Genomic DNA, 122,720 nt, shown 5'->3' with positions numbered 1-122,720 from the left:
TTTGCTCGGCTGACGTTTCAAGTTGTATCTCTTCATCAGAGCAAGAGAAACATCAGCTACATATCATTTTGTTTGCTCGAGAATTTGCATTTCTCTTTTTGAAGTCTATCCCATCTACTTACAAATACTTCTCAGTCACGATGGAATTTATATCGATGCAAAATGCTGGGATCACAATATTGTTACGAATTTGGAATTCAATTGCACACAACATACAGGTTCCCTTTGTCAGCTATGTCGATAAGTGCATGTTCCCGAGATAGCTTACCTTCCATTGTTTAAATGTTTTGAAATCGATTAGATACGCTGCGGATCGATTTAATAGTTAGGGAGCGAACAATGGAGACGTCCCTCCCCCTCTTCTGCGAAGAGGAAGAAGAACCCTGCGGTGACGTCAACAACTCCCTCCCACCCGTGGTTTAGCGGGGGTGGATCACGAGGGCACGAGTCACGCCGGGTGCAGGGGAGGGGGTGCAAAGGATAAAGAGGACATCTTTTCTTTGTTCAAAAAGAGTTCGTGGGAGTCCCGTGGTAAGGCTGCGTTCGTGAAGAGTCTCGTTCTGAGTCCCATGTGCAGAGTTCGTGTGCTGAGTCCCGTAGGAGGAGGAAGCTTTTTTTTGCTTCGGAGAGAGTAGTCGTTCAGCCGTCGGGCCTGCTTGGCTTGCTTGGCTTGAGGCCTTCGGAAGCTTTTTGCTTTGACTGGCTCAGTGAGCTTCGGCTGCTGCTTTGTTTTGGAAGGAACTTGAGCCGGTTGTTCGGCTCGAGCTGCGAGTGGAGGCTTCTTCCTCTTCTTCCTCTCTTCCTCTTCTTCCTCTCTTCCACTTCTTCCTCTCTTCCTGTTCTTCCTCTTCTTCCTCTTCCTCTTCTTCCTCTTCTTCCTCTTCTTCCTCTTCTTCCTCTTCTTCCTCTTCTTCCTCTTCTTCCTCTTCTTCCTCTTCTTCCTCTTCTTCCTCTTCTTCCTCTTCTTCCTCTTCTTCCTCTTCTTCCTCTTCTTCCTCTTCTTCCTCTTCTTCCTCTTCTTCCTCTTCTTCCTCTTCTTCTTGGTTCGTGGAGCTTTTCTTTCTCCATTTTGTTTCCCGGGGAAGCGAAGATCGACAGGAAGGATCGGCGCCTCGTCTCACCGGCACGTGTTGAGAAGCACGGGAGGATTTGCGGCGATTGGATCCAGCTCGCTCTCGCTCTCGCTGGAGCCCGGGTCCGGACAAGTTGAAGACCACACGAGGTGGAAAGGTTCGAGTCAAGCTCTGAGTTTCAGCTCACCTGTCCTCTGAGCTGGAGCTCGTGATTAAAGGCCTTAGCCACCATTTCTTGTGTGTACGTGGGCCAGTCTAATTAGAAGGAACTGCTGTTAAGTGTAAATGACTGTACATAATAAGTAGACGGTTATAGTTCTTTTGTCGTGCTTTTGTTGCTTGTATAATTGCATAAGTGTTTTGCCTTATTTAATTGCATACGTGCTTTAGTATAATAAATGTCCTTGTGTGAATGTAAACCTGCTCGTTGCGTCCATTCCCTCATTGATTAAACATTTCGTGTGTTGGGAGTTAGAAAGCCGTTGGTTTGCCGTAATAGGGGGACATTTGGACCGACGGTTCTCGGCGGTTACACCGCTCGGAATCACGCACGGACAGGCTCGCCTTGGCGGTTTGTTCCGTACGAGATCCGTCAAGGGTGGAATACCCCGGTAGTTGGATCACGTGGGTATTTAGGTACATTGAAGATTGGCAATGGACCCTACCCCACGTGATCTGCCCATTGGCATATTTCGGTTCTTGTATAAGGACCCGTCGCTCGGAGTTATCCGGGCGATCGGTCGGGCCGACTCGACTTGCGGCTCCATTCAGAGCGGTCGGTTGGCGGCTGACCCCCCGGCCAGTAACAATTGGTGTTCAGGAGTGCGATTCGGCCTCCTCCTCCGTAGCAAAATTCACGGAGTCGGATCAGGGGTATACGGAGCAAACCTCCCCCACCCCCCGTGCCCCCAAATTACGAGCGTTATAAATTTTATTCCCAGCACGTAAAATGTTCAACAGGAGGGATGAGGAATGAATTTGGAAATGTCAGAATCTATGGCTCAGGACGAAATGACCATGCAGGACACTCCCATTATGCAGGTTGACTATTCCCCGCAAATAAATGCAGAGTCCGCAATGGGCGCAGCGGCGGGGGCCGCTGTGTATGACACCCCCCTTCCCCTTCTCCGTCAAAATCCCTCCTCAGTCCCCGTCAGATCCGCGCCCGGGAATGGCGAACCGACTGCCACGTGGTTATTTGACGTAAGAGACATGTTCGAGGCGTTGATGGGAAAAATGGAGACAAATATACAAAGCGAGATGAAAGAAATGCGGGGTGAAATGCAGAGCATGGGGCGAGGCCTGCAGGCGGGCATAATCACAATTGCGTGCAGTGAAACTCGGACAACGGAGTGCGTAATGGCGACGCCACATGCTGGGGCGAACGAGCTGGGGGGGAGTGCAACGACTGTCCGGCCCACGATGGAAGCGGGGGATGACAAAGTAATTCGGGAGACGTGTTGGGCGAGACTTGAGCAGGTGACCGAGAAAGTGACGATGACACAGAGGGAAAAATTAAAAGGGGTGACGGAGCCGTGTACGGCAAGACACGTAGAGACGAGGGAAATAATAAACGAGGTGACAGAAATAACAGAGACGCAGGAGACAGAAAAAGTAGAGGAGAGACTACACGATAAAGACCGGGTGAAAGACGAGCACACACACACAGAGTTAGTGGAGGACGATGAGGGGGAGCTCGGGGAATGTCGTGACCCGGTGCAAGCAGCCGGATAGCCTCCTTATTGAATGAGGGGAGGGAATAATCCCCCTTGAGGCGGATCGCGAGGGGGAGAGTCCGGTCGAGCCTTGTGAGGTAAAGGGGGCGAGTGCTGTGAATGGGTGCATGCGGAGCTTGGGGGTTATGGAAACCCCGGGACCCCTTGAGGTGGTGCTAATTCCCAGCGTGGTTGTTCCGGTGTGTTTGGTGTCGAAATGTGTGTTTACGAGTGTGCCGAAATGCATGCTTTCCAGCACGCATGGTGTGGATGAAATACCGTGTGTGGATGAAACACCGCATGTGACAGGAACCGCGTGTGTGAGTAGTATGGTGTGTGTGAGTGAAAGGCGATATGTGAGAGAGACAGCGTGTGTGAGGTCGCTGTACGTGAGCGAGATGACAGTCGGTATGCGGGAGGACGCAACCGCATCCCCGTGTCCGAGTGCTGTGGTGGAGTGTGTGAGCGTCGTGGCACGCAGGAGTGTGTGCGTTGAACGGCGACGACGACAGGACCAGATGAAGTACAAGGGCCGAGTAGCGGCCGTAGCTGAATTGAGAATCGTGCCGGGTTTGCACAGCAGCGAGCGCGGGGTCCGTGCTGTGCTACGCACAAGGCTGCCACGTGCGTGGCTGCGCAGGTGAAACCCGGTCCGGAAACGCCAGCGGTGGATGTTCGCCGATCCCGCGGACGGACAGTAGCTCGGCTGGATTCTGAATTTGGACCGGATGGGTTCTCCACGTGAGCGTGTTTGTAAAGCTCCGACGAGCAGAGCACATGTGTTCGCGTGGGGAACCCCTCGAAACGCGGGGCTTGCTTTGAGATGCGCAGAGTGACGTCATGGCTGCACGTGTGTTTGGAATCCGGCAGAAAGGAATTCCTGCCGGATGGTACTGTCCAAGAGGGACGAGGTGCGCGGGGCGCAAGCAGCTGCCATGACGTCACGGAAAAAGAGCACGGCTGTGAACTGCCGCGCTGGTGGTGCGCATTATGAAAAAAAAAAAAGTTGAGAAAAGCAAACCTCGCTTTGGGTGAACAGGATTCCCAGACAAGGGGTGCAAGACCCCCTTGCATGGGGGCACAGGAACTACTAGTTAGGGGGATGGGATAGCGATAGTTAGACCAGCTTCATGGTGACATGGGTTGTACCTCATGGAGCCCGTGGAATGGATTAGTTAGAGGGATTTTAGTTTAGATTTAGGAAATGGAATTTTTGGAGACACAGACAGACTGGAAATGTGTAGTGGAGACGTAGCTTAGCTACGTAGAGTAAATGGAACGTGCATGAGTTTTAAGGGATGACAAGGGAGCATGAGTTAGTCAGGGGATTTAGTTGGAAGGATGGCAGTGTGGAGTGTTGGTGTGAGTTGCGAAATGGAAAGTGTGTGAGGAATGAGTGTAGGACAGTGGGCCCAAGTGTGCGAGTGGAGCGAATGTGGTATGCATGGTGCGAATGACTGGTTGGGGGGGAGGAGTGATTCCCACCCAAGTGACCCCAGGGTCAGTTTAATGTAAGCTAGTGGGTTATTCAAATTTACTAACAGGAGGTCGTTTTGTTGTCGGTGTTGAGAGAAGACACGAAACCCGTTTGGAGGGGTACAAGAGTTCATGGACCGGCTGGGCGCGTGGCTGTGGAAAGTTGAGTATTTGTTTGGTGGGCACCCCAGGCACCGGACTAGTAGGCCAAGGGCCCAAGAGGGGCCGGGATAGAGTAGTGGGCACGGGCGACCCGTCGGAAACGGGACCCCGAGCGCCAGAATGCCACGGGGGCAGTGTAGTGGGCAAGGGCGACCCTCGGAAAGGGACCCGGGGCATCAAGAGGCCATGTGGGCATCGGAGGGGGGCAATGCCAGAGAGGGCAACCCCCCACATTTATAGGGAGCAGCTAGGCTCAGAGGCAGCCTGCGGGCCTGGGGGTGCCATGATTAGAGTTCGGCAGAGGGGGAGTTCCTGCCAGTTGAGCCACGCTGCCCAGCCAGGAAATTGTGCGAGGGCACGAATGAAAATTTGAGGGCAAGGCCCAAATTTATAATGGACACCAACACAGGCGACGGGAATCATGGTTTTTAGACCCGATAGTTTTAAAGTGTGAGGCGTTTCAGGTTAATGAATGTTTGGGTAGATAGGAGATGTACCCCTTCGCACCATCCATCCCTTCGCTTGTTGTAGGCCGCTGGACTCACCTTGGTAGATCGCTGAACTCTGAGGAGGCCATTCTGAGGCTTTGTTGGGCCTCGAGACAGGACGCAAGTCTCTCCCTATTCCCCTCCAGAGAGGGACGTAGGGGTTGGGAGTAGGCTAGGTTGACAGGATAGGTTAGCCGGACAATGACGATAAAGGGGGTTAGGGAGACAATTGTAAAAGGGAAATAAAAATAATAAAAATAAAGAAGGGCTAAGTTTTGTTGTGTTGTGTGGAAAATTAAGGGAGTGGGTATGGACAGAGACAGGCAAAGGCGATAGAGTGGGGGGAGACAGTGGGCTCGGTCCGAGCCCGCCTTCAGAGCGGCCGGCACCACCGCACTCCCTCCAGACCTGATGGAGCCACACCAGAGGCCGGCCAGCTTCACCTACCGGCCTGTTGTGCTGCAGCTGCCTGTTCTGCATGGACTTGCCTTGCCATGCCTAGTTGCCTGCCTCTGCCATGACCCCATGCCTGCTAGCCCTTGTTTGCGTTTGCCCCTGTGTCCATCCATCACCATGTGCGCCAGGAACATCCAGTTTTGCAAGGGCTGCCCTGCAGGCAGCCCGTGCATCCATCATGTCCATTTGTTTTGCGACCATCTCCATCCATTCCCCTGCACCAAAGACTTTGCAATGACTTTTGCCTTTTACCTTTTTCCCTTTCACAGATCACAAGTCCTGGGCCATGGTTAGTGTAATGTAATAGATAAGTTAAGATTGTAAATACGTGGAACCCCACCTGCATGTTTGTTTTAGTGCCGGCAATTTTAGTTAAGTTGTCCGAATGAGTCTGTGAGAGTTTGTTCAGTTTGTTACGCAGCGCATTGGTTATTTATTTTTGGGACACGTTTAAAAAAATGTCGCACTCAGGGATCCGAAGGTAGAACGTACTAGGGGAAAACTTACACATGCTGGCCACACGAAAATTTGACGACTCGGGACGAGTCGGTAAAAAGGGGAGGGGGTAGTGTTACGAATTTGGAATTCAATTGCACACAACATACAGGTTCCTTTAGTCAGCTATGTCGATAAGTGCATGTTCCCGAGATAGCTCACCTTCCATTGTTTAAATGTTTTGAAATCGATTAGATGCGCTGCAGATCGATTTTAATAGTTTGGAGCGAACAATGGAGACGTCCTTCCCCCTCTTCTGCGAAGAGGAAGAAGAACCCTGCGGTGACGTCAACAACTCCCTCCCACCCGTGGTTGAGCGGAGGGTGGATCACGAGGGCATGAGTCACATCGGGTGTGGGGAGGGGTGCAAAGGATAAAGAGGACATCTTTTCTTTGTTCAAAAAGAGTTCGTGGGAGGGCTGAGTTCGTGGGAGTCTCGTGGTAGGGCTGAGTTCGTGGGCAGAGTTCGTGAAGAGTCCCGTTCTGAGTCCCATGTGCAGAGTTCGTGTGCTGAGTCCGTGTGCTGAGTCCCATAGGAGGAGTAAGCTTTTTTTGCTTCAGAGAGAGCAGTCATTCAGCTGTCGGATCCTGCTTGGCTTGATGCCTTCGGAAGCTTTTTTTGCTTCGGCTGGCTCAGTGAGCTTCGGCTGCTGCTTTGTTTGGGAAGGAACTTGAGCCGGTTGTTTGGCTCGAGCTGCGAGTGGAGGCTTCTTCCTCTTCTTCCTCTCTTTCTCTTCTTCCTCTTCTTCTTGGTTCGTGGAGCTTTTCGTTCTCCATTTTGTTTCCCGGCTTGGTGCGACGCATCGGCCTCTTCTTGGAGTTGGATCCTCGGGGAAGCGACAATCGACAGGAAGGATCGGCGCCTCGTCTCACCGGCGCGGGAGGATTTGCGGGAGCTCGGGAAGGATCGTGGCGATTGGATCCAGCTCGCTCTCGCGGGAGCCCAGGTCCGGACAAGTTGAAGACCACACGAGGTGGAAAGGTTCGAGTCAAGCTCTGAGTTTCAGCTCACCTGTCCTCCGAGCTGGAGCTCGTGATTAAAGGCCTCAGCCACCATTTCGTGTGTGCGTGCGCGCGCGCGTACGTACGTGTGTCCGTGGGCCCGTCTAATAAGTAGGAACTGCTGTTAAGTGTAAATGACTGTACATAATAAGTAGACGGTTGTAGTTCTTTTGTCGTGCTTTTGTTGCTTGTATAATTGCATACGTGTTTTGCCTTATTTAATTGCATACGTGTTTTATTATAATAAATGTCCTTATGTGAATGTAAAGCTGCTCGTTGCGTCCATTCCCTCATTGACTGAACATTTCGTGTGTTGGGAGTTAGAAAGCCGTTGGTTTGCCGTAAGAGGGGGACATTTGGACCGACAGTTCTCGGCGATTACGCCGCTCGGAATCGAGCACGGACAAGCTTGCCTCGGCGGTTTGTTCCGTACGAGTTCCATCGAGGGTGGAATACCCCGGTAGTTGGATCATGTGGGTATTTAGGTACATTGAAGATTGGCAATCGACCCTACCCCACGTGATCTTCCGATTGGCGTATTTCGGTTCTTGTACAAGGACCCGTCGCTCGGAGTTATCCGGGCGGCGATCTATATTCCGGGCGATCGGTCGGGCCGACTCGACTTGCGGCTCCGTTCAGAGCGGTCGGTTGGCGGCTGACCCCCGGCCAGTAACAATATAAAGGGTGAACCTGTCACAATAATTCACCTGCAAATTTGTGTTTTTGTTGGATATGATAGAAGTTAGAAATGACGTCTTTAGAAAAATAGTTTGCTGTCTGTTTCCAACAATAATGTGATTCACATTTTCAAAGTGAATCTTTGATTTTATCATGGTATTCCATTTTGTCCATCAATTAATGTCTCTTCAAAGGCTTACAGTGACGAAAATGATGCAATGAAATACATTTTGCTTTAATTTCATGTTGTGTTAAAGTTTTATGAAACGAAATAACTTGGTTTAATGATGACACTGTTAGTTTCTGAAACTCTCTTTGAACATCAAATATATATATGGTTGTTGTATCCCTTGTAAAGCTGAACACTTAAGGCATAATAGTTCACCATGTGTATGAAACGTTGCTGCAGGCACGATTCTTTCATCGCTCCCTTTCTCTCCTCATGAACCTGTGGACAAAAAGGTCACTTTTATGGGACGCCAAAGCCTCCGGCTGACCCGGGCCCACTACCCCTTCCACAAACGGGATCTGGAACCACCCGGCCGAGGTCTCATTCAGTAAGCAGCATGGAGCATCGAGGAATACATTCAGGTTCCATTGGATCAATGCCTCCAGAAAGTCCTCAAGGTTTGCTGCAACACTTAAGTCATTGATAGTCACTTTGACCTTTCAATTTAACCATGGTCTTGATTTCAGTAACTATGACTTGTCTGTCTGGCAAGATGCTGCAGAGATAGTGCACTTGTCTATGTCGTCTTGGTTTGATCATTTGTAGTCTGGGTTGTATTCTCAACTTGGTTATCCACTGTTCGACTGATGTTTTACAGATAGGGTGTTGCTTCAATCAATGGATGTTAAGCTGTGGATCTGGTCTGCTAACATTGATTGCTGATGGATGTTAAACATCCATCTGTGTCTTTTGATGGAAGGGTGAACGAATTATTGCCGGCCCCCTGAACAAATTCCAAATTCCTACCTGAACTCAGTCTGGAGAGGTGATGGACATCACCTCTTCTGTTTGCCCAAAGAATATGACCATGGCACTCCAACAATTTATGGCCGTGGAATAAATGATGATGATGATGATGATGTCTTCCATAATGTTGTACCACATTAAATATATTTTTGTGAAATTATATTTTCAGTTATCCAAACTATTTGTATAATAAAATATATATCTTAGGATTTTATTTTGCGACTATTACAAAAAACAGCATATAATGAACATTTTAAATTATTCTGTAATATGAATGTGCATTATTATTTTATGGGTACCATTAGGTCCTCTCCCCACTCTCTCAACTCCCACCAAATGTTGGGCTGGTCTGATCGCAATATTCCCATTTGAACCTCTGCTCATGATGCAGCTGGACACCGAGGTTCAGATTCCATATACTGGACATGTTTGTCCATTGTCTGCTGATGTCTTTGTAATTAATGTAAAGGTACACTGATATCTACTAATGTCTTTATCCATAAATGTAATTTATGTACAAGCTCCTCCAATTGGCCTGAGATCACTATAAGAGAAATTTAAAAACAATTAAATTTCACAATCCCCCCCACCCCTCCCCCCAACCCAAAGCCTTTTTTTCCATCTTAACCAAGTTGGCAATCAATGTGAGGAAAGTCTTACTGCATGGGGTTTAAAATTGTACATTTTTCACTTTTTAGTGTTGCATAAGTAAATTTTCAATGCACCACAGGTTCGAGTGATGAGGAAAGCGTCTCCGAGATGATCATTACCGGTGGGCTGTCAGGACTACATCCATCACACTCTGCATCCTTCGAGGAACCTCTTCCCAGCCATTGGGAGGTGGCAGTCACCGAGAAAGGGGAAACCTATTTCATAGAGTGAGAATTTCAATCCACAAAATGTATTTAATACTATGACACATCAACCTGTGGGCTGTTTTAAATAGCCATAATAACATGCACACAAGTATTTATATGTACACAAGTATTACCAAACTGAAGATCAATAGCTTGTCAAAATACCCTGACTCCATTCATGCTGTTTTTCTTGTGCCAAATATTTCACTTGTGATTGATTATATGAGGATTTATTCTCATTCTGACAGGTAAATTTGGAATGAGTAGAGTTATTTATGTTGGAAAAGTATGCACATAAACAACTCAAGCACAATACGCTTTCAACAAAGGTGTGTTAATTCGATTAGAGAACTACCCATTGTCCTTCGATTCGAAAATACCTTCCTGGTAAAACGTGCCCTGCTTGTAATTGGCGGCAAGATTCATATTTGCATCATTTTTACTTGTTTGCTGTTCTTATTGCCAACCGCCTCCCCTCCCCGACACTTCCACTCCACCACCAAATGAGTACACCTTTTTAGCTGAAATGTCACGAATGGGCCTTTGGTTTCAATCCTAATTTTCAGGAGTTGTGCCTTTTTGCTATTGGTTCTCAATTATGCAACAAGAAGCCAAACATGGCAATTTCTTCCAATACTCATGTTGCAAAAATTTAATACGACCAAGAATATCCCTGCACATAACTGCATCCGTTATTCACATTGCATTATTTTTGAGATTTTGGAGACATCTATAATTATTGGCTTTGTCATATAAAGCAAAGAGTGGCTGCAAGTGGGAGGATGTCCATCTGGGGGATCGCAAGTAATAGGATAGCTCAGGGATCAGAACAAAGAGATTTATTATTTACAATTTTCATCAATGATTTGGACAGTCAGGTTTCGAGTAGGCCTCTAAATTTGCATACGACGCAAAGGTTTTAGGTAAGGTTGATGGCAGAGATGGTGTGTGTAGAGTCAGAAAAGTCTTCATAGTTTTATAGATTTAGCAAAAGATTGGCAAAACATTAGGAAACGTAAGTTGCTGGGAATGGGCAATGAAAATAGGGACTACATGATGCTCGGGGCAGCTTTGTAATGTACGACACAGGAGAATGATCATGGAGTATGCCGCATCTATACAGTACTGTGCAAAAGTTTGAGTTATTCCAATGATATTCATACATTTGAGTAAATTCCTGCAATTATAATCAGTGATAAATCAAATTTGTTTATTATTGTAAATTAACAGCCTCTATAAATGCGCGTGAAACGAACTGCTTTTATGTTCTTTTCTGTTTTTGTATACATCGTCAATGCTCTTAGAAGAGCGAGTACAAGTACATTGAGTGGATCAGTACAAAAAGAACAGTAGAGAGAGGGGGGAAACACCAACAGCAGTGTTGAAGGCCAAGATAGAGGCAGACTTTGACAAACAATGGGTGGGGTGAGGAATGAGGGGAAGGAGAGGATGCATGGGGTGGACAAGAGGAATACAGAAAGAAATTTGGAAGGAAGAGAGATTGTGGTGGTGGGATTCGTAGTACTCCATCAAGATGCAGATGAAGGCCTCGTATGTGGATAGGAGTTCAGGTGTTCTTTTGTTCCTCTCTGTTTCCAAGTAAAACCTTATGGATCTCATGTCTGGAGTTTAACATCAGTTAAACATCAAACGGAGCCACCTCCGTTTGATGTTTAACTGATGATGACCATCTAATCTTTGTCTGTTTGACAGAGTCACCGGGCCGAGGCCTCTGTGTTGGAGGCGACGCTCTGGTGTAGGACTGTGCCCAATGGGGATCGGCGGAGTGCTTGTCACACTCCACATGTTTTGATTTTCCTGCCGATCACATCATGTGCCCTCTGGTTGAATGGTTTGCATTAGCAGGAACAATCGTCTGAGTTGCAGACGGATGGTTTTTCTGTGCGGATTATGCAGTTTTACTGTGAGACATAATCCGCGGCGATGCTCACCATCAGTCAGAAGGTGCATCTGATGTGTGTGTGTATATATATATATATATATATATATATATATATATATATATATATATATATATATATATATATATATATATATATATATATATATATACATATATATATCCACATTATAAACGTGCTGCGTGGCCTGTCCCACCATTCATGATATATGTAATGTCAGACCCCGACATTTGCGGATTCACTATTTGCAGACCTCACGTATTTGCGGTTGATAAAATCCGACCTGCTTCTACATTTGTGGCTTTGTGCTTCGCATATTCGCGTTTTTTTTGTGGGCGCAAAAACATGTTTTCCATGAGCCGCATGCATAACCCAGTTCTAAAACATATCTTCTATCAGCCACAAATAGAGCAGCTGTACGTACGCAAAAAACACATTTTCTATGAGCCGCATGCATGAACTGCTTCGACATTCATGGCCCTGTGCTTCATATTGTCACTGTTTTTCACGGGCACATACTTTTTTTGCAGTGATATAAGCAAGCTGCAGTGCCTGTCCCACAATTTGCACTATAAACCTAGCTGTGCGGCATGTCCCACCATTTGTGCTATAAAGACGCTCCATCGTATCTACCAGCTGCTGCGTAAGACATCATCCCCCACATCTGACACAATTAAAACGCTCCACCGCATCCAGCACCAGTTGCTGAATATGTCATCACCCACGAGTTATGCAATTAAAATGCCTCACAGTATTTACCACCAGCTAGGTCAGACTTTATCATCCGCCAACATCGCCCACGAACAATGGGCAGCCGACATACCCCTCCCACAGCTACCTACAATTCCCACATGACTACTTATGTGCAGCGTGTCCTGGGTCTCAATCATTCTTCTTGTCCCGCTACCTTGACCTGTGTTTTGCCTCTCGCTTCGCTGATTGATCAAACAGAGCTCCCAAGCACAAGACCGGTGCAGGAGATGCATCTCCTGCCAAGAGGCAGAAGAAAGTGATGAGCCTGAGCAAAAAAGTGGAGCTGCTGGACTGGCTTTCGAGAGAAGAGAGTGCGGCCTCTGTGTGCAGACTGCATGGAGTAAACAAATCCACCATTCGCTACATATGGAAAAATGAGAAGGCGATCCGAGAAAGTGTGGCAGCGAGCTCTGTACCAAGCACCAAAGTGGTCACCCAGGTCTGGGACATCCATAAATAAAGGATGGAGAAGGCTCTCAACATATGCATGGAGGACAACTTGCAGAATAATACGCCTTTAAGTGGACCTCTCATTCACGCAAAGATGATACATATGTATGTGCATCTGGCTGGCACGGGTGGTGCTAGCACAAGTGATGCCGGTGCGGCTATGAGTGATGCGCTGAGCAATGGTGTATGAGCAGCTCCTGTCCATTCCGAGTGAGCAGGGGATGGTTTGACCACTTTAAGAAGTGGTACGGTCTCCGCAATATCAAACTGTTAGGTGAGCATGCCTCTGCAGACCAGGAGCGGCCAAAACGTTCCCTGCTCAACTCATGAAGCTCATCGAGGAGAAGGGGTATCTGCCAGAGCAGGTGTTCAACACTGACGAGACCGGCATGTTTTGGAAAAAGATGCCAACACAAACTTTTATCTTGAAGCCCAAATGAGAGCATCAGGGTTCAAGGCCACAAAGTACTGGGTATCTTTTCTCTGTGCAAATGCAAAAGGGGATTGTGTGATGAAGCTCATGATGCTGTACCATTCCCTGAACACGCATGCTTTCAAGTGCAAGAACAAACACACGCTGCCTATGTTTTTGATGGTCAACAGTAATGTGTGAGTTTAGGCAGCAATTTTCATGGACTGGTTCCGTAACAGCTTCATCAGGTGGAGAAGTACCTGGCAGAAAAATAAACTTGCGTTCATGGTTGTCCTGCTCATCGATAACACTCCTGGCCACCACGGGGACCGGAAGGTGACTCACCCAAACGTTCAGTTGGTCTTTCTGCCACCGAACACCACCTCCCTGATCAAGGCACTCGACCAAGGGGTAATCTCCACTTTCAAAACATACTATACCTGCTACACCTTTCACTACATTTTGGATGCGATGACGCAGAGCTCACCATCAGGCACTGTTTGAAAGAGTTCAACATAGCCCACTGCATCAGCGCCATCGGCGCCATCGCTGGACAAGGTTAGAAACTCCACCATCAATGCTTGCTGGCAAAATCTGCCCACAGACAGTGAAGAACTTTACAGGCTTTCCCACCAACATAGAGGAGAGGCATGAAATTTCCAGGTTGGCAGGTGGGTTGAGAAGGCTTTGAAGGCTTTGAAGACATGGAGCCTGAGGAGTTGCATGATCTTATCGCCTTGCATGTAAAATAGCTCACCGAGGAGGATTTGGACACCATTACCAAGGTTTCTGAGGAGGAGGAGGAGGAGGAGAAGGTGGGCAGTGATGAGGAAGAGGTTTTGAGGTCCAACGTCGTGGTCAAGTTCCTGGTTGAGGTGCTGAGGGACATGTGGGTAATTGCTGACAGGCTGCAAGACTCCAATTTGGTCATGGAGCATTACCTCAAGTTCAAGAGAGGATTGGATGATGCGATGCTCCCATACAAGAGCAACATCGAAACCTGCTGCAATCTGCTAGGCAGCTCTCGATCACTTTTTTTTTCACCTTGGTCCCTCCACCTCAGGAGCATCAGCACCCTCTCCTGCCTCCCTCTCAGTGCACAACTCATCAGTACCCTCACCTGCATCATCTTCAGAGAAGTTAATTGAGTTCACTGGATTTTATTTAATCATCATCATCATTTTAAAATCTTTGTGTGTTTTTGTAAATAAAAATTTGAAATCCTACCTGCTGTTGTTTTGTGTTTGTTTGTTTTTTCTCAGCACTTTTTATGAAACTAATCGTGTGCATTGTTGGTTGAAAAAATTGAAAACTTAAAAATTTTCCCCTCTGCATCAGGAACCGCTGGAAACATATCCCCCTCTTTCCATTGAAACAATGCCCCCCCCCCACCCCCATTCACAATGTGACATTTGCGGCTTCACCTTTCCCGGAATTTTCCAAGAATGTATCCCCCACAAATGTCAGGGTGCAACAATGTGTTGTGTATATTGACACACACACACACACACACACACACACACACACACACACACACACACACACACACACACACACACACACACACACACACACACACACACACACACACACACACACACACACACACACACACACACCCCCCAACCCCACATCCCATACCCCATGGCTACCCCCACTGTTCTCCTCCCCATTTCCTACTTTCACCCCTTTTCCCTCAGTGAAGTTAAGTAGGTAAACTAATGTATTGAATTAATGTGGTGAGTATAAAGTGCAGGCATGATAGGCCAAATTTGAATCAATGCCTTTACGTATATCCCTGGAAAATAGTGTAGCACAAAATTGCAATGATATAATCTAAGGCCAAGGTGCAGTTTTCACATCATGAATTCATAATCCTGAATGTCCCATACGTTTCCTAAAAACCTGCTCTGCTGTTGTTGCACTTCCTCTATCTGCCCTTTTCACCCTGACCCTGTTATTTACCATAAGTCATCTTCCATCTGCTTGGAAATCAGACAACTTCACAGCATTACATTGAAAATGAGGTAAAATGGATCCCCTTAACTTCAGGCCAATTAGTTTACTTCCAATCATCAGCAAGTTCATGGAATCCATCATTGCAGTTGACATAAAATCATTTATTTTTTCCAACAGCCTCATCACACATCATCAATCCAGATTCAGACCTGATCACTCTACCTTGGACATGCTGCTTCTACTCTCCCAACAATGGATGGAGGGCCTCAATATCAGACATGAGATCAGGACTGTCTACCTGGATATGTCTCGAGCTTTCAATACAGTCTGGCATCCTGTCTTGCTCTCCAAACTGTCTCTCTATGGAATCCAAGGCCAACTCCACTCTTGTATTACTGACTTCCTCCCCCCTCATAGACAACGTGTGGCTCTCAATGCAACCCTTTCTTCTTCTCCTCCCTGTCAAGACTTGGGTACCCCAAGACAGTGTTCTCGGCCCCACATTACTTATAATCTTCACCAATGATCCCACTGACTCTGGAAAATCCTCTTCATCTCTTTGCTGATGATTCCACTCTCTGCCATGACATCTCTCATCCTTCTGACAGACAGGCTGCAGCCTCTTCCCTCTCTTCAGACCTTAACGAAATCATAAATTGGTCAAACACTTGGAATATGTCTTTCAATCCTGAAAACTCTCTCTCGCTCTCTCTCGCTCTCTCACTCCAAAAAGACCATCTGGCAAACCCTCCTGTCTATTTTCTTAACAATCGTCTCGAGGAAGTTCAGTCATTCAAACTCCTGGGTCTCACTATCAGCCATGATCTCTCTTGTGGAAGCCACATTTCAAAGTTGGCCTCCAAAAGCAGATGCTGTCTGGGCATCCTCCATCATGCAAAGTCCTTCCTTGGCACACCTGATCTCCTATCCACCTACAAGACTTTCATCTGCAGCTTTATGGAGTTCTGCTCCCCCCCCCCCTTTGGGCTGCCTCCCTGCTTCACATCTTGCTCAGCTTGTTGCTGTGGATACCAAGGCTTTCAAGATCATTGCAATCTCTCATGATGAAGATGAGTCTATGGGCCTATCACTTCGCCATCACCGACAGTTCGGTTCTCTCTGTCTTATTCTGCCTCATTTCTGGTCTTGCACCCTCTGCCTTCTCCATGCTCTTTTCCCCCAAAGTATCTGCAGGATTCATGCAGTCTGCTAGCAACCCCGTCCTGGTGAAACTGCCTAAATCCAGAACTACTGCTCATCTCCACTCCACTCATTTATTCCTCTTTTTACCTGTCTGTGGAATCACCTTCAACACTCTCCTCAATCTCATTCTTCCTTCCAGGTCTTCAAGACAACTGTTCATGTCATCCCCCATCCAAAGCCATGATCTTTTCTGCACCCATTAAACCATCCTCACCCCCCACAAAATTTTGCTGATGGATCCATGTTTTCCACTCCTTGTGTTGTCCCCTACCCCTCATCATCACCTGCCTCCCTTGTTTGTACATCTCCGTCTACCTTCTCCCTCATCCCTGCTGTTGGCATTTCCCCTTTCTCCTGCTGTTCCCTTTGTTTATTGTATCCTGGTATGCTCTGTGTCCCAGCTCTTCCACGAGTCTTGACCATGTATAAAACAGGAAAAAGAATAGCAAGTAAAATGTGGAACATGGATTAACAGCAAAATGGCTAAGAATTTGAATTTAACACTCGAATTGCACATGCTATTCATAACTTTTTTTTAATGTTCTTAAGCGTAGAACAAAAGCGTCTTCCTGATGACAGTTTTTCAAGAAGACCGTTCAAGAAAAGACTTTTATTGGTACATACATGCATTGTCTTCCTTTTCAATGCTCGCAAATATAAAGACTCCACACAGATTGAAGGTCCACCCACTTTAAATGCTTGTATAATGACCTTTCTCAGTCATGACTTATGCTGCACATTTAGATAACCATACCATAGGAAACCAAATTCAATGACAAAACACTGATCAGCAAGGAATTAGTCAATATCTGCATCATGCGTGAGCTTACACCAAATGAATTCAACTTCCTGAAAAGACAATCTTTGCATTGATTTATTGGACACAACATCGATCTTTCATCAAAAGTTAGCGTATTACAGATAATAGTGTCCAGGTATTTGAGTTTATTCATGATTTGCACCTTGTCACCATTTATGGTTGCAAGTTCATGATTGTTACCTTTTCTGAAATCCAAAATCACTCATTAAAAAAAAGAACACTTATTCAATGCTTCAATCTCATCAAAATATGATACAAAGACCGATTGATCAGAAAGACAGTCAATAATTGTGGTATTGTCCACATACTTAATAAAGTTACTCACTTCTTTGAGAGCCACACATCCATTGGTATACAGACTGAACCGTGGAGATGATAATACACAGCCTTGTGGAGCACCAATATTTAAGATTGATAACTTAGATAAACTACCATTCACCTTCACCTTCTGAGAATGGCCGAGTAAAAAACTACTTTCCACTCGAGTATCCCTTATCGATTTCCCCTATTTTTTGGCTATTTTTGGTCTTTCAGTGCTATTTAAAAACTATTTTTTCCCCAAAATAGCAAAAAGATAGGTTTCTTTTCCTATGATTTAAAAATATTTTTTTGGAGATTTCGGTGGTTGCTGTGCTATTTTTTTTAATCTATTTTTCAATTTTTTTTTTTGCTGTATTTTCGCTATTTTTCTGTACTTTGTTTTACACCAAAGTGGTTGCTATTTTTTCACTATTTTCCTGGACATTGTTTGTTTTACACCAAATTTGGTCTTTGTTCACCATTTTCCTGGACTTTGTTTTTTTACACTAGATTTGCTGCTATTTTTTCAATATTTTTCTGCATATTGTTTGTTTTATACCAAAGTGGTTGCTAATTTTTCACTATTTTTTCCATTGTTTTTTTTTACACCAAATGTGCTTTTTTTTCACAATTTTCCTTGACTGAGTTTTTTTTTACATCAGATTTGCTGCTATTTTTTCAGTATTTTTCTGCACATTGTTTCACACCAAAGTGGTTGCTAATTTTAAACTATATTTTTCTGTACATTGTTTGTTTTACACCAAAGTGGTTGCTAATTTTTCACTATTTTTTTTCCATTGTTTTTTTTTGCACTAAATTTGCTGCTATTTTTTTCACTTTTTTTTGTACTTTGTTTTACACCAAACTGGTTGCCATTTTTTCACTATTTTTAACCTCTGCCATCGAAGATGGACGGAGGTGACTGTTTTCACCCCTGTCTTTGTTTGTTACTTACGAAATCTAAAGATTTCGTAAGTATATTGATGCCTTCCGTTTCTGTTTGTTACTTACGAAATCTAAAGATTTCGTAAGTATATTGATGACTTCCCTTTCTGTTTGTTTGTTTGTTTTACTAAAGAAATCTAAAGATTTCGTAAGTTTTTATTGATGACTTCCGTTTCTGTTTGTTTGTTTGTTTGTTTGTAGGCACGATAACTCGAGAATGGAAGAAGCTACCAATGTCAAATTACACCACGTGATTCAGGAGGGTGATGGCTAGTGCTGATTAGTTTTGGTCAAAATCGGTCAAAGGTCAAGGCCACAGTGAGGTCAAATATTCGATTTTTGATGGTTTGGTACAGATAACTCGAACGGAAGAAGCTACCAATGTCAAATTACACCACGTGATTCGGGAGGGTGATGGCTAGTGCTGATTAGATTTTGGTCAAAATCGGTCAAAGGTCAAGGTCACAGTGAGGTCAAACATAATTCCATAAATTCATGTGGAGAAATGGAGTATTTTTACTTCGCTCGACGTTACGAGTTCGTTTTAACTCCGATTTTAATTTTGTCTTCGGTTTTTGCGATCACTTCGGACGCTTAAAACTCGGTTGTCGAAATTCTGGAACAGCGATGAATAACTGATATATATATATATATATATATATATATATATATATATATATATATATATATATATATATATATATATATGTATGTATATATATGTATGTATATATATGTATGTATATATATATATATGTATGTATATATATATGTGTATATATATGTATATATATATATATATATATATATATATATATATATATATATATATATATATATATATATATATATATATATATATATATATATATATATATATATATATATATATATATATATATATATATATGTCTTTCATCAGATTCTTCTGAAAAGTAATACACCTATTATCTGGCATATCTTGCTGGTACTGAATCACTTTTTTAAAAATAAAAACAAAAAAATGGAATTTTTATAAGAAATCTAGTTTTTGTCTGGGACTCATTATCTGCAAACCACAGTGTAAAATCGTAGACCACAATGAATTCAGAATTCAAGCTCCCCTTGGGCTTCTGACGGATTCATGCTTTTATTAGACAAGGTCAGAGGTCAAGTTGACGATTTCGGAAGTACCAGTCCATGACTGCTTGTTTGTTTGTTAGTTTGTTTGTTTGTTTGTTTGTCGGCACGATAACTCGAGAACGGAAGAAACTACCAATGCCAAATTACACCACGTGATTCAGGAGGGTCATGGCAAGTGCTGATTAGATTTTGGTCAAAATCGGTCAAAGGTCAAGGCCACAGTGAGGTCAAATATTCGATTTTTGTTGGTTTGGTACAGATAACTCGAGAACGGAAGAAGCTACCAATGTCAAATTACACCACATGATTCGGGAGGGTGATGGCTAGTGCTGATTAGATTTTGGTCAAAATCGGTCAAAGGTCAAGGTCACAGTGAGGTCAAACATCCAAAACATTCGATTTTCGATGGTTTTGTACAGAATCATCGTAGAAACTTCTGGTTTGAGTCGCTGCCTTCTCTCGAGACAGCTTTTATTAGACAAGGTCAGAGGTCAAGTTGACGATTTCGGAAGTACCAGTCTATGACTGCTTGTTACTTACGAAATCTAAAGATTTCGTAAGTATATTGATGACTTCCGTTTCTGTTTGTTTGTTTGTTTGTTTGTTTGTTTGTTTGTTTGTTTGTTTGTTTGTAGGCATGATAACTCGAGAACGGAAGAAGCTCCCAATGTCAAATTAAACCACATGATTCAGGAGGGTGGTGGCTAGCGCTGATTAGATTTTGGTCAAAATCGGTCAAAGGTCATGGGCACAGTGAGGTCAAACATCCAAAACATTTGATTTTTGATGGTTTGGAACAGAATAATCGTAGAAACTTCTGGTTTGCATCGCTACCTTCTCGGGAGACAGCTTTTATTCGACAAGGTCAGAGGTCAAGTTGACGATTTCGTAAGTACCAGTCTGTGACTGCCTGCTTGTTTGTTAATTACGAAATCTAAAGATTTCGTAAGTATATTGATGACTTCCGTTTCTGTTTGTTTGTATGTTTGTATGTTTGTTTGTTTGTTTGTAGGCACGATAACTCGAGAAGGGAAGAAGCTACCAATGTCAACTTACACCACGTGATTCAGGAGGCTGATGGCCAGTGCTGGTTAGATTTTGGTCAAAATCGGTCAAAGGTCAAGGTCACGGTGAGGTCAAATATTCGATTTTTGATGGTTTGGTACAGATAACTCGAGAACGGAAGAAGCTACCAATGTCAAATTGCACCACGTGATTCAGGAGGGTGATGGCTAGCGCTGATTAGATTTTGGTCAAAATCGGTCAAAGGTCAAGGTCACAGTGAGGTCAAACATCCAAAACATTTCATTTTTGATGGTTTGGAACAGAATCATCGTAGAAACTTCTGGTTTGCGTCGCCACCTTCTCTCCAGACAGCTTTTATTAGACAAGGTCAGAGGTGAAGTTGACGATTTCGTAAGTTCCAGTCTATGACTGCTTGTTTGTTTGTTTGTGAACAGTATTTCGGAAAAACTCCTGGACGGATTTCGACGAAACTTGGTGGGGGGATTAGGTATGGTCCAAGGATCATGCCATTAGATTTTGGACTTGGTCCACAGTCCAATATGGCCGCTATGGTGGCCATTTTGAAAATATATTTGAATTTTTGTTTTTGCATTTCTTCATGTTTTAAGTGATTTCCAAACAAAAAAAAAATTTGTTGGAGAAAAAAAAAATTTTGCAACTTTTTTTCAAAAAAAATTCGATTTTATTTGAAAAATATTTGAATTTTTTTGCATTTCTACATGTTTTAAGTGATTTCCAACCCCCAAAAACATTTGCTTGAGGAAAAAAAAAAATTTGCAACTTTTTTTTTTCAAAAAAATTTCGATTTTTTTTTTCTTTTTTTTTATTTTTTCTTTGGCCATTTCTACATGCGCGTCGATCTAGTTTAGTTTATTCAATCCTGGTTCAGTAGACTCTGATACGTTTTGACCTACAATGAATAGGATATCAGGTTCACTTAAGTGACCCAGCAGTATTGGCGGTGGAGGTTTTGCACTCAACCGAGTGTTCCCCCTCTCGTTTCAATTGTTTTTTTTTTACACCAAAGTAGTTGCTATTTTTTCACTATTTTCCTGGACTTTGTTTTTTTTATCCCAGATGTGTAGCTATTTTTTCACTATTTTTCTGTACATTGTTTGTTTTACAGTTTACACCAAACTGGTTGCTATTTTTTCACTATTTTTCCCATTGTTTTTTTTTACACCCAATTTGCTGCTATTTTTTTTCACTATTTTGCTGTACATTGTTTGTTTTACACCAAAGTGGTTGTTATTTTTTCACTATTTTCCTGGACTTTGTTTTTTACACCGAATTTGCTGCTATTTTTTTTACTATTTTTCTATACTTTGTTTTTTACACCAAAGTGGGGTTTCCCCTATTTCTTTTGTTCAAAAACTGCCTATTTTGGCATATTTTTTCTCCTATTTATTTCCTCTTGTTGTTTTTTTTGAAACTGACTATTTAAAATATAGTTTTCGTCTTTTTTTTTTTTAAATAGCCTGGTGTTAGCTTAGTGGTGAGGGTAGTTGCCTTAGGATCCTAGGATCTTGAGTTCATAGCCCTGTTGACTGCTGGATTTATCACCAGGTGGGGCTGACTCAGCCTGTCATTCTACCAAGGTCATCAAAATGAGTGCCATTATACTGCTGGAGGGGCACAGCATCAGCAGATTAGCAGGTCAGCTGTGCTTCTAAGAAATGATAGCTAAAAATAGTTTTAAAATGTATTTTTGTATATATTTTTCTCCTATTTTTTTCGCATTTTTTTTTTTTTACTTGGGATGATATGTGGGTTCAGGCACAGGTCACTCAACATTTTCAGAAGAGTAAATTTTTGCATCGTGTTAAAGGCTGATGAGAAATCAATACATGAACATCGGTTCCATTCTTGTCAAGGTGACTTGTGATAAGGCAAAGCAAACTGAGCCATGCATCTTCGACACCACATCTTGCTTTGTATGAAAATTGCAAAGGATCCAATTTGGGAGCAACATCTAATGTTATAAACCTCAAGATAAATTTTTCATACATTCACACAGGATGGAGGTAAGGGCAACAGGTCTATAGTCATTGAGCTGGCTTGGGTGAATATGTTTTAGCACAGGAATAATGATGGACTTTTAACAACAAATAGGAACAGGATGAGGAGTTAAAAGTAACTGAAACAGGTCAGGTCAGGTATGGGAGCATGCGCCAGAGCAGCGCGTCGCTGCGTCCACTTTCCGCCAGTACTCCAGGAGCATCCGTCTGGCCATCCCCCAGGCAGATGCATGGCCCATCCCAATCTCCTTGAGATGTCGATCAACCTGCTGCAACCACGAGGCAAGTGGTCGGCACATTGTCCTCCTCCACTCACGAGGCTTCCTCGCTGAGAGAAGCTGATGAGCAGGATCAGCATCAGGAAAATGAGCCACATGTCCATACAGCCGCAGCTGACGCTCGTGGACTATGCAGGTAACAAATCTCATTTGAGTCTCTCTTAGCAACTGCTCGTTGGACACAAAGTCCGACCAGCGATAGCCAAGGATTCTCCGAAGAGACATGGTACCAAAGAAATGAAGTCTCCATCTCATCCTTGATCAGAGTCCAAGTCTCACATCCATAGAGCAAGACTGGAAGCACCAAGGACCTGAAGACTCGTACTTTCGTCCTCCCGCATAGGTACCGGCAGTGCCCACACCCCATTATCCAGTGAATCCATGACTCCCCAGGCTCAACCCAGACGTCTATTGACCTCTGACTCACAGCCGGCAGAGACATGAATATCACTGCTGAGGTAAGTGAATCTCTCCACGACCTCAACATCCTCACCACAAACAGGCACAGACAGGACAGCAGCATCCAAGATGTCACTGAAAGCCTGGATCTTAGTTTTGACCCAGGAAACCCGTAATCCCAGCGGCTCCGACTCCTCATTCAGCACCTTGAGGGCCCCCAAAAGGATATCTGAAGTCTCCGCAAAGATGACTGCATCATCTGCGAAATCAAGGTCAGAGATCTTGACATTCCCAAACGATACACCGCAGCTTGATCTCTCCGACATCCTCCCGAGAATCCAGTCCATACAAGTGCTGAAAAGTGTGCGGGCCAGTACACACCCCTGACGAACAACAGTAACAACTGGAAATAAGTCAGAGATGGTACCACCACATCTCACAGCACTCTCAGTACCAGATTAGAGTTCAGACATCAGATCGATCAGTTTTGGTGGCACCCTATGATGGCCAAGAATCCTCCAGAGGGCATCCAGATTCACTGAATCGAACGCTTCACAGACATCAACATCGGCTGCGAGCATCCTCTGCCGAAACTCTCGTCTGAGTTCGGTGAGGACCTAAAAAGCAAGGTTCGGTCAATCGTTGACCTCTTTGGTGTGAAGCCTGACTGCTCTGGATGCTGGTGCTCAAGCAGATGGTGGTGAACCCTATCAACAATTATTCGAGCAAAGATCTTGCTCGGCACTGAGAGCAGCGTCACCCCTCGGTAGTTGTTGCAGTCTTGGCGATCACCTTTCCCTTTCCAAAGAAGGACAACAAGGCCCCTCTTCCAGTCCGTTGGGATGATGCCTGTGTTCCAGGCAGCGCACAAAACTGCATGCAATGACACGACAGCAGCATTTCCACCAGCTTTGAGAAGTTCAGTATGGATGCCACAGATCCCTGAAGCTTTACCCCATTTCAACCGGTTCACCGCAGCCCGTGTTTCCACAAGCGAAGGTGGACCACAGTTGATTGGAGGGTCAGCAACAGGGATTGTAACACCCCTGACGTCCAACTCAACAGCTAGTGGATCAGCCTGGAAAAACCGCTCAAAGTAACCGGCCCAGCGGGCCTTCACTTCGGACTCCTCTGTCAAGAGCCCACCACCCTCTGCTCTAACTGCAGTACACCAAGGAATGGGCTTGGTTGAACGCAATGCGCGAATTCCCCTGAAAGCAGAACGAGAATCACCTGACCACAGGTGATGCTCTACCTCCTCACAGATTCTTCACACATCGGCCTCCTTGTCCATCCTTGGCGCACGTACAGTTTTACGCCTCAGCTCCCTGAGCAGCTCAGCTGTGCCATTCAGCCTGGCCCTGCGACTGGTCAATGGTATCCAGTGTCGCTTGAGAGAAAAAATTCTTCTTTGCCCTACGGTGAGTTCCAAGACATCCACCGGCAACATGAAGGACGGTGGTCTTGAAAGCACTCCACAACTCTTCAGGACCTCCCAAAGCACCCAGATCCCCCAAATCTCCACTCAGCCTGTTTGCAAACTCCTCAGGTACCCTCTCATCCTTGAGCTTGCCAACATCCAGCCTAGGCTGGGATGGTACCATTCTCCTGGATTTAAGGTGCAACTTCAGATTTGTAACAACAAGCCGGTGGTCAGTATTGAGGAACTGAGCACTCTGGTCGACCCTACAGTTCTGGATCATCCTCCAGCGACCATCAACGAGGACATGGTCAATCTCCTTTGCCACACCACTAGCGTTTGAATACCAAGTCCAGCGATGAGCTTGTGGGCACTGAAACCATGAACCAGCCACCCTAAGTCCATGACTTCTTGCAAAGTCAAGGAACTTGGTGCTATTCAGGTTCACAGTTCCAGACCCATGGGGACCAACACACACCAACACACATAACCATCCCTATCAGTTCCAGTCGATGCATTGAAATCCCCCAAGACTAGAAGTGTATCTCCTCTGGGGCACTGATCAACCACAGACTCGAGTGTGGCGTAGAATGTGTCCTTCACGGTGAGATCACTCGCCTCAGTCGGAGCATAAACAGAGACCAGGGAAATGACACCTAAGGAGTGACGAATCCTTAGTCTCATAACACGCTTGTTGATCGGTGTTACCTCAACTATCATTGGGGTCAGCTTATTGTACACAGCTACCCCAACTCCTTGGGAATGGTAACCATCAGAGCGACCAGACCAATAGAAGATGTCACCACCCGCCATGATCTCGCCACTATCCAGTCTCCAAACCACAGAGAGTGCTGCAATACCGGTGTCCAAACGCTTGAGCTCAAATGATAACAGAGACAGGTGATCATCCTCTCTTGGGGATAGGACATCCCAGGCACCCACCCGAAGGGACCGCCTCAGGTTAACCCAAGGAGACCACCGTCTGGTGGACGACACCTCAGCACCACTCCGACACACTCTCCCGCAATCTGACCCGGGAATAATACCCTGTTGTTTCCCTCCTATCATCAAAGATTGGGGGTCCCAAAGGTTTTGCCCCAATCCCGTCATCCGGTGAGCTACCCTGTGAAGGGAAGCTGCACAGGAGGTACTCCTACGGAGTGGTTTTTCAGATTTGTTTGCGTTTTTGTGTTTTACGGTGGCTGGAGTGCAAATCCTGCCGCCAACCTCCTAATAAGTAACCCAACTGCAGGAGGACGTCCGCAGACACAGTTGGGCACTAGATATGGATGGCCGTTGGCTCACAAGGAGCTCCTCCGCCCTTTGACACGTTTTGTTTTTAATCCTGCTGGGTGTCCATATCCAAACACCCTCCTCACCAGAAAACCTGGTGGGGGAGACGGTTTAGTCGCCGACAACCCGACCATGGAACAGGTTAGTACAGGTGTACCTGATACCTGTAGCAAGTCACAGATCTAAGCTGGCCTGACCTGAACAGGATGAGGAGTTAAAAGTAACTGAAACAATCGAATAAAAACATCATGAAGTTTGAAGCAACAGTCTTTCAAAATACAAGACTTAATGCCATCTGAACCATAAGCCTTCATTTTACTCGAGCCCCCGAAAACACTTCCTTTTATCGGATTCACAAACAACTGGTATGGCACAAGCTTGAGCATCTAGATCCTCACAGACACTTTCACATTTCACTCGGTTCCCTGCAACATCAATCTCATATAAAACATCATCAATCAATTAATCCGCTAATTTTAAATCGGGAACATTAATGAGCAGTCGACCATCCTTCACCTTCTCATTCATGCCCATCATATTTCTGAGTCCCCTCCAAGCGTTACGAGCATAATCATTGTATAGTTGTTCTTCAATCTTATCCCTGTTTGACCGTTTACAATTGGCGATGACAGAGCACAGTTATTTCATAGCCACCATGAGGACACAGTCATCCTGCAGGAATGTATGTTTCTTTTTTCACTTCAAACAAGCCTTCACTTCAGTGGTAACCCAATTGGGAAACATGCGTTTGATTTTCTCTGTGGTCACAAGGTTCACACAGAACTTCACGTAATCTGTGATGATCTCAGTTATTGAATTGGCGTCCTCACAGGAGTTGTAAAATACATCCCAGTCTTTGCAGAGGAAACAAGAACAAGAGCAATCAGAGATTGCAGACCCTTGCCAGGACTTGTGTTGTGTGGTGTTTGTGTAGTTTTGTGTGGTGTATTTTGAATGGCGTTTGTGTACTGGTGTGTTACGTAATTAATAGGAGACACAATTGGAACTGCCACTTTATAACTGCTGGCAGTGATGACTGGGTACCAAGACGTTTCGCTTTGATGCAACCCTGCTTTGATTGGACACCTAACCCTGACCCATGATGTTTTATTTATTTATTATTATTCAATTGAATTCAGAATGAGATTAAAACAAATTCAATTCAGATGGAATGGAAGACCAAATGGGTGGTACAGTCCTGCATTGGAGTAATCAGAAGGAACCCAAACAAGCAAAGATGAAGTCATCATGAGGAACCTGGATAGAATTCACATTTCAGCTGCTACTCCTCTACCCTCAAACCCATCCAGGAACAGCCAAGTGAGCCTTATTAAAAAAAAAAAAAAATCCACATCAACAAATTAAATAATTCTGGCTGCCAAACCATGTGGCCCATCAAGTTGAAATTTAAAACAGCCATTCCACATCACCATTGGATCACAATTGTGAAGTTTTGCTTCGATTGATTAAGCGGTTCCAGAGAAAACATTATTTAATATATTTATTTAATCCAATATGGCTGTCAAACCATGTGACATCAATTATTCCTTCACAACCTTATATATGCATGCCTTGGGGAACATGATCTGTCTAGCTGTTCTTGAGAAGATTTTTAGGCTTTAGGGTAAATCCACTATGGCTGCAAAACCATGTGACATGACATCATATGTGTAAACCTCTTGTTCCTCATTGATAGACGGTCATATGTGTAAAGTTTCACCCAGGCCCGTCGCTAGGGGGGCAGTTGGGTGAAATGCCCCCCATGGCGCATCTGGTGCCCCCCCCCCACTTGTACGCCACCCATTTATGCCCTGTTGCACCCTGTGAACAACTTAGTGTTTAAGGACGAGCGCCCACTGTGAACTGCTTGCTGTTTAAGAGTTCACCTGTGTGAACTAAAACCCTTATTCCAGATGGTCAACATGGTGAATTATAAGGCCTTCTTGAATAAACTGTTCTTTAATAATGTCCTTCTTTGAATAACAGTCAAGAGATAAGTGTGCGCTTCCCAGCACATCTCCAAAAGCAATTGGCAAGACAATACAGTCCATGACCACAAGATAAAAGATAACGCAAGCACCAACGCCAGCAGCCAAGACCTCGTGTCGAATGTCGATGTTGTGGGTGGTTATATATATATATATATATATATCTATATATATATATATATATATATATATATATATATATATATATATATATATATATATATATATATATATATATATATATATATATATATATATATCTATCGTGGATCATTTAGTTTTAAGGAATAGCCAATCAGCGTTTCGAATATTCCATATGGAGGCCCTATTGAGCAGGTTACCTGCTTGGTTGTAAGTTAAGTATAAATGTAATATAGTCATAATATGATAATGTGAATAAGGAAAAGACATAAATTTACATAATTAAAGATGAAGTGCAAGTGCAGCACGTGACCTTCACAACCCGTCAACCCTCCATCTTACAAAAGTAATTTTATAATAAAAATTAAAAATATGTGTGTTTACAATCATGCTTACATTTGAAATTATGCAGATAAAACCTGTTTTTGATGCATGGATCATTTAATAAATAAAACCGTCAACAGTCAAATCTCGCGAGTCGGGAGATTAGTAACACTAACACCCTCCAGAATCACGTGGTGTAATTTGACATTTGTAGCTTCTTCCGTTCTCGAGTTATCGTGCCTACAAACACAAACACACACACACACACACACACACACACACACACACACACACACACACACACACACACACACACACACACACAAGCAGTCATAGACTGGTACTTACGAAATCGTCAACTTGACCTCTGACCTTGTCTAATAAAAGCTGTCTCTCGAGAAGGTAGCGACGCAAACCAGAAGTTGCTACGATGATTCTGTATCAAACCATCAAAAATCGTAACGTCGACCGAAGCAAAAATCTCCATTTCTCCACGCAATTATTTAATATTATTTTATCAAAGTCACAAAACCATAATATTCTGCCATCCACCAACAATCTTTACATAATCCGACGGCTTAGTGAGTCAGGCATGCGACGATAACCTTTATTGGGATAAAAAATGACTTTTAAACACCATCTTTATCGAAAACACCGTCGGCGCGCACACGCAAAACCTTTACATGACTCAACGACGCCTCTGCTCGAGCGCGCTGCACCACGTGATGAGCCGTGACACTGCGAGTGAAATATTTTTTATACAATCTTAAAACATCTCCAAAACATCCGATTTTTACCAGAATTTCGACAACCGGGTTTTAAGCGTCCTAAGCGATCGCAAAAACCGAAGACAAAATTAAAATTGAAGTTAAAACGAACTCGCAACGTCGTCCGAAGCAAAAATACTCCATTTCTCCACATGAATTTACGGAATTATGTTTGACCTCACTGTGACCTTGACCTTTGACCGATTTTGACCAAAATCTAATCGGCGCTAGCCATCACCCTCCTGAATCACGTGGTGTAATTTGACATTGTTAGCTTCTTCCGTTCTCGAGTTATTGTGCCTACAAACAAACACACAAACACACACACAACCAAACACACAGAGGACGGAAGTCATCAATATACTTACGAAATCTTTAGATTTCCCAAGTAACAAGCAGTCATAGACTGGTACTTATGAAATTGTCAACTTGACCTCTGACCTTGTCTTATAAAAGCTGTCTCTAGAGAAGGTAGCGACGCAAACCAGAAGTTTCTACGATGATTCTGTACCAAACCATCAAAAATCGAATGTTTGACCTCACTGTGACCTTGACTTTTGACTGATTTTGACCAAAATCTAATCAGCGCTAGCAATCACCCTCCTGAATTACGTGGTGTAATTTGACATTGGTAGCTTCTTCCGTTCCCGAGTTATCGTGCCTACACACAAACACACAAGCAGATGACTGAAGGTAAAGATTTCATAAGTAACAAACGGAGCCAAATGCAGTACCCTCTCGTTCAGCGAGGGTAATAAACATTCGTTATTCCCCGCTGTTCAAGTGTTAACTCTCTTTTACAGAACAGGCATTCTTTTCACCTTTTGTCTATACTTCGGCAAGAGATGGATCACCTTATTGTTCGATCACCCGAATCCAAATATTTGGCAATAAAGGAGTGTTTTTGGTGATTAGTATCTACATCTTTTAAGACGACCAGTTCTGCCAGTTGATAAACTAAAATATTTGCCCATTCATTTGTAAAAAAGAATTTCCAATGTGGTATGATGCTGCAAAAAGACTTACAAATTGATTTTTCCCAATGGTCTTGTTCTCTTTTGTATAGTCACGAGAATCAGACAACGTCTTGGCTTGATCCACGGAAAGCCTGTCTGCAGAAGCCATTGGAGGAGTGTGCAGATGATGGTAAGAAGTTGACAGGCAATTTTGAAAGTTATGACAAAATGAAACAAGTTCATGCAAGCTCTCAATATCTTTGGGGTCTTGTACATATTATCGTTGCGAAAGTAATGTAATTTAACCTCTCTTCTTGTATTCTCCTCCAAACATCCTTTCACTTCTCTTTCCCCTCACCTTAAATGGAGACCGAGTCGGATATGGTATTATGCCAGATATGATGGTCTCACTGTTGTGCTTTAATGGATTTAACCAGTCTGACCTGTCCAAAAATGAAATGCACACACACACACACACACACACACACACACACACACACACACACACACACACACACACACACACACACACACACACACCAGTATTTGGATGGGAGACTTTCATGAAAGGTCAGGTTTTGCAGTCTTGGGAAAAGGTAGGAAAGCTTTGTTTCTTGCATGCTTGCTTATTCACTGTCTAGTCATTGATTGGTTCTTCTGTGAAATTGAAAACCATTAAAACTGCCTTCCTGTTATATAGTGCTGACAAAGCGTGCTCCTTCTCAGGGCATGTCCTTCTTCAGATGGGGGACATAAAAGCTGGCTATCCCATTTGCATTTCGATTGTTGAAATTTAAGATACCTTGGTGTTTATCAAAAATCGTAGTACATCATTCCGTGCTTGTAGCATCACTAAATCCCCTGCCTAGAGAATAAATCGATGTTAATTGATTTTAAAAGGTATGCTAAAAATAGGGTGAATATTGAAAGAACATAAGTAATGTTATAGATTTAATTGAATGAGATGTGGATATCACAGGCCTGATGGGCCAAATGGCATCCTCTTGTGCTTTATATATATTAGCAGAGTACCTGCCCCTATGGTGATCTTGTTACAAGCATGTAACTTCTTCTGACGCATACCTTTATTTGGGTAGTGTATAGGCAAATGACAGCTACCCTAATCGCTCAAGAAAATAAAAAAACAATAACTCAGATTACGTGCATGAAGCAAAAACATACCTACTGCTTATAACTCAAAACACCTTACTGCAATGGAAAACGTAGGGACAGGAATCCTGTACTAATTCAAATTGATCTTCTCTGGAATGTGTAATTAATTCTACAGAACACCCATTCTCTGAAATTTTATAAATATTTAAATGGATTTCTCGAGAACGTCTATTGAATTTTATGGAACGCACATTCTTTGCAGACATTGCTGATGACCTGATGCTGATAGCCGACAGTGTGGAAGAGTTAATGGGTAAATACACAGCATGGAAGGAGGGTATGGAGGCCAGAAGACTGAAAGTGAATACAAGGAAAACTAAAGTACTGGTTCGTGGTGTGGGAGAAGAAAGTGTGGAAAAAAGGGGGAGGTGGCCCTGTGCTGTCTGTAAAAAAGGTGAAGGTAGCAATTCGATAATGTGTAAGTCTTGCAACTGCTGGGTGCACAAGAGGTGTAGTGGCATCAGGGGTAGACTGCAGGTGGTTCCCGACTTCAAATGTGCTTTTTGCCCATGAAAACAAGTGGCTCCAATTAGAGTAAAAAGGCTAGTTTATGGGGATATAGCCCTGGAATGTGCAGATAAATTCTGTTATCTTGGTGATATGACTGGTGCAGGTGGTAGTGTGGAAGCAGCAGTGATTGCAAGAATTAGAAGTGCCTGGAGGAATTTTAGGGAGTTGCTACCCCTATTGACATCAACACTGACCTCTCTCCAATTAAAGGGAAAATTGTGTGCAGCTTGCATTAGAAGTGTGATGATGTACAGCAGTGAAACATGGGTGATGAAAAAGGAGGATGAACGGAGGTGTGAACGAAATGAAATGAGAATGGTGAGGGGGATGTGTAATGGGACACTTAAGGATAGGAAATCAAATATGGAATTAAGAGATAGGTTAGGTATAGAAAACATTGGTGAGGTTATGCATAGGGGTAGGTTGAGATGGTTCGGAATGTGGAAAGGTTGGGGGCAGGCAGCTGTGTGAAGAGGTGTATAAATATGAATGTGAATGGAAGGAGAGCTCGAGGCCGTTCGAGGAAACATGGGATGTGTTACTGAGAGATGACCTTAGAGTTAAAGGCCTAATAAGAGGGCTAGCAAGTGATCCTGCAGCCTGGAAAGCACCATTTGGTGAACCACGGCTTTCACATGCAAGCATGGAAACGGCCGTAAAATGATGATGATGATGATGATGATGATGATGATGATGATGCATTCAATGCAGGGTTTTGTCAATATTAAAATGGATTTCTGTAGAACGTCTAATGAATTATATAGAACACGCATTCTCTGTTGGGTTTTATAAATATCTAAATGGATTTCTTTAGAGTTTAGAATGTCTAATGAATTCTATGGAACTCCAATTCTCTGTTGGGTTTTTATAAACATCTAAATGGATTTCTGTAGAACATATAATGAAGTCTATAGAACACATTCTCTGTAGTTTTATCAACATTTAAATGGATTTCCATAGAACGTGTAATGAATTGTGTGGAACATCCATTCTCTGTTGAGTTTTATAAATATTTAAATGGATTTCCATAGAACGTGGAATTAATTATAGGGAACACCCATTATTCGCTGTAGAGTTTTATCAATATTTAAATGGATTTCCATAAAACGTGGAATTGATTGTATAGAACAACCGACCTCTCCTCAGAGTTCTATAGAATTTGATGAGGTTCCAAAAAAGATATAGTGAGTTCTGCTGAAATGCTTTTGAGCTCTGCAGAATTTCTATAGAACATTTTATTGAAGGAAAAACTACCGGCAAAGATAAAAACATGCCTATACACTGATTAGCGTCATGCTGATCAAATGTAGCAAGTCTGGATGCAATCGGTCCAAAACTATAGGAGTAGCATGACAAACAAACAAGAAAGATGTCATGCATAGCACAATACTTGCGAAATCCATAAAACAAATTTGACTTCAAAAATAATTGGTGGTTGAATTCGATGATGAAATATGCAACTTTTTAGTAGTTTGATTAAACATGCAACTACCATTTATTGGTATCCCCCGCGATGAGGCTGAGTTTTTGGGTCTCCCACTCTATCACCACAGGCAGGTTGGTGGTCTTTCTATCTTCTACCATCTCCTCTCCGGTATGAATTTTACTTTTAGAACAATAAGATTCACGTTAGCGTTGGTCTCAGTAGATATATAACTGCTTGAAAACTGTTGCTAAGAAGAATATGTAGCCTGATGGAGTACTGCTCTCCCCTCTGGGCTGGTGCTCCTGCCTCCCACCTTTCTCGGCTTCACGCTGTCGAAACCAGGGCATTTAAGATCATCGGCATCTCCCGCAATGAAGCTGAGTCTTTGGGCCTCTCACTCAATCACCGCAGGTTGGTCGGTGGTCTTTCTGTCTTCTACCGACTCCTCTCCAGCCTTGCCCCCCCTGCTCTCTCTGCGATTTGTCCCCACCACGTTTCCACAGGGCGCTCAAGGTCTGCCAACAACCCCCTTCTGGTAAAACTACCAAAATCACGAATCACTGCTCATCTTCACTCTTTCATTCCTCTTTTTTCCCGCCTTTGGAATAAACTTCCTCACTCTATTCTTTCCCATTCTTCCCTGCAGGCTTTCAAAACAGCTGTTCACCACCACCTCTTATCTTCCCCCATCCAAATCCTCGATCTTTTCTACCCCCGATAATCCACCCAAGCCCACTTCCTTCATTTCTCCTGCTTTCCTTCCTGAAAGTCCCTGAAATGTCCATCTTCTCTTCGCCATGTTCCCTGTCCCATCCCCATCCCTCTCCCTTCCACAGTTCACCTAATGTGTCTGTTCCCCACTGTTTTGTCCCTTCCACTCCCGCCCCTCTTGTCTCATGCCTCCTTGCTGTGAGTTGTGTGTTAGCTCTCATACGAGCCTCGACCAAGGTATACAAAAAAAAAAAAAACTAAGCTAAAAGCTTGAAATGAGCATTACATCCAAAATAGTGTGATGAGTCAAGCTGGAGACCCTTTACAGATATATCCAAGTATTCAATGGACTATATATAACTTACATCGCAGACAGGTTGGTGGTCTCTACGTCTTATATCACTTCTTTTCTGGTCTTGTGCCCTCTGCTCTTTCCATACCTTGTCCACCCCCCTCCACACACAGGTTTCTGCAGGGCACACATGGTCCACCATCAACTCTTCTGGTCAGACTTCCAAAATCCAGAATCGCTTCACACCTCCACTCATTCGTTCATCTTTCTTCCCACCTCTGGAACCAACTTCCACATTATCTTCAATCTCATTCTTCCCTCCAGGTCTTCAAGACCACTCTTCACCACCATTTCAGATCATCCCTATCCAAATCCATGATCCTTTCTACCCCCGTTAACACACCCCCCCTCCCTCCCTTTTAGCTCACCTCTTACCATATTTATAGTTTGTCTCCTCCGCTTGCCCTCATTCCTCCCCCAACATTCCTTATTTCTCCACATCTTCCTCTATTTTATCCCTCAACCATGCTGTTTCTGTGCCACCCCCCTCTCTTTCTCTGTTCCTTTTGTTTTGTTTCATCCTTATCCATTCATTCTTTTAACTCTTGCACAAGCTTTGACTTTGTATACAAAAAATGAAAGAGCATGAATTATTCAACAACAATTAGCAAATTTGTTTGAAGGTGGAAAATCTCAAGTGTAGGATAACTCCAAGCTTGGGGTGGCATTATCAGCCATCGATGTCAATGATCGACAAAAAAATTGGTGGCACCTTGACATCTGACAAATGCAGGGAGATTCTGATCCCTCAGAAACACATCCTCAGGAGAAATTAATATTCCATGATCCCAAGCATTAAGTAAATTCACTTAAACGGTTTGTTCAAAGTGTAGAGGTCTAGAGAACACTCACACCATGACTTGGCCTTCACAAAGTCCAGATAATGACATTATTGAGGCTGCATGTGCTATTGTCATCCTTCTGAGGTCAGCAAAATTAGTGCTGTCCTCAGATTAGTGCTGACAAAATTAGTGCTGAAAAAATTAGCTGACCTCAGAAGATGGCAATAGCACATGCAGCCTCAATAATGTCATTATCTGGACTTTGTGAAGGCCAAGTCATGGTGTGAGTGTTCTCTAGACCTCTACACTGTGAACAAACCATTTAAGTGAATTTACGTAATGCTTGGGGGTCATGGAATATTAATTTCTCCTGAGGATATTCAGCGCTCAACCCGTTCAGTCACTTCACTGATGGCAGGTCAGCACCATAACCCATATATCTGACTATTTGATGTCAGTAGCGATGGGGCTGAATGCCAGATGCTAAGCGTCTGGATAACGGATTTAGTAAGATGGCGGTGCAGTTAGATGGCGTTACGTCTGGGATGTCGTTATTATGTTACGTCTAGTGCTAGGCTAGCCGTTTACGGTGGTGTATTATTCATGACTACATGAGAATTCATTTTGCAACTTGAATAAAAAAAGACGTGCAATGTCTGATCCTTGGGAACATAAAGCAAATTCATAATATGGTCCAGTGGTCCTATTTTTTTGGGCAAATAGGTGCGTGTATTACGAAAATTAACGCTGGGTTGTGAAGAGTAAAAATAGGACCACTGGACCTGTAGCTTATTTGGGCCTTGACCTAATGTTGTCACTCAAATTTGGTAGCATTCTGACTGGAGGGTCTGGAGAAGAAGGTTATTGAAGGAATTTATGCAATTTTCCCAAAAATTGACAAAGTCTATCGTTTTGACACACTTCTGGTCATGCGATCGGCATGACCTCCGCAATTTAACATTATGACCCTGTCTTAATGTTACCCAAATTTGGTAGCATTCTGACTGGAGGGTCTGGAGAAGAAGATTTTTGAAGGAATTTACGCGATTTTCCCAAAAATTGACGAAGGCGGCCATTATGACACACTTCCGGTCACGCGATCGGCATGACCTCCACAGTTTATCATCCCCACCCTTGCCTGATGTTGTAACCCAAATTTGGTAGCATTCTGACTGGTGGGTGTGGAGAAGAAGATTAGGGATTTACTAAGTCTGATATTTTGACCTACATAAAGTCACGTGACTGGAATGAGCTTTGCAATGCCCTTTACCAGTCAGGAGCAGAACCTTGCTGCCAAATTTCAACGGGATCAGCCCAGCGGTTTGGCCAGAGAAGTCAAAATAGGAGATGTCCAAATGGACAGATGGTGCTCGATGATCTGTAAAAAAATTTCTGGAATAAAGCATTGCAATGAATGACTGTCAATCAACTGCATTACTGTACTGCAACATATACAAGTTTTGTTGTTCAACTACTTTCAGCGAAGTGACTGGTTCAATGTCAGTCCTATAGATATCTTGTCTGTATTGTCTTTTGTCTGGATCTTACTGTCTCGAGAAGCTAAAACAAAGAAATATATAATGTCGGAATCACATTCATTGTTGCTGACAGTTTCCAGTCCAGATCTTATTGAGTGGCGAAATGAAAACCAAGGTCTTTTGAACCATCATATCTATGATACATAATTCTTTCGGGATAATGAATTGGACCTCTGGCAATGTGTCAAGGCTCTGATTCATGGTGGAAATATGTGTTTACAGAGGAGTACATGATGATTCCTGAGCCAATTCCTCCATGAACAAAGAAAGTATGACATTGGGACGAAGTTTGACGAAGGCTGTATGTACAGATAATATTCCGTTATGAGAAATGCCATGAACTCTCAGAAGAGAGAAATAAAAAAAAAATAAAGAATGGAGGTTGGTTGAAGATTAGAAATGCATCTAACCTATAGGTGAGCCTGGTGAATGTGTTCCACAGAACTCCCTTATGGATGGGAAAGAATTGATGACCCAAAGCATGGCACTTATTATGTGGAGTAAGTGAGCTATAATACTGTATATGTATCAAAAAGTTGCTTCATGTGATTAATTACATATTAATTTGAATGCATGTGATGTGCTTTGAAGCATAGATTATGCTAACCTGTTTATTGATCTTTCAATTCTTCTCTTTCTTCACTTCCCTCTGCCACTTTGCTTTTACGGCCTGGCTCTCACCATTCCTTAACCATTCTGCAAACACTCATTGTGGCTGCGTTCATCCACTGTTACCCCATTTCCAAGCCACCTCAATAGAAAGACACAGTTTGAAAACCCAGTTCTGGAAGCAAAACGCCTAAAGAAGTCAAAAGCCCACGGAGGTACATTTTCTCATTATCTGATGCGGTCCATACCTGTGTTTCTCGGACATGCATGGAAATAAACATGAAAAGGTGGTTCGGATTTTGTCTGGAATTTTCTTTCAACCATCTCGACTTTCTGTAGATATATGCAGGAGTTGTTGGTTGGGTAACTCAAATGGGTTCACCATGTTTTCAACAGTGTCACATACAGCTTGCACATCTCCGTTTTCTTTCCTTATACGGTGGTCTTGCAAGTCTTTCACTGTCCTAGTTGAATCGGTCTTTCCCACCATTGTCTCACACTGATGTTGTATATGGCAACATTATACATTTACATCAATACGTTATTCATGATATTTATAGATACAAGAAATGTGGTGTGCTTTCATGTCCCATGAAAAATCAGAAATTCGATGGTCATCCCACAATGTATAAAAGTTTTGGGGATTTTTTTAGACATCCAGGAAACTGGATTTCATTGAGCGAACACAAGGTGCAATTCAAACTACTTATTTCGATGTTCGCTGTTACAAGTTCCATTGAGTGATTTGGAGAGAAAAGTCTTTTTGTTATTTTCATTTATCTCTTAAAAGTTACCGAGGCAGCTACTCATACTTCAAATGAGATTGAAATGATAACTGCTTTTGTGGTTTATTGCTGTACATATGTACAAGTAGTGGACGAAAAAACTGGAAACTCCAACGTAAAGTCACTTTATGGGGTGATGTGCCATCATGAGCGGCCAGTCCGACCTGTATGTGCCATGGCATGGTGTCCACCAGCGTTTGGAATTCTGCAGGAATGCATCACCATTCTTCCAGGAGAAAGTCAATTAACTCACACCTGTTTGATGAAGGTGGGAAACGCTGTCTCAGGAGTCGTCCCAGAATATCCCACAAATACTCGATTGGGTTCAGACCTGGTGACTGAGAAGAGAGGGAGAGGGGTGAGAGAAGGGAGGGAGAGAGTGAGAGGGGTGGGAGAGAGAGTGAGAGGGGTTGGGGGGTGAGAGGGAGAGGGGTGGGGGGGGGGGAGAAAGAGAGAGTGAAAGGGGTGGGAGAGAGAGAGAGAGAGAGAGAGAGAGAGAGAGAGAGAGGGGTGGGAGAGAGAGAGAGGGGTGGGAGAAAGAGAGAGGGGTGGGAGAGAGAGAGGGGTGGGAGAGAGAGGGGTGGGGGAGAGAGAGAGAGAGGGGTGGGAGAGAGAGAGAAAGAGGGAGAGGGGTGGGAGAGAGGGAGAGGGGAGGGAGAGAGAGAGGGATTGGGGTGGGAGAGAGTAGGATTGGGGTGGGAGAGAGAGAGAGAGGAAAGTGGGTGGGAGAGAGAGAAAGAGAGGGAAAGGGGGTGGGAGAGAGAGAAAGAGAGGGAAAGGGGGTGGGAGAGAGAGGGATTGGGGTGGGAGATGGAGAGAGAAAAAGAGAGAGGGATTGGGGTGGGAGATGGAGAGAGAAAAAGAGAGAGGGATTGGGGTGGGAGATGGAAAAAGAGAGAGAGAGAGAGAGAGAGAGAGAGAGAGAGATAGAGAGAGAGAGAGAGAGAGAGAGAGAGAGATAGAGAGAGATAGAGAGAGATAGAGAGAGATAGATAGAGATAGATAGATAGAGATAGAGATAGATAGATAGAGATAGAGATAGATAGATAGAGATAGAGATAGATAGATAGAGATAGATAGAGATAGAGATAGAGATAGAGATAGATAGAGATAGATAGAGATAGATAGAGATAGATAGATAGAGAGAGATAGATAGAGAGAGATAGATAGAGAGAGATAGATAGAGATAGATAGATAGAGAGAGATAGATAGATAGAGAGAGATAGATAGAGAGAGATAGATAGATAGAGAGAGATAGATAGATAGAGAGAGATAGATAGATAGATAGAGAGAGAGATAGAGAGAGATAGAGAGAGATAGATAGAGAGAGAGAGATAGAGAGATAGAGAGATAGAGAGATAGGATGGGAAAGTGTGGAAGGGGAGAGAAGGGGATTCTGGCAGATGTGATGGCCAATTTAACGTCCATCCAAGAAACGCCACTGACATTGATGAATCACCCTGCCTGTGAAACACCGGGATGACAGTTTATAGCTGGTTTGGGATTTGAAGCCAGATTAGACAGCTAAGAGTGAGCGTGTGTACCTCTCGGCTATCCTGCCATGAAGTGGCAATTCATTGCTTTGTAACTGAAAACATTTTTTTACTCATTGTAATCATCTAATTTATTTTGCCTTCTTAATGCCGGAGCTGTCCACATGGACAACTGTGCCGTGGTATCACCATGGAAGGTTGTAGAGATCGAATCTTGAAGAGTGCTCCAAGCAAGCACTCCAACGACACAGTTGAAGAAACAAAATGTTTAATTATCTGTATTTATCTATGCAGAGGTAACGGGTCATATAATGAAAGATCGTACAAAATGGGAAAATGTGGTGCAAAATATATTGCACATTTTTAACGAGCCATCCACCGACTGACGCACCCCAAAACAACGTGGGGCCAACACAGGCGAGTGGCCCCTGAACTTTGTTCAAGTCGATCAATATTCAGTGACCGTGCGAATATTGTACAGCGCTCACCAAGTGTTTGAAGCACTTAAGGAAGCACTCCAATGAAACGGTTCATTAGAAATGGCTGGATTGGCAAGCGATTAGCAATGACCAATCCGTAATATTAAACACCTCCCAGAGACGCCAAACATGTTACAGTATGTACAAATTGGACAAATGAACACTTGTTTTATTATTCAGAACTGCTGCTAAATTCATTTCTGGAGGTTAAATTTTGTAATTCGGCATGGTTTAAGAGATTGGCGAGGTTATAGCATCTGTGGAAATTAAATAAAGCCATGGATGCTGGCGTCTCCGGGCATTTATAAGCATTGCAATGTACCCAGCAATTCGTAGGTATGATGATCAGGCATTCGATGATATGTGAGGAAAGTGGAAAAAAATATTTATCATGAAGAAATCGTTACAGGCCTGTTCCAAGTCAAGGCATTGCTGAGCAGGTGAAAAAAAAATGGCAGCTTAAGACTCTTGCGAGCTGACAGAGGGCTGACCAAGATGGCGCACCACCATTTTGATAAGGCTTATTTTGTTTTTTTGTGATGAGCACCCCCTAAATTATATTCAAAAGGGGTGTTTAAATTAACCCAAACATCCAATTTTCATTCTTGCACCACCTTGGCGTCCCCTTAGTATGCTTCCAAAGTTTGGGGCCACTAAATTTAATGGTTTTGGTGTTATGGAGGAGACTGACAGACGGACTGACAGACACACTGACATTTATTAGTATCGATGAGACAAATTTTGTACGTTGCATGCGCTTCATTTGATTAACCATTTCTCAAAATTGAGCTGCTTGAATAGAAGGCCAACCATTTTTAGCTCATCTGGACTTTAGTCAGGTGAGCTTATGTGATCGTGCACTTTCCGTAGAGTCAGTCAGTCTGTAAACACTTCAGTCATTATCTCTTAAACCATATACACAATTTTGATAAAACTTGTCCACAATCTTCATATCTGATGCTGAACGAAGGTGTATTGACCGCATCAAAAGCTGCGCTCGTTATGGGGGTTTACGGGGGTTTTTTGACGCCCCCCCCCCCCAAAAAAATAGGATATGCTCTCGTCTCCAAAACTATGCATACAATTTCGATGAAACTTGACCACAACCTTGATCACCCATGATGTACCAAAGTTTATCAACCGCATCAAAATCTGCACTAATTAAAGACATCTATGGTGGTGTATTTGACCTCCCAAAATAGGTATTTGCTCGATTCTCTCAAAGTACACTCACAATTTCGATGAAACCAAACCACAACCTTCATCACCCGTGATGTATCAAAGTTTATTCACAGCATTAAAAATGTCATTGTCTTCGGGGGTCTGCGAGAGGTTGGAGTAGTTGTTGCTCCTGATCCACGTGAACGTCAGGACGCGCGGTCCTATTTTTAGATCCTCGTGGAGGATCTCTAAGTCTTAACCACGTTGTTCTTGTGGACTTTTTTGTTTCACAGCCTTCAGTTTTCATCGAAACTTCCTGAAACTTGGCATATACATGTAAAAATACCCTGCGCAGACAGTAACCATCTCCGATTTTGAAAATTCCTCCTAGAAAAAAAAAGTTGTGACTTCAAATTATCTCCGCTAATGGAAATCGCCTAAAAAATTATCTCCGAAACTAGGCAAGCTTTTTGAATTCTGTTTGCGGGAATCGAACAGGGCATTAGCAGAGATGAATTACCGCACATATGATACATCACTATGACGTCATAAAATAAATTTTTATGACGTCATTCCTATTTTTTGACTTTTTGTTTCACAACCCAGAGTTTTCATCGGATCTTTGTGAAACTTGCCATGTAAATGCAGAAAGCCCACGCGCAGGCAGTAACCATCTCCCATTTTGGAAATTCTTCCGAGAAAAAAAGTTGACGTCATATCGCCGCTAATGGAAATCGCCTATACCATTATCTCCGAAACTAGGCAAACTGTTTGAATTTTGTTTGCGGGAATCAAGCCGGGCATTAGCACAGATAATTTATCGTAAACCTGATACATCACAATGACGTCATATTCGTTTTTATGACGTCATCATTAAGAGGACGAGGATCTTAGTTCATTTGAGCTTGTTTTTGAAGGCATTTGCAGGAGCCAATTTGGTGGTAATGCTGATATGGAAAGGAAAAATAATAATTTTTTTAAACTTCTGATCTACCTCATGAGATGTGTGATGTACAAGATGAATAAGCACCTGGGATCCTTTCTTGTGCACGCTTGCATTCTGATGAGACATTTCTCATGACACTCTCAACAGTCCATGGTTCGATCTTGAACTCATGATTGTACACCTTTGATAATTTTGACTCTTGGCAATTCAAAAACATAATGTGATTGTTTTTATTAGGCCACGTTAGATTAATTGAGCAGGCTTAGGTCGAAAGTACCACTTGTTTAAAACTACATGGATTAATTATGTGAATTATAAAGTCATATGAGACTTTGAGCAAATGAAAGAAAACATTCTTTTGCAGTCACTCTCCCACGGACAAGAGACAGTGAAGACTCATCTCGGAAAAGGCCCCGGTCTCGCAGTACGAATGATCTTGTGGAACAAGACCGTGAATTTTTAGGTATGTATACTTTTTTACCTACTCTGTGCATTTTTTCCCCAATCGTGACAATTTCCACACAATTCATTACTGTGGTCTTTGGTTGCTTCCATGTACAAAAGTTGACCATTGTTGGTGCCCCACTGAACCTCACAAAATTTGGCAGTTGGCCGAGCTAAATTAGAATTCCCATCCCTGTTACCAATAGATATAACTTTCTATCGTTTTTCCCTGTTAAGGGGCCATTGGAGTCTTATAAAAGTAGCTGTTTTGCTGATGTGGAAAGCTGTTTCTCATTGTCTCTTCTACAGCACCCTCCCTTGGTACAGGCTTTGCTGCAGCCTTACGTGGTGCTGCTGTCACAGCACTTCTTCGTAAAACATCTCGGGGATTTGGATTCACTGTCGTCGGGGGAGATTCTCCTGGAGAACCTGTGCAAGTCCGAGGGTTAGTGCCAGGAGGTCCAGCCACAGAAGATGGACATATGGTACCTGGTAAGTCTATGACTACTATTACTACTCCTACTACTACTACTACTACTACTACTACTACTACTACTACTACTACTACTACTACTACTACTACTACTACTACTACTACTACTTTCCAATGTTTCCAATTTAAACCACCTTCTTGTGTAGCTGGCCAGGGGGAAAGCTTTTGGCACAAGTCTTTCATGATCTGTCTGGCCAGGCCAAGCATTCGACTATAGGTGGTAGGAATTTGGAATTTAGCCAGTATGCTGACAATAACTCACCTATTCTTCATGAAAGATGCAGTGGGATTTTTAATATCCACCAAGTAATTCTAACATATGGGACAACCAGCCGAATGTCCATCTGGGGATGGTGCATTTTATGATGTAACGCTCTGGCTGTGAATCACCAATGCAACAGTTTATAGTCAGGCCTAGATTCAAACCCAGACCCCAGTGCTCAAACTTGAGTGCACTACCTCTGTGCCATCCTACTTGTTACCAGGTGAGTACTGTATTTTCACACATATAACCCACCCCCTGGTGCACCTGGCACCTGGAGAAAAAGTGCTCTCGGAAAATCTCAGGCATGTATAACCTGCACACGGGTATACCCCTTAAGCCAGATTTCCTCCCCACATGACCGGGAGATACGCAATCTCCATATTTCCAGCAGCCAACATGGCTTTGTTGTCAAGGACCAATGAACGACTTTTCAAATACAACTGCGGTAAATGTCCAATTGACATTAAAATGTCGATTTCAACCTCGGCTCGCCTCCGAAGCCAGTCGCCGACTGGGAATCCTCCGTCGTGCAAAGTCCTTCCTCGGCCCAACTGAGCTCCTGACCACTTACAAAGCTTTTGTCCACAGCCTGATGGAGTACTGCTCTCCCCTCTGGGCTGGTGCTCCTGCCTCCCACCTTTCTCGGCTTCACGCTGGAGAAACCAAGGCCTTTCAGATCATTGGCATCTCCCGCAATGAGGCTGAGTCTTTGGGCCTCTCACTCAATCACCGCAGGTTGGTCAGTGGTCTTTCTGTCTTCTACCGTCTCCTCTCCAGCCTCGCCCCCCCCCCCACTGGTCTCTCTGCAATTTGTCCCCACCACATTTCCACAGGGTGCTCAAGGTCCGCCAACAACCCCCTTCTGGTAAAACTACCAAAATCACGAATCGCTGCTCACCTTCACTCGTTCATTCCTTTTTCCCCGCCTTTGGAATAAACACGCTCACTCTATTCATTCCCATTCTTCCCTCCAGGCCTTCAAAACAGCTGTTCACCACCACCTCTTATCATCCCCCATCCAAATCCTCGATCTTTTCTACCCCCGATAATCCACCCAAGCCCACCTCCTTCAAATTCCCTACTTTCCTTCCTGAAAGTCCCTGTAATGTCCATGTTCCCCATCCCTCTCCCTTCCACAGATCTCCTAATGTCTCTGTTCCCCACTGTTTTGTCCTTCCCACTCCCTCCCCTCTTGTCTCATGCCCCCCTTACTGTGCGTTGTGTGTTAGCTCTCATATGAGCCTCGACAATGTAAACAAACAAAAAATAATAATAATAATAATAATAATAATAATAATAAATGAATATCTTGAGAAAGGGTTGTTGTCACAATTAAAGTTTACTTTACCAATGTGACCAGAAACAACCCTGCTCATCCATTAGAAATTAGAAATGTATAAATACCCTGCAGGTTGTTGAATTTTATATCATTCCACAAAATCGTCCAGACCAACCATTGCAATTCCCTGTCGTACAACGTCTGTGGTTACAATAAGTAAGAGAAAACGTAAAAGTTTCTGAGCTGAATTTAAACTGAAAGTTGATGAAAAAGTGGTCTGATTTCTGGAGAAGAAGATGAGAGTGATGATATGGATCGCGACAGACCCACACTTGCTGACTCTGAGCTGCTTCAGCTGTTTCACAACGACACAGAAAACGAGGACTTGGTAGGCTTTACGGAAGACATTTTACTCGTAACTTAAATAACTTTGGAATTAGATACGTATGTGGAGGTAAAATATGCAAATATAACTGTAATTAAAGATACTAGTACGTGCCCGTAAAAAAAAAAAATAATAATAATAAATAAATAAACCACACAGGCCGTTTCTTCGCTCTCACGTGCCCGTACGTGCGTGACCCGGAAGTTCGATATTATTCGCAGTTACGATTATTCGCAATTTATTTTTAATACCCAATTATTCAATTAGCACCAACGTATTTTACCTTTTCGCAATGTCGTGGCAAGGAAAAACAAAAAGAGAAGAGAAGAGAGAGAAAAAATTTACTTCCTGGTTCGGAGCATACCAGCACTCTGATGTTCCCGAAATTTATACACCGTCTAATATGAAAACGATCATAACTTGGGCCATTGTGTTTATCTATAAATGCGCATAAGAAATCGAGAAATTATTAGAATACACGAAGTCATCACTCTCCGGAAGCCCGTACGTTGTAACCTGTAATGGGGAACGTGGCTGTGCTTCCCTTCCCCATCGGCCACGCCCACGCAACAACGTGTCTTGTCATTGGTTTGGTAAATAAATGGCCATAACTTGGGAATCACTTGTCCGATTAATATCAAACCTTGAAAAGGCACATCCTCAGGTCCCCAGCAATATACCTGGCAAGTTTCAATTAGATCGGACCAGAGGTTGTCAAACAGTGGTCTCACACACACACGCACGCACGCACGCACGCACGCACGCACGCACGCACGCACGCACGCACGCACGCACGCACGCACGCACGCACGCACGCACGCACGCACGCACGCACGCACGCACGCACGCACGCACACACACACACACACACACACGCACGCACGCACGCACGCACGCACGCACGCACACACACTGCTGGAATTATAGATAGATTACAATGAAACTTGAAAAAAAAATTAAAAAAAAATTTCCTCTTTTTTTTATCTCCTTCATCATTTAACTTTACTCCCTGTGATTGTGTCACATCATATGGTGAGATACCGTATAACCTACACACGAGTATACCCCGCAGTTGGATTTTTGGAACTAATTTAACGTATAGCCTGCGGGTTATTTGCGTGAAGATATGGCATACTGTGCTCATAGTTTTGTGTTTTACTGAGTTTTCTTTTCTTCTTGTATCACAGGCCTTAACCATGTTCCCCATTACCTCTCTTTCTGTTCATATTCTTACACCCATGACATTACAATGATATCCTTCATCGTCAGCACTTATACTTCCAAGCAACAGAAATGTTCGCAAACATTATTGATGATAACTTCCATGGGGTACACCGTCTCGTCAAAAACCATGGGACACCCATTTCAATTTGTAAGAATTGCCCACGCATGCATCTTATTTGCTTTAACGTGAGTATCATCAACAGATTTTATACATAGTCATGGGATAGTCTCATTGCTCAGTTGAAGATGATCCTGTCCCAGAGAAAGAAGTAGACGCAGTTCAAGTGAAGAATGATGATCCATCAGCATGATTTAAACGATGTTGACCACAGTCACACCCAAATTAAGAGTTACTAATGCCATTATGGTCTGACAGGATGGCACAGAGGTTGCACACTTAGCGTTGATCTGTTGAGCCTGAGTTTGATTCATAGCTCAACTATAAACGGTTGATTTGGTGCTTCGCGTGCAGGGCGTTGCATCATGAAGTGCACCATCCTTGGGATAAATGTTCAGCCGGGTGTTCCACCTGCGAGCATTAGTTGGTGGAGATTAAATATCCCATGGTGTCGCACATGATCTGGATAAGTGAGTCATTGCTGGCACACTCAAGTCAATTTCAAAATTCCTACCCGAACTTCCTACCCAAAATTCCAAAAGGTAGTTGAGGGAGGCCTTTGTCTTGCACTGGACTGAAAATAGGCTGGTGTGAATAAATGAACGAATGAATGAATGAATTAAAGTTATTGTGAAGTGGAGGGCAACATGTAACTTGAACCATCACCTGTAATTTATATGATCATGAAAAATCGCATCAAGATCAAAGAGAACTCCACAATGGATTGTTCCTTGGAATATACGTTTGGGGGGGAGAGAGAGGCAGAACTACAATACATGATATGACCAAAAAAAATGGGGAGTTATTAGGATGCCATGCAAGCACCAGTAAGCTTACTCATGCCCTGTGTTCCAAAGAATACCATGGAAAAGCAGCTGCACCCATGGATAACTTCATCAGTGGTCAATGCATGCCATGAAGCGGCTGGATATCCTCAAATCACAAAATGTAGAAATCGACAAGCCCAAGTAGACACTCAAAGTATCTAATGACATGGTCTGTGGGATGTTTTGGTATGCCTGTAGCAAGCTCGTCAACAATGACCACAAAATAAGAGCTAAGGGATGCAGTATGTGTGGAACAACAGAGAATCCCACCAGCAGATGTTATAGTAATGGTGTGGGTACGTGAAAGTCCCACAAGATATTAAATGGATGTACACTCAGGCTTGTTATGCATTATAAATGAAATATCTGTCACGTGACTTAATTTTAGTAGGATAGCGTAAGTTACCATTAATACTGTTTTCTAATAACAGCCGAACGTGCATAGGGGGATATTCATATATTCCTCGATCACATTCTTTCTCTTCGATTTGCTTTTGCTGCTTATAATTGAGATGCTATTCTCTGTCCACAACGAAGAGTGGAGGACCAACAAAAGCAAACAATCTTTTACATGTTTTGAACAGAAAGGTTTTTAATTTTCTTTGTCTATGAATCAACAAACCCAATTGTTTAAAAGGCCTGGTGGCATTGCTTCGTTGTACCTTTTGATGATGGACAAAGACTCATGGTGCGGCATTGTGAACTCTATCTCAGATGCATCCGCTGAGTAGTAGTAGTAGTACCTTGATGTACCATTTCATCTTGAACTCACTCACTCACTCACTCACTCATTTACTGATATTAAAGATCGGTACCTTTCGGGTGACGTAGAAAGCTGAAATTTAAACGTGCCGATGGACATCGAAGCCGATATGCCGGGAAAAATCAAAGAACCATCAGAAAGCATTCGTAAATGCAAATATAAATAAATGAAAATAAATAAATAAATGCAGGTGAGCAACCAGAGGCAATTGAGAAGCACAGTAATTTGGCATGCTAACAGACATCGAAGCCGATACCCTGGGGAAAATCACAGAACTGTCAAAAAGTGTCCGTAAATGAAAATATAAATAAATAAAATAACAAATGCACGTGAGCGACCCGAGACAATGGGGAAACACCGTTCGTTATTGCTTACAATGTGTAAGCATACCCTGCTAACCAATATATAAAGCTGAGTTTGTGCCTGTGGGTGGGTGGGTGCGTTGTGGGTGTGTCATAAGACCTGCCCATTCTGCATGCCACACCTTCCCCTCTCTCCCCAGCATCACAAGCACCACCCATTAGCCAGCAAGGCTGCACCTTTCCCTCCAGCCGCCCAGAAATCGCCGCCATATATTTTTGCTGCGCATAGCCGAGATTGTTCAACAGCCTCTGATGTATGTTTGAAGACTGAACAACTTGTCTTCGATCATTAAATAAAGGTACCGTTTTGAGGAAACAAAGGTACATTTTAATGCCAAGTCAAACGGGGTAATGCATGTTTTGTTCGCAGTGATCGTAGCAGCGGTCTAATATACACGACTCGATCAAGGTACGTTTTCATAATGCAGAGGAAAGAAAATCGTGGTCTTTCAGGAAAGAAAAAACTTTTGGTTTTTCGCCTGACTTTTCAAAGCTTATAAACAAACTGATGGACATGTAATACACATGTTATGTGAAGTAAATAAACATTAACACACATTAAAGTTGTATGAAATGTACACGTCCACTTTCGTACACTCAACATCACCTCTGAGTTTATGTACATCTATCTATTGGTTCACGAAAAAATATTTTCACGAAAAAATGTGACCACTATATTCGTTATTGTTGTCTGTCTTTGTCTGTCTGTCTGTCTGTCTGTCTGTCCTGAGCATAACTCTGTGGGTTTTGATCCAATCCTGATAAAATTTTGGTGGGAGGTTTATATCATGATCTAGTTGTGTTTTCCTGAGAATGGGCGTGGTGCGCCCATTATAGGCGGAGCCACACCCAAAAAACGTGTTTTTCGGGGGTAGCCGATTTCAATTTGCATCTTCTCTGAGGGGGTTTGTCGAATCTGACAGGGGGTTCGGTATTTGGTTAGCCCAATGGCACCTGCATAGCCCCACGGAGCTCGATCTTTCATATTCGTCACAAACTTAGAAAATTGCGAATTTTGACATAAAAATCATGACCGCCCAAACTTTGAGAGCTAGGATGACAATATTTTTTATGCATAATCTTGAGGTCATTCCCCACCTAAAGTCTTAAAACCATTTTGCTCTATTTCGAACACCTTTCCCGTGGCGCCCCCTTCAACTTTGTTTTTACGCTGATTTTATCAACGTATGGATAATCCGAGGAGTGCGAAATGCCATATAGCCTATATGATGTTATATTGTTCCTGGAATGTTCCAGAGGAAGTTTTGCACCAAAGGTCATAATCCTTGACCCTTGACCTTTGACCTTTAAAGTTCACAAAGGTCAAATTTTCAAAGTTGTGGGAATCGAACCAGGTTTTCAACCTTCTTCGACGAACTAACTCCATTAAGCTATAGCACGTATCCTGTTTCCTTATTTTAATGTCCACAACATTGTTGTGGGACCTTTAAAGGTTATGCAAAGGTCAAATTTTGAAAGTTGTTGAACGAAACCGGGTTTTCGACATTTTGCAGCTAATAACCTGTCACTTGTACCACATCATGTTGATCATTTTTATAACTTGGTCAAACATTATCACATTGTCTCATCCTTGACTTCTGAAACAATCTACATCGTCAAATACCGCTGGTGAACCATCGTCGTCTTCAGACTTGTAATTCCCGCAATCTCTGTGTGTGTGTCTGTCTGTCTGTCTGTCTGTCTGTCTGTCTGTCTGTCTGTCTGTCTGTCTGTCTCTGTCTGTCTGTCTGTCTGTCTGTCTGTCTGTCTGTCTGTCTGTCTGTCTGTCTGTCTGTCTGTCTGTCTGTCTGTCTGTCTCTGTCTGTCTCTGTCTGTCTCTGTCTGTCTCTGTCTGTCTCTGTCTGTCTGTCTGTCTGTCTGTCTGTCTGTGTGTCTGTCTTTCTGTATGTGTGTCTGCGACCGCTGTTTCTGGACAACCACTGGTCCGATCTGATTGAAACTTGCCAGGAATATTGCTGGGGACCTGAGGATGTGCCTTTTCAAGGTTTGATATTAATCGGACAAGCGGTTCCCAAGTTACGGCCATTTATTTGCCAACCAATGACAGGACACGGTGCTATGACATCACTATTGACATCACAATTCTTCTTCTTTTATTTATTTATTTATTGTTTTATTTTTGCACGATTGACGTCACAATTCTTCTTCGTTTGATATGACGTTACAATTGACGTTGGGGACCTGAGTATGTGTCTTTTCAAGGTTTGATATCGTTCTTGGACTACTCGCACGCACCTACGTGCACGCACTAGTTTTAAAAATGAACAAGGTACATTTTCATAATGAAAATAGTCGTGATTAATATTTGATGATTAATAGTTTTTAAAAAATGTCCTTTTATCTGCATTTTGTATGTGCTGTATCCTGTTGAGATGTCCAGTAGTGTGTTCAGTTACCAAGCAGTTAGCTAGCGCTTGCCAAGCCAGTCGTTCCTTATCAACGGTTTTCAATGCATTGCTTGCTTGAATGCCAAAGCCACTTGGCAAGCGCTCTACAAGAAACTTCAAACGAAACACAAGCAACTACACTTGGTAACTAATGGAGGGAGGGAAATGGGTGGGTGTGAGAGGAAGGACCTGGTGTTGCCCCTGCGAGTTATATACATATGAGGTAAATCTCAATAATTAACAACCTCTTGTTCTCTCTGTATGCGGTGTGTTTACACCTGTGTGTTTGTTCCTTCCCTATTTCTTCATCCTCTCTTGTAGACCCTCTGCTCGTTCAATGTGCCATTGTCACCCCTCTGTCACCCTCAAAGCTCTTCCATGAGCCTTGATCTCACAAAAACAGTTTTTTTGTTAAGGTAACGGTGTTTAAGCCATCATTTAAAATCTTCATTCTTGGACACAAGTTTTTAAAATGAGAGGCACCTTTAAAAAATTTTTTTTAAGGTAACAGTGTTTAAGCCATCATTTAAAATATTAATTCTTGGACACAAGTTTTTAAAATGAGGCACATTTAAAAATTTTTTTAAGGTAACAGTGTTTAAGCCATCATTTAAAATATTAATTCTTGGACACAAGTTTTTAAAATGAGAGGCACATTTAAAAAAAAAAAAATTTTTTTTAAGGTTAAAAAAAAAAGTTAAACATTATTACAAAGTTGAGCATGTACCTTTACGCAAAGGCATGAAAAACGTGTAAAAAAATTCCACATGCACTTTGGTGCGATGGTACGGTTTAAAAATAAACACGCATCTCACCATAAGGTGAAAATACATGATATGGTGTTACAAAAGAAAGGCTTTGTGCCTTCATCGATCAACATAAATAAGCTTTATGATGCGTCTTTTGGCAATATCTGTATACTCTTTTATGCTATACATTGTATGAGGTTCTTTTGAAAAATTATTTTGATTTCCATAACCCAACACTCACTGGTGATATCACACTCAATTGATCAATAAATGGAAACTATTCAAACCTCCTCCTGATGCAATTAAGCTTTTGCCTCCATTTTCTTCCATGTTCCACCATCCCTAGGAGATGTAATCACACATGTGGATGGGGAGTGTGTACTGGGCAGAACCCAGTCAGATGTGGTGGACCTTCTACGAACAGCACCAATTGGTGCCACTGTTCGCATTGATCTGTGTCGTGGTTATCCGTTACCCATTGACTCAATGACTCATGACCCCAGCTCCAGAGTTGCCAAATCTGTTCCTGATCTCTTTGGATATGACTCCCCTTTGTATCCTTTTGACTCAACCTATGACTCTAGTTCTCAGCATGGCATCCTTACCCAGGACCCAAATTATCAACCACATGATGAGAGATGCAACATGAGCATTAGACCTGGACCAGCATATGACTCAACTTCTCAATTATATGATCCCAATTATAATAACATTTCGATTTCCAGTGAGCACAGCCCAAGAGTTTATGAAAGGTCTCCAGATCGTGAAGCTCACCCTTCAAGGCCAACTTTCAGCCCATCGCTTGACACGAGACCCAACACCTTCACAGAGGATGATGAGTTGCAGGACTCTGTCCTCAGCTCTGACCATCAGCTGGTGGAAGTCTCTGTTGTGAAAGGTAGGTTCCCGATTTACGTTTTCTTAAAAAGTTTTCTTAAGAAGAGCTTAATGCAGGTTACTCACACCATTGTTTTATTCTGGCAAACACCTGTGTAAGGTAGACATTAGAGCAGACTATTATCGTGGTTATTATTTTATGGTGTATTTGACCTTGGGAATTCCATTATGAAGCTAGAAGGGCATTCAACAGAGCACATACCTCCACCATGCAATGCCTCATCCACGAGAACATAGCGGGCCCAATACATTTTTAAAATGTCATTCGAGATATTTTTTGCCCTATCTCTCAATTTTGAAGAATCACTTTAAAAATAAATAATTCTCGTATCCAGATCCGGATTCGGATCTTCACCAAAATTGAAACAATTCTTCCTTGCCACACAACCAACACATCCACCAAGTTTCGTCTGAATCCGTCCACAACTTTTTGAGATATCGTGCTCTACAGGGTGTCCCAAAAAAATATACAACTTTTCATCTGCAAGGAGGATGGTCATAACATGTATATTTTTTCAAGATATATGGCTGGATAGAAAGCTGAAAGGTTGAAGTTTATTGTACCAATGTCAAAATTGCCACCAAAATTTAAATTTTGGTATAGAATCGTCGTTTTCTTTTAGACCACATGTTCGAAGTAGGCTCCACGTTGTCCGATCACTGCCTGCAAACGCGTTGTCATGTTCTCCATCACTTTGGGAAACGTTTCCTGAGGAATGTTCTGGATTTCTCGGTGGATGTTTTCCTTCAGCTGATCAAGAGTTTGAGGCCTAGGTTTTCCATAGATCCTGTCCTTGAGATACCCCCACAAGAAGAAGTCTGGAGGAGTAAGGTCAGGGGAATACGGTGGCCACTCAACGTCTTCGTAGAGGGGATAAAGCGGCCCTCAAAATGTTGGTTGAGAAAACGCCTTGTTTACCTGGCTGTATGGGGCGGTGCCCCATCCTGCTGGAACCACTGGGTTCTCATCTGGATCAGGTTGTTTCTCCTACAGGCCTGAGTACGTAGTTCAGGCAGATATAATTCCTGAATAATTTCACGATAGTTCCTCTGGTTTACCGTGCAAGTGCGTCCCTGGTCATCTTCAAAAATGTATGGACCAATTATCCCATACCAACCAACCTCCACCCCCATGGTGACTTTGAGAACAGATCTAGGCACCAGTTCAGTTGATGCATTACCAGGATTTTCAGTTCCCCAGTACCGAAAGTTTTGCTTGTTTACCTCCCCGGACAAGTGAGCATGGTATTCGTCCGTCATGTAAAGTTTTTTGAGGAAGTCTGCATCTTCCTCCAACTTTCCTGGGAACCAATTTGCAAAGTCTAGTCGTTTGCGTTTCTGTTGATCAGTAAGCACCGTTTCCGTTTGAATTTCGTATGGAAAGCCATGAATGTCTTGGCGAAGGATCCTCTGAACGGTGCTCTTATGAATGTTTGTCTCGGCAGAAAGTCGTCGAATGGATTTTTTTGGACAATGAACAACCGCCTTTCTCACCATTTCCACATTTTCTTCACTACGACCTCTCCTCTTCTGACCACCGTGACCCTTGTGAAGGTCACAGATGGTTCCCACATTGGTAAACTTTGCGATGGTGCACTTTATTGTCTGAAAGTTTGGTGAATGGTGCAAGTGGATACCGAAATGTCTCGAGTAAAGACGTTGCACCTATATGACACTTTTCGTCTGATGCCAAAGTTCAACAATTTTCGTCCGTTGTTGTACGGTCAGTCTTGGCATTTTTCTGGCACTTCATTGGTATCAAAATAAACTTCAGGGTCTCTGCAACAAGAAATGAAGCATTAGTGACAAAATTACTGCTTTTTTAGGATCAAACGAAGCATTTTAAAAGTTGTATATTTTTTGGGGACACCCTATATATCGTTTTTGGCCCTATCTCTCAATGGTGAAGAATCACTTTAAAAATTCTAGTAGTCGGATCCAGATCCGGATCTTCACCAAAATCTAATCAGTTTGTCGTTGTCACACACCGAACCTGTCCACAACATTTCATGTGGATCCGTCCACAACTTTTAGAGATATCCTGCACACAGACAAGCAGACAAACAGACAGAAAGGGGTGAAAATATAACCTCCTTCGGTGGCGGAGGTAATAAAAAATGAACTACATGTATACTTTAAAAAATAAGTTGTACAAACAATATTGACAAAGTGTATATATGTATATATTGGGATACTAGGGTCCTGAGTTCAAATCCTGCTCAGCCGTTGAATTGATACCAGGTGGGGTTGACTCAGCCTGTCATCCTTCTGAGGTCGGCAAGATGAGTACCAGCTTGCTGGGATGATTGAGCCATTTGAGTGTCCTGTGTCAGAGTGGCGACCCATCCATGATTGTGCCCAATAGCCCAGGAGACTGCTTCGGCAGCACCGATGCTCTGTACAGAGTATGGTCCCAATGGCATGGAATATCTGTGCAGTGTCTGTCCTGTGTTGTCACTGAACTACTCCCTCAAACCGCTGTGAAATCGTAACAAACTTCTGGGATGCACCTAACCCTCCCTTAGGTATTTTTGTGTCCTCAAGGTATTTTTTTTGAAAAAAATGTTTTCTTTTTTTTTTTTGACAATTTTTTTTTTTTTTTACTTAAATCTTCAACTTCAATTCCTTTATAAAAATGTAACATCCTGAATATTACAAATTAATTTGCAAAATAAATGTTTCAATTCTGCTTGGTGTAAATCAAGATAACATGGCAGTTTTTGTCTCACTGTTGCGACGTGTGGTGAGGCGAGCGTAGCGAGCCGATCCACACTCGGTTATATAGCAAGTGGTTTGTGTTTTTTACAAAAACTAGCTTATCCAGACATCAGGTACTTTTATGTTACATTTTGTTACATTGCTGGAAACACAATAAACCACTGTACTTATTTGAAAAAACCTAAGTTCAGCAACAACAAAAAATTACATCATGGCCAAAGACCACCTGAAATTAATCATTCATTTCATATGCAGCATGTGGCTGCTGGTTGCATCATTACTGGGAGCATGGCTGTGCTGCAGTGCCCCTCTTCCAGTACACTGGTACTCATTTCACCAACCTCAGAGGCATGACAGACTGAGTCAACCCCACCTGGTGTTAATTCAGCAGCCAACAGGGCTCGAACTCAGGACCTAAAGACCAAGCCAGCCACCCTAACCACTAAGCCGTCACCAAGCTTAGTTCAAGACTATTGTGACTTTATTATAGAGCATGTCAAAATAATTGTTCAATGCTGAAATTTTGTGCAATGGTGGTGGTCGTATGGCAGCTTAGCTGCCGGGGTAGCTATCATTTCTTGAAGTACGACAGTGTCGCTGATGCAGTGCCCCTCTACCAGTACACACACGAACTGGTACTCATTTCGCCGACTTTGGAAGGATGACAGGCTGAGTCAACCCCCTGGTGTATTAATTCAGCGGCCGACGGCGCTTGAACTCAGGACCCTAGGATCCCAAGCCACTGGCTCCTTTGTGCAATGATGTTGTCTATCCTAGCAAGTAATAGAGGAAGTGACATGAATGCTCATGGTCAAAGCATTCTGTATAAAACCATGATGGCCAACAACAGTTCCTTGTGTTGTGCAACAAAGGTGCATCATCAGGTTCCTTTCGATGGAGAACGTCACACCGAGCTCACTGAAATTCACAGGAGGCTGTCTGCACAATTTAGTGAACTATGTCTTTCACGTAGTTGTGTTTAAATTGCGCCATGAGTTAAAAAAAATGGCCGTGAATTGGTGAGTGATCTTGAGCACTATCATGTGCAATCAACTGCTGTGTTGAAAAAAAAAAAAAAAACTCAAAAAAAACATTAAATGTGTCAAACCAATAATTATTGAGGGAGGAGGGGAGGAGGGGGAGGAAACATTGAAACTAGCAAATAAAATGGCTGGGTTAGGAAAGGTTAGTGGTGGTAATAAAGACAATGAATGTGTCGGAATTGTGGATGACAAGATGAGGTGGTGCACTGCTTGCTTGAAACCCTGAAGGGAGGAGTGAGACAGAACAGCCTCCAGAAGATGGTTCAAAAGACAGGGGAAGTGAAGAATAAAAGAGCTTTGGTGTGTCGTCACCCTGGATTTTGGGAGGTTAACCAGAACGGGCTGACTGGAAGGATGCATGCATGCATGCATCCTGCAGTTGATCAGGACTGAGAAAACAGATCAGGTAGCAATATTGGAGAATAGATGGGAGAAAACAGAGAGACAACCGACCAGCCTGCGTTTTGAGAGAAACAGAACCTGTGCTTTGGTCTCGTAACGGGAGATTCCAATAATTTTGAATTACATATTCCACCAAATCCAGGAGAGACAGATGTGATGCTGGGGCACCAGCCCATAGCGGAGAGCAATATTCCATTGAGCTATGGACAAAGGCCACAAAACAAATATATGGCCCCTTAGACTTAATGATTGTAGTTTTACTCTTTTATCTCCCCTTTTAGGTTCAGGAGACTTTGGGTTCACTCTCACGGACAGTCCAAGTGGAGAAAGAATTCGCCATATAGCACGTGGTCCACAGTCCCCTATGGCAGGGTCAAGTTGGGAAAGCCTTTGTGAAGGTGACGTGCTTGTGGAGGCTGCAGGTCGAAGTGTGCATGGATGGGCTCACTCCGACATCATTCGAACGTTTAGAGAGTGGCCACAGGGTGAACCCTTGCACCTTGTTGTAGCACGACCACGAGTGAGCACACGTACCAGTGCCATTTTGCATAAACCTTCAATTCAACGCCCTGGCAAAGAGGACATCTCAGCCTCACTCCTCGGCTTCCCTCCATCCCTGGATGAGCAATCGGGTGTGTTCTAAGAGTTCCTTCTTAACTCAGATTTTTTTTTTCAGATATAGAGTTATTTTGACGCAGAAGGCTCCTAACAGAACAAACTGACTCATTCGGTTATTTCTGCGAGCAAATTTTTCAGCCATCCCCTGGCATATCTATGAAGTTATCAGTACCCTGTTGTTCCCATCCTCCCAAATTAGGAGCAGCCACCATTCAAGAGGTTGATATCTGTCTCCACCCTGAAGAGCCTGGATTTGGATTTCGACTTGTTGGCGGAGAACCTGCAGGAGAACCAGTCAGTATGATATGATTATCCGGTATAATAATACGTGTTGCATATTTTCTGCACAATAGTGTATGATAATTTTGATGACCACATTATTAGATAATAAAATAGCCAGATGTGTGTAAACGATGTGAGTAAAGGATATGAGTATGTTTATTCTAAAGTTCTTTAATCCGGGTCTGAGTCTTTGATTGATTTTTTTTGCGATCTATATAAATAATATGACTGTTTGGTTTCCTATTTCTTCTCTCACTGCATTGCACGTCATCACCAAACGTTTTTGGCATAACTATCCCGCACGCAAAGCGAAAAATGGGGTTAAGCAATTGGTTCGCTCTGTCTCTCCGTCTGTCTGTCTGTCTTCAGACATCAATCTATGATCGAGCAACTACTTAATTTCAATTGAATTATATATTTTGAACATGCAGAACACAAATCGGAACATGAATCAGGCCACCAGCAGTTTAGCAGTACTTTGGTTCTGAATTTGGCAAATTGTACGGAAACTCATCCCGAGTGTGCATGCAATACAGAAGAGTAAGGTAATTGATTTTGTCTGTCTGCCTGGAAATCAAACAAAATTGGAAGTAATTCCAAACAGGAAACAAAGCTGTTTTTTTGACGTCATAAAGGACACAGACAATCGGCACAAACAACTAATTTAATATGTTAAATAAGGTGGTGTAAAAGGTTTTTAAAGCTTCTAAAAAAAGAGTTTTTTCTTAACCTTTAAAACTCTCTTTTCATTTCAATCGAAGTATATACTTGAACACTGTATAACACAAATCGCTCTCTTGCCACTTCCAAAAACCTCCAATTTAGCAGTACAGTACTTGGACAAAATATTATGCCATTTTACACCATCTCCGCCAATCAAATTTATCGAACACACACTCAACGTTGGGGAATATCGAGATTCAGACAAAATTTGTGGCTCGTAGGACATATAGATTATGCTCGCAATTGCAAAGCAAGAGTTTAAAAGAATGTTCCCATTTCCTGTTTCTCAAGACTGTGTGGGGTAAGGTGTTCTATGAACCCTCCAGTTAACCATATCTTAAATTATTTTTACACCTTCTTAATTTATTTACAACTACTCCATCAATTCTGTTTGGCTTGGTTCTGGAGTAGGTTGAATACAAGGTTGATTGCCCTTCTTCAGGAGAGATGTTCATTCAAACGAGAGACTTCAACACACCACCACAACAGAGGGGGTTTCTAAATTTTTTGACAAGCAATGTATGGATTGTGTGTGGATGATATGTAGTGGTGAGAAAAAAATTTGTAAACCCTTTCGAATATTCTCTATTTCTGCATAAATTGGCCTTCAATGTGATCAGATCTTCATCTAAGTCATAATAATAGATAAAGAGAACCTGACTAAACAAATAGCATTAAAAAAATCTACTTTTTCATACATTTATTGAGAAAAATGATCCAACTTTCAATTTCTTTGCTGGAAAAAGTATGTGAACTTTTATATTCAGTAACTGGTGGCACCCCGTTGAGTAGCGATAACGTCAACCAAACGTTTCCTGCAACTCTTGGTCAGTCCTGCACATCGGCTTGGAGAAATTTGGCCCCATTCCTCCTTCCAGAACTGCTTCAACTCAGAGATATTTGTGGGCTTTCTTGCCTGAACTGCTCGCTTCAGGTTCTGCCACAACATTGTGGGCTTTCTTGCCTGAACTGCTCGCTTCAGGTTCTGCCACAACATTTCAATTGGGTTAAGGTCTGGACTTTGACTTGGCCATTCTGAAACACAAAATCTCTTCTGCTTCAGCCATTTAGTTGTTGGTTTACTTGGGTGCGTAGGATCATTGTCTTGCTGCATGAGCCACTTTCTGATAAGCTTCAGCTCACAGACGGATGCCCTAACATTCTCCTGGATAATTTTCTGGTACAATTCAGAATTAATGGTTCCATCAATGATGGCAAGCCGTCTGGGTCTTGTGACAGCAAAGCAGCCCCAAACCATGATGCTCCCACCACCATGCTTCACGGGTGGGATGCGGTTCTTATGTTGGAATGCAGTGTTTGGCTTTTGCCAAACTTGTAACGGATATCCTCCCATGCACACCATTCTTGTTCAGTGGTTTCCTGATGGTGGACTCGTGAACACTGACAGTAGCCAATGCAAGAGAGGCCTTTCAGATCCTTAGACATTAGCCTTGGATTCTTTGTGACCTCCTGGATTATTGTGTGCCTTGCTCTTGGAGTGATTTTCGTTGGATGACCGCTCGTGGAAAGAGTAAAATGGTGTTAAATTTTCTCCATTTGTACACTATCTGCCTGACAGTGGATAGGTGGAGCCCAACATGTTTATAAACGGTTTTGTAACCCTTTCCAATGTAACGGACCAATGAGCATCGACAACTATTTTTCCGAGGTTCTCAGAAATCTCTTTTGATCGGGGCATTACACACTTGCACAAACTGCGTGAAGACCAGGCTCTGATGGCGATGATCAAAGTTAAAGTTTTTCATGTCGGGCAGGGCCACCCATACTCACTCCAGATTGTCATCCCATTGATTGAAACACCTGACTGTAATTACCTCCTCATTTGAGCTGATTAACTGAGAGGTTCACATACTTTTTCCAACAAGGAAGTTGAACGTTGGATCACTTTGCTCAATAAAGAGATTAAAAAGTAGATTTTTTTTTGTGTGCTATTTGTTGAGTCGGGTTTTCTTGATCTATTTCTTATTTTCTTGTAATATGTGATTGATTATAACTTATGCTTGTTCGACAGTACAACTTTGTGATGCACTTATTTCATTGCTACTCTGAACTCCATAGGAAAATTAAAATAAAGTACACATTGCTTTCCTGGTCTCCTCTGATTGCCAGTCTTAAAGCTTTCACGCATCCATTTTAGATTCGTGTTGGGGCTCTTGTGCCTGGAGGTGCTGCAGAGCGTGATGGCCGATTGCACCCAGGTGATGAGCTTCTGGCTATTGATGGGGTGCCGACCGTTGGAATTCCGCATGCTCGTGCCGTGTCCTTGATGCAGAGAGCAGCGAGAACGGGACGTGCACGTCTTAGGCTGCGTTACATCACAGAGAGTCCCACATTCCGTAAGGAACAGAATTGTCAGGGTCTGGGTTTGTGAATGTCATCTGAAAAATTAATTTGCATTCTTTCATATCTGATAGAGACTGTCGTGCAGCTGTCTTGCTGTGTTCAAATACCTTTGCTATTGATACTGAATGCACCGCTATTCTTTCATACACCATCCTACTAAAAATCATGTGACGCACTTTGTTCTTTACAATGCACAATAAGCATTCGTCTGTCGCCGTTTTACATTTTTAAAGTTATTTTTGTGTCGTAATCCTTGCTATAATGTTTGCCTCCAGTTTTCTTGTCGGTTTGAGGTGGGATTTTGGCCCTGACATACTACATGTGCTAGTTTTTTGAAATTTTGTGCTTGCATTGTTGAGCTTGTAACGGATATTCCAACATATCTCACAGAACCTGCTTGAACAATGTGCACTTGGATTTATCACTCCAGAAAACATATTTCTTCATTTTAAGGCCCCAGGGTGTTTGCATTGAATCCATGCATTCACGGCACTGACGAAAGACTTGGGGGCATCTGCTTTTCTGTGCTATTCCATGTAATGCAAAACTTGACTCCAAACTCTTTAGTCACATTATGGAAGTTTGGTGTGAATTAAATAGTTGTCTGTATAACTCTCAGGGTTCTCTGCCAGGTTGATCCTCTCCGTGTCAGTCATCAGTTTGTGTTATCTATAGTCTTCCACTTCACGATGAGCTTCCCTTATGGTTGAACCATGCAAGTGGTTGGCTAGAATGGTTGAAATCATCTTGATGAAGGAGTCTGATTTCTGACAGCTCATTATCATTCCTCGCTGCAACCCTTTCTTTGTTACACCGCCAAAGTCTACACTTGACACTCACCTCCATTCTCTCATATCCCTCTTTTCTCACCTGTGGAAATGTCTCTCTGAGTCGGTTATCTCAAGCTTTTTTTGCTGCCAGGATTTAAAGTCTGCTGTCCACCATCACCTCATAATTTCTCCCATTTCCACTACTGAGCTTTGCTACACTTGCTGAGACCCTGTTATCGTCCTTCTTGTGCAGTTCCTCTCCTTGAGTTCTGGTGAATATTTTGTTGTCCTTTCACTGTTTTCCATTTTCCTCTATTTCATATGTTCTTTCATTATCCCCTGTCTTTATGCTCTTTTTTGAGCCGTGTGCGTGTGCGCGTGTGTGCATGTTGTCGGGAGTATCGTATGAACAAACTAAACCAAAAATGAATGAACAAACCAAAATGCATCCGTAATGTAGTAAAATCTCAATTATGGATGTCGGGTAATTGCTTTTTTTATGTTAAAGTCTCCAGTCACGGACTGTGTAGTCCTCATCGAGGCCAGACCTTAAATGAAAGAAAAAGCACTTAAGAAATGAATAAGTGAAAAGAAGGAAAAAAAATCTAAAAGTTTTTGAGGAGCTAGAGAACCTGCCTTTTGAAAAGGGGAAAGTTATAACTGTTAGATAGGACATGACAAGGGAAAATTCCAGAGCTTAGTGGAGAAGGGAAAGAAACAAAACAAACATCATAACGGCCCACCCTAGAGTTGCCAATGGCCACACGATAATCATGTAACATGGTCAGTGCGACCACTCCTTGGCTTTTTCACAAGATCTTGGCTATTCGTTGTTCACCTTGGCATCTTGGTTTTCTATTATCATCGCTTTTCTGAAACCTTGTGAATTCTTGGCTTTTTTCATTGGCTCACCTTGGCATTTATGAAAATGAGGAGTGGTCACACTGAACGTGGTGGCTTGCCAAGTACTTCATGGTTGAGCTAATGGTGGAGGTGAACAAGTCGCCACTTCTCAGGAGCAGAAGCTGAAGTAATATCTATAGAAAAGTGAAAGAGAGCCAACATTACGGCATAATTCAAGCAAGTTGAGATTTGAGGTCAGATTGGGAGAGTTGGTAAGTCAGATTGCTTTGGATTGTACTCTGTCAATAAGCATGTGGAGCTAGAACCTCCCAAGATGTGAGTGCAGTACTCCATACAAGGACGAACCAATTCTTATATCATCAGAGCAACTGTTCAGATGAGAGAATCTTCGACATCTGAACAGTACTCCCTGGTTCTTACAGACAGACTTAGCTATTTGTACAATGTGAGGTTTCCAGCATAGATTTGATGTTTCAGTAATAACAAATATATTTACTGTATTGAGTGGCAAAAATTGTGGAGCTTTCAAAGGACATGGGAAAGTTGAGAAGAGTTTTAGACAGAAAAATAGGAAGAATTTGAGTTTTGGAAACTTTAAAATGTAGAGGGATGTTATGTTAAATGGTCAGCATAAAATGCATTTGGTTATTTGTAGAAGAAAGAAGATCATTGATAAAAAGCAGGTAGAGTTTAAGAGACAGGACAGAACCCTGAGGGACACCGCTGTTTTTGGGAAGGTGGGAGAGAGGTTGAACCATCAACAGTTATGGAGCTAGAATGGCCCGAGAGAAAGTTTGCTTTGTGAGAGAGGTGAAAGAGAGGTGAAAGAGGGGAGCTTTGAGATCAGACTCCAATACCACACTGTCAAAAGCTTTCAAGATATCAAGAGCTACAATGAAGCATTCCCTAAAGTCTCTCAGAGAAGAAGACCAGCTATTAATAATATAGGAAAGGATATCACCAGTAGATCTTGTCTTGTGAAAGCCATACTGTTGGTCAGAGCGAAGACTGGGAGATTCAAGATACTTGAAGAAATGAGAATGGAGATGTTCAAAGACTTCGTAAATAGTAGAAATCGGAGCAATTGGATAGTAGTTGGAGGGTTTGAATTATCACCCTTCTTTCAAATAGACTATATAGTATGGCATGTTTCCAGGAAAGAGGAAATCTTTTGGTTTTTCAACAGAAGCGAAATAAACAAGCAACAGAGGTTCAAGTTCCAAAGCACATCCCTTCAACATACGAGGAGGAATGCCATCTAGTCCATACACCTTGCTTGTGTCCAGAGAGAGAAGTACTTTTTTGACTTTATGAAAGACATTATCGGGAGGGGCATGGGATTGATGAGGGTGCATCAAGTGGTGTTGGAATGTTAGTCATCCAATGTGGAATTAGAAGAGAAAAGAGTTGCTTTGTCAGTCGGAGATAGTTATAGTATTGTCGGAACAGAAAAGTGAAGGAATGCTCGAGCGACAGAAGTTGTTTGAGATGTTTTTGGGTGGAGACCTTTGAGTGAAAGAATAAGAAAGCTTGTCGCACTTTCTTTGGATAAAGGAATGCTTCGCCTTACGAATAACATATTTGTCATGATTTTGAGTGGAAGTGAAGGCTGAATGTGAATCGGAGGAAGAAGATTTTTTTTCCAGGTCTGTTATGGCATGTCCCTTATACAATTGCCCATAGAGCAGGAATGGTTGAACCACGAATTTTAAGAAGAGATAGTCGAAAAAGAGAAGGGGATATAAGCCTCCATTGCTGCACCAAAAACTTCAGCAATATGCTCTGCAGAGACAGAGATATTGCCCGAGTGGAGGCAATAATCTTCCAAAGGAACGCCACAATAGAATCTCTATAAACCAGTCCAGTTAGTGCTATTAAAGTGCCAATACTGGCATTTAGAGAGAGCAGTCAGAGGAGGATGAGTGGTAAGTAAAGAGACATTTACAAGAATGTGGTCAGAGGAACCAATCGGGGGTGAAATTGTGTAGCTATATCGCAACGGATTGGAGGTGAAAAACCGGTCCAGAGTATTGCGAGAGTGGTCGTGACGATCTGGAATATGGGTAAGGTGATTGATAACTTGCTCCAAATCATTAAGAATGGAAAACATGAGAGCTTCAAAACCCTCCCCCACCCCTTCCTCAACCATTTGTGTGGGGAAATTTCAACCACTCCCTGTGATGTATAGTACCTATAGAAAGTCTACAGCCCCTTTCAAAATTTTCACCTTTTGTTGTCTTTCACTCAAAGGTCTCCACCCAAAAACATCTCAAACAACTTCTGTCGCTCGAGCATTCCTTCACTTTTCTGTTCCGACGATACTATAACTATCTCCGACTGACAAACAACTCTTTTTCTCTTCTAATTCCACATTGGATGACTCTAACATTCCAACGCCACTTGATGCACCCCTCATCAATCCCATGCCCCTCCCGATAATGTCTTATAGCCTGGAATGAAATTGCATTAAATCAGACTTTTTCCACCTTTATTTACACATCGTAACCCACAACTTCCAAGTGAAAAACAAATTCTACAAATTTCAAAAAATTAATTAAATATACAAAACTAGAATATCTTGGTTGGATAAGTGTCCACCCCCCTTTATAATAGCAATTGTAAATTAGCTCAGGTGTAACCAATCACCTTCAAAATCACACACCGAGTTAATTGGCCTCCATCTGTATTAAATTGTCGTGATTCTGAAATAATCAGAATAAAATCAACTGTTTCTGTAGGTTTCCTTTGCTGGGTAGTGCATGTCACAGCAAAGACTCAACCATGAGCACCAAGGAGCTTTCAAAGACCTCTAGGATATAGTTGTGGAAAGGCACTGATAAGGGGATGGGTATAAAATATTTCAAAGGCCTTGAATATCCCTTGCAGCACAGTCAAGACAATCATTAAGAAGTGGAAGGCGTATGGTACCACCAAGACATTGCCGAGATCAGGCCGTCGCTCCAAACTGGATGACCAAGCAAGGATGAGACTGATCACAGAGGTCACCAAGAGGCCAATAGCAACTTTGAAAGAGCCACAGGTCTTTATGACAAAGACTGATCACTGTTTGCATGTGACAATATCCCAAGTACTCCACAAGTCTGGCCTGTATGGTAGGGTGGCAATAAGGAAGCTATTACTGAAAAAAGTCCACCTTGAGTCCCATTTGAGGGATGCAAAACACCACTCTGGAAATTCTGAAGCCATGTGGCAAAAAGTTTTGTTGTCTGACGAAACCAAGATGGAACTTTTTGGCCTAAATGCAAACCGTTACGTTTGCCACAAACCCAACACAGCATATCACCCAAAGAACACCATCCCGACTGTGTGGCATGGTGGTGGCAGCATCATGTTATGGGATGTTTCTCATCAGTCGGGACTGGGGCACTTGTCAAGATAGAAGGGAAAATGGATGGAGCAAGACATAGAGAAATCTGAGAGGAAAACCTGCTGCCCTCTGCAAGAAAGCTGAAATCGGGACGGAAGTTCACCTTTCAGCATGATATCGACCCGAAGCACACAGCTAAAGGAACACTGGCATTGCAAAGGAACAAAAAGATGAATGTCCTTGAGTGACCCAGTCAGAGGCCTGACCTTAATCTAATCGAATATCTGTGGAATGACTTGAAGATTGCTGTCCATCAACACTCCCCACGCAACTTGACTGAGATTGAACAGTTTTGTGCAGAAGAATGGGCAAATATTACTCAATCAAGATGTGCAAAGTTGTTAGAGATCTATCCCAAAAAACCCACAGCTGTAATCGCTGTCAAAGGTGCTTCCACCAAGTATTAACTCAGGGGGGTGGACACTTATCCAACCAAGATATTCTAGTTTTGTATTTTTTATTAATCTACTGAAATTTGTTGAATTTGTTTTTCACATGGACGTTGTGGGTTACCTTGTGTAAATAAAGGTGGAAAAAGTCTGGTTTAATGCAATTTAATTCCAGGCTATAAGGCAACAAAAGGTGAAAAATTTGAAAGGAGGTGTAGACTTTCTTCAGGCGCTGTCGTGGACATTGAAGTCTCCAAAATAGGGGACTTCCACTTGAGGGTGAGAGAATGTCACAGCCTTATGGCATTGACTTAGATAGTCAAATAAAGTTGTAAAGTTTGTAAAGCTACATATATAAAAGCGAAATGTTTGTTTGTTTGTTTATGTTTATGTTTGTCTACTCCTCTGAGCTCCTCAGGTTAATCGACACGAAACTTCATAGGATCACATTGTTTACCATGGTACACCTAGATAGGGGTTTTAAACAGTCTTTTTCTCACAATTCATAAATTATAAACACCCGAGCTGCCACCTGCCACCATCTCAGCAAGGATATATGCGAAGGGGAGAGTGGGGCAAGATGATCCCTGGGACATGATGATCACCCCCCCTCTCACGACTCCAATAAAGCTCGCATTGGACAGTGGCGCCACTCAACGATAGATCGATTAACTACAATTCCACTGTGGAAGGCACATGACGAGAAAAAAACGCTGCATTCGTTTCATCAGAAAAACATCATTTTCCTCCTGAAAAAGAAAATTTTCGAATCATCAGTGAGTACGTATTATCTCTATGAATAAGTGTAGTAGGAATGGTATCTGTATATAGGTATATGCATAGCTTATATGCCCATATTGCATGTATGTTTTGCCAAGCTCATTGCTGTAATTTATGAATGCCAGACGATTTTGTAAAAATGGCGGCGGTGGGGCAGGATGATCACTTGGTTGTTGGGCAAGTTGATCAGGTGATCAGATGACAATAATGATATTATTGAAGGAGACTTTAATTACAAAAATAGATGGGAAAAAAGCACGATCAATTCTGTACATAGCACGTGTAGAGGCAATCGACGATGATTGATATGAGGGAGTCTTTCTCCGCAAAGTACCTTCTCATATGAACTTCGATCGACCGACGTTCATCGTGGACGAGACAGATTGTGGGACTTTTTCCAAGGAGGACAGCATTAAAAAAACTACCTCCACCCGAATTTTTAAAGGGAAGCCAGAGAAAATCAAAGCAACTGGTATTCAAAATTGATCTCAGTCAGTGGGAGTTGCGAATTTAGACATTAAGACTGGAACACAAAGATAAATGACATGAAAATGGACGTTCGTATCCGGTTGTGTATGGGACAATTTTTTGGAAATATTATGTTGGTATCCCAGATGGATATATATAAATGAAGAATTATTTTCTGTTCATTAAAATTCGAACACATCGCTTATTTAGACTGTCCTCATGTTTCCTTAGGACAATGATCATCTTTCCCCAAAGTGAGGATCGACTTGCCCCAGGGGTGGGGCAAGTTGAGCATTTCGACCACAAATTTTGAATTGCCTTTTATAGACATTCAATGATCTCTAATATTCTCGAAATTGGGCAGTAACTTGGAGCGATAGATGGACTAACGAATGGCAATTGAATGGTGTTTGGCTGGCAAATCATCTGACAGCAAAACCGACAAAACCAAAAAAGGGACCATCTTGCCCCACTCTCCCCTATATACAATGCTTCATAAAAAGCCCATTTTCTTATGGATTTCAACCCAGATGCCGATATATTTGGTGAGGTGGTAACCTCCGATCATCAAATATAGTATCAAATGTGAAAAATAACTGTCAATTAAGACCTTGCCATGATCAGTAAAATCGGCAAAGGTGGAGTCACGTGACCTCTTAAATGTGTGAATCATTCAAAAACCGAACATAGTACAAATACAATCCACACATCGATTTATAGGTAATTTTATGCTCATACAAACAGGTAACTCTCAAGGGTGAAAAGAATTTGTAGAAAAAAAGGTTACCATCTTAGCTAATTTCACCAAATTTCACCAAATACGTCTCAAATATACATGCATCGTATAGTTTAAAAGAACCAAGTTATCATCGTGATTTGATTGCAAATTGATCGTAGATGGTTGATTAATTTCATCGTAGATGTCTCACCTCAAATGAGCAATTTCTTGGAGTGTGTATGATTGGAAGAAATGGGAATTCAGTGTCAAAATTCAGTGACAAAATATATTGGGTGGAGTTGGTAACATTGGCAACCATTAATTTATTTTATTTTCAAATGGTTTCTGGTCACTATCACAGAAATATTCAATCACTGGTGAAATATATATTTCATTTCTTACAATATTATAAATATCTCTGACCTCTAACGATATCTTATATGAGGGGCCATTCACAAATGACTACCGAACACATCGGGGTTGGGGTTTGGTGGAGGTGGGGGTGGGTATGTGTCCAAACGTTATTGAGTTTCACTTACAGGGGGTTTGGGGGGGGGGTGTTTCCAGAGCTGTTATGAAATGACCTTTTTCGTTTACACATTAAAACGAGCTGTAAAAGCACTTTTTGGACGTTTTTGGGTGAGCTTTCCTGTAACCTTGAATGAGGTTCTGATTGAGCACTTCTCTATTAGCCATGGCTTTGCGGAGAGATTTCACTGTAAGCTGGTCGATGGAAGAAAAAAAAAAAGTGAAACCACCTCCCTGAGAAGAGGAAGAAGAGGCTGCAACAGGAAAATACGGTGGCCATCTCTCTCTCTCTATATATATCTATATATATATATATATATATATATATATATATATATATATATATATATATATATATATATATATATATATATATATATATATATATATATATATATATATATATATATATAACCAAAATGTTTCTTTGTTTGTGACTTCACTGCTTTGAGCTCCTAAAGTTAATTCACAACGAGACGTTCTATGTTCAGATTTTTAACCATCTGGCACCTAAATAGGTTGTTTAAACAGTCATGAGGAGGTAATTTGGCCCATTATTGCCGTGTTGCACTCCAGAGTTAATTTATTTGCTAACATGAGGTAATTTCTTCATGACAGCTTCACTCCTTTACACCCTGTATGGCCTGGAGACCCCTTTAGACCCTTTACACCCCTGTGACCCTTTAATACCCATTTAGACCCTTTTGAGACGTATCGACTGTCTTCGACCCTTTCGACACTTTTCAGACCTATAGACCTTTTAAGACCCTTTGGACAATTTCAGACTATTTGGACACCTCAGACCACTCTTGCTCTTTTGCCCTTAGACCCCTTTAGACATTTAGATCCATTTAAGACCCTTACACCCTTTAAACACTTTAGACCCCTTTATGACCTTTTAAACCACTTTAGACCCCTCTACATCTTTTAGAAAAATCAAAAAAGATTCCCCCAAAAATCGTTTTAACGACGTTTTTCGTGCACCATTTGCGTTGCATCACAAGTTGTGATGACGAGTTGAAACTGATATCCCAAATTGAAACTCAAACAACTGATCTATGGATCATCGAATGGGAAACCAGAATTAAATATTCTGAGAAATATTGAATGGAAATTGCCAAGAGCAAAGCTATGGGGAGTATAGAGAGAGGGGGCAGGTTGGGGACTGAAGAAGCGATGTGGAGAGGGATAGGTGCCTGTAGGTGGTCAGTTGGCATGGTAAAAACTTTGGTGATCTTCCATCAGGCGGTAGGCCCAAAACATGCCTAAATTAGTTTCCCAGCCAAGCTTTCATAATATCACCCTCACTTCCAAGTAGTACTTCAGAGGTACAACAAGCGTGGATTGGAAATCTTCGCTGGTGGAATGGAACGAGGTTGCCAAGGTTACGAACTCCACCTTCTGTGATATCTGCATACTGAATATTTACACTGAATTCCCTTTTCTACCAATACACACTCATTTGAGGTGAGATGTCGACGAGCCCGTCAGTAACGGTTACCCTGCTAGTGTGAGTTAAGAACAAAAAGTTGATTGCTTTTCTCAGAAGTAATGTTCACAAATATGGTTTTTATCCCACGTCAGAAGTATATTGGAATTAACAGCTTATTTTTTGCAACTAAGGGTATGTTTGTGTTGGTGGCTTGACAAAAATCATCCATTCAAACAGGGCTTTGTGCTTTGTGCACATCCACATGGTGTTGTGTGACTATTTTACTGTGGCAATAACATCTTGTTCACTAACTGCAAATCTGAATTTTTGCTCAGACTGATATGCTTCACCAACTTTGTAGTACAGGATTGTTTCAAAATTTTTTGTCCACCGCTTCTTCCCACTGCCATATCCAGGTGATGCGTGACGTCATCGCCAGGCGCCGAAGGAAGGGACTACTCAGTTTTTACTCCGTTTGTGTTTTTGTTTGTTTTCTTGTTCGTTCGGGCGATATCTCAGCCATCCTTTGAGCTTGGAAGCTGAAATTTGGGGGACAAAAGTGAAGATGTGCTTTGTCAAAAGAGTATTTTAAATTTTTTGATGAATCGATTAATTGATTAATTACTTCATTATTTTGGATTTATTAATTCCTTATTTCTTTTTTTCTCATCTGGGCAATATCTCAGGAACCTTTTGAGTTAGAAAACTGATATTTGGACACGACGGTGATCAAGTGATTTGGCTATAGAGGGTATTCTTTATTTATTGATTAATCAATTATTTTTGATGAACTACTTAATTTTCAAAAAGTTACAGATTCGGATGAAACAGTGGTGGTTTTGGTATGCTATTTGACAATTGATTAAGAAATTAATTATTTCACAGTTATTATTTATTTATTTCAATTGTGCAATTCAATTAATCAATCAATTATTGTACACCGCTCCCTCCCAATTCCATCTCCACGTGCTGTATGGCGGCAATGTCGCACGCTGGAGGATTTATTTATTTATTTATTTATTCGGCATGGGGGCAGTGTACTTTGAATGTACCGGGACTTGTTTTTTCTTTGTTTAAACCGATAGCATATTAAAACAACTTAGCATGTGATGGTTCATGTTGAATGTTGTTAAATCTCACTTAACTTCTTTTTTTTCGTTTTTCTTCATCGCCTACTCAGAAAACACAATGGAGTGGGCAAGTTACAGTGAACAAGATGCATACCCAGAATCATCTGGAGCAGAGCGGTCACCCCCTTTGCCACAGACATTGTGTGGGAGTGCGGCAGGGATGAAACATTATGACATCTCCATTACACGAAATGATGAAGAAGGCTTCGGTTTTGTGATCATTTCCTCCTTGGAACACCCAGATAACGGAGCCAGCATTGGTAAAACTCTGCTTTTAATGAAGGAAATGCTGAAAGCACTGTGCATGACCTTGTAAGCTACCTTTAAACTCCAAAATGATTCTCCTTTGTTTTTCAGGCACTTATTAACTCAGAGGGTTCATAGAACAGGATACCCTGTGCAGTGTTTAAGTATATACAGGAGGGCTTTTCCGTTTGTGGGGGTTACATTTTTGAAAATCTCCATGAACCGCAAATCTGTAAACTTAGGGGGTAATGGGGAAAATAGAGTTTGGGTCTTCAACTTTTTAATTTGTTCAAACTGTACCCTTAATTAACATGTTTGTGCATTGCTTTTGTGCTATTTATTTTCATGAATGAGTTATTAAGAACATAAAATGTAGTATTATTTTCTGGTACTAAGAGCATAAAAGAAAGTTTATTTTCTTGAGTTATTAAGATCCTGAAACTTACCTTTAATAATAAAGATGATAAACTTGATCAAATAATGTGATCGCGATGATGATGATGATGGCAACGAAAAGACAAATTCATGGAGATGATGGAGATGATGGTGATGATGATGGAGGGTTGCGGGGGTTATTGTGTTGACGGTCAAGGATAAATGAATGCTTTGAGGATTCTCAGGCTGTAGAATCATACAGGTGAATAAATGTGGAAAATAGTTCACCAACCCGTGATTATTCGAGCGCATTGTAGTCCTGGATCCAGCCTAAAGTGTCGCAAAAAAGTTGATGTGCAAGGATTTTCAAATAGTTTTTGCAATCTATGAACATAAAATGTCAATTATTTTGGTTAGACATTTGCCCGATGGGATATTTTCAGGATGGCAGCCATTTTGGAAAAAGGCTGTTTCCAGCACTCAAATCACCAAAATTTCAACATTTTATTGTATGAAAAGGACTGATAAAGTGATATTTTACCTTTTTAAGCCGCAGGACAAAGGGAATGCATAAATGATTTGACTCTCGCATTATGCAATTTCCAATATGACCGCCGCCAGTTCAGCAATGTGATGGTTTAACCAAACCGGTGCTTAAGAACTCAACAATATTTTGATTTAACAATTTTCAATTGAATTATTTATGCACAGATATATTTGTATTGCTATCTCTACAGAGAAGTTGTTCTCAACTTGAACTTTTCAATGTCTTTTATGTATTATCACATGAAGTAGAACATTTGCAAAATACACAACAATTGAGGTTTGCCTTTCTACATTTACACCGTTTGGTTTTACAGTGCTTACAGCCGCAAACAGTTAGTAGGACATCTGGAAGTGGTTTTAGGTGTTTTGATGGTACAAGTACTCCATCAGATTCTTCCCAGCCATAGTCAGTAGGCTCAAGGGAAACTCTCTGATCCAAAAGAGTAACAGCTTCACGAACAGCAAGGAATGTTCTTTGTATATATCCCTCTATGACACTGGATGTTGGTGGAAGAGTAGCCAGTGACTTATTTAGGTTTTTGTGATAGTCTTCATATCGAAGTTCATCAAACGTGTCATCAAAGGAATTGGCATGCTGGTCCTTTCACATGACTTTATGGGATATGATAAGAGTAGATTTCTGCTCCTGGTAAGATCAGTGTAGCTAGTTGACAGACCGAGACGATTGAACAATGTAATCAGTTCTTTGCTTTTATATTTATCATAGATAATGTGGGCTGTCATCATGTGTAGAGGTGTTTTTCTTTGTCCATGGAACATTTCAAAGTATATTATCTGGAACAGGCTGTAGAGTTTAACTGTGTGTCGGCTTTGAGCAGGTTTGTTGTCATTACAATCAGTGTCAGTCTCATCCGTCATCTTTCTCAATATCTACTTGGTGAACTTGTAGGAGATGAGACTTGTTAATTTTGAATAGTGATGAGAAAAATGTGAGTAGAACATCAGGCATTTTAGTTTTTTCCCATTATGGTCGGAGTTCGGTGGCATCACAAAATTTGTCCTGGAGATTGAAGTCAATGTTCTGCATGGCCCGTCTGATGATATCACCAGCTTCTTTAACAACATCATGAGATCTGATTTTTGCTGCCAGTTGTTCTGTGCTTAGTTGAGAAGAGAATACCAGCATTGGTTCGTTCTTTCTTTTGGATTCACAGAAGGTTATTGTCTCCTGGTATGTCTTGACCAAGAAACCTTTTATTTCATTGTTGTATAGGTTTACCTCATCGTCAACTTATCATCAGTTCCTTGATATCCGTAAGAGTGAATCCATAGCCTGCCTCAAGAAGAGGGTCTAAGATATCTTTCGCCCTTTTGAATAATTCGAATTCCTTTGATGGTGGCCTTAGGTCGATCATGTTGTGAGATTTCTCTCTGGTACTTCGCTACGTATGCTTTCATACATTTGCCATGAGCAAAAATGTCAGCGGCAAAGATCTTCTGGTCACTGTCTAGATCTGCGATCCGTTCGAAAACAGTGTCTTTATAGTAAACTGCAGCAGCCAAGAAATTGTTTGCCCTCTTTTCCTCACATATCCTGAACTTCTTCCTTACTGTTGTGCCTTTCTCTGTTGTTGTGATTGAACCACAGACTATGCAAGGAAGTTCTTGGTTAGATAATCTAGCATCACTTGCTGATGGACGTGCAGTTGAGGATAATCTCCTAGCTCGTTTTGTAACTGGTGAGTTAGGATCTGATGTACCACTCTCTTATTCCTCACTAGTATTACCATCGTTGGTTGCTCTACGTATTCAATCTAATGTCTTCTTAAGAGTGTAACTTTTATAACAGTCATTGTCCATGTGATAATAGAATTTCTCAGTTTCTGGGATTAACTTCAGCCGATTGAATACATCATCTTTTCTCAAAGCTGCCGCCTCTCGTAACCGTTTCTTTCCACCGTCAGTTGAGGTAAGCTTTGTACTTTTTCTCTTTTGACACACGATGCATCTGTCCTTCTGGAGTGGACTACTTTCGCTGACTTTCAGAAGAACCGCTGGGATTGAAGCTTCTTTTGACGCCATGATGTGAATATCTGCAAACATAAGGCGTCAAGTTAGTCATCAGTGATTAAGCTTGCCTGGCGTATTTACTTTGACCATTTTAGAGCACATACATATTAAGACAGACCTGCAACCTCACAACATAGTGTAGGTAGACCCAAAAAAAACAATTTGAAATTTGAAACTTGAAAAAAATAAGAGAACCCAGATCAAACAAGAAAATGAGCAATCAGAGATTGCAGACCCTTGCCAGGACTTGTGTTGTGTAGTGTTTGTGTAGTTTTGTGTGGTGTGTTTTGTGTACTGGTATGTTACGTAATTAATGAGACATAATTACAACTGCCACTTTATAAATGCTGGCAGTGATGACTGGTTCAGCCATTTCAGAGAAGATTTTTGAAGGTTAAGAAAAAAAAAAAAGGCTACCGAATCACCTGCCTGATGATGTCATCAAATTTTTTTTTTAATGTGGAACAATTTATCCTTATGACCCTCAAAAATTTTCATACTGATCGGATGTAGCGTTCTACATATGCAATTATGATGTCATAATGAAGGCACCTATGATGCCGTAAAAATTAATCACACTTATTCCTCATGAGGAATACTTGATATGTGCTAAGTTTCAATTTTTTCCTTGGTGCGGTTTCAGAGATGGAGGTCTAAAGTTTTTCCATTTTTCCAACACAGCTGCCACACGACATGACCTATGACGTCATAATGATCATTAACCCTTTGAACCCTAGTGGCCAGAAAACCGGCCGCTATTCAAACCTCCATAAATCCGTGCGACCAGTCAGTATCTGGCGGCCACGAGCAACTTCCTGAGCAATTAGCGGCTCCATTATATTACACCTCTTCTTCGGTCTGTGTCGCCGCTAACAGCTCAGGAAGTGCGAGGGAGGCTTTTTCTGTGTACACAATTTGTTGGATCTCCCATCGCTTCCCATCCTGTCCTATCGTGTGTGCCACAAGTGTCATTCGGAAAAAAGTGCGAGTGTGAAGGATGTTTTTGCCATGCACACACTTTATTACACACGCCAGTCGGCCCATCCTTGTGTACACGCCAAAATGCATTATCTGCAGAAGTAGGAGCATGAGATTCAGGAAAGTTTTTTTTTTTTTTAAGGTTTGTCTCTAAAAATTATTCCAAAATGAGTCGAAATGTGATGTCAGTTGATGAGGTGTTGAGCTCAGATGAGAAAGGTATAGATGATGATTATGATTATGGTAATGAGAGTGATTTTGAGTCGGAGAATGACTTTTCAAATGGGGAAAGTGAAACTGACAGTACTGACAATGCTGGAGTTCCCAGATGTGTCGGTAGGCGGCGTAGCCGAGGTCAAGGGCGTAGTCGTGGCAGAGGACGCGGAGAATATACCAAGGCCTGACTCCCTCCCAGGATGGACAAGAGCCACTGTAGGGATGGACATTAAGGCCAGTTTACACCTCATGAGCAACTCGAGCCTAAAAATTCAGCAAATGTAATAAATGTGGAGAGTACTCCACTTGACTATTTTGGCTTGTTCTGGGATGATGTCCTTTGGGATTTAGTTCTCACAGAAACTAATCGCCAAGCGAAACCAAACAATTATTTGCCTGGTGTTGGCTTAATGCTTCGGGTGGTGGGCTTGGGATCCGAGCATCCTTACTTAAAATCCTGCTCGGATGTTGAATTAACACCAGGTGGGGTTGACTCTGCCTGTCATCCTTCTGAGGTCGGCAAAATGAGTACCAGCTTGCTGGTATCCTGCGTCGGAGTGGCGATCTGTCCAGGATTGTGCCCAATAGCCCAGGAGACTGTTTAGGCAGCACCAACGCTCTGCACAGAGTGTGGTCCCATTGGATGGATGGATAAAGGACAAGCTGATCTGTTGAGCGAATCAAGACTTTTCTATTAGGTGATCGTGAAGATGCGTATATTTGTAATGCTGTGAAGTTTACACTGGGAGGAGAGATGATGCTGAAGCTATCAATAACCTTGGGTTTGCAGGAAACTTGGTTGTCCAAATGACTGACAAATTCTCAGGCCAGAATTATTCCCTGTACACTGACAGATTTTACACCTCAGTTCAGCTGGTTGAGTATTTGATCATAAAAAAGGGATAAGGATGTGTGGAACTGCTATGACCAACAGAGGAGAATTTCCCAAGACTCTTGTAAGGAGAAACAATGAAATGCAAAAAGGAGAATGGGAAATTATTTTCAATGGGACTGTTGCTATTATAGTTTGGCGGGACAAGTGGCCCATGTATTTTGTCACGTCAATCTATGTCTCTTCCCCTCCTGAACATGTTCACTATATGATGGTACTGAAAAAAAAGAAAGATTCCTTTTGCTTGTCCAAAATCAGTGAAGGCCTACAATGGGAGGGACACACAAAAATGACCAAATTACTCAATTGCAGAAATGCCGCCGCCACGATCAATGGCCAAGATGCTTGGTAATAAAATTCTTCATTGGGCTGCGTGTAATGTATATGTACTGATGTGTTTCACAAAGCCCCATGCTCCACCTAACAAGAGAGTAGTCACTTTCCATATGTCTATAGAGAAACTGTTGGGAACTTGCAGGAGATGTTCAATCTACTGGAGCAGAATTTGGTAATTGACGCTCAGCAGAGTTTTAGGAAGAGCGATGACTGAAACTGGATGCTCACCATGATGTATAAAAGGCTACACATGCGACTACCAATATAATCGTTGTCTTTTGTGCAGAGAGAAGTTCCTTATGGCTAAGCAAAGGAACCCTCGGGCAAAGGACAAGGACTTGTCAAAACGTTGCAAGACAACAAACTGGTACACGGACTGTGGAGAATTCTTATGTATTGGAAAGCCGGGCAGTAACTGTTGGTTTGAATAGTACCACAAAGTATAGTATTGGCGATAAACTCAAAAAAGAAGAAAGCTGTCTTTGATTCAAAATATCTTTTATTTGTAATTACAGGGATAGAAAAGCATTTTTAAAGGCAGAAAACAAATTTCATTCAGTTATTTTTCTCCAGGGAGCCCAAGGTGGGGGAGCTGAAAGTCCAAGGAGCTAAGGGTTCAAAAAGATAAAACATTATACATGAATCGTTGCACCAATGGAGAAAAATTTGTTTCAATCTGACAAGCGTTTGCAGAGAAAAACACTAAAGTTCTGTGCGGACAAACAAACAAACAGACAAATGGACCCAAATGCAGTACCCTCTCCTTCGGCGAGGGTAATAAAGGTTTAAAGAGGTTTAAATGCATGTAAATAAATAAATTCCGGGTTTTATCGCCATTTTACCCAGTGTCAATTACATCACCCTAACACGTTACATGATTCTTAATACCTGTTGCTTGTGTCCTTTATATCATCCGTAAAAACAATGTTTCCTATTTGAAATTATTTTCAATTTTGTTTGACTGCCAGGCAAGCAGCCAGAGTCAAAATGTTATCTCATTCCTCTCTATGCGTGTGTGATCGGGACCAATTCAAAGCTAAGGGATGGTAAAATGGCAAACTTGTCTTCATATTGATGCTCTGATTCAGGTTCAAAATTTGGTACAACACCACTGGCCACAAGGGTCAAAACAGAAGATTTTTTTAAACTCAAAATTTGATATTGGGTCATTCCTGGTGGAATGTTTTACCATCTTCCAACTTTGCTTGAGATGGAAAGTGTGGGTATTTGCGATGGCATGCCATCAACTTCACTTTAGTTATTAATTTTATTAACTTGTAGTTGTCATAAATTTTACTTCCAGTAGGTGTGTGGACCAGCATCTCTTAGCCTTTCCACTGCCCATGTGTATATGTGTATATATATGTATATATATGTATATATATATATATATATATATATATATATATATATATATATATATATATATATATATATATATATATACATATACACACACATACATGGATACGTCCAATTTTACTCAAGTTGCACTTCAGCAGATATTGAACAATGCTATTGACCATTAGGAATTGGGTTATGAGTCACATAAAAGTCACAATTGGGCTGCAAGGGTGTCGGAGACAGTATCACATATCACGCTTGAAACCATGCCTGGAAGAAATCACATATAAGGCCCCAATATCTCAGTTATAAACAATCCATATACAGTCCACATATAACCTGATCGGACAGGAGACTCATTTGAGCACCTTTGTTAGCTAAAGATCATTGCGGTCTCGCAAGTGGTCTACCTAAATGCCTAGCAAGTAGAGATGTCTCGGGTCCGTTTGTCTGTATGGGATGTGATAAGCATGTAATGCCTCAAGGATGTTGGGTTTCCTTCAAATTTATTTTAGTTTCGTGTTAAACAACAGTAGCAACTGTTTAAAAATGTAATATTAAGTTGGATAGCACTGATTAAATAGTTAGTGGTTATAATTTTTTTTTTTTTTTACTTCTGGTCGGTGTGCCCCACGAAATGCCAAGATGAGCTATTTATAGACCTCAACACTGCATTTGTCCAAGGTGGAAACCCCACTTGGGGAGGGGGTGGGGGGGAATGAAGTCACTCCAACCTCCATCATGTGACTCTTCGTCCCCCTGGTAAGTTTGGTTGAGATTGGATAAGTAATGACCGAATGTATCACAGTCAGACAGACAGACACCAAATTGAGTACTATTTTAGTATGATGGTGCTAGCTGATGCCAATGTTGAAGCTTTTGATACCAACATTATTGAACAGATCAAGTATAATTACATTTATTAATTGAAAATACCAGTAATTGAGAGTTATTAATTGAGATTACTTGATTTGTGAATTTTATACCACTCCAAAGAAGGCACAAATGAATTTCGAAAAATGCAGGTTTATGCAAGCTGGGTAGCAAAGTCGTAGACAGATGGTGTTGCACAGTTTAATGGTGTGAGATGTTCATGTCGATGCACATACAGGTCACATTGTTCCAGAGGGGGCAGCAGCACGGGAAGGCCATCTGCAGGTCGGGGACCGGGTTGTGGCGATAGATGGGGAGTCTCTTCTTGGACTCACACACGCTGATATTGTCAGCAGGGTTGCTGCAGCAGAGCATCTAATCACACTTACTGTGTCACCATCAAGGCAAGGTAGATGACTTTTACTGTTGTTCTTCTTTTTATTCCGTCCATTCCTTCAATAGCAAAGTATTAGACCAAGAGCAATGCAGGGGAAGAAAAAAAAAATGAATGAAAAAATTTCCATGAGATAACAATCCGTGCTTTTTCAATCACTGTTATCACCTGCACCTGAAAAGAGCACTGAATGACCCTGAATTTCACACTCGCTTGACAGCAACGCATAAGGCTTTTTCACAATGTATAGCTCAATGGCACTTATCAGCTGTTCAATAACTTATACAAGGACTTAGAAGTGAAGACATTTATATATTTAGCTATCCATTGAGGTCATTCATTATTTCGTGAAATGCTGAACATTAAAGCAAATTTTTCACTCGCTATGAAAGTGTTGCATGTGACAAATCTTGGACTGCTAATCTCAATTGTAGCAGTACAAAGTGTTTTTCTCATTTTATGAAGCTCCCTTCTTAACCACACTGTGTCAATGGTCATACTGCATTTGATACGCGTTATGATGCAGGTTCTTTCTTGACCATGATGACTTTGCAGGAAACATCGGCTCACCAACTCTGAATGGCTCTAACAGGCCTAGCTCCATGACAACAGATCAATCAGGACAGTCCCTCAGTGGCAGGTGAGAGAGTTAGAGGGAAGGGGAGAGGAAATTGTCTTCTGTTTTAAAGACCAATGTATATTTGCTGGATGGTTTGAATGGGTTAAATCGTAACAATTGGACAGGTATCAGATTTGGCCTCAATTGCAGTCATCATTTAAATTTTAGAAACAATTCTGCTTGAATTGTTGTTATCTGCCTGTAATTGATCAATGTAATTTAGTCATTTTTGCCTCTTGAGGCAAAAACAATGCAAATCTATTTGCAAATGATCAGATGTTTCAGCTTAGGGGCCTTCTGGATACTACTTATGTGGAAAGAAGAAAAGGTGAGGGTTCCTGCTGGAGGGTATGGGAATTGAAATGACTGAGAAATCTTTAGCAGCCACGATTCTCAAGTTATTGTTTTTTTGGCCAAAGTCTTTCATGTTCACGGTCCAGCTTGCCAGGCCTGACACTCAATTTAGTAGTTTGGACAGGAATTTGGCCATGGTGTTAGCAATAGCTTGCCTACTCTTCACGAAGGACACTGTAGCATCTTTAACATCCACCAACTAATGCTGGCAGATAGGAAGCCAGTTTAACGTCCATCCAAGGGGAAATGCACACATTGATGAATCACCTTGCGATGAAACACTGGGATGACATTTTATAGGTGGTAAGCTGGACTGAGATTCAAACTCGGGCTATAAAGCTTGGAGTTGAGCTTGTGTACCTCTCGGTCATCCTGTTAGTCCAGATGAGTAGGAAATATGGAAGAGAATAGAAAATAATTAAGTGTTAAAGATAAGATAGGGAAAGTATGTAAGATAAGATGGGGGAATGTGGAAGGTTGAAAATTCTACCATTTCATCTTACATCGTGCATATGTAGATTGCTCCTTATACAGCAAACCCTTGTTTTACGTTAGTTTAGTTTACGTGGTTTCGACTTTAGACATGTAATTTTCTGTATACCATCCTGTTTTTACGTGGGTCTGGTCTTGCTTTTACGCGATATTTCTCGCCCGGTGTGGGTTGGTACTCTTCATCCTCTGGTAGGTATTCTTCCTGTGCACTCAGCAGTGCTGCGGTACGGTACATGTGCTAACTGAGGCATGCAGTGCTTGCAGTACTGTGCTGTTTCTATCCCTTTTCACATCAACATTGCGCTCCATGGAATCATAATAATTTCCTTTATTTTAGGTTATTATTCCTCTTAGTGATTTTTACCCAAAGTTCCCAAGAGGAAAACTATTGCTAGTGGCAAACGATGGCCAAAAAAAGTTGAGGAAAGTGATGTCTTTGATACAGAAAGTGGACGTTTTGGATAAGCTTGGTCAAGGCCATTGTGTGGCATCACTGGGCAGACAGTATGGCATTAACGAGTCCAATATCCACCAAATAAAGAAATGTGCAGAAAACATAAACTGCACTGAACACTAGTTTTACGCTGCATGAGAGGGTGACTCTTGTAAACCGCTCCAGTATTTGATGTGGGAGTTTTACAATTAAGATAACTGAGCCTGAAACCTAACCCTCTTTTTCCCATAGGTCCCTGGTCTTATTACCTTCGCCACCGAAGGTGGACGGAGGATATGTTATCACCCCTGTCTGTTTGTTTGTCTATCTATGAGCAAGATATGTTTACAAGTTGTGGACTGATTCGGACGAAATTTGGTGGACAGGTTGGGTGTGTGGTCAGGACAACCTGAGTTTATTTTGGTGAAGATCCATGTCCGATAATTTTATGTGATTCTTCATCATTGAGGGATGCGGCCAAAAATGATACATAGTATGATATTTCAAAAAGTTGTGGAGGGGTTATGACAAAACTTGGTGGGTGAGTTGAGTAGGTGACAAGAACAAGCCGATTAGATTTTGGATCAAGCCCAGATGCAGATCCAGCCTATCAGTGGGATACAGCCTGGTGTTGGCTCAGTGGTTGGGGTGGTGGCTTGGGATCCTTGGGTCCTGAGTTCAAGCCTAGAGTCCCTTTGTAGAGAGAGTAGCGACAACTAACGATTTGACGCCATTTTGAGTCCATTCAGTGCGGTACGCGTGAGGAGCCGCCATATGGCGCCAGTGCATTGAACCGTGTATTCCATAATGTTCTCTATGTATGAGACATGGGAATGGTCTTTTCGATGTTGATAATGAACAAATTATGTGAAGATGACAAAATAGAAGATTTATGACAACTAAGCCATATGATAAAGAAGAAATTCACAGACCTGGTTGTGATTTAACAGTCACAGACATTTAGAACCATGACAAAGAAGGAATGAACTAGACAAGTCCACGTGCTGCTTATTTCACCCTCATTTTAATTTCAGGGAGGCGAGAGCGAGACTCGAACTCTCACCTCCCTGTTTATACATGTACAGTGTACAATACAATGTTAAGAGTTATCTTTGTATTTCAGCAGTTGTTTGACCTTGTTTATCGTGTGTGGGTATATATTTGTGTTTGTTTAATTTTCATATTTAAATTATTAATCTAAACTTTGCTGCATGTTGCCGATCAGATATTAATCCCACCAAAAATAGATTAGCCTACCCCATCCGGCCCCCCCCCCCCCACACACACACACACACACACACACACACACACACACACACACACACACACACACACACACACACACACACACACACACACACACACACACACACACACACACACACACACACACACACACACACACACACACACACACACACACACACACACACACACACACACACTCTCTAATACATATACAAATTACATATTCACAATCACACACACACACACACACATACATGCACAAGTTAATGTCCTCACCAATTCAAATCAACAGACAAATACATACATTCAATGCATGCCCCCCCCCCTCTTTCTCAGTTGTGGCATACAACTGTATAACTGGCATGAATTGGTTTCGAGCAAATTCTTTCTGAAGCATCACTGAAAATTTGAATGACAATAATCATATCATCAATGTGAAAGTACAAAAAAAAAACTTATTTTATTATTTGTTTTACGAAGGTCTCAGAGACCATTGTGAAAGGCCGTGTTAGCCCGTGGGCCGAGTTAGCCCGTGGGCCGAGTTAGCCCGTGGGCCGAGTTAGCCCGTGGGCCGTGTTAGCCCGTGGGCCGAGTTAGCCCGGATCCGTTCTCCATTCATTCGTCTTTGTTTTGACTTTGAGTCTGAGTCTGACTTTGTAGACATGATCTAGACCCTATATTAATTGATCGAGCTCGAAGATTCAAACTCAAACTTAATTTTAAATAAAGATGCCTTCCCCTTCAAGTGATAATTAATCCACGAGCAATGGATAACAAGCCTGGAAAGCCAAAGCAAAGGCCAGTCTCACTCGCTGCACACAAATATACGCATATGGGACCATGACCACCATCACACTGACCTGGCAGAGAACTGACCAAGAAGTTGCTTTCCATCCAACACGACTGACTGTCCTCCCAGATTTTCCGTCTTTTAGCATCTGATGGAAATCTATACATCTTGAATCCCTTCTCCGTTCTATTTGTGCACCCAAAGGCGCAACAACTTGTCATTTTGTCGTAAAATCGATGTAAAACACGAATGAGAACACTGCGTACAGTGGGAACGTTAAAACGCTGACCGGTATGCATCTGATCCTGTCCACGATGGACTCAAAATGGCTCCACGCAATCACGTGACTAGATTTTTCCAGACCCTCTATGTCGCCACTCTCTCGATAAAGGGACTCTATTCAGGCCCCGTCGGCCGCTTAATTAATACACCAGGGGGTTGACTCAGCCTGTCATCCTTCCGAGGTCGGCGAAATGAGTACCAGTTCCAGTGTGTGTACTGGGAGAGGGGCACTGCATCAGCGACACAGTCGCGCTTCAAGAAATGATTGCTACCCCAGCAGCTAAGCTGCCATATGACCACCACAACCACCAGTGGGATACAAAACATGAACTGTTCAGCCTGGCAGAGGTATGCGCTCTATTGGGCGCCGTTTTAGTTCTATGCAGATTTGGTTTACGCGGGGGTTTCCAGGAACACAACCCCCATCTAATACAAGGGTTTATTGGCATATGAAAACAACTATCTTGCATAATAACACAACTATCTTTTTATTGTTGGACACCTTATTCATAAATTGTCATCACACTCCTTGAGCTGGCAGGTATGCACACTCACCTTTGAGCTGTCTAAGCTGGTTTTGAATTTCGACCCAGATATACTGTATACTGTCACCCCAGTGTTTCAAATATTAGAAATGCATATTTGTAATGCATGCATGCAGATAAAAACTTTATCAATTAACGTCCACCAAAACAAGGTTAGACCAGAGGATTAATCTGCTCGTCTTGGTTTTTGGTGGATTTTAAAGTTGTCATGATGTATTTTGCAAAGAGGAGGTGGGGGAGTTATCATTGGCACCCTGAACAAATTACAAATTCCTGCTTTAATCTACGTGAGGGACAATATCAGCAACTTTGTTGTGCTCCCAGAAATGATGCAAGCCAGCATCCATGCACTGCACAAAAATTGATGAATCAAATTCCTGGCCGATCATACGATCAAACTGCCAGTTGGCTCCGGTCACCTGATGTCTGTATTAATGCACCTCCTGTTAAATTAGGGACACATTAAACAGTTGAGAGCCAACACGGTATGTTAGAATTACTTATATCACCAAAGTATTAAAAGTTCATTATTTTTTTCAAGGTTTGACAAACGAAGCAGGCAAGACATGCATCCACAAACCTCAGCTATTCAGGTAAGTGAACCGCACATGCGGGTTTTGGTTCATAGTTGCATGTAGCATACAGAACACTCTTTTTATGAAACTGTTGACACTCCTGGTTTTTTTATTTAGTTTTTATTGACTTTTTAAAAATAAAAATAAAGACTTTTTATTAACTTTTTATTGACTTTTTCTGAAAAGCTGTTGAAGCGATTTCTTTTGCTGAATGATTATGAAATGCTTAAATGGAACAATGAAGATTTTTTTTTCGACATCAATTGAGTGATACAGTAACTTCCATGGCAATGGTATTGCATCAATAAGCTAATTATCTGCATTACTTGTTAATTGCTCTTGTGTGTTTCTGGTTAATCTCCAGTCTGAAATTATTCAAACCTTCAGCATTTACTCTCAATGGTTAAACATTTCCAACAGCCTTGAAAATATGTGCAGAAAAAGAAAACATGCCCATGTATTCTTCCTCATCACAATATATTCCTCTTATTCGCAAGGCTTATTTCCAAAACCTGTCTCACTCCTAAACACTTGGTACATCAACCCTCCTCCTGTACATGCAGCACCACTTTCCTCAATGTATTCAACAACCATTCATTTCACCCCTCCCATGATGTCTGTCTCTGTATATCCAGATTGGGAATCTTGAGAAGTCCAGTTTGCAGAGGTTGTCTGTTCATGAAAATCAGTTCCCCTTCATGTCCGTTAACGGTATCCAACTGCTCCAAGTCAGTACCATCCCCCACATCTCCTACATGCCCACATCCTTCCAATCCCACTGCTTTTCTATGTCCCCCTCTTCAGCATCCCTCTGCTTCACGTCCCCTCTTTCTGCATCCCCTCAGCCCACCCCCTCAAAGTTTACCCCTCACTTACCCCCCCCCCTCAAGCTTCCTCTTCACCTCACCCCTCACATCTTCCTCCACCTCCCCCTCTGCCAGCCTCCTTGCACCTTTCACCTCCACTTGCCTCCTACAATCTTTCCTCTCACCCCACCTCTTCCCATCTTCAACATTGCCCTACCCTATTCCACCTCCCCCCTTGCATGCCCATCCCCCTCTCAGCCACCCTCCCAGCCCACTCACAGCTTCCCCCTACCCTGCTCCCTCACGTAGCTCCTTTCTGCATTCCTGCACCCTGCTAACGAGGCCTCGTCCCCTCTCCCCAACTGTGTGGACCTCAAACATCTGAGGCTTCCGCTTGAATATTACAGACATCTCAATCCAGGCCACTGCTGATAAACTGGACAACATCTATTTAACTGAATCCTTCCTCCCACAGGACGCCCATGACTCCTTTATGTCTCTCCCTGGCTAGTGGCTATTGTCTCCTCTGGTTGAATAGGCCTGAACCTGTCCTGGTGGCAGAGCTGTGCTTTACATCAAGAACTCCATTTTTCACTGTCCATGTACTGCTCTTACACCGTCCAACCCCAGTACCTTTTTGTGTCACTTCTTATTTGTCTGCATGTTATAGTGTTGACTCCTTTGCATCTCTTCTCAGACAACATGGACCAACTTTTAACCGCTCATCCCCACTCTCTCTTCCTCAAATGTGGTGTCATCATGCTAATTGACTGAGTGTTGGTACCTCTCTCACCAGCCATGACACTTCAGCAAAGGACTCATGTGGCTCCATGGGACTGACTCAATCTGTGAACTCTCCAACCCAGATTTTTGCCAATGGCAGATCCTCCCTGCTGTACTGGTGATTATCAACTTCCTCACGATTGTCACCTGCTCTTCGTTTGCTCCAATTGGTTCATCTGATCATGTGCTTGTGAGAGTCAACGTATGTCGAGCTATTCTCAGAGCTGTCTTTGTGCCAGCGAGTCTGGCACTTCACTCAGGCAGACTGGCAGGGACTGCAAATAACTACCTCACTTCAGGATATCTGCTGCCCCTGATATTAACTCTTCCACAGAAACTGCTCTCTCTTGTGCACAGATCCATCCCATATTGTCTTCAGTTCTCATATCTTTCTTCCAGCCAATGGTACACTGTATCCTGTGGTAAGACAATTACCTTGGAACCACTTGACTTCTCTTCCTGGAAGGGAAATCTGACTGAAGGCAATCTCAGATCATTCCACAAAACCCACAACAAGTGTGTGTCCACTCTCAGTAGAGCCGGTCTCTCTCCTCTAAAACCTATTGGTACCTTGTGAAGTAGGTCTCTGGAGTCTTCTCCCCCTCCATCCCTTTCCCTCTTTTCAAATGGCACCACAGCTGACTCCACTTGTGAGAAGGCGGAATGCCTCAATTTTGTGTTCCTTTCCAAACCTTGTGTCCCCAACCCCTCGCTCTCTCTCTCTACACAACTACTTGGTAACAACCAACTGCTCCTGGACTCTGTGTTTTGCACTTGAGAAGGTGAAGAAGTTTCTGGCAACGATCGACTCAGATTCTGCAACTGGTTATGGACAGCATCAGATCATGTGTCCTAAAAACCTGCTCTGCTGCTCTTGCACATCCTCTTTCTTCTCTGTTCACCCTATCATTTGTCCTCGGTCATCTTTCAATCCTGACAAATGTCATACTCTCACTTTGTCTTTCTGAATGGACCATCTGGTAAACCATCCCATCTGCTTTCTTAACAATCCTGTTGAGGAAGTTCAACCACTCAAACCTTTGGGCCTCACTATCACCCATGAACTTTCTTGGGTAAACCCCACCTCTAAGTTGCCCTCCAAAGCCAGGTGTTTATTGAGAATCCTCAGTCATGCAAAGTCCTTCCTTGGCACACTTGAACTCTCATCTACCTCCAAGGCTTTCATCCGTTGCTTGATAGAATACTGCTCTCCCTTCTATGCTGGCTCCCCTACCTCATACCTTGCAGCAGTTTGATGCCATTGCAACCAAGGTCTTCAAGATCATGGAAATCTCCCGCCATGAAGCCGTCTATTGGGCCTATCATTTTCATAATGTGGACAGGTCGGTGTTCTCTGTCTTCCACTTCGTTCGTTCTGGTCTTTTTTTCTTTTTCTGTGCCCCCCCCCCCCAGGTTTCTGCAGGGTGCATGCAGTCTGTCAGTAACCCTCTTCAAGTGGAACTTCCAAAATCCAGAATTGCTGCTCACTTCCACTCATTTTTATTCATTAAAAAATAATAATAATAATAATAAAATTCACTTTTAACGAGACACCTCCCGTAACTACGTGTTTCTGTTGGAATTTTTTATACCCTCTGCGTTTGTTGATCAAAATTCACCATTCAACTCACGATTTTTATTCAACCTTTCCTTTACCTAATTGTTTGCAATCTTCATCAAGAAAAAATATAAAAATAATAAAAACGATCTCTTATAATGCTTCATCTTCCTCTTTCACATGTGTGGTTCTCATTACTGTATCATAATGCACTACACTTTTTCTATTTCAACAGTCTGCTCTCAATTCGACCTCTCCTTCATTCCTTGTCTAAAAAGTCCAACTGTTACAGCGTTTCTTCTCTCCATTCGCCTTTATTGCATCCATCAAGAAACGTGTTAAATCTCATCTCTAACCTAAAAATATAAAAAACCCCAGTTTGCTATGAGTGTTCACTTTCTATCAATCATCATTTGTTTTCAACTTCAGTGCCAATTCACCCCTCTCACCCCTCCCTCTCAAATCAACCATCTCACTCTTCCCCCTCCAAGCTTTCCTCTCACCTTTCTCAAAAAATCCCCCCTCACCTTTCTCCCTCCAATCACTCTCCTCACTCCCCCTTCTCAAAGTTGCCCCCCCTCACATCCACAAAGCTGTCTCCTTCCCCTGCCCTCTCTCATCCATCTCATCACTCCACCTCCTCAAAACCTCAACTGTCTTCTGCCCCCTCTCTTATTACTCCCCACTGTACCTCAACCCAGCACCACAGATCCTTTTCTCCTCCTCATCTGGCCCCTCCCCTAGCTCTTATGCAATCTCCCACACTTTCAACAACTCCACTTACCTCTCCCGTTCCTCCCTTGTCCTACCCTCCCCCTCCCGTACCCTCCCCTGCACCCAAAGCTTCCTCCCCTCTCTCTTCTTTAACAGTGTGGACCTCAAATATCTGGGACCTTCGCTCAAACCTGACAGATCTTTCCATACAGGTTGCCACTGACAAACCAGACATAATCTGCCTAACAGAAACTTTCCTCCTTCAAGACGTCCTTGACTCCCAAGTATCTCTCCCTGGTTACTCCCTCCTTTGGTATGACAGACCTGAGCCTCGTACTGGTGGAGAAGTTGCTCTCTTCATCTCATGCACAGATTTATCCCCTCTCATCTTCAGTTGTCCTACCCTTCCTCCCACCCTTGGTTCACTGAAGCTTCTGGTGAGGAAGTTGTCCTGAAACAACTTGCTGTTGCCTCATGGAAAGCAAATCCAACTAAGGGCAATCTCAGTTCCTTCCATAAAGCTCGGAACAAGTGTGTATCTACCCTCAGGAGAGCCATAAAACAACATCTTTCTAATCTCAAGTCTGAACTCTCAAACCTCTCTCCCTCCTCAAAATCCTGGTGGCGTTTAATCAAATCTGTTTCTGGTGTATATTCCCCCTCCATCCCCTCCCTTACCTCAAATGGCCGCACTGCTGATACCGCATGTGAAAAGGCTAATGCCTCAACTCGGTGGTTGCATCAAATTCTTGTGTCCGAAACCCATCACTTTCTGTACCCACCTTACCCAGTCCTACCCAACTGTCCCTGGACTCTGTGTCCTTTTCTTCTAACAAGGTGGAGAGTTTGCTGTCAAATGTCGACTGAGATACTGCAACCGGTCCAGATGGCATCACCCCACATGTCCTAAAAACCTGCTCCTTCTCACCCTCTCTCTCTCTGTTCTATTCACCCTCTCATTTGCTCAAGGTCATCTGCCATCTGCTTGGAAATCGGCAAACATTATCGCTCTGCACAAAAAGGTGCAAAAACAGATCCCTGCAACTACAGACCAATCAGCCTTCTCCCAATCATCGGCAAGGTTATGGAATCCATCATCACTTCAGACATTAAATCCTTCCTCTTCTCCAATGGCCTGATTTATGATCATCAATTTAGTTTCAGACCAGGTCACTCTACCCTGGATATGCTGCTTCTGCTCTCCCAACAATGGATGGAGGTCATCAATGCAGCCATTAAATCAGAGCCATATCCCCAGACATATATCCCTAGGCTTTTGACACGGTCTGGCACCCTGCCCTGCTCACCAAACTCTCTTGCTATGGTATCCAAGGCCATCTCCACTCATGGCTCGCAGATTTTCTCTCCTGTCACAGCCAATGTGTAGCCCTAACTGGGGTTCTCTCATCCTCTCTTCACGTCGAGGCTGGAGTTCCTCAAGACAGCGTTCTGGGCCCTGTTCTTTTTCTGTTTTTCATCAATGATCTCTCTTACTCTCTGGACAAAACTCACAGTGTCACTATGTCTCTCCGAAAGGACCCTTTGGAACTTTGGAACCCCCCCACTCCCCCCCCCCCCCGCAATCTACTTTCTCAACAATCCCCTGGAAGAAGTCCTTTCATTCAAGCTTCTGGGTCTCACTGCCATGATCTCTTTCCTGCGAAAGCCACATTTCCAACCTCGCCTCCAAAGCCAGTCGCCCAACTGGGCATTCTCCATCATGCAAAGTCCTTCCTCAGCCCACCTGAGCTCCTGACCACATACAAAGCTTTTGTCTGCAGCCTGATAGAGTACTGCTCTCCCCTTTGGGCTGGTGCTCCTGCCTCTCATCTTTCCAGGCTTCACACTGTGGAAACCAAGGCATTTAGCATCATTTATATCTCCCACGGCGAGGCTGAGTCTTTGGGCCTCTCACTCTTTCACCGCAGGCAGGTTGGTGGTCTTTTTGTATTTTACTATCCCCTCTCTGGTCTTGCTCCCCCCCCCTGCTCTTTCTGCTATTTGTCCCCCCCCCCCCATATTTCCGCAGGGTGCTCAAGGTCCACCAGCAACTCCCTTCTGGTAAAACTACCAAAATCACGAATCACTGCTCACCTTCACTCTTTCATTCCTCTTTTAAAACGCCTTTGGAATAAACTCCCACACTCTCTTCAATCCCATTCTTCCCTCCAGGTCTTCAAAACAGCTGTTCACCACCACCTCTTATCTTCCCTCAACCAAAACCACAATCTTTTCTACCCCTGTTAATCCACCCCAATATTGAGAGACAATGTTGTTACCTTTAGTGTCTAGAAAGGTTAAGGTGTCTTGACCATTCATTCTCCCGTGCCAAACCAGGCAGGAACCGGATGGGAAAGAAATGCATCTAGCATTTCACCGTCCATGCCATGGCACACCTTTCAAACCCCCCTTCCCTCACACCCTGGGAAAGAGGAAGAAGTTCCAGCAACACAATCACCCCTGATTTGGACCAAGCTAGGTGACACAATTGGCTGCTCTGCTCGGCAGCCACAGTGCTGATTGGGTCGGGGTCAGCACCGTTGGTTGGATTTCAACATTGTCGCAATGTGTGGGGTACCGTGTGGTTGGTTGGTGGCCAGAAGAATGCTGACATGAATGCCTCAAAGGTGGGGGGTTAATTGATAGATGCGTGATCTCGGTTCACTGAGAAGTCTGTGTGAGTCTTCATTAGTCTGGGCTGCTGAACGAGGCTGCCTGACAGTTTTGCCCTGATGAGCTACTGCCACTAGCGTCGACCTGGGACATTCTTACTTTCTTGCCTCTAGATTCAATCTCGTCTGGTTTTAGCGTGAATGGTCATTGTGTGTGTGGCACCATCAAGGTTTTTATTTCTCTCTGTATGTTTAATTGTCGAGATTATTTATTCTTGTATCTTCGTGTCGGAATATCCCTTTATGTGCTGTTTCATGCCCTTTTTAAATCGCGTATTTATTCCTCAAGCTTACACGTGTGCCGCCCTTGCCATTCTCACCCACACAAACACGCAAGTCATTTCAGTGCAATTGATAACCCCTGGGGGGATGAAATTGGGATGATCATAATCTCGATAATGAGTGTGTGCAGACACTCATTAAATTGTGAAACAACCACCACTGCTCAGGGTGTTGTGTACCAAATTCTGCCTTAAACCAGCCTTATTTGGGTTGAATGACCTCAGCGTGTGCAATTCCTACCCAGAATCACTTGCCGTTTCGAGTGGGTTCTTGACGTCCTGTCTTGTTTCGTGACATTAACTGAATGTCTTCTCTCTTTTTTGTCAGTGGTGGATTCTACCAAATATTATTATCCTGTTGTTGTTAGTAATTCTCAAAGTGATGGCAGATTTGATTTTCAACAGGAGGGAACATTCTACATGGTAGAACTGGAAAGAGGACCTCAGGGATTTGGCTTCAGTGTCCGTGGTGGACGAGAGGCTGGGATACCATTACTTGTGTTGCGGCTGGCTGATGGTGGGCCTGCTGCCCTTTCTGGACGTATGCAGGTCCTTCTTCCAATCTCTTCCTTTATTCTCAGGAAAAGCATCATCATTCAATACATATTACTGAACCTTACCAATGTACATAAAAGTGGGGTCCATTGACAAAATTTGATGGAGAAGATTGGGGAATGGGGATTATGAGAAAGATGTATCAGGAAAGGACTGGAAAGGCCACATGGAAGAGATGAGTTTTGAGACGAGCTATAAAGGTGGAGAGGGAGTCGATTTGGAAGTATGAGAGTAGCAGGAATTTTCAGAGGTAAAAGGGTGGAAAGGGAGAAGATGCATATGCAAGAGCGAGTTTGATTGGGTAACAGTGAGAAGATTGGTGGTGGTAGAGATAAGGGGGGGAGGTGAGACATAGGAGGAAATTGGGGCAGAAAGATGTGGAGCAAGATATTGGAGGATTTTTTAAATTGTGGGACGAGAGACCTTCACTGGCAGTGGCATTTTGAGCAGACTCCAGGGGTCAAGGCAGGAGATGGAGAGATAGAGAGACCAGAGATCAGGAGGTGATTGAGATAGCACTGGACAAACAAGAGATGATGAGTATGTGGAGGACAATAATGGGGATAAAATTATCGGTTTACTGATGACTCTTTATGAGTGATGTTTAGAAGATTTCCTCAAAATTGCTGAACAAAACAGAACAAAGCAGTAACTCAGCAATATATTCCCCCATTTTCTTGAGGACAAGTGTGATCAAATCCATGATCACAGCAGCAATTCACACTGCATTAAACCAGTGTTCCAATACCAACTTCAACATTCGTGAACTATATTATCATACCTGTTCAAGTTGTGTCTTGGAAAATATAATATAAACAATAATTTTGGACATTTCTGTGGCTTGGGGTAGAAATAGGTAAGAACTACTGCTTGTTTCTATGTTTGTCAATAATAACGTGTGAAATTCAGTTGTGAACGACAGAATATCAGACAGAAAAACACAATGCATTGAAAAACACCCTCACCTGGTTGGGATATTTCCACCTCCAGATTGGTGATGAGCTTGTCGAGATCGGAGGTGAATCCTGCCGAGGTATGAGTCACAGTCGTGCTCTGCAGCTCATCCGAGGCAGTGGGCAACATGTCAGCCTCTTGCTGAAACGTGGGACAGGACGACTTCCAGGTGTGCCAAGTTGTATTTTCAATATTTTTGTGAATACCACCACACATTTTCCTGTTTTTTGATTGAGATTTCTTTGGTCCACTATATCTATCCTGCAAAAAATTACTTCAACATCAACATCAATTACTTCAACATCAAGAATTCAAAAAATTACTTCAACATCAACATCCTTCCATTTTTCAAATATTGTAGAATCGTTGCCGCTTCACCTGCCTACCCATGTATCTTAATTTCATTGAAGCATTGTCCCAACCCGACCTACCTACCTTACTGATACTGCTCTGTTATGGAGCAGTATTATATTATAATTACACTGCATGCGTGAATCTAAAGGGGGGGGGGGGAGTCAAGCAATTGGTTCACTTTCTCTGTCTATCTTTAAACGTCAGTTTATGATCGAGGAACAACTTAATTTCAATTGAATGTGATATTTTGAACACGAATCGGAACATGAATCAGAAAACGAACCTGTTGTTTAGCAGTACTTTGGTTATGAATTTGTCCTGACCGCACATGTGCAGAGAGGAGAGAACTGTTTTTTGGTTTTTTTTACTCTGTCAGTCTGTCTGGCAGTCAAACAAAATTGAAAATCATTCCAAACAAGAAACTTAAATAAGGTAGTATAAAAGATGCTGCATCAACGGCGGTGAACTTCCAAAAAAGTTTTTTTTTGATGCGACATTCAAAATCTTTTTTATTTCAATTGAATTATAAACTTGAACATTGTAGAACACAAATCACCTTATTCAAAAAAATATTATGGCATTTTACATCATCTTGACCAATCAAATTTGCTGCTCGCAAACCCTGCCATGTCTTTTTTTTTTCTCAAAACTGCATGGAGTAAGGTGTTAGATGAACTCTCCAGTTTTGTCCTGTTTTTGGAATGTCCCACGATGAAGCCGAAGCACAAGGCCTGTTGCTCTCATATTGCAGGCAGGTTGATGACCCATTTTTCACTGTTTCTCCTCCAGTGTAGCTCTTTCTCTTTCTCTTTACCCCCCCCCCCCCTCAACCCTCCAACCAGGATCTCTGTGTTCTTCCAATAACACTGTTCTCATTAAATTACCAAAATCCAGGCTGACTGCACACCTCAACTAATTTGTTCCTCATTTCTCCCATGTATGGAACTGCCTTTGAGAGGCTGTTCTCTCCCACTCATCCCTCCAGAGTTCAAAGGGGTCGTGCATCCTTACCCACAATCTTAATTAACCCCATGTAACCCAATCCTAATTCCTTTGCTGGTTGCTGTGTTTCCTCCCCACCTGTATCTCTTTTCCTGTTGTTAGATTCCCTGTTGCCCATCCACCATGCAGCACGAGATGGCTGGGTTTTGTAATCCCTTTCATGTTTGTTTATTTCCAAGAGTAAGCCTGTTTTGTTTTTAATTTAATAAGCCCATTAATTACCTTCCAAAGGGGTGTTTAACTTTATCCAAATACCCAGATTTCATTCATGCACTCCCTTGGAGTTCTCATAGTATGCATGCAAAGTTTTGGGCTGCTATAGGTTTCATGGATTTGGAGTTATGGAGGAGGCACACTGACTGACTGACACACACTCTCTTTTATAATTAGTTACCCACTGGTTTCACCATGAAGGACCATAGGTTTGCTCTCTGTCTCTCCGTCTGTCCCACCTGTGGTTTTTCAGACTTTTTTCTCCATACCCTTTAACCTATGCAACTGAAACTTGGTGCATGGCTTTATTATGATTGGTTATCGAACAAGTTCGAGTTTCAGGGCGTTTTGTCAATTTTTCACAGTTATGCTCTTTTTAAATATAGAAAATATCACATATTAAACGTGGGTCAGTGTTCAGCTGCCCTGACTTGACCCAGCTGCTTGAAACCCATTGACTGGCCAGCTGGCCAAACTCCACCCCAATTGTGTTGTCATTGTTTGAAGCAGCACAGATATGCAGGCCTCAGGCCTTAGACCTGGGTGTTAGTTCATGGCCGAATGTGATTGGAATGATCTCAGGTATATATTGTTGCGGATTCGCGCCCGCCGGCGTGCGAGCGGCCACGTAACTCGAATCGCGGCACGTCGCCCACCGGACGGACAATCCCGTCGTGACCCTCTCGGACTAACGCCGGGAACTAGTCACGGGTGGGCCTTTCGGCCTCACCACGATCGTGCCAATCGGCCCCCCGCGTGGGATAGGGTTGCTCGCCAAATTCGACCTACCTAAGTACCCACACGGAGGGTAGACCGGGCGATCGCACCTCGCCGCAGGTCGACTTCGGACACGGGCCACTTTAAGCGACCCGTTCCGTACTATCGGGATAACCGAGCGGTGTTATCGTCAACCTCGACGGTTCGATTAATTATTGGGCGTATTTAGCCCACTACCAACCCTTTACGTGAAGTAAGATGGAGATTCAATAAAAGAAAAGACGAAGCGAAACGGGAAAAACAGTTCAACATAAAGCACATTTATTCCGCGGCAAACGGAAAGCACACATATACAATTACAATAATTATGCACCAAAAGCAAATGTAAAAGTAACACAACAATTCTGCACAAAAAGCAAATGCAACAAAAGAAACACAATGCAGATCTACTACCGACTACCGAGCACACGGCAACACTTATACAGTTTTACTTCACAGACGGCGCCGACAACACATATACTCCAAAGCAAAAGAAAAAGGGGCCACCCTCAACGACAAGGGGGCAGACGGGCCTGGGGCCAAGACCGCGTCGAGCCTACCCGTCTGGTGATGAGCCTCAAAATGGCGGCGGCGCCCCGACTCCGCGGGCCTCGCTGGCACTGCCTGGAATGGGGTGGGAACGGGGCCCCCTTCTCACACTATCTCAGCGCAGGGGGAAACGGGGGGGTTGTTGATGCTCGGGGGAAGGAGGATATCTGGCTGGCTTGGGTCCCGCGACGAGCGACGCCACTGCGACCTCGACCGCGTTACCGGCCTCCCCTCTCCGCAGCTCCCTGACTCTGACACGAGCGCCGACCTCCACAAAGCTTCTTGGCTTCTCCAGACTCTCCGGACCCCGACAGACACTCTCTCGACTGATTTCGCCGCCGCCACAACTCTCCAACTCTTCCGAAACACTCAACTCTTCAACTCTTCCCAACTGCTTCACCTCTCCAACTCTTTTCTCTCCTCGACTCCTCAACTCTTCCCAACTGCCTCGATTCGCTCCGCGCTCGGTGCTTTATAGTCCGACAGGAGAAATCATATGCAGATTTTTGGATCAGGAACGGCTCGGGGGCGGAGCCACGCTCGCCCATTGGACGAAGGAAAAGTGGGCGTGAATCATTCTTGATCCGCGAATCTGCATATAGCGATTATACTCCGACGCGCCTGGAGGCGGGGCCAAATCGCCCCACGCTCGCTGATAGGACGGAACAGAAGTGGGCGTGAATCATTCTTGATCCGATTTCTCGGAAAGGCTGGTGTTTTTGCACCCGCTGCTCGGTGCGCGCCCTGTACGAGTCCAGGATCGGTGCCCACAAGCGGCGCGGGAATGGCGGTGATGCGATGGTTGCGAGGGCGAGTTGTGACGGTAAAGGTCGTGGCTGTTGGCGTTGTTGTTGTTGTGAAGCGGCGTTGCGGTTGGTGGTTGGTGTGTGAAAGCGGTTGTGGAGAAGGTGGATGTTGTGAAGGCAGTTCTGGAGAAGGTGGCTGTGGTTGTCGAGATGCGGTTGGTGGTGGTTGTGGTGGTAGTAATGGCGGTTGGTCCAAAATAAAGATAGTAAAAGAAAAACTGCTATCTAAAAGGGTCGCAGCCCGAATGAATGACATTTATTCCCTCTAAACAACGGGTTTGGGCTAACTACACATATACTTACAGAGATATCTCACCTACGGGACCTGAATGGTGGTTTGCGAATTTCGTAAACCACAACAATATATACATATGTATAGACTGTATATGTATGTATATTATATATACATACATACATATATACACACATATATCAATATAAGTGGCCCCTGATGGCTGAAAGTGTGGCCCCTGGTGTGCAGCTGATAATACACAAATGTGAAAACACCCCATCATAATTCACCATAAATGCTATTATATCAAATTGACCCAATGGATTCAAATGAGTGTTCCAAAACACAAACAAATCCATATATAGTTGATGTGTGTGTGTGTGTGTATATATATATATATATATATATATATATATATATATATATATATATATATATATATATATATATATATATATATATATATATATATATATATATATATATATATATGGCCGAAAGTGTGGCCCCTGGTCTGCAGCTGATAATACACAAATGTGAAAACACCCCATCATAATTCACCATAAATGCTATTATATCAAATTGACCCAATGGATTCAAATGAGTGTTCCAAAACACAAACAAATCCATATATAGTTGATGTGTGTGTGTGTGTGTATATATATATATATATATATATATATATATATACACACACACACACATATACAGGGTGTCCCAAAAAATATACATCTTTCCATCTGCAAAAAGGATGGTCCTAACATATATTTAAAAAATATATATATGGCATAGCCATATATATTAAAAAATATATATATTTACATCATCATTCGTGATGTCATAGCAACGTGTCCTGTCATTGGTTGACATATGTGGCCATAACTTGGGAACCGCTCGTCCGATCGATATCAAACCTCGAAAAGGCACATCCGCGGGTCCCTGGCAATATTCCTGGCAAGTTTCAATCCGATCAGACCGGTGGTTGTCCGGTTATTAATAATTTGGGAAAAAATTGGCATGATAAGGTGAGAAGCTGGAACGACACCTTCAGCTGCCATATATACACCTTTTCAACACTCAAAAAGCAGTAAAATGGCCGTAACTTGGGAACCGCTCGTCCGATCGATATCAAACCTCGAAAACGCACATCTGCGGGTCCCCGGCAATATTCCAGGCAAGTTTCAATGAGATCAGACTGGCGGTTGTTGAGAAACGGCGGTCGAAGACAGACAGACAGAGACAGACACGCAGAGATTGATGGAATTATGGAGAGATGATTGCCCTATATAACAATCAATATTTAATCTGAAAAAAAAACGCTTAGAAAAAAACGTGAAGGAAAAGTTGGAGTTGTTTTATTAAATATTGTGATTTCTACATATACCACACAACTGACCCGCTCACTATTTTTTTACAAACATGCCAAGTAAATGTTATGAAAACAACTAGTTTCCATCGAGACAAGACTTTTGTAATGGCTCTTGGATCACTAACAACCTGTATTTATTTTCTTTCTCTAGCTCTTTGATGTCCTGGATCATTAGAGACATTTGCGAATCAGAAATCGCAATCGTCAGAGACCTTCTAGACCTGACATCTTGCGCTGGCTTGGAGTCTGTCATTTTCCTGTGGAATGTGGGGCCTTCTGGAATCTTTATATGTATATATATATTTATATCATATTTTGGGCATCTTTGAAATGTGAAAGATACTACCTACAATCATGGGATGCTGTTTTATCAATAAATGAAGTGCCATCAGTGGCCTCTTGAGTGTAAACCATTACTAAAGAAACTCTCGTGAGCAGACTCCACCTTCATATTCTGGCTGATGTGACAAAAAACAAAGAAACTGGCCGACTTTTGAGACAGATAGCCACCGAGGTGGATTTCCTTATGTAATTTCTGTTGACAGCCCATGTTTAGACATACCATGTGCCTGAGTATTCAGAGCTAACGTATTCAGACAGTGCCAACTTGCTGAGGTGCCCACCAATAAATAAAATGTATTTATATTTCCAAGACAAGACTCACTATGAAAATGAACAGTAATTTTATATTGTAAGTGTATCATGGTGTGTGAAGAAGAACCTTGCAACCCATTTTCACTGATTATCAGGATACAATTACTACTGCAAAGGAAATGTACAAAATAGCTATTTGTGGGATATGATTTGATGTTACAATCATGGGAATCTCTTATGACATTGAATGACGTCAATGTTTTCATCACGCAGAAGATTTTCTGCTTAAGAACAATCGATAAACACTGGTCAAGTACCAGGATGTACTGTGAACTTTCACTCCATTGCGATGGAATTCTTTTTATTCGGATACGGATTCATTGTAACGTTGCTTGTTTTTGATGTAAACAAAAGATGCATTTTATGTTGGACACTGCAATCTAAAATGGATGCACATTGCAGTTCTTTCATTACCTGAGCTATCAATTGCTCCGTAACAGTGACCTCTGCATTTCAGGGATGAACTACAGTTTAATTGTCTGACAATACTGCCTATTATACTCAAGATCATGGAAATTGTGCCACATTAAAGGAAGTCCATCCATCCATTCATTAGGAACATACTCTCTGCAGAGCATTTATGCTGGTTAAGCAGTCTCCTTGGCTATTGTGCACATAGTCTCCTGAACGGGTCACCCCTCCAACACAGGATACCAGCAAGCTGGCAATCATTTTGCCGACCTCGGAAGGATGACAGGCAGAGTCAACCCCACCCGGTATTAATCAACAACTGAGTGGGATTTGAACTCAGGATCCTCAGATCTCAAGCCCACCACCCTAACCATTAGGCCAACACCAGGCATAATTAAAGGAAGTGGTTCACATTCAACCAACTTTTGCTTCATCATTTGAGGAAGCTTTTCTTTATTACTCACTTCAAGAGCTGATCAGTAGCGTGTGACGTTCACATGGCCACAGTCTTGAGCTGCCTTCAATTCACAAGAGTTTGACAGAACTTCTGTGGAGACAGTGATTTTCCATGATCACCAAAAAGACAGAATTCAGATGTAAAATTGATGACTCAGAATGGAAAACTGGATGCAGTAAATGACAGAAAAAAAACAAGAAAATCAAGATTCGGTTAAACTACAACTAAAATATTCACCATATTGTTTGATTGTGTGTGTGTGTGTGTGTGTGTGTGTGTGTGTGTGTGTGTGTGTGTGTGTGTGTGTGTGTGTGTGTGTGTGTGTGTGTGTGTGTGTGTGTGTGTGTGTGTGTGTGTGTTTCTCCACAGATTTAATTCCTACAGTGTAATTATGAAAAGCAGGACAAAACGAAATACACTGCAATTTGATGCACATGGGATACTGTCTATACCTCTGTCCTTAATACACAGATGTGAAAACACCCCATCATAATTCAACATAAATGCTATCAAATTGACCCAATGGATTCAAGTGAGTGTTCCAATGCGAAGCATAAATGTAACATAACGACATCAGGTGATGGAAGTGAGTAAACAAACAATCTTTTTTCGTTTTGCAATTCTGGGCTTGGGGTGATGGCAGCTTATCTCAGGGGTCTCTGCTGACTTTCTCAAAGTTAAATTTCTGGTCGTTATTTGTCATATTTTAACTGTATATTTTCTCACCTACATGTTTATTGTGTGTTCCAAGTTCGGTGTTGTTTCATAAATCGTGCCATTGTGTGTTTTCATCGACCTTCTCTTATCGGGTTCTTTGAAGCTTCCTCGTCGAGGTGTACAATCACTTTTATTTGTAGTCTCTCCCGATTAGCATCAATTCCTATTTTCCTCAGTTTTTCCAACACCTATCTATCCCTCCCAACAACACACACTGTTTCTTATAAAATTAAAAAAAACAACAACAACCCTTTCTCCCTCCATACCCACAAGTACCAATCCTTCTTCTTCCTCCTTCTGCTGGCACACCATCTTTCTTCCATTTGAGCTTACCCACTCTCACCATACCTTTACAATTTCTTCCTCCAACCTGCCATTCCCCAATCTTCAAAAATATAAAATTGTGTCCTTTCGAAATATATACCTACTGAAACCACGTGAGTCTCGATCTCTATATATCTCCATCACTCTCACTCTCACTCTCACTCTCTCACTCTCTCACTCTCACTCCACCCTCGTCCTGATACTTTTCATTGATCCATCAGCTTCACTCTGCATTTACCATTCCAAAATCACCATGCACCTCCACAATTTTACTCCAACCTTTCCATTTAAAAAAATTTATGCAATCCTTATTTAAAAGATAAATAAATACATTCACTTTTAACTATTCACCTCCCGTAACCATGTGCTTCTCCTGAAACAATGTGATCTGTTTCCACCCTCTGTGTTTACCGATGCAATCTCTCAATAAATAATAAATATACCATCAGAGATGGGAATCCCCCGCCATTGAAAAATAATTGAAATCAAATAGGCGGGTTTCCATTTATTACAAAAAAACATTTTTTTTCAATATGGCCACCCCAGTCGGCCATCTTGGATCCAACCACGCCCAAAATAAATAGAGTTCTTCCTTTTCAGGTGGTACATGTGTGACCCAAATTTCAAATCGATATTGCGAAAACACTTTTTTCAAGATGGCCACACCAGTCGGCCATCTTTGATCCGGCCACGCCCAAAATCAATAGGGTTCTTCCTTTTCAGGTGGTACATGTGTGACCCAAATTTCAAATCGATATGGCGAACAGTTTATGAGTTATCGCACTCACAGCTATAAATGTTGATGCCATAAATGTTGACGCCCAGCCAGCCAGCCGGATGGACGGACTGCCCCAGTCGGCCATCTTGGATCCGGCCACGCCCAAAAGCAATAGGGTCCTTCCTTTTCAGGTGGTACATGTGTGACCCAAATTTAAAATCGATATGGTGAACAGTTTATGAGTTATCGCACTCATAGCTATAAATGTTGACGCCCAGCCAGCCAGCCGGACGGACCACCCCAGTCGGCCATCTTGGATCCGGCCACGCCCAAAATCAATAGGGTTCTTCCTTTTCAGGTGGTACATGTGTGACCCAAATTTCAAATCAATTTGGCAAAAAAATTTTTCAAGATGGCCGCACCAGTCGGCCATCTTGGATCCGGCCACGCCCAAAATCAATAGCGTTCTTCCTTTTCAGGTGGTACATGTGTGGCCCAAATTTCAAATCGATATGCCGAACAGTTTATGAGTTATCGCACTCACAGCTATAAATGTTGACAGCCAGCCAGCCAGAAGGACGGACCACCCCAGTCGGCCATCTTGGATCCGGCCACGCCAAAAATCAATGGGGTTCTTCCTTTTCAGGTGGTACATGTGTGACCCAAATTTCAAATCGATATGGCCAACAGTGTACGAGTTATCGCACTCACAGCTATAAATGTTGACGCCCAGCCAGCCGGACGGACGGACAGCCAGACGGACGACCCGGGTGATAACAATATCCCCCTTCCGCCATGCGGCGGGGGATAAAAATAACAATAACAATGATCTCTTATAATGCTTAGTCTTCCTCTTTCACACGTGTGGTTCTCATTACTGTATCATAATTCACTACTCTTTTTCTATTTCAACAGACTGCTCTCAATTCAACATTTCCTTCATACCTTGTCTAAAAAGTCCAACTGTTACAATGTTTCTTCCCTCCATTCTCTTAATTCGCCTTTATTGCGACCCTCAAGAAATGTCTTTAATTGCATTTCTGAATTAAAAAATTTAAAAAACCCAGTTTGCTCTGCATGTTCGCTTTTCATCAGTCATCCTTTTTTTTCAACTTCAGTGCCAATTCACCCCTCTCACAGCAACCATCACACTCTTCCCACTGCAAGCTTCCTTCTCACCTTTCTCAAAAAATCCCCCCTCAACTCTCCCCACTCACCCTCATAACTCACCCTTCTCAAAGTTGCCCCCCCCTCACATCCACAAAACTGCCTCCTTCCCCTGCCCTCTCACCTCCATCTCATCACTCCACCTCATGAAATCCTCAACTGCCTTCTGCCCCCTCTCTTATTACTCCCCATTGTTCCTCAGCCCAGCACCACAGAACCTTTTCTCCTTCCCATCTGACCATGTGCCAAGTTTCAATTTTTTTGTTGGTATGGTTTCAGAGCTACAGAGATCAAAAGTTATGTTTTTCCAACATTGGTTCCATACCACGTGACATATGACGTCATATTTATCAATAGAATATTCCACTTGAGTAGTGGCTCTAATGGTGAAAATTTCGTCTCAATCCGAAAAGCGGTTGCAGAGAAAAACACCAAAGTTCTGTGCAGAGAAAAAAAACAAACAGATAGACACAGACAGACAAACAAACAAACAGACAGACAAAGAAACAAAATAAACGGTCCCAAACACAATGCCCTTTCATTCAGCGAGGGGAACAAGATATCTGCGATCACAAAGCCAGGGTAGCCTTTCCTTGACGATCACTTGTGACTTACCCTCGGCCCGTAATCCAATGATGGCAATAATTTTGGGACCACCACATGACCTTAACCTTCAACATTTGTGGATTGAGTGCAAATCAATAAAATGTGTTCATCTGCAATCTATCCAAAAAACTCAACCTCATGAAAATCGGAGGAAAAGTAATGCAAGAACATCTTGGAAGACAAAGTGTTATTTTTACAAACCATTCTTTGACCTTCACCTTCAATCCAAAGAAATAGGGGGACAACGGACTTTCTATTTGCAAAGAGATGAAGTTCTTGCCAGCTCACACAGTCGACTTGAAAAAGCTGATTGAAATATTTTGACATTTAACTTCCATTGTATTTAAAAGAATAGAAATGAAAGAGATAGTTCCACTGGGGCTCACTAAAAAAGTACTAGGATTGACATCGTGTTTGATGTGTATCAACCACACAGCATAAAACACCACGAAAGAGCGAGACGAAGCAAGAATCCAGGCATACAGTTCAAGAATATAACTTCCCAACAAATTGTCTGTCAGTGGAGAAGTTACCTGCAGAGTCATGACAACAAGACTGAACTCATTGAATTTCTGTTTCAGGAATGGCAAAAACCACATTCAAGGTCATTATTGCAGTCAAAGCATATGTCTGTAACCTCAAAGGAGAAGTGCATCAAAATTACTGACTCAGCAGTTGAAGATGTACCGGAGCTTTGCTGCCAGCAAGAAGAAGCAGACACGAGGCTACTGCTTCATGGAAAACATGCAAGTGACACCGGAAGTGCAGCTGTAATCCTTGTGGCGGACGACACAGATGTCTTCCTTTTGAGCACGGCGTTCTGTACACAAATTACTGCTGCTCTTTATCAGAAATGTGGGACTAAAACTCGCACACATTACATAGACATCACAGCTATTGTCAACATGAATGGATCTGATGTCTCAGAGGCAGTTATTGGATTGCACGCTTTCACTGGTTACGACTCAGTCAGTGCCTTCGCAGGTTGTGGGAAAATGAAAGCATTCAAACTGGTCAAAGAAAATCAGAATTTCCAGAGTCTCTTTAAGGAGCTTAGCCAACAGTGGAGTCTTTCCTCTTCTCTTCAGGCTCGATTGGAACGTTTTGTTTGTGCCATGTATGATGCTACATCTGGAGATGCTTCAGTCAACGAGTTTCGGTACAAACTATTTTGTGCAAAGAAAGGTGAGAGAGTCCTACCAGTTACCGCCATGTGCAGATTGTCTTGGAAAACATGCACGGCGAGCAAATTATCAAACCGCAATTTGGAGACAGAGTTTGATGAACGATCCCAAGACGCCCAATTCTGGAGGCTATGGCTGGAAATTCGTTGGCGATGGTGATGACAGACACTTAGCCGTAGACTGGATGGATGGTGTACCGGCCCCCGACACTGTTCTTGAGATGCTGTCCTGCAAATGTCGGAAGTCCTGTCGAGTTCCTCAATGTCCCTGTGCTGCAAATGGATTGAAGTGTTCTGACATTTGTAGTTTGAGCCCATGTGAAAACCAACCAATGAACGACGGTACAGACAGCGAAATGGAGTTGAGCAGCGAAGACGATTATGAAACTGAAGACTATTAGTTCAAATATTCCAAGATTGTGTACTTTCATTATTGTGTTTGAATAACAATAATAATGTGTTTGTCTTAAAACATGCCTTATATTTTATTTCTATGTTGCTGTTACAGCTGACATTTGAAATCTGGAGCAAATGATCAACTTGATGTCAAAAGCACATAATTACATATTTTCTATGATAGAATTTGTTTCCTATATATGTAAGGTGTCATTTATTGACAAGGTTCAAATTATATTAAGATGTATTCAAGGTACTGTTATTATAGTGCCTGAGTTGAAGTTTCTAATGTCATTCTACATGTTGGAAGACACATTTTTTCTAAGTGAAGAAAAACATTTGTTTCGCATCAAGGGGTCTGCAGTATTTCATGTCGGGTGTCTGTGAGTGTTTTTGTTTTCTTCTTATGTTTATAGGACTATAAACTGTACTCCATGAGCTTTCCTTTGATATATAGATTATACACATTAAAGTATATTAACAGTATAAAACGCTCCCAACTCAAATCCATGGTGTATAAAAATTATCGAAAATCTTCGATTTTGTGCAAGAGGGGGTCGCGTATAAACAGTGCCATTACACGATATAAGCTACCGATATTTCCTTGCTATCAAGTGATTTTTATACCCCAGGGGACCCATCTTTACCAAAAAAAAAAAAAAAAAAAAAAAAAAAAAAACTTGACGAGAACAGGGCACTTTGTTTGGTACCAATGACCAAAATTTTGGGTTTGGCCTCATGGACTATATGGCCTATATTGATCTATTATAACCTCAAAGTAATAGGTGGTTGAAATTACTGACCTAATATGCAAATCCTGTTCAAATTCCAAGTGAATTGGATGAAATTTGAGGATTAAAAAAAAATTTGGCTCAAATTGGCCGATTGGCCAATGTGTGTCTTTGAATTATGGAGATTTGTACTGTCATCTACAGTCAATCCACTGGAATGGTAAATTAAGATATAAGAACCCATGAACTTCATGTTCAAAAAGTGTTCAGAAAGTCTTAATCTCAAAAAGTTGATGGAAATTTCCAGACTAAGATCCATCACAATGGAGACTTCATGGTGCTGAGACCGAGACCTTTTAGGTCAACCGAAATGTATGAAACTTCAATGCGGGACCGTCACAGTGTTGGTGACATTAATCTCTGAAAATTTCAGAACGATCGGTTGAGCGGTTTGGGCTGGAGCTGAGTGAACAGACAAACAAGGACACAAACAACAAAAGACGTCGTGCAGAGCACGATACTTGCAAAGTCCATAATAGTCTAGATTTTGTCCTTCCCACTCCCTCCCTCCTGTCTCATTCCCCCCTTGATGTGCGTTGTGTGTTAGCTCTCATACGAGCCTCGACCAAGGTATACAAAAAAAACAAACAATTTGACCTAAACAATAATTGGTGGTTGAATTCAATGAGCAAATATGCAAATCCTCTTCAAATTTAAAGTGAATCGGATGAAAATTGAGGATTTTAGAAATACCGCCTTAGTTGTTGACCTTTTGATTTATGTTGAGCTCAATAATTGGCTGGTTGTATTCAGTGACCTGAAATATGAACACTCTTCAAATTTCAAGTCAATAGGATGAAAATTGACAATTTTAGAAATTTGGCCTATGTTGATCTATTGGCCGATGTGGGCCTCAAAAATATTTGGAAGTTGAATTCAGTGACCGGAAATATAAATCCTCTTCAAATTTCAAGTCAATCGAATGAAAATTTAGGATTTTAAAAATACAAACTTAGTTGTTGTGCCTATGTTGACCTTTTGGTTGATGTAGACCTCAATAATAATTGGCTGGTTGAATTCAGTGACCTGAAATATAAATCCTCTTTAAATTTAAAGTCAATCGGATGAAAATTTAGGATTGTAGAAATAGTAGTACCACCTTAGTTGTTGACCTTTTGGTTTATGTTGACATCAATAATAATTGGCTGCTTGAATTCAGTGACATGAAATATGAATACTTCTAATTTCAAGTCAATGGGATGAAAATTGACAATTTTAGAAATTTGGCCGGTGTGGACCTCAAAAATATTTGGTGGTTGAATTCAGTGACTTGAAATATAAATCCTCTTCAAATTTCAAGTCAATCGGATGAAAATTTAGGATTATAGAAATACCAACTTCGTTGTTGTACCTGTGCTATGTTGACCTTTTGGATGTTGTTGACCTCAATAATAATTGGCTGCTTGAATTCAGTGACCTGAAATGTAAATCCTCTTCAAATTTCAGGCCAATTGGATGAAAAATGAGGATTTTAGAAATGCCACCTAAATTGTTGACCTATGGCCTATGTTGACTGTTTGGTTTATGTTGACCTCAAAAATAATTGGCTGGTTGAATTCAGTGACCTGAAATATAAATCCTCTTCAAATTTCAAGTCAATCGGATGAAAATTTATGATTGTAGAAATACCACCTTAGTTGACCTTTTGGATTTATGTTGACCTCAATAATAATTGGCTGCTTGAATTCAGTGACCTAAAGGCCCAGTCACACCTTGACGTTTTAGCCAGCGATGGCAACATATTAAAATTTATGTAAAACGCTGGCTTACGTTGAACTTTTGATGTTTTTTTTAAAGATTCAGACGTATTCATAGTGACTTGGTCTTATGTATAACGCATTAGTAACGGACACAGAACGTTTCGTTGTGTTATAAATAACTTATACCAACGAATGCTGAACCTGTTGTCGGCCTACACAACCTATGCCCAACGATAGTCTAACTTCGGCATAGCGCGTTGCACGCATCGCCGACGATGTCGTGACGTAGCCGATTAAAAGGCTGACGCACAACGATTCGAATCATAACTGCCGTAGAAATGGAAGTGACAACATCACAGTCACACCTTGGCAATCTTGCCAGCGTATGCCGACCTAAGAAAAATGTGTCTAAAACGTTGGGGCACGTCAAATACGGTATGAGTAAGTTTGGTATACGTAAGTAGAACGCTAAAGTACGCTATCATACGTCGTAGTAAGTAGAGTACGTCAAATTTTAAACATGTTCAAAATTTTACGACGTACTTGGCGTATGACACACGTTCCGCATGCGATGGGGATAAGTTGTACACACAATATGCGGACGCTTACACACGTCCACAAAGGCTACTTGTAAGTCGAAACACATCGCGGTAATGTCTTTTTTATGCGAAATTTATTTCTAACTTATGTTTGACGTGCTTTGAACCAATTCTTTACGTAGTCCCAACACACATTGACGTATGTAGACGTATTCCAATGGCGTCTTCCGGTCGACAAAAATAATAAATGAACGTGTTTCTAACTTACAACTGCCATATAAAGACGTGTTCCCAGCGGTTTTGGGAATTGGTATATAAAAATGGTGTTCATAAAAGGGGAACCCAACAGTGTTTTCGAGTCCTTTTTGAGTCGATGTCCATGTCAGCAGTAACAGTATCAGTATCAGTATTAGTATTAGTAGTAGTTTGTTCATGTTGGCAGTAGTAGGTGAGTGTGAGGGGGAGGGTGTGGGTTATGATGGATCCTCCTTGCGTCCGTAATTTTTTATGGGGGTTTTTCAATAATGAGCTATGGCTTGTTTTTACGATTTAGGTCTATTCATAACGGGTTGGACAAATGCGCAATGAACTAATAATGTGCATAGAGCGCTTCGATAACTTGTAGATACGATATACCAATGAATAATTATCGTGTAGCCGGTGTTCACAAACTATGCCCAACAATAGCCTAACTTATCCATATCGTGCGGCAGTTTATCTTTGCCGGTGACGTGGGGTTTGCTATTCATAGGCTGCCACTCAACGATTTAAATGGCTGCATCTCCACTATTGAAAGTAGACGCTTGCGCTCAACAATTGGATTTTTTTTTTTACACTCAACGACTTTTAAACGGTACCACTCAGCTATTTTCATTGTTTACAATGAACGATTTAAATTGCTGTCACTCGCCTTTGTTTTTTGACGCTGGCGCTCGGAAATTTTAATCGTTTCTATTGAACGTGCTAAATCGCTCAAACTCGACTATTTTAAATAGACGCTGCCGATGGGACATCGAAGTGTGAACATCCTCGTCATGCCGAAGAAAAGTTTGAAGAATGCTGCAAATAAGTGTCCTGGCCGTGGCCGCTGACGCAAGGACGATCCATTATACCGACGTCTTTCAGCCTATGAGTAACTTAAAAGTAACGTCTGTCGATGTGTGGCAACGATCGCGTAACGTGCCAACAACACGTTAATCATAGGTTAGAAATAAGTTTCGGGTACGCTAAACATTACCTCGGCGTGTCTCAACTTATGATTAACTTACAAGTAGCATGTGTTGACATCTGTCAACGATCGCAGACCGTGCATACAACTTGTGGCCAGCGTAGCGGAACGTGCGAGTCATACGCCGGCATACGTCGTGAAATTTCAAGCATGCAAAAATTTGAGGACAACCGAAAAGTACAACGTTTAAAGCCAGCGTACAACGACGTATGGCAGTGTTTTTCAGCGTGCTCTCAATGTTATCAAAACTTACCCATAACGTATTCAACGTGTGCCAGTGTTTTAGAAAAAATTTTCAAAAAAAATCGGCATACGTTGGCGAAAATGTCAAGGTGTGACTGGGCCTTGAAATATAAATCCTCTTTAAATTTCAAGTCAATGAGATGAAAATTGAGGATTTTTGAAATACCACCATAGTTGTTGACCTTTATGTCGATGTTGACCTCAAAAATAATTGGTGGTTTAATTCAATGACCTGAAATACAAATCCTCTTCAAACTTAAAGTTAATCGGATGAAAATTTAGGATTTTAGAAATCTCACCAAAGTTGAACTTTTGACCTCAAAAACAAGAGGCTTCTTCCCTGTAACAAACTCTACCATGTGGTGAAGCTTCGTGAAGATCGGTTTAAAATTGTGACCTGCAGGTGACAAACAGACAGAATAACAAAATCGACTCACCAATATACTTGACAAATCTTCGATTTTGCACGAAACAAACAAACGGAGGCGATCAACACACTTATCAAAAAAATTTTTTTTTGCCAAGTTACGAACAAACATTCCCAAAACGCAGACTTCCTTCATATCTAGGTGAGTGAGTCGGGGAGGGGAACTAGATATCTGCAATCAAAAAGCTGGGAAGGCTTTCCTTGACGATCGCCTGCAACTTACCCTTGACCCGTAATCAAATAATAGCCATATTTTTGGTGGACCATCAGATGACATTTATGGACAGAGTGTAAATTAATAAAATGTGTTCCCATCTACAATCTATCCAAAAAACCCAACCTCATGAAAATAGGAGGATATGTTCTGCAAGAAAATCTTGGAAGACCAAGCGTGACTTTTTCAGAGCGTCCTTTGAAATTAACCTTGAACCCAGAGAAAGAGGGGTATCACTGACTTTATATTTCCATGATTGCTGATAAATTTCAATCTGGAAGTTCTTGCCAGCTCAAAGATTCGACTTGAAAAAGCTGAATGAAATGTTTTGACATTCAGCCTCCATTGTGTTTAAAAGTATAGAATTGGTTCCACGGAGGTTTTAACCCAGGGCCTTCTGCGTGTAAAGCAGACGTGATAACCACTACACTATGAAACCAACTGATAGAAAAGTTTCTGTATTATGCACATAGTAAGAATACTCTACAATGTAAATTTTTTCTTTCAGTTTCACACTCATTCACAAAGTTGGAAAGAGAAACATTTACACATGCAGATGAGTCTAAGAACACACACAATCCACTGCAGGTTTTGTTTTTTCTCCTTTTAAAAAACACACATCTGTGGAGCTCACACATGAAGCTTCCATCCATTATTTATGAGTCTATATCATGGGAAACTTGAAGTTCGTTGCTTTACATTTTTGAGTTTTACTGATTCAAGGAAAATGTTCCCAAATTTTTTTTCTGCATTTCTGCCTTGTTAACATCCAGCGACTCAAGCTGTGAGGCAGGGGAACCAGCAGCCCAAAGGGGAGAACAGAGCTCCATCAAGTTGGGGATGAAGGTCTTGTGGGAGGATCGGAGTTCAGGTGTGCCAAGGAATGACTTTGCATGACGAAAGTTAGTGTTGGTGACTATCATTGGAGATCAACTGAGTTATGACGTTTTCCCAAGAAAGATCATGGCTGATAGTGAGAACCAATAGTGTGAGAGTTTGAACTTCAAGAGGATTATTCAGAAAGTCGATGGGATGGTTTGCGAGAAGGTCCTTTCTGAAAGAGACAGTGAGTGAATGGGATTTCCTGCGATTGAAAGACATATTCCAAGTGTTTGACCAGCTCGTGTTTCTCTCTCGGAATCCAGAGAGGGAAGAGGCAGTTCCTGACAATCCTGGCTGTTCCTGTTCCTGACTGAAAATGAGGCAAAAAACCACCAAGTTTATAGGACTCATGGTGCCGAGACTGACAATCATCACAATGCAGGGTTCATGTTGCAAAGACTAAGATACATCTCAATACATGGTTCATGTTGCTGAGACTGAGACCCATCTCAATACAGGGCTCATGGTGATGAGACTGAGATCCATCTCAATACAGGGTTCATGGTGATGAGCCTGAGATCCATCTCAATACAGGGCTCATGGTGATGAGACTGAGATCCATCTCAATACAGGGTTCATGGTGATGAGATTGAGATCCATCTCGATATAGGGCTCATTGTGATGAGATTGAGAATCACCAAAATGTCGGGCTCATGGTGCCCACACAGATCCATCTCAATACAGGACTCATGGTGAGGAGACTGAGATCCATCTCAATACAGGGTTCATGGTGATGAGCCTGAGATCCATCTCAATACAGGGCTCATGGTGATGAGACTGAGATCCATCTCAATACAGGGTTCATTGTGAGGAGACTGAGATCCATCTCAATACAGGGCTCATGGTGCTGAAACTGAGAATCATCTCAATGAAGGACTCATGGTGCCGAGACTGAAATCCATCACAATGGAGAGTTCAAGGTGCAGAGAGAGATCCATGTCAATCTAGGGCACATGGTACTGAGAATGAGAATCATCTCAATGCAGGCTCAAGGTGCCGAGACTCCAACTTCAAGATGTTATCTCAATGAGGGAGGGGTGAGGCCAGGGGAAGGACAGGAAATAAAATACTGATATAACTCCTCAGGATTCTTCAGGAAGGTGTTCTGACGTCGCTCTTAAAGAAAATAGGAGGGAGCAGATCAATCCCGAACCTTCACGAATAATGAGGGAAAAGGTTCAATCACATAAGGTTGGGAGCATTTTAACAGCTTCGACAAGAAGGACGTGACTGTTCACTGCTCGATTCATTGACTCAACTGCATACTTTATGGACCGTAAACGCGGACGTCGTTGAAGACACTCTCTTCGGATCCCAATGTTTGTGTTTTCGTTCTCTCTGTTCTGTCACCTCACCTCCGCTCAGCGTCCCATCAAGCTTACGTGAGTTTCCCTCATTGCGGATTTCCTCGAGCAATCTCCCAAAAGAAACATTTGAATAACTTTTCTTTAATTAACTTCAAATAGCCTCAAAAGCTGTTAAAATCACAACTCAAGTGAGCAGTTTAATACGTCGAAGGTATTCTACCTTGTTCCTACCTCTCGATCAAACCACCTCTGTATCCAAATGTTAGTGGTTTTAAATAACGACACGGCTCAAATTTAATCATTCAGACGTTTATCAGTTTCACTCATTCATCGATTTCGAGTCCTCATGAAACACAAGTGAGCGAGGGGCATGGCTTATCGGTTTCCAGGGAGTGAACGCGTCCTTAACGACAGCCAGACAGTGGGAGGTATCAACAAACACAACGAAGCGAGGTCTGCAGTTTCTACCATTGATTTCTGATACTAACTGGTGAGAGAGTTGGAACATTAATGTCGAAACAACCGTGATGTCGTCGCACGGCCATCGAGAAACATGCACATACATGAACGTGTCCATAACATTGAACTGTATTTAAGATTGGAAGGATGAGGGTTGTTCACGTTGCTCGAACCATTGTGACGCCCCACACAGTAACTTCACTGAGCACACGCCGCCATGTTGCTATGTCCAGTAGATGATGAACCACGACCTGCTTTGCATTATGTTTATGTGAGAAAGTGTTCACATCGACTTTCACTTTTAACACAAAATTAACATTCAATATTCAAGATCTCCCTGGAATTTATCACGGGAATCTAATTATATCTGCTGCGAGTGATCCTCCCAAGATGGTGCTTGATGGCGACAAATTATCACCTCTCATCATCTTTCCAGTCATTAAAAAGTTTAAAAACATACAAAACAGAGGTGGATTTACACTGTGGTATTTACATCGTGGTATGGTGTAAATGTTAATAACGAAAAAAATTTGGACCCCCTGTATCTCTGAAATTGGATATCCAAACTTGACATTGGCAAGTCATCCTCATGGGGAATAAGTGTGGAATTTTAATGACTTTGCAGGTACTTTTTCAATGATGTCATAATTGTTAACATTACTTTCACACACCTTTTGATGTGAATTGTAAGTTTGTGAATTATCGTTTTTATCCCAAACTATTTCGAATCCACAAAGCACGTAAAATGTTCCAGTGAATGAGACTCTAAACTGTTTTACCTTCGCATTATCACTCTGTGGATTATTCTTATTAGTCAAATTATTACCTCCCCATCGAATGGAGATGGAGGTTATGTTTTCATCCTTGTCTATTTATTTGCCTTTTTTTCTCTTTTGTATTTTTGTATACCTTGTCGAGGCTCGTATGAGAGCTAACACACAACGCACATCAAGGGGGGCATGAGACAGGAGGGGAGGGAGTGGGAAGGACAAAATAGTGGGGAACAGAGACATTTGGAGATCTGTGGAAGGGAGAGGGATGGGACGGGGAACATGGGGAATACAAGATGGACATTACAGGGACTTTCAGGAAGGAAAGCAGGGAATTTGAAAGATCGGGGGTAGAAAAGATCGAGGATTTGGATGGGGGGATGATAAGAGGTGGTGGTGAACAGCAGTTTTGAAGGCCTGGAGGGAAGAATGGGAAAGAAGAGAGTGAGGGAGTTTATTCCAAAGGTGGGAAAAAAAAAGAGGAATGAAAGAGTGAAGGTGAGCAGTGATTCGTGATTTTCGTAGTTTTACCAGAAGGGGGTTGTTGGCAGACCTTGAGCACCCTGTGGAAATGTGGTGGGGACAAATCACAGAGAGAGCAGGGGGGGGCGAGGCTGGAGAGGAGACGGTAGAAGACAGAAAGACCACCGACCAACCTGCGGTGATTGAGTGAGAGGCCCAAAGACTCAGCCTCATTGCGGGAGATGTCTATGACCGAAATGCCTTGGTTTCTACAGCGTGAAGCCGAGAAAGGTGAGAGGCAGGAGCACCAGCCCAGAGGGGAGAGCAGTACTCCATCAGGCTACGGAAAAAAGCTTTGTAAGTGGTCAGGAGCTCAGGTGGGCTGAGGAAGGACCTTGCACGACGGAGGATTCCCAGTCGGCGACTGGCTTTGGAGGCGAGGTTTGAAATGTGGCTTTCCCAGGAAAGGTCATGGCAGATAGTGAGACCCAGAAGCTTGAAAGAAAAGACTTCTTCCAGAGGATTGTTGAGAAAGTGGATGGGGGGGTTTTCTAAACAGTCCTTTCGGAGACACATCGTCAGAGTCTGAGATTTGTCCGGATTGAAAGACATGTTCCACGTGCTGGACCAGTTTGTTATTTTATCCAGATCAGCAGTGAGCAAAGAAGCTGCTGCTTGCCAGTCTAAGGGATGACCGATGGTACGGCAGAGGGTGAAGTCATCAGCAAAGATATATAGAGGATTTTCCAGAGAGTCGGAGAGATCATTGATGAAAACCAGAAAAAGAACAGGGCCCAGTACGCTACCTTGAGGAACTCCAGCCTGGACAGGAAGGGGGGGATGAAAGAACTCCATTTTGGACCACACGTTGACTGAGACAGGAGAAGTCTGCGAGCCATGAGTGGAGATGGCCTTGGATACCATAGGAAGAGAGTTTGGTGAGCAGGGCAGGGTGCCAGACCGTGTCAAAAGCACGTGATATGTCCAGGAATATGGCTCGGATTTCATGTCTGGCATTGAGGACCTCCATCCATTGTTGGGAGAGCAGAAGCAGAATATCCAGGGTAGAGTGACTGGGTCTGAAACCAAATTGATGATCAGAAATCAAGCCATTGGAGAAGAAGAAGGTTTTGATGTCTGAAGCAATGATGGATTCCATAACCTTGCCGATGATTGGGAGAAGTGATTGGTCTGTAGTTGCAGGGATCTGTTTTTGCACCTTTTTTGTGCAGGGCAGTGATGTTTCCTGATTTCCAAGCAGATGGCAGATGACCTTGGGCAAATGAGAGGGTGAATAGAACAGAGAGAGGGTGAGCAAGAGCAGAAGAGCAGGCTTTGAGGACACGTGGGCTGATGCCGTCTGGACCGGTTGCAGAATTTGAGTCAAGTTTGACAGCAAGCTCTCCACCTTGTCAGGAGAAAAGGACACAGAGTCCAGGGACAGTTGGGTGCGACTGGGTAAGGTGGGTAGAGAAAGTGATGGGTTTTGGACACAAGATTTAGTTGCAAACACCGAGTTTAGCATTCAGCTTTTTCACGTGCGGTATCAGCAGTGCTGCCATTTGAGGTAAGAAAGGGGATGGAGGGGGAACATACACCAGAAACAGATTTGATTAGACGCCACCAGGATTTTGAGGAGGGAGAGAGGTTTGAGAGTTCAGACTTGAGATTACAAAGATGTTGTTTTCTGGCTCTCCTGAGGGTAGATACACACTTGTTCCGAGCTTTATGGAAAGAACTGAGATTGCCCTCAGTGGGGTTTGCTTTCCATGAAGCAAAGGCAAGTTGTTTCAGGACAACTGCCTCGTCACAAGCTTCAGTGAACCAAGGGTGGGAGGAAGGGTAGGACAACTGAAGACGAGAGGGGATAAATCTGTGCATGAGGGAGAGCAAGTTTCTTTGAAAGAATTCCCAGAAAGAGTTGATGTTGCATAAAGTAGAGATAGGAGACCAGTCTATAAGTTTGAGGGCTGCTTGGATACCCTGCCAGTCAGCTTGCGTGAAATGGCAGACTCGACGGCGGTGAGGTGGTTCTCTGATAATAGCCAGAGAGATGTCCACTTTGACAAGGACGTGGTCAGAAGAACCGATTGGAGCTAAGGAAGAGCAGCAGATATTGGCAGGGAAATTTGTCAAAATCAGATCCAGAAGAGATGGAGTACCATTGGTTGAGATCCGGGTAGGGAAGTTGATCGATTGAGTGAGTCCCAATGAGTCGCAGAAAGCTTTTGCTAAGGTACCATGACAGGTGAGAGAGGTACCCACACCAAGCCAACTGGCATGATGACAATTGAAGTTACCACATATGAGGAGAGAGAGTTTGGATGAGAAGATAGAAGTTGGTCCATGTTTTCAGATAGTGAGATGTAGATGGAGTCATCACTGTTAGGTGGACGGTACAGTACACATATAAACATAAGGTGGGAGTTGAGGGGAAGCCGTAGCCAGAGGTATTCCTGGGGGTGTGGGCGAGTGGGGGCAGTGCAATAGTGCATGGAGAGTGAGTAATAGAGTCTTTGTTGAAGAGAGCAACTCGTCCACCAGGACGAGGCTCAGGTCTGTCAAACCAGAGGAGGGAGTAACCAGGGAGAGATGCTTCGGAGTCAGACACCTCTTGGAGGAGGAAAGTTTCTGTTCGGCAGATTATGTCTGGTTTGTCAGTGGCAACCTGTATGGAAAGATCTGAAAGGTTTGAGCGAAGGCCCCGGATATTTGAGGTCCATACTTTTAATGAAGTGGTAGGGGAGGAGGCTTTGGGTGCAGGGGGTGGGGGGAGGGGGAGGGTCAGACAAGGGACAGGGGGGAGGTAAGGAGTGTTGTTGAAAGAGTGTGGGGGATTGCAGAATAGCTATGGGAGGGGGCGAATGAGGAGGAGAAAAGGTTCTGTGGTGCTGGGGGAGGGGGGACAAGAGAGGGGAAGAAGGCAGTTGAGGATTTGAGGAGGTGGAGTGAAGGGATGGAGGTGAGAGCGCAGTGGAAGGAGGCAGATTTGTGGATGGGAGGGGGGCAACTTTGGGAAGGATGAGTGAGGGGGATGAATGGTGGGAGAAAGGTGAGGGGGGAGTTTTAGAGAGAGGTGAGAAGAAGGCTTGGAGGGAGAAGAGTGGGATGGTTGCTTTGAGAGTGAGGGGTGGGAGGAGTGAGTTGGCACTGAAGTTGGAAAGCGAACATTCATAGCAAACTGGGGTCTTTAAATGTTTTAGGTCAGTTATGCGATTAAACACATATTTTGAGGGATGCAATCAAGGCGAATTCAGAGAATAGAGAGAAGAAACGCCGTAACAGTTGGAGTTTTTAAGGCAAGGTATGAAGGAAAGGTCGAATTGAGAGCAGTCTGTTTAAATAGCAGAAGAGTAGTGCATTCTGATACAGTAAAGAGTACCACATGTGTGAAAGAGGAAGATGAAGCATTACAAGAGATCGTTTTTGTTACCTTCGCATTCTGCGAAAGGTTATGTTTTGGTCGGCGTGTATTTATTTATTTATTTATTTATTTATTTGTAATCTTGTGATTCGTATAACTCAAAAAATATTAAACTGAATTGCATGAAATTTGGTGGAATGATTGGTTATTAGCCAGGAAGCATTCGATTAGATTTGGGGATCGTTCAGGTCAAAGGTCAAGGTCACGGTCACGAAAAGGTCAAAAGTCTTTTTACGATAACACGGTCAATTTTTATTCAATTTGCATGCAACCAACGCCAAAATGTTCAGAATTCAACGCCTCATCTTGTGATATGCAATATGACACAATGACGCCCATACTCTTGTTACCGGTTAGGGGTCAAAGGTCAGGGGGGTCACGACCTTGAAAAATATGCGGTTTTGTCATAACGCAGTCAATTCTTGTCCGCTTTACATGAACCCAGCACCAAAATGTTAAGAATTTAATGCCCAATCTTGTGACACAATGACGTCATAACACGTTACTTGTTGGGGTAAAATGTCGGGGGGGGGGGGTCACGCCCTTGAAAAATATGCGGTTTTTGGCATAACTCAGTCAATTCTTATTAGATTTACATGAAACCAGCATCAAACGAGATTACCTTCTCTTGTTGAAACGTTGTATTCACCGAGCTTGCGAGTGAAGACTCGCCAAAATGACGTGAGTTGATTGTTGTTTAGTCCGTAGCCCCCGAAAGTCGGGGGGGTCATGACATTATAGATATGTGGTTTGTGTCACAAGACCATTCATATGAAACCAGTTCCCCACACTCATACCAAGAACAAAAAAAGTAGTGGCGGCAAAGGTATGCGCTCTATGAGTGCCCGTTCTAGTTATTATTATAATCATTATTATTATTAATGTTTGAGAGTTTTCAACAGATTAGGTCAACATATTTTCAACAGATGGAACAGGAAGTGTTGTCAAAAAAAAAAAAAAAAAAAAAAAAAAAATCGAGGAAGAAGAAGAGGAGAAAGAAGAAGAATCAGAGAAAGCTAGCGGATTTTTTTTTAAAGATAAGAAAGAGTGATGAGTTGGGATGGGGGACGTTAAGAAAGTGGGAAAGATAGAAATTGAAGATCAGGTCAGGTATGGGAGCATGTGCCAGAACAGCGCGTCGCTGCGTCCACTTTCCGCCGGTACTCCAGGGGCCTCCGTCTGGCCATCCCCCAGGCAGATGCCAGGCCCATCCCCATCTCCTTGAGATGATGGTCAACCTGCTGCAACCATGAGGCACGTGGTCGGCCCACTGGCCTCCTCCACTCATGAGACTCCCTCGCTGAGAGAATCTGGTGAGCAGGATCAGCGTCAGGAAAACGAGCCACATGTCCATACAGCCGCAGCTGACGCTCACGGACTATGCAGGTAACAAATCTCATCCGAGTCTCTCTCAGCAACCGCTCGTTGGACACAAAATCCGACCAGCGATAGCCAAGGATTCTCCGAAGAGACCTGGTACCAAAGGAATTAAGTCTCCGTCTCAGATCCTTGGTCAAAGTCCAAGTCTCGCACCCATAGAGCAAGACTGGAAGTACCAAGGACCTGAAGACTCGGACTTTCGTCCTCCCGCACAGGTACCGGCAGCGCCACACCCCATGATCCAGTGAATCCATGACTCCCCAGGCCCGACCCAGACGTCTATTGACCTCCGGCTCACAACCTGCGGAGACATGAATATCACTGCCAAGGTAAGTGAATCTATCCACGACCTCAACATCCTCACCACAAACAGACACAGACAGGACAGCAGCATCCAAGATGTCACCGAAAGCCTGGATCTTTGTTTTGACCCAAGAAATCCGTAATCCCAACGGCTCCGACTCCTCATTCAGCACCTCGAGGGCCCCAAAGAGGATGTCTAAAGTCTCCGCAAAGATGACTGCATCATCTGCAAAATCAAGGTCCGAGATCTTGACATTGCCAAACGATGCACCGCAACTTGATCTCTCCGACATCCTCCCAAAAATCCAGTCCATACAAGTGCTGAAAAGTGTGGGGGCAAGTACACACCCCTGACGAACTCCAGTAACAACTGGAAATAAGTCAGAGATGGTACCACCACACTTCACAGCACTCTCAGTACCAGAGTAGAGTTCAGACATCAGATCGATCAGTTTTGGTGGCACCCCACGAAGACCAAGAATCCTCCAGAGGACATCCCGATTCACTGAATCGAACGCTTTACAGAGATCAACATAGGCTGCAAGCAGCCCCTGCCGAAACTCTCGTCTGCGTTCGGTGAGGACACGAAGTGCAAGGATACGGTCAATCGTTGACCTCTTTGGTGTAAAGCCTGACTGCTCTGGACGCTGGTGCTCAAGCAGATGGTGGCGAACCCTATCAAGAATTATCCGAGCAAAGACCTTGCCCGGCACTGAGAGCAGCGTCACCCCTCGGTAGTTGTTGCAGTCTTGGCGATCACCCTTCCCTTTCCAGAGAGGGACAACAAGGCCCCTCTTCCAGTCAGTTGGGATGATGCCTGTGTTCCAGGCAGAGCACAAAACTGCATGCAACGACGCGAGTGCAGCATTTCCACCAGCCTTGAGAAGTTCGGCATGGATGCCACAGATCCCTGGAGCTTTGCCCCGTTTCAACTGGTTCACCGCAGCCCGTGTTTCCACAAGCGATGGTGGACCACAGTTGATTCGAGGGTCAGCAACAGGGATTGTAACACCCTTGACGTCCAACTCGACAGCTGGGGGATCAGCCTGGTACAACCGCTCAAAGTAACCGGCCCAGCGGGCCTTCACTTCAGACTCCTCTGTCAAGAGCCTACCACTCTCTGCTCGAACTGCAGTGCTCCGAGGGATGGGCTTGGATGAACGTAATGCGCGAATTCCCCTGTAAGCGGGACGAGAATCACCTGTCCACAGGTGATGCTCTACCCCCTCACAGATTCCTCGCACATAGGCCTCCTTGTCCACCCTCAGTGCACGTACAGTTTTACGCCTCAGCTCCCTGAACAGCTCAGCTCTGCCATTCAGCCTGGCCCTGCGACTCTGGTCAATGGTATCCAGTGTCCCTTGAGAGACAAAATTCTTCTTTGCCCTGCGGTGAACTCCAAGGCATCCACCGGCAACATCAAGGACGGTGGTCTTGAAGGTGCTCCACAACTCTTCAGGACCTCCAAAGCACCCAGACCCCCAAGTGTCCACTCAGCCTGTTCGCAAACTCCTCAGCTACTCTCTCATCCCTGAGCTTGGCAACATCCAGCCTAGGCTGGGATGGTACCATTCTCCAGGATTTAAGGTGCAGCTTTAGAGTTGCTACAACAAGCCTGTGGTCAGTATTGAGGAACTGAGCACTCCGGTAGACCCTGCAGTTCTGGATCATCCTCCAACGACCGTCAATGAGGACATGGTCAATCTCCTTTGCCACACCGCCAGCGTTGGAATACCAAGTCCAGCGATGAGCTTGCGGGCGCTGAAACCATGAACCAGCCACCCTAAGTCCATGACTTCTTGCAAAGTCAAGGAACTTAGTGCTATTCTGGTTCATAGTTCCTGACCCATGGGGACCAACACACACCTCATAACCATCCCTATCAGTTCCAGTCGATGCATTGAAATCCCCCAAGACTAGAAGTGTATCTCGTCTGGGGCACTGATCAACCACAGACTCGAGTGTGGCGTAGAATGCATCCTTCACGGTAAGATCACTCGCCTCAGTCGGAGCATAAATAGAGACCAGGGAAATGACACCTAAGGAGTGACGAATCCTTAATCTCATAATACGCTCGTTGACCGGTGTTACCTCAATTATCATTGGGGTCAGCTTATTGGACACAGCTACAGCAACTCCTTGGGTATGGTAACCATCAGAGCGACCAGACCAATAGTAGGTGTAACCACCCACCATTATCTCGCCGCAATCCGGTCTCCGAACCTCAGAGAGAGCTGCAATCCCGATGTCCAAACGCTTGAGCTCAGATGATAACAGAGACAGGTGATCATCCTCTCTTAGGGATAGGACATTCCAGGCACCCACCCGAAGGGACCGCCTCAGGTTAACCCAAGGAGACCGCCGTCTGGTGGACGACACCTCAGCACCACTCCGACACACTCTCCCGCAATCTGACCCAGGGATGTTACCCCGTGGTTTCCCTCCTATCAAAGATTGGGGGTCCCGAAGGCTTTGCCCCAATCCCGTCATCCGGTGAGCTGCCCTGCGAAGGGAAGCTGCACAGGAGGTACTCCCACGGAGTGGGTTTTCAGATTTTTTTGCGTTTTTGCGTTTTGCGGAATGAAGCGTTTTACGGTGGCTGGAGTGCAAATCCTGCCACCAACCTCCTAATAAGAAGTAACCCAACTGCAGGAGGACGTCCGCAGACACAGTTGGGCACTAGATATGGATGGCCGTTGGCTCACAAGGAGCTCCTCCGCCCTTGAAGATAAATTGAAGATAATGGGGAGAAAAAAACAAATAAACACGATCGTACACTGAGGGGAACAAAGGGTAGGCCTCAGGCCTCAAGGATAGGCCTCAAGCACCCAGTAAGAACAAGTTCGACGAAATCTCACAAAATAGCACGATTTTTGAAACAAAACCGAACTAGGAACACACAGTAACATGGAGGTGAGAAAATAAACAGTTATAATGAGACAGATAACGACTGGAAACTTAACTTTGAGATCATCAGCAGGGAGCCCCCAAGGAGACCTGCCAATGCTCCAAACCCAGAACCGAGCTTCCTTGAACAGGATGTCTGAAAAAGTTATTCATGGATTCGGACGAAACTTGGTGGAAAGGTTGGGAGTCCAACTTGGAAGAATTCTTTCAATTTTGGTGAAGATCCGATTCGACATCTGGATTGAGAATTATTTAATTTTTAACTGATTCTTCACCATTGAGAGATGTGGCTAAAAAACGACATATTGCACAATATCTCAAAAGTTTATTGATGGATTCAACAGAAAATTTGTGGACATGTTGGGGATGTGACAAGAACTAATTGGTTCGATTTTTAGGAAGATCTGAATCCGGATTTGGATTCGACAATTTTTCAAGTGATTCTTCACCATTGAGAGATGTGGCCAAAAACGATGTGGACCATGATATCTCACAAATTTGGAGACGAGTCATGACAAAATGAGGTGGATGAGTTTGGGGTTTATCAAACGACTAAAGTAGACATTTCAATGCAATTCCAAAATACAAAATTCCAGTTATGTCTTCTTTACATTCAGCGAAGAATTTTGGACAGTAATTAATAAAGTATTTACATGTGTGAGTCCAGTACAGTGTAAATCTGAAAAAAAGCTATTTGCCATTTTATGTCTTTTTCTGACATCATACTTCTTAAAATACATCATTTTATCAAACAAGCCTGGTGTTGGCTTCATGGTCAAGGTGGCTGTGTTAAAATCAAAAAGGGTCTTGAGTTTGAGCCCTTGTCAAGCCATTACCCAACACCAGGTGGGTTTAATCACCTTGTCATGCTTCCAAGGTGGGTGAGATGAATACCAGCTTACTGGAAACAGGGGGCACTGCATCAATGGCACAGCTGCGCTACCAGCAATGATACAGCCAGCAACCAGAGGCTGCAAATGAAATAATAATAATAATTTCACCAGCCAATATATTCCTTCGCCAAAATCATTCTTGTGGTTTGTGTGAAAGGCATTTTTTTTTTCTTCAAAGCTTGAAAAACACAAGTATTTTCATGAATATTTGGCTTTCATTGTTTTAATTGATTCTCTTGGAGAAGTTCTATTTACATGTCGTGTCCCCTGTACGAGGTCCTCACAGACACATTTAAAACGAACCGAAAACAGTCT

At 42.7% G+C, this 122,720-nt stretch overlaps 1 protein-coding gene and 1 non-coding gene across 2 annotated transcripts; one reads left to right on the top strand and one right to left on the bottom strand.

The window, feature by feature from the left end:
• The first annotated feature begins 1,088 nt into the window (after positions 1 to 1,088).
• LOC147018963 (membrane-associated guanylate kinase, WW and PDZ domain-containing protein 2-like) lies at positions 1,089 to 99,056 on the top strand. The gene is made up of 19 exons (XM_085899084.1): positions 1,089 to 1,230; positions 8,008 to 8,172; positions 9,252 to 9,399; positions 29,985 to 30,064; positions 36,809 to 36,866; positions 37,114 to 37,190; positions 42,204 to 42,302; positions 42,593 to 42,775; positions 51,503 to 52,054; positions 56,498 to 56,848; positions 57,034 to 57,128; positions 59,998 to 60,196; positions 70,721 to 70,930; positions 78,746 to 78,916; positions 79,457 to 79,541; positions 84,206 to 84,257; positions 91,459 to 91,602; positions 92,599 to 92,731; positions 97,995 to 99,056. Exons 2-19 carry the CDS (start codon positions 8,112 to 8,114, stop codon positions 98,000 to 98,002), a joined length of 2,706 nt encoding a protein of 901 aa, XP_085755210.1. The 5' UTR covers positions 1,089 to 1,230; positions 8,008 to 8,111; the 3' UTR covers positions 98,003 to 99,056.
• Positions 99,057 to 109,984: 10,928 nt separating this feature from the next.
• Positions 109,985 to 110,057, bottom strand: TRNAV-UAC (transfer RNA valine (anticodon UAC)). The gene has a single exon. It is a non-coding gene; the product is annotated as a tRNA-Val (tRNA).
• Positions 110,058 to 122,720: the final 12,663 nt, after the last annotated feature.

This window comes from Eptatretus burgeri, chromosome 10, assembly GCF_056783735.1.
Source record: "Eptatretus burgeri isolate ZD-2024b chromosome 10, Ebu_testis_v1, whole genome shotgun sequence".
Taxonomy (NCBI): domain Eukaryota; kingdom Metazoa; phylum Chordata; class Myxini; order Myxiniformes; family Myxinidae; genus Eptatretus; species Eptatretus burgeri.
The sequence above is the reverse complement of the archived record's forward strand: the minus strand, read 5'-3'. Positions and strand labels throughout refer to the sequence as shown.

Excerpts from the sequence above, each read along its gene's own strand:
- LOC147018963 (XM_085899084.1), top strand. The coding sequence starts at position 8,112 with ATGGAGCATCGAGGAATACATTCAGGTTCCATTGGATCAATGCCTCCA. Across the intron at positions 42,303-42,592 it reads ACAAGACCGTGAATTTTTAG|CACCCTCCCTTGGTACAGGC; the intron begins GTATGTATACTT and ends TCTCTTCTACAG. Across the intron at positions 42,776-51,502 it reads AGATGGACATATGGTACCTG|GAGATGTAATCACACATGTG; the intron begins GTAAGTCTATGA and ends CACCATCCCTAG.